This window comes from Echeneis naucrates, chromosome 19 (assembly GCF_900963305.1).
Source record: "Echeneis naucrates chromosome 19, fEcheNa1.1, whole genome shotgun sequence".
NCBI lineage: Eukaryota > Metazoa > Chordata > Actinopteri > Carangiformes > Echeneidae > Echeneis > Echeneis naucrates.
In genome coordinates this window covers 11,380,960-11,496,390 of record NC_042529.1, presented here as the reverse complement: position 1 = coordinate 11,496,390, position 115,431 = coordinate 11,380,960, and the positions used below count along the sequence as shown (strand labels likewise).

The 115,431-nt window shown below is 40.9% G+C and overlaps 8 protein-coding genes across 10 annotated transcripts; 3 read left to right on the top strand and 5 right to left on the bottom strand.

Annotated features, from left to right (window-relative positions):
- Positions 1 to 18,957: 18,957 nt before the first annotated feature.
- On the bottom strand, positions 18,958 to 38,024 carry LOC115059775 (heparan sulfate glucosamine 3-O-sulfotransferase 6). The gene is made up of 2 exons (XM_029527461.1): positions 37,215 to 38,024; positions 18,958 to 20,513 (listed from the first exon to the last, which is right to left on the bottom strand). Exons 1-2 carry the CDS (start codon positions 37,739 to 37,741, stop codon positions 19,895 to 19,897), a joined length of 1,146 nt encoding a protein of 381 aa, XP_029383321.1. The 5' UTR covers positions 37,742 to 38,024; the 3' UTR covers positions 18,958 to 19,894.
- A 14,907-nt stretch (positions 38,025 to 52,931) lies between these two features.
- On the bottom strand, positions 52,932 to 55,518 carry msrb1b (methionine sulfoxide reductase B1b). The gene is made up of 4 exons (XM_029528101.1): positions 55,396 to 55,518; positions 54,648 to 54,790; positions 54,336 to 54,453; positions 52,932 to 53,601 (listed from the first exon to the last, which is right to left on the bottom strand). Exons 1-4 carry the CDS (start codon positions 55,448 to 55,450, stop codon positions 53,585 to 53,587), a joined length of 333 nt encoding a protein of 110 aa, XP_029383961.1. The 5' UTR covers positions 55,451 to 55,518; the 3' UTR covers positions 52,932 to 53,584.
- Positions 55,519 to 56,665: 1,147 nt separating this feature from the next.
- neurl2 (neuralized E3 ubiquitin protein ligase 2) lies at positions 56,666 to 57,994 on the bottom strand. The gene is made up of 2 exons (XM_029528156.1): positions 57,229 to 57,994; positions 56,666 to 56,781 (listed from the first exon to the last, which is right to left on the bottom strand). The coding sequence occupies exons 1-2, from the start codon at positions 57,992 to 57,994 to the stop codon at positions 56,666 to 56,668; spliced, it is 882 nt and encodes a 293-aa protein (XP_029384016.1).
- Positions 57,995 to 63,861: 5,867 nt separating this feature from the next.
- tex2l (testis expressed 2, like) lies at positions 63,862 to 71,236 on the top strand (the record flags this gene model as incomplete). Its single annotated transcript, XM_029528396.1, has 11 exons — positions 63,862 to 65,148; positions 66,912 to 67,112; positions 67,364 to 67,694; positions 68,159 to 68,406; positions 68,489 to 68,638; positions 68,715 to 68,814; positions 69,412 to 69,544; positions 69,825 to 69,962; positions 70,352 to 70,561; positions 70,793 to 70,913; positions 71,016 to 71,236. Coding segments are annotated over 11 exons (3,084 nt in total), but the record flags the coding sequence as incomplete, so codon positions are not given.
- Positions 71,237 to 80,134: 8,898 nt separating this feature from the next.
- Positions 80,135 to 83,287, bottom strand: noxo1b (NADPH oxidase organizer 1b). Its single transcript, XM_029527903.1, has 8 exons — positions 83,151 to 83,287; positions 82,933 to 83,013; positions 82,735 to 82,807; positions 82,422 to 82,605; positions 82,126 to 82,334; positions 81,909 to 82,013; positions 81,605 to 81,722; positions 80,135 to 81,453 (listed from the first exon to the last, which is right to left on the bottom strand). The coding sequence occupies exons 1-8, from the start codon at positions 83,223 to 83,225 to the stop codon at positions 80,778 to 80,780; spliced, it is 1,521 nt and encodes a 506-aa protein (XP_029383763.1). The 5' UTR covers positions 83,226 to 83,287; the 3' UTR covers positions 80,135 to 80,777.
- Positions 83,288 to 94,660: 11,373 nt separating this feature from the next.
- LOC115060343 (glucose-induced degradation protein 4 homolog) lies at positions 94,661 to 99,342 on the bottom strand. The gene is made up of 6 exons (XM_029528241.1): positions 98,965 to 99,342; positions 98,517 to 98,576; positions 97,750 to 97,857; positions 97,547 to 97,648; positions 97,322 to 97,452; positions 94,661 to 96,092 (listed from the first exon to the last, which is right to left on the bottom strand). The coding sequence occupies exons 1-6, from the start codon at positions 99,154 to 99,156 to the stop codon at positions 96,029 to 96,031; spliced, it is 657 nt and encodes a 218-aa protein (XP_029384101.1). The 5' UTR covers positions 99,157 to 99,342; the 3' UTR covers positions 94,661 to 96,028.
- On the top strand, positions 98,899 to 102,908 carry atpaf2 (ATP synthase mitochondrial F1 complex assembly factor 2). The gene is made up of 8 exons (XM_029528240.1): positions 98,899 to 99,910; positions 100,003 to 100,047; positions 100,231 to 100,379; positions 100,756 to 100,853; positions 101,159 to 101,239; positions 101,346 to 101,458; positions 101,689 to 101,804; positions 101,954 to 102,908. Exons 1-8 carry the CDS (start codon positions 99,793 to 99,795, stop codon positions 102,089 to 102,091), a joined length of 858 nt encoding a protein of 285 aa, XP_029384100.1. The 5' UTR covers positions 98,899 to 99,792; the 3' UTR covers positions 102,092 to 102,908.
- A 136-nt stretch (positions 102,909 to 103,044) lies between these two features.
- On the top strand, positions 103,045 to 114,604 carry tom1l2b (target of myb1 like 2 membrane trafficking protein b). 3 transcript variants are annotated; one of them, XM_029527736.1, is made up of 15 exons: positions 103,045 to 103,143; positions 103,594 to 103,678; positions 104,318 to 104,396; positions 104,627 to 104,776; positions 105,884 to 106,018; positions 106,156 to 106,302; positions 106,450 to 106,566; positions 106,723 to 106,856; positions 107,029 to 107,080; positions 108,630 to 108,798; positions 109,530 to 109,656; positions 110,038 to 110,110; positions 110,813 to 110,872; positions 111,722 to 111,758; positions 111,874 to 114,604. In XM_029527736.1, the coding sequence occupies exons 1-15, from the start codon at positions 103,092 to 103,094 to the stop codon at positions 112,020 to 112,022; spliced, it is 1,566 nt and encodes a 521-aa protein (XP_029383596.1). In that variant the 5' UTR covers positions 103,045 to 103,091; the 3' UTR covers positions 112,023 to 114,604. The 3 variants fall into 3 exon arrangements, with proteins under 3 accessions (XP_029383596.1, XP_029383595.1, XP_029383597.1); XM_029527735.1 differs by having other exon boundaries at positions 110,038 to 110,113; XM_029527737.1 differs by lacking the exon at positions 110,813 to 110,872 and having other exon boundaries at positions 110,038 to 110,113.
- Positions 114,605 to 115,431: the final 827 nt, after the last annotated feature.

Sequence of the window (115,431 nt, the reverse complement as noted above, 5' to 3'; positions counted from 1 at the left end):
TCAGATAAATCAAGTGACGCTTGCTTTTGGTTCCATGATTTATTCATAATGAATTCATAGTCTCTGTTAATCTGTCATCAGTCATACTTTGAGCCAACATTTGGTGGGTTATTTCAAAGTGATTTTAACAATTTTGTATGTCTTTATGATAAGCAGTCATGTACGGAGGTTGCCTCTGATGACATGACTTTACTCAGTGCAGGGCATCTTCGGGGCTGGGAAAACAGTTGAGGCAGGAATGTGCTGTGATTGGGTGGCCTCTCTACCTCAGGTCGCATCCCTAGAGGGTTGGCAGCCGTCTGACCACTCCTCCACTATTAATCTATCATCTCAATTTGTGCGTGCGTGTGCGTATGTGTGTGCTGTTTTTGTCTGCATGCTGATTTCATACAGTAGGGCTATCTGCCATACCTACCATATTCACAACTGCAAAAGCACAATGAACACATAATTCAAAAGTTTGAAGCGCAAAAAACATTCATCTCTGTCGGGAAAATAGCTGATGTAATCCGTCGTGACACTGAAATAGTAACTCCTTGAGCAACTTTTTTTTAACACACTTCGAAGCTTGTGCGCAGCTGCAGTGAAGGTCCAAAACATTTAGCCACTAGATTTTTAGTTGAATTATGCAAAACATATCTCAGTATGGCGCTGTAAAAGCTTTTTTAGATCAAGACTTGAAATAAACATTTATATAAATGGACATTCTGCAAACTATTGTGTCCAGTTACCCTTCTATATCGTTTTTCATTCTTCTGGTACATACTGTACATTTCATCACATTTCAGGAGAGGTTAGCCTTGAGTTTCTACCTCGAGTAGAGATAAAGAGCGGGCGCCAGAGGTCTGGTGCGCTCAGGACTTTCTTACATCCAATGGAACCAATTAGCACTTCTTCTTTTGTTGCATTTTAAAAACTTGTATGACTGAGTGTTGGCCATCGTCATCAGTGATATTGGGTATTAGGATATTTCATGAGAATTTGCTCAGACAAAAACTTTCGCCAAACTTTTTTTTATGCTTAAATGCTTTAGTTGCTATTGTTAGTAATTTGCTTTATGAGCTCAATAGACAAATAACCAGCTGATTACAAAACACACAAAAAAGCATGATTTCCACCCATTCATATTCACTCATGTGAATTCACACCATGTAAGGACACTGCGGAAGCAAATATTGTGCCAAATATGCAATTAAGTTTAGTTAAGTTACACATACATTTGTATACAGTATTAAGCAGGTATACAACTCTCTAACTAGATATATTAGCTCCACTCTAACCAGCTGCTATCTTAAAATGTAGCATGAGTAAAATGTGTACTAATAAAAAGTATGATATTAAACTATAACCACTCTATCAGCCACCATACTTACAAGCTTTTTCACATTGTGGTACTTGCACCAAAGTAAATCTTCAGAACGCTTTATGTTCTAATTTTGCACCAAACCACAGGACCTCCACGATCGCACAAGACAGGGGATTTGTGGTTCAACTGCTCACTCTGTGTAAAACACAAGAACAGAGGTAAAAGTCAAGACAGCATGGAAACACAAAGACCACGCAAAGGCCCAAGTCTTTATCGGCATGCACAAATTGTAAGTATGTGAAAGTTGCATATTCTCCCAAAGTTTTCTTTGTGATCTTTGTCTAACAACACAGCTGTGCAGAACTGAATGAAAAGAAAGTCAGAAAACTGGTGTTTAGCTTATATCCGTGTGATAAAAATGTAAATTGCTGCACAGGAAGAGGGTGGACAAGTTGCAGCAGTTAGGTTGGTAAACCAAAATGGTTTAGGTTCACATGCAAGCTTGCACACATATGAATGAGGGCATACATGCTAAGACAAAAGGGCCATTGTGAAGAATGAAATAAGTTGTTTCTCCTGCACCAACTCCTGAAAGATATATTCTGTTGGGATCTAACGGAACCAATCATCATTATTTTATTGAATCTGATCATTAGAACATATTGTGCTGTATGCGTGGTGCACGGACCTGAGCAATATCTTGGCATGACCAAAGTATTTATATCCAAGGATAGCTTTTGCAGTCACTGGCAGGAGCCTGAGCAGTCTTTATTGGCTTCCAGAAATGGAAGACGTCCAAACTACAAGTGTGTGCACACTGTAATTTCCCTGCCACCTGTGTGACTGACTGAAATCACTGTAGCTCCTACAGCACTGCTCACAGTCACTGAGTCCAGCTGGACTCTGGAAGAACAATGCACTCTGTCTCTTCATCCTCGAGTCCGGTGAGACGACGGGTATATGGCTGTGCAGGAAACCTTAAATGATGTTAATAATGTGCTGTTGAAAAGCAGCATGGAGGAAGAAATCAGTGGCATGCATGATGTCAGCTCCCATTATTATGCCACCATGTTGAGGTAATGTGGGGAATACTGCGGCAATGGACATGTTTTTGCTATGACTGCCTGTTTGATGTGCTATTACCTGATTAAAAGGCTTTTTTTTTTTGTCCGTCAAACATATGAAACTTCTGAGACCGGAAACATTACATTACACAACATTAAATTTAAAAGAAAATAAGGGAAAAAACTGAAACCTGAGGTCTTTCATTTGCAATGCATGTTTTCCAAAGAACATTTCCATGCTGTTACTGAACGTTAACACGCATCTTGTTTTGATTCCACTGTGGTTTGGATGCCTTTATGTCACCGTCTACAGCAAACAGGTACAACCAGCTACACACCCTCTAAGTTTTTATTCTTTCCGCTGTCTGGTTTTTGCACAGTTTTGGCCTTAATTGAAATGTCTAGTACATCCCACTTGAAAGGCCAAGGGAGAAATTCACTTTATTCATACATACACAAATCCTTCTTAAAATTGGTGGCACTATTATGGAGTTGGAGTTGTGTGTTGGCTAGGCATAGATCATGGAAAAAAGTTACAATTAAATGCAAAACTTTGTTTCCATTTAAATATTTGGAGTCTGTAGCCAATCTGGTGTCTCTGTGAGGGTATATGTAAAACAAACAAAAAAAAAGCGGTGGCTTTGAGCTAAATAATAATGCCAGCATGCTAACGTGTAAAGCAACTAGACAAATAAATTCATCAAAATTTCCTGGACTGAAAAGTTGATGCATGCCTATAAGCAAATTTGAGAAAGGGTTCATGGAGGCCCAGACTGAGGATACCAGTAAAAAGGAAAAAGACGTGTCAGGTGACTGTAACCTCAAATGTATAGAGACAAAAAACAGAAAGGCCATATTTTCACCAGGTTTCCTCACTATGGCCTAGCACTGCTTTAGCCGCATCACTTTGTTGGGTTATTTTCTTTTATATTAGTTTAAAGGCCCCTGAATAGAAAATTACCACCTCAAAATGTTAATGGAAAATCTATCAACCAATTCTGTTAATTTGAATCATTCATTTTGTTCTTGTGAATCTATAAATTTGTGCCCCGAAATGAAGCTGAAACTAGGCAGAGGACGATGCTAACATGCTGATGTTGAGCTGGTAAAATTTATCACCACCTCACTTTAGCACATTGGGATGTCAAGATTCCTTAACAGGCACTAAGCAGGTAGAGTTGAGAATGGCATGAATGATTAGTGATGATTAGTTTTGGATGTATTTTTTTTTTTATATATAAACGTAAGCATTGAACAAACTGAAATTTTTGTGAAGTCACGGCAACAGGAACAAGATTACAATTCCTTCCGTGGAGACGATGAATGTGTGTGCCACACATGATGATAATCCATCCAATGCTTTTTGAAATATTTCACTCTGAACGTGGTGGACTTGACTAACCACTAACCAAAAGATACGCCAGCATTACTGTTAGTGTTATAAAAGTTCCAAGATTTTCAAGAGTTTTAAGGGTTTTTTTTTTTTCTTACTTTTTACATGCACACAAAAACCCATCTGTTCTCCATATATCATTAACATCTGATCTGACTGAAGTTATATGTCTGGTATGAAACATTTTAGAATGTACTTTTGTTAAATGTATCCAGAATTTGACATTCTGTGTGTAAGTTGTGTGATTTGTGCATCATCCAGGTTGTGTATTTAAATGTCTACGTGCGTATGTAGATGTGGTTTTTACTGTTGAGCATCACTCAGCTCAAACTTCTTATCCACGAGGACCAAAATCCCTCCTGATATACAGCAACTGTCAATTTAATGCTACCCAGAGATATTTTCGTCCATTCATCATTTTAACTGTGGAAAGATCCAGCGCTGTATTTCAGCTACATCAAAGTGTGTCCAACTGTCCCAGTCTCTCACAAACGTCCTCACAACATCCACCGGTTAGGTAGTTTCCCTCTGACCAGATCTGACAAAAATATCTCACACCAGACTTAGAGTGCTTTGTTTTGTTTTGTTTTTTTATGATGAAAAAAAGATCCTTGAAGATTTTTTTTTTCCTCCCCTCAAATAAGGAGAGAAGCACATTTCTTCAATTATTCCTGAGTGATATAGGAAACAGAAGCTTTCATTTCTTTGCTGCATGTGTTCCACTGAACAATATTCTGGAGCATCGCCTCTAAAAATGGTACAAAGAAGGACCCATTTTCATGCTATATGACAATAATGGCATTTAGGAGCTGATTGTTAAATCATTGCTTCGTTAAGGTGCTGGTTTGATGGCACTCTGGGCTGAATAAAAGTGTCTCCACATATGCAGACAAACTATTTTTCTGTTGAGGAGAGTTTCCATATTGAGTTAAATATGCTTTGTTTGACTAACAGTGACATCAAGTCTAGTAAGAGTTTCTACTTGCAAAGAGTACCAGATCTGGCCATGAATCATTTAAAATTTTTAGCTTCTTTCCATGAATGAATAGGTTGGAATTTTTGTCCTGGTGCTATGAAAGCTCATTAATCTCCAAGTGACAATATAAAATTAATATCAGATCTGTATTTTTTATGCATAGCTCTATTATTTATGTCCCTTGTGTGCCCCTTCTTTTCTCTTTGTTGCTTTTTCCTTTAACTTATTGTAGTTATGATCTGTTTACTGAATGATTTAATATGCAGAATAACCGAAACAACCGGAGCCATTGTTACTGGGATCTCTTATGGTCTCAACATTACTCAGTACATTAACAGCAGATCTCTGCTCGATGTGCTGTGCACTTTTTTCCTGAGGGTCTTGAGGAAAGCCATGAAGGTGTTGAAGTTGTTGCTTTCTCAAGTCACTGTCCATATCCGATTTTGTTTTCAACACATTATTCTCTAGAATCACAAGCAAACCCCAGAGAACTCACCGGTGGCCAACGGACAAAAAGAATGTTTTTCCAAAAATACATTTTAAACTTCCCTAACAAATTTGGAGGTTTGTTACCACTCACTAGTTTCCTACACGAGCCCCCTTAAAACCGCCACTTTGTACAAATGTAATGTGCTTTGTGAACTTTCGATATGGTGGTAGGAGGTTTTTCTTCCACAGCCTGGCCCCTGTTTCCCTGTTTTTTGCTCAGACAGACAAACCCTTTGCGGTTTCATATTCAATGGTCAGTGATGAGAGTGATATTGATCTCCTCTGCTAAATCTCAGTAAGAAAGTGAGTTTATGCTAGGTTAACCAGCTGCTGGCTGTAGTTTCACATTTAGCCAACAGACATGAGAGTGGTATCGATCTTCCAATCAAACTATTTGATTTTTAGTGCAAGTCTGATCAATGGCCTGCCTGTAAAGTTTCTCCACAGACTGTATAAAGATTTTCCTCATTGAAAAACATAACGGGGGGGACAACTTTAGTAAATTCTTCAGAGGTAGTTATCCGATGGATGCTGAGAGGCGGCTTTGTTTTGCTAATATTGAAGAACAAAATGCATTCAATCAAATAATAAGACATATTCAGGAGAAATGCATCAAGGGGCAGACATCTACAATATCATAGCAGCTATGAGCATAATGAATGCTGCACTACAGGGCTTTACTGATGCATTAGATGCCTGGAAGAGCAAGCCATGCCCCTCAAAACCCTATTGGATGTCACTGCCATCTTCAAACCAAACTGCTATTAGAGGGAAAAGCCTCCATCTCATTTGTCTCTCCCAGTCTCTCTCCAGGATAGTAGTAACATCACATATGGAAGACATCATGCTTTTACAGAGCAGCTCTCCTCACCAAGAACTAATAACAGTGTGGCTATGGGTTTAATAAAAAGGAATGGAACGAATTATGGCCCCATCCCAGCCAGGGCCATCATGTTCTGAAGCGCATTAGTGGGGCCTCAGCAACCAGCCCAGACTGGGAAGGTTGACAGAGAGAAACAGGGGATGTGACTTACTTGGGCCAAAGTTCCCAGTGAGTAAGCAGCAGGGCTCCTGAGTTTTGAAACTGTAGTACAGAAGGGGGCCGCCCACAAAGAGATGTATAGAGAGGAGGCTTGTGGACAAGCACAAAAGGAGGCTCTGGGGCTTATGGGTCGTCACCAGGAGTTTGATATAGGATGCGGAGCCGAGTGTTGATTGGAATAGAAGTGAGAATATGTAGAGCTCAGCTATGGAAGTCAATAAATGTGGGGATTTAACAACAAAGAGCCCACTTAGAATGTTTAAAGAATGTTTAAGTGGAGACAAGAGAAATTATAGTGACGGCGAATGACTGATGTACTGAATGATTGATGAAGTTAGTGGCTTCAAAAAGGAAGGGAACAATGGTATCTGCTCATTGCTTTTACATAAAGTCTTTTGAAGACTTTTAGGACAGTGGTCTGCAATTTAGGGGTTGGGATGGCCAAGAAAAATGAAAGGGATCACAAGATGAGGATGGGAACAAATCAAAAACATTCTCAAAAAAGAAATTTCTTTTTCGCCCGATAAGTTTATATAATAATCACAAAATTTTATGAGATGCTGCATGGTTTTGTCCTTCACTACCTCTAAAAGTATTTTACAATGAACTCTCTAATGAGGGAAAACTGCATGATAAAAAGCATCCTGTTTGGATTTTTCTAGTAAATATAAGGTCTGTCAAATCACTTTCACCACAGAAAATGTTTTGAACACAAATTTACGTCCATTTTTTGCTTGTAAGTGATCTTCCTTCTTCACTTTGTTTGCCAGATTACTATCACCAAATAGCTGCTGCTGAGACAAGACTGTGAAACCAACGACCAAAAATTTTACAGGGCACCTTCAATCCGTTTTAATATAAGTACATGTGTATCACGACTAGATATTGCAACTAAAAGTTTTGAAACCGCTACTTATGGCTGCTATGAGGGTTCACTTGGAAATTCTTCTCAGTTTTCTTTTGGTTTGATCACCAGCAAAACCTCATTTCTCCGAAAATAGGCCAGGGACATACATATTCACATTTGTAAAGGAACGATTTGAAGTCACAAGTAGGACAACCACAAACAAGTTTTCTAGTCCACTTCCACACATATGTTTCTTGCTCTGCCTCCTTTAGTCAGCTCCTCCTGCATATATTTTTTTAATAAACACAAAAATGCATGAAGAAGATTTGTGAGAGTTTTCTGTGCATATGCGACGCGAGTATAAATTCTTTATATGCAGTTTGGCTGTGCACAAGTGAGGCTTATGGAATAACAGAAACGTCCCCATAAAATAAAACAATACCCGTGCAGTAAATCTAGTGTTGGGTATTGTGGAAGAAAATTCTTTTAATTATATTTCATTTGATGTAGGCGAAAGTCTTTGTCTCACTGTAACTCAGTGCCTAAGTCTGTCTCATTGCTCTTCCAGTTTTCCACGTTGTTAGCCACATTTTATTCAGCTATAGATACAATCTCTTTAAGACTGGCTCAGTCAGAAGATTTAGACAGAAGTCTCACCAATGACTATTTTGTATCTTTGTCGTTCTTTGTCTTTCATTAAAAAGGTGATCATCTATCAAAGTTGGCATAAAAAAATATATAATACTGCACATGTAACTGAATTTTTTCACTGGCATATATAGTAATGTCAGGTAACTCCTTTTAGAGGCGAAGTTGTGAATTCCTTTCTATCTTATTTGACATTGTTGTCTTTGACACTTAAGGCGAGCCTAACCCCGATATTTCACCATCCACAAGGGGCTCCATCCCAACTGAAACCACCTCGGAGTTAAGCCTCAGTGATCACCATCATGATGACCGTGTTACCGTTATGTAAATGTAAAAAGTCAATCAGGCTCGATCAAAAGACTGACGGAGCAGAGGAAGACACGAGCGGAGCAGTTGGCAGTGAGGGTGGGTGCTGGTCCTTCATGGGTGGGCAAACCTGGCCCTAACCTTCAGCGTTGTATGCACTGACATGTCTGTCCTTAGATCAGCTGCCAGTGCAGAAGATGACAGGTTAGTTCAGACCTACAGCATGGAAGGAATCCTAATGGCTCCATCAAGACAAGTGGACCAGTTATGCAGTCTTGTATGTTAGATTTTATTCTCAGAGTCTGACCTGTGTGACACTGTATCAGCCGCCTGTCATAATTAAGTCTGTGGAGGCTGCAGACTTGTACTTGGCCAGTGCCTGTCTGGGGTTTATGTTATTTTGAAGCTTAAATTAAACTTTTTTTTTTTTTTGCTACTGACTCCTTCACCCTTTTACTGTGTATGGTCATTTGATACAAACCTCATTGCCAGCTCACCGTCTCTGTCTGTCTTTAAAGCAGGTCTGTTTTATTGAACCTGCACAGGCTTCTGTTATATTTGGATTAGAGGACGCCAGCTGACCTAATTTGCTCCCTTACTTACTTTTTGGGACATATATTTCGACCTGTAAGTCATTTTCCCATTCACTGTCAAGTGAAGTTATGCTCTGGACCACCAGAGTTGGACTGGCTGCAGATTTACATCTAAGAATAATTACATGTAGGACTTTGACTAAGAGAGTTCATTGCTGCTCATTTCTGTCAGCAGAAGTGGTTAACTCAAATGCCATTGGCAAATGTTGAATAAAACGATACAGATGATTCACAGTAATAGTCATAGGCGGTCACATAAAAAAGGCATCACCTCCCAATAATGGTTTGAAAGCTAATTTGTCTTTAAAGCATCATCTGGGAAATTTCCTTCCTTGTTTATTTTTCAATAGCATTTTATACATGTGTAAATGGGGAGTCATTCATAAAATAGCGCCAGTGCGGTGCTAATATTAACTGAAGAGTCTCTGCGTAATTGATTTTCTTCTGGCCTGGCGAATGGATGTTTGAAAATGCAAAGGCATGTCAAGTTGCCCAAAGATACATTTGTGTTATAAAACGATATATTAACTCAGGCACATCATGCATGCACGGGAAGTTGCAGAGACAAAGCGGACACACACATGCACAAGGACATAATGGCGCATACATCTGCTCACCGTCCTTGTAATTGTGGCTCCATCAATATCATATTACCTGTTCCTTTAGCTGCCTATTGATCATGCCTGCAGCGGCTGATCATGCGCTGGTTACAATGTGCTCCATTACCTGTGCGTTAGTGTGAGCCTCTCACATCATGGGAGGGTTTGGGGAGAGGGTAGATTATGGTTGTCCAGGCTGCTTATTGATCTCTGGGCATGTGAAGCATGTTCTGGTGGCCTGGATTGGATGTATGGATTAGATTTTGAACAGTATGGATTTCTAAAGGCAAGTAAAATACCAAAAGTGATAGTTATGTGTTTAATATTCTCGCATCAACCTTGTTTTAAATGATCCATTACACAGGTTATAGCTGCTAACAGTACCAAACACTGCTGTCTGAATACGTCTGAGGATGGTGAGAAGAAGAAAAAAAAAAAAAAAAACCCTGTCCAGATTTGAGAACCTGTTTGACCTGATGATGGTTCTGCATAGAATGTTGGTGTATTGCTCATATTACGATGCCTCATCCTGCAGTGATGTGAATATGCACTCCAAATTGCACAGTAATCCATCCAGCAGTTGTTGACACCTCTCACTAGAAACCACATAAATCAACCTCATAAAAAAATTTGATTCATCTTGGGACTATGACTTGGCCTTTGTTTCATTGAAGTCCATCCAGCCAGTGAGACAGCGCCTGTCTCAGGGCTGTGCTAGCATGATTGAAAAAACATATTATCACCACCAGGCGGTGTAAATTTTGCGTTTAGCCTCAAATAAGAATGGCAGAGAGTATACCTCTCATATATTACCGTGTAGATTGCGAGGTGGTCACACAATGTGGAATTATTGAAAATAATGGTGACAACTTTCCACTGAACCCAGACATTGTAATTTGTATTCTTTTTTTTTTCTTTTTTTTAAATAACCTCTGGCAGAGTTTCTTGGATCCAAGAAGCTGAGTGAGAAAAAAAAATCTATCATAACAGTGAGGAAAATGCCAATAACAGAGTTTGTAATTAAAAATCCAGTAGGTCTGTTGCCAAGAAATAAAAATTCACTTTTGGAAGAAGCCGAACTTCCATATCCATCACTCACATACTCGAGAAAGTATCAACACGAAGCTTCATCGTGGAACATTTTCAGCTGCGTTAGTGATTATATTACCCCCTTTTAAAAGAAATCCTGACAGTGCTATGGGCCTGTTGATGAATTAGATGCTGGAGCTAACCATCGGGGACATCAGCGGAGTCATTTCATATAATTAAGAAATAATGATCAGGAGTAATATTTGTCTTTCCAACATTCTCTCATCTACTAAGTACTACCTAAAGTCATTTGTATCAGTGGCGAAAATAATGGCTATGCCATTTTTCTTTTTCAAGTAATTCCTGGTTTGTCTTATCCTCCAAACCAAAGATGTCAGCCTGATGTCTGAGCACCTACATCAGAGAGACAGAAATAGCAGAACCTTACTGAATGATCATTATGGTCAGAGAACAATGCAATATAATTATAATTACAATATAATTATGACTTATATTGTCAAAGCATTCATACCATGTAATTTTTATTGATGATTTAAATTGTGAATGATAACTACATCTGTTAGTAGTTAAAGCCGGTGATCTCTTTGTGTGTTTCCTATCAAGAAGGGAAAAGAAAAAGAAAGATGACGAATGTGTGTGGCCAAAAATGCCTATTTTTCTTGGGACCGCTTGTCTAATATCTCTGTCTGCCATTGAAGGACCCGACCTGGACACTGGATTCTTTCCCCCCTTCTATCTTTGTCTAATCACCCTCATCCCATCTTGTTGCTCTGCCTCGCTGTCTCCATCAGCCTTTCCCCATCTGTCCGGTCTGAATCTACATCAGTTTGTCTCTTTATCTCTGTATCTCTTTCCTCTCACTGCCTCAAAGCCATTGTCTGTAAATCCTTGCCCAGTGTGTGTTTTCTCGTGCATGTGTGACACACCTCTTGTTGAACACTGACCATAAATCTCTGACCTTGTTGTAGCCTCTGAGAAAAGCAGTCTGATATTAAATAATGAAGCTTGGGGAGGGTGATCTGGGCCCCCCCCCCCTCGATGTTTAAGATGTGACATTGTTCCCATTTCGGGCTCTGAAAGTGGGAATTAACTGTAGCCTGGCTCCCAGCAGTACACAGGAAGGAGACAGTGTCTCCAGTGTGCTCTGATAATCACTAAAGATAATAAAGCTTAATGATTTTCCTTCATACTAAGAGACAATACATACTTAGACGAAGCAACTACAATTCAGTGAGGAAAACTGAGTCATCAAAGGTACATTTTTAAGAAGAACAATAGAGCATCAATATCAGTGATGATTCAGGCAGCCTAGAAGCTTAGTGGTTAGCTGTTCCCCACAATAAGACGGTCATGGGTTTGATTCCTTTCTGAGCTGAACATACTGAGCTCTAGCCTTTTTGGCTTGAACCTTAAAACTACAAGAAGCCACAGAAATGCACCACTTCAGTGTTAATCTCCTATATATTGTTGTTATACTTGTGCTGTGGCATAATTTTGCATTTCGCTTAATTTGTTGTCTTCTACCGCGTATACATTCACGGGTCGTGGGGGCTACTGGAGCCAATCCCAGCTCACACTGGGAGAGGGCGGGGTACACCCTGGACAGGTCAGCAGTCCATCACAGGGCCAACACACAGAGACAGACAGAGACCAACAACCACTCACAGTCACACTCACATTTAGAGTCACCAATTAACCCAAACCTGATGTCTTTGGATGGTGGGAGGAAACCCACAGAAGCATGAGGAGAACACGCAAACTCTGCACAGAAAGGCCCCAGGCCAGGGAACCGAACCTGCAACCCTCTTGCTGCAGGGAAACAGTGCTAACCACTATTCCACCGTGCCCCCTCCGACTTTAATATCTTGCTGATATAAAATATTTTTTGAAATGACCGGTATCAACAAGCTAAAATATCTGTCTGACCATGGACGGTCTGCAGGGCTGTGAATTGCAAGGACAAACATGTTCCTCACACTCAGCTTTAATACATGACGAAAAAGTTCAAAATCACGAATCGCTTGTCCAATAAAACAAAGACAACCGAGTAACAGCTGCTGCAGCAGCAGTAATAATATTGATGAGTAGGTAAAATAAAACACTATTTGTTGTTTCCATATGACCATAACTTTCTGCTTTTCCTCCCTGCAATGTCCCCCTAGCTGCTGAAAGATGATCACGTCCCCGAAGGCGTCCTCGTTCACCTCAGCGGGGGCTAGAAGAAACTTCATCTGACCTAAGGGGGGCTGTAGTACACAATACTCCCCAGACATCTGTTATGTGGAATGGCATCTAATTCACCTTTTGGTACAGAGGGGAAACAAAGGAGGGGGGGTGGGTGGGATGTGTAGCATCGGGTGGGGAATGGGAAATAGAGGTTTTTGTCCATGTTCCCCTGCGCCTGCTTTGCACAATCTGATCTTTTTGAGATACATTTTATAATAATTATTTCCCCATTCAAAGTGATTTAAATGAAGAGGGGTCTATAAATTCTGTGACAGAGCTAATACTATAACTCTGCAGAGGACCAACAGAGAGGTCCTCACAGAGTAGCCCACACAGAACCTAAAGTGCAGAGAGAGCATTTGGCACCAAAGACGCTGTCAAATGAATAGCATGCAACAAAAGACTGTATCACAGACGGCAATGTGAATGTATTTTGCTGCGTGCGACCTCAGACACACACACACACAAAAAAAAAAAACTCTCATATTGTGTGATGCAGTGCACAGGATCCAGAAGGAGCAGTGTAATGGCAAGTCCCTCACACAGGCACACTGTAAAACACACTGACTCAGAGGATAAAGCACACCAAGCAAACTGAGCGAGAGCGCGTGAGGTGTGAAGTCCGTCAGGGCAGGATGTTGACATTTGAATAACATATTCAAGACTCAGTTAAGTTAAATTGGACAAAAAAAGTCGAAAAAATTTTATCTTTCTAAATAGATTATGAAATAAATTATAGAAATTATGGTATCACTTTAGTATAGAGTGAATTTTTTATCTTCTGTGTTTTTAGTTTTTCTTTTATGTAGACTAAAGGAATACATTTTTTTTTTTTTTCAATTATTCCTCCATATTTGGTAACCATCAATAACCATCAGTAAATTATTCATGATCTAATAGGTGTAGTTCACTAACAAAAATTATTTCCAAACCCCAGAAGGGCCACTAGCTCATTTCTAAGAATTTGCTTGTTTCAGGAGTTTGACATGCACTTTAAGGGTCAAAGGGCATCCATAGATACCCACTGCGGGGTCAGCTTCATTAGGTGTTAATGACCCTCCCTGAGGGCAAGTTGTCTGCTCTACTGTGGGCCATTTTTTCTGCACTTAACATCTTTTTTAATATTGAAAAACAACCTGTTCTCTAACATCATCGACAAAGCTTTTAAAAGTCTCTCTCTCTGCCTTCCTGAATGTAAAATGACTGAACCACCAAGCGTCTTGGATCCAAATCAACACCGAACCGTATTGAGCCGGCTCTGCTGAACATATGGTGGTATCAGTGAGAGGGACCATTCATTAAAGCAAACTGTCATCAGGAGGCCGTTGAAATGGAAAATAGCTCACAGGAGCATGTTACACAGCACTCACACAGAACTTGGATTTATTCCCTGTGAGTTGTGATTAATGAACAAAGGTCCCTCCCTTGATCAGCTAATTAGAGAGGAAATACGGGTGCAAATTCTCTCTTCTTTGCCGGGCGAATGCGGCTCTTGCTGCCAAAACCAAGTGTTTCTGCTAATTTGAAGTTTGTCTGTCAAAGGAGAGAAGATTTCATAATAAACCAGTCACAGGCTGTGCGATCTGGCATCCATTCAGACAGTTATGATAAACAGACAACATCAAGACTTGGAATTTAGGGCTACTTTTTGATGTTCAAGATCTTGATTCCAGTTCCAGGCCTTTAAAGATGACCAAGATTTTGTGAGAGACTCAACAGTCTTCTCACCCTGAAGAACTTGTCTCTGTGCTGATGGGGTTAGGGTTGGGTCTTCTTTAGAAACTTTTCATATAAACTCTGTAGCCCCTCTGCAGCTGTTTTGCTCCATTTTGTGGCGGTTAAACTGGCGACACGCATTAACAGTCATCTCACAAAGAGGCTCTGCTCCGGGAGCCTTTGGCCCAGTAGGTTTCAGTCATTAATCCACCGGCTGTGTTTTACAGCTGACTGTTAGCATCAATACCTGATCCTCCATTGTGCGCTGCCTTTGTTGCAGAGAAATTGATGAAGTTTCTACCAAAGTCATGCATGTTTTGATGTGAGCTTGTTAGCAAAGAATCCCTCAGCTTGTGACAGAGTCTTAACATAATAATTATGTGATAATCATTCCAGCCTGTGGCCGGTCCTGAACACTCAGCATCCTGTGGTGAATCCTGTAAAAAACCCTTTGGGTTCTGGCAACAGTGCATAAAGAAAGGAGTGTAGCAGCTGAAGATGTGCCAAAACCCAGAAAAAGATCAGATCATATGTGACACTTGTTAATGGAGAATCCTGGAGTTGAGAGTAATAGAGTTAAGGTGTCAGACTTGGACATGTCTGACTGACTCCCTTTTCTGGACACTTTCATACTATGAGGTCAAAGGACAGCAGATGACTCTTCTATCAAATGACCACCAGGACAGACCCCTCCCACAGAGGAATCCCTCTGGCAGACAGTTGTTTCATTAAATCTGTGCTTCATTTCTGGATAGCTTACACTGAGTGACATACATCTCTGATTGATCTATGATTTTGCAGCTGATCGAAATCCCACCACATTCATATTCAGCTGTGACCCGGCGAAGCATAAGGGATCATACATAATAGCGTCATTCCAAAGGTTTTTCCCTGAGCAATTTTCCCAATAATGACAAATCTAGCTCACTCACAGTAAATGAGTCCATTGCGCACGGAGGATAAGAAATAAATCACCAACCTCTCATCATCACTCTGGGAATAACCCCAGTGTATGATAGCCAAATGAACCTTAAGTGACTCTGGTAGAGGAATGCACTTTGAACTCTGACCTCTGGGCAGGCCAGAAGGCTGATCCTGACCTCCACTGGGAGGAACAAGTCGAGGAGCAGAGCGCTGACCAGTGACCGGAGACCAGTTGCTCGAGTCACTTCAGGAGTGAGAGGAAATGTTGTTTGGGTCATTACAGGGGAATGTGGACAGCATATAGGATGTGTGCGGCTGCTTGGCGGTGGGAACAGAAAAGGATTGTTTTCAATTGGTTTAATGAGAACAAGGCAGAGGATTTTAGTGCTTACTCAGTGGAGTGCATCAGTGACAGGGGCTGGTCATCATCTGAGGAGGATGAAGCTAAAAATCTGAACATAATTATGCTCACAATAGGCTATGTGTTTATTACCACCATCATACACTTTAATCATATTTTTTGTCATGCTAGTGGAGGGGCTGCAGGGACGTGGCAGCAGCAGTTGTTGTTGTTGGCTCCAAACCAAATTTCCTCAACTTCTATTAAAATGATTGCCGTGAAATCAAAAAAGTGTTTCACTTTGTTTTATGACCTGCAGGACTAAAGGTGTTCCGATCAGGCCCAGCTTAACTTGACTGATGGCACACATTGACATTCTCCTCACTGATTTTAGGCGAATGTCTCTGACGTGTATGAATCTGATGAAGGGTTTCTCATATTTGGAAATCGACAAAGCCTGTTCTTCAAAAAAGCACTGTGAAGGCGCAAAACAATCTTCCAAAAATAATAGTATCCCCTTGGCAGCGAAAGACGTTAAATGGAGGTTTTTATTGGACGAGGAAGTTTCCGCCAATAAGCAAAGAGTGTGTTTCTATCCGTTTGAACATGTAGTAAGCGTTGTGGTAGGCTGTGGTAATATTTCTGAAAACTTCGCCGTGTCCTCCTGCTGCTCTGTGCTTGACTGAACCCATCTACTGCCCTCCAAGCAGACTGGGAGTCAGTTGGTTCCCTCCTGCCTGAGTGGGGATACTTGACCTCTTCAGTAAGGGTCACCAATCACTTTCATTAGGAGTGTGAAGATCTGAAGGGGGTGACATTCGCCCATCCATCCAGATATCCGGGTTCGGTCTAATCCGTGTGTGTCTGAGCCAGACGCTCACATGCACCATTGACAGCAGGGTCATTGTGTTAGCGACACAGAAATGTATCAGGGATGGAGCCAGGGCTTTTTGGATAAAGGCCTGTTCTGTAGATCTGCAGCGGAACCATCTTGTTTGCATATCAATACCTTTAGGCCTGAATAACTTCAGTCAGATGATGAATGAGAGATTTGCTCCTGTTTCAGGTCTCAGGACTCTCTGGTGCAGAGGGAGACATAAAGGAAACTTTTCACCAGCGGGAAACTCGAAGACATAGCTGGCTGGTTCTCTTTAATCACTCCTCACACATGTATGGTGTTGTGTGACTTGGAGCTATTCTATAACTGAGGAGTATGCAGAAAGGGGGAAATGGACACCATCCACCTGTCAAATGCTTATAAATTTTATTAAAACTTTCCTGAGGTAACTGATCGTCATCTAAAGGCTTCTGAAAACTTGTCTGGCTGTGATGGGTTCTTTTAAAGCGAGATGCCAATTGCTCTTTGATGAGAGGTCAACACACAGCAAACACTGTTTGTTACTGATGCTATCGAAATGCAGTTTTCATGCAAAGATTGCGAGTGAGAATGAAAACAGTAAATGCGCAAGCAGGAAATACACTTTTTTAAAGTTGTAATAAAGGTCTGTAGTGCTGAGAGATACTGAGAGTGAGGTGACCATAATTCTTGGTGGAATCTATGCTGATCCCTCAAACTTTACAGGCATTTGATCAATTTCTGTGATAAAAACATCGACCAGTGCAGCTTTAAGTTAAACTAGTAAGTCACATTATCATAAAAAAAGGGCCAGAATTGCTCTCTTCAGGTTTCTTAAGTTTGCTGGATCTGCTCAGTTTATGACCTTTTGGATGTTGCTGGTGAGGAACGGTAACAAGGGAATTGAATCAAACTTATACGAACACTGACTTGTAAAGAAATGAAATATGAACTCTAACAACCGCATAAATGAAAAAGTGGATGGATGTTACAGGTTCCCAATAACGGTGTAGCTCTGGCAGGATTAGACCCATGCCCCGGCCCGGCATCCATGTATGCCTCCCTGTGTATATGTGTTTAGGTCCTGCATCGATTACAGATGTATAGAAGATAGATCAGGTCTTAAATTATATTTTACAAATGTATGATAGTGACCCATGCTCGACCCCTGAGTTAAATCAAAGTGACAGTGGACATGGTACATATAAGCACATATCCCTACTGCCTATAAACTAAACAGGCAGTTATTGATTCGGACCATCTCCCTTCAGTGGAGGTCCTAGAGGTTGAAAGTGCAGTATTAATGGTTAAGGGAGGAGCTGCTGTATGTGTGTGTCCCTGTGTATGTGCTTGTTTGAGTGTGTGTATGAGAGCAGAGCATGCATCCACGCTCATAGCTCACACTAGGTGACTCCATTAACTAGCGTGGCGGTGGAAGTGGTCAGCGGTTAATGACGACCTGCCTCACAGGTCAAGGGAGAGCGGGGAGGTCAAAGATTGCCATTGCCAAAAGGTCACCAATCACGGCCGTGAATTGATTGCTTACACATCAGAAAAGTTAGTCTTCTGTTTAAACTTCAAATTTGGCCCCCGTAGGCCGCGTGACCTTGCAATCCCAGTTCAGTGTGCTCTCCTCCCAGCTTTAGCTTCACTAAGCACTCACTTATGCTTGAAGGAAAGCTCCAGCATTTAGAGAAAAACATTTATTTGGTTTCATGAGTAGAGCCGGTCAATAGCACTGATACCACTGATAACGCTGTGGTCTGTTCAATATGGCTGTAGCCAGCACAGTTATCTTAGCTCAGCATGCTGCTAAATCAGCTGTCTGGAGGTAATAAAATCCAGATTTAAGAAAGCGCAAGATTTTCGTCTTTTTACTTGTGACCTGTAATTTAAAATCGATTTCAAACCACAGGTGGCTTATCTTTTCTTGTCAAACTCAAAAGCAAATTAAACGCATTTCCCAAAATGGTCATCCCCTTCTTTGACCACTTCTGAACATAAACAGCTATGTAAACTTTGTTCTTGTAAGTGCATTTTCCTGAAAAAAGTGGTTACAACTCAGTGTTAACTCTGTTTTAATGTTAGAAACTGAAATATTATTTTTAAAATGAATAATACAGACATATTGGTGGCAGATTTAATAAACTATAAAGTCCAGGAAAAGTGTCTGCTCTGTCTGCAGGGCGAAGCTCAGCCAGCCAACTACTGGCAATCCTCTGATAAAGTATTCACATATGACTGATATCAGTCATCAAAGAGTATAATTTATGCTGTTTGTGAGTTTAACACACAATTTCAAAACACGGTAAGGGTCAGAGAGCCACAGAATGTCAACTGTGAGCATTTTAAATAAACCCACAAAATGAGTCAATAGTAAGTAATTAGATTTTGTTTTCTAATCATAGTATCTGGGATGTCTCTTCCAGGGAAAAAAAAAAAAATCATCTGCCCTGCAGATGTATTTTGGACTCCATGCATCAGCAATATCAGTTTGTTTGGATTAAAAAGAAGAAGAACTGAGAGCTTCTTGGAAATTTACAGTAGAGCGAAAAAAGAAACGAGTGCAAAGCACATGTTTTAGAATAAAGGTTTTACTTAGAATTTCCGGCAGAATTTCAAATACAAAAGTGTCAGAGTAAACATTTTAACAATAGGTTGTTATCTTATAAATTAGGCTTTTAGAAATATACAGATGCATGTATGTACTGTACCGTATGGGGAGATGAATTTGAGTTGAGGGAAGTAGGCAACAATCACAGATAATGGCATGGTCTATTGGCAACATAAATAACAGCAAGTTTACAGCACACTGTGGACTGTTTCACACACCAGTATCAGGCATCGTCTTCTGTTCTCCGATATATTTATTTCATAGTCCTGAAGAAGGGGTTGCTTTGAAAGAAGCGGGGGGGGGGGAAAGGGTACGCTTTATGAAGGTGAAGTCAACAATGGGGATGAGCTTTCAGTGATTCTGAATGATTGCGTTATGGCTCAACAACACACATTTCCATTTGTTTTGATTGTACCGTTGTGCATAGGTTACACTTCTTTGCTCCTGTCTGTGTTGTTTGGTTTACTGTAGCTTTGCCCTGCTGTCAGGGCTTGTTAACCCCCCCCCAACCCCCAGCCGTTTTAGTCAGCCACTCCCTTTTCTGAGTATTTTAGACAGCGATGAGAGCTTAGCAGGCTTCAGCAGTCGCAGTGCCAAGTGTTAAGAAGTTGCAGTTTTTAAGCAAATAAGCAGAAATGCTTCAATGCGGTTTGTGTCCGTCATACCACCCGGCATGAGCCACAACCAGTGCTTCTCATCAGCTTTTCTTCTGAACTGAGGCTCTCACAGTCTTTCTTATTCTGGCTGCTGTAAACCTAAAGAAAGGCAGATTTTGTATTCATATCTCAGGAAATCTATATTGAGCATAATAAAAGCTTTGGTAACACACAAATTCTTCACAATATCTCCGTCTGGCCTTGGATGCTGGCGACCAAAAGCTTTTTGGAGCATCGGTAAGTAGCCGTTCAGTCCCAGCCAAAATTGTGGCCAGTCATTTGGTAGAACTTGAGATTGAAGGGCCTATAGAAGTCTCTGAGCCTCAGCAAGACGTCAGAGGGGATCTGGGGATGGGGCCTGCCCTTTGACTTCCCCAGGCAGCGCGGCCTGCTGCTCCCCTCTGGCTTCTTCAAGCAGGGGAAACCTTTGGTCTGGTTAAAGTAGAAGTGCTTGTCTGTCACCACACGTTTGAGCCCTAGAAAGTCCTGGACTCGGCCCATTTCACCAGCTGGGTCCGTGACAAGGCGTTCGCCGCTCACAAAAAGGAAGCGCGAAAGCGGGAAGAAGCGCAGCCAGTTCTCGAGGTGCTTGGCGTAGATACCAATGCGCACGGCGCTCCAAGACGTGTCGATGAGTCCTGTGGTGGCATTGCGAAATGCCAGGTTCTGGAAGGATGGGAGACCAGGAGATTTGGACAGAGTCTGGGTGTAATCAGACACAGCCCGGGTCACAGGGTCACGCACCACTACGATGAGCTTTGTGAGGCGGCTCATGGAGAAAACTCGGCGAGGGGCTTCTTTGGTGATGAAGTAACTTGGGGTCTTCTCCATGGTGATCTGACCCTCCAGGGTACGAGGCATCATGTTCCTAGATAAGAAGAGAGAAAGACAGAGAAAGGAGGCCATGAATAAAACTCAACTCTAAACATTCCAGGATATTATACTTGAAAGAGCACCAGCACGATAGCCATAAAACAACATGTACCCCTCAGAAAAAATAATTACATTTTCTTGATACTCCCATAATTCTCAGTACATTCTTTGATGATACCTCTTTGCCTCAGAGGTTTTTTGATTTTGCTTTATAATTAGTGGGCTAAATCTGTGATTAGGGGAGATAAACATGACATTAGCGGCTGGCATTGATGGAGTGACCATGTCAGCTCAGACTGGGAGAGTCTGTGAGTGGCTACTGTAGGAAAACCACCAGGCTATATTAACCTCACAAAAGTAATTTCCTCTCATCCGCTGCCTCCTCCTAAACTGGCTCATAACTGGCTGAACTCTCCCCCTCTCTCCTTTTGTTCGGCTCCGCGTTCCTCGATGCTGAGAGATCATCCCGCAGGACTGAAGTAATAGCCACATTACTGTCACACTTCTGGTATTTGCAGTCTTACAGCGGGGGGGTTGGAAAAGTTGCTGCTGCTATCTGTTCGCTGTAATTTCTACAAACTACTACAAAGTAATCCTCGTCTCACAATAGAAACCATGCCAGGCAATTTACATGAAAATGTAACGTATGTCTTACTTAAATAAGTGACTTTTTTGCAGTCTGTTTACCTTCTGCCCTGTATCAGCTGGTTTTGGGCCTTCATCACGTACAGTACTGTGTGTGAGCACAAAGACAGACAGTATGTATACTCATCCTAGCTTTTACTGTGAAAATATTCATATTCATATTCATATGAAATGGCAAATGAAACAGGGTACACTGAGAATATGTCAATCAGATTCAAGTCACTCCCAAACTGCAGCTCCTAAAAAGGTTAGGAGCTCCGTCATATCGCATGCTGTGAGATCAGAGATGTGCACCGTTGTCTCAGGGAAAGCCTGACTTTGTGCTTTACTATGCAGAGTAAGGTTTGAGCAAAACGTTGCTAGAAAAAAAAAAATAAATAAATAAATAAAAGGAATTTCTAGTTGCTAAAAACTTGGCACTGCCTGTTTGTGCTAAACCACTTTAGAAGAGCAAGAGTCAGTGGTGGAAAGTCCAACCGATGGTGTAACCTTTTCATATTTCACACAGCATTTGGATGATTGATTCTCTACCTTGATTGCTCAGTCAGTCAGCCAGAAATATTCCCATTTATACGGCATAAAAGTGGCAGTGGGTTACTGAAAAGTCCTCAGCACTTAAAAGTAAATAATGAACTTACTGTTAACCGCAATAAGAGCACGAGGCTTCCACCCTCACAGTGAAGTTGTGTTGGCGCACACACACAAAATCAGGTAAATACCTGTAAATGTAGGCTTGCCCATGTTAATGGGATAATGGCAGGCTAGGAGCAGCTCCCTCACTGGCCCCGCCACAAATGAACAGACCAGCTGGAATAGCCATTGTGTATTGTAACTAATTGTCAAATAGAAATTCCACTACACTTTTTTTTTTTTAAATCACATTTTTAGTACGTGCTACTAAATGCAGTTCATCAACTATATCTGTGTCTTGGATTTGATTTAGTCTTATAAAAAGAGGCTGAAAATAACCAGTAAATAGTAATAGCTACTTGTTGAACAATAGAAAATAGCTGTTAAGACCGTTAAAGAATAATTCTGGTTTATTAGAATGTTTTTTTTTTAAGTTTGGCCATAATTTTTACTGGTAATAAAACCATTGCACCCTCAAAGTTTATAGGTCCTTACAAAGTTTCAGGTCTTTTAGGTTTTTACAGCAGACATTTTGACTTCATTTTGCAGGAAAGGCACAGGTGTTAATAATAACATTAACAATGTCTCTGTGAACGGGAGTGAGTTGTGCCAGCCAGCCAACATATACAGTGGAACTGATGCAGTTCATACAACTTGGCAATCACAAAATGTCTTAAATACACCTGACTTTTTTATACTGTCACGTCTGAATGTCTTTTGCATGTGAAAAAGGAGCATTGCTGACATCTGAAAAAGCAAGAGTAAAAAGGAAGTCAGTCAGAAAATGGGACAGCCAGACACCTTTTAAACAAATCCACCATTTATCTGAGTTTGAACTCTGAATAAAGTCATTTAGATAATTTCGGAAGATTTACAGCTTGCCATTTTTTTTTTTTTTTTTTTTTTTGTCTGAATCTGACTTGTTGACCTGCAATGACAGTCAATTACTGCGATAACAAGCGGATGGGCAGTTATCATAACTGAGCGAGATATTGCCCAAAATTGGCCATTATTGTAATAAACTAGAATTATACTTTCAGTTATTGAATATCTGGCTGCAATAGTCTTATTGGTAATGCCTAGAGAAACAACCGGCAGGAACTCCATAACATGGCATGCCATGTGTTCTCGTTCAATCCCGGTTATTGCCTTTGGCCCTCTGATTGTTATTGTCATCAGTGGTTGCGATATTCTAGGCACACTTTGGCTTTCAGACAACTGGGCTCCCCTTTTCCTCTTGATCTTCACCTCTACTTATATTACTCAGAGGTTGAGAAAACGTTGTAGTGCCTCAGAAAATTCAACAAACCCTAACTGAAGCCAGTGTTTGACTGAGAATCTGGACAACGTGCCAGAGCAGATTGTATATAAAACAAGGGAAATGGGAGAGAAAGAAAAACCTATTTGTCTCGTGTCGTTTATTTCATTCAAATGCTACTGTAACGCTGAAATGGAATCTAATAATGTCTGCTGTGAAAAATATCCTGCCAGCTTTCCTCTCTTCAAAAAAAATAAAAAATAAAAAATAAATAAATGAAAGAGAAGCAGGAATGCCAGTGTTGCAACTGTGAAAGATCCCTCTGCTAATTTCCATGCTTCCCCCTCGCTCTTGAGCAGGCATGTGGTGGTGATTGGGTCAGAGTCTTCGTGGTTGGTCTGTAAGTGAAGGGCTTATGGGGCTCTGAGCTCTGGTGTGCGGTGATGGAGCCGAACTCCATTCCTCTCTCTTTCTGATCCAACGCACACACTTCGCTCCAAGTCCAGCATGTCTCCTGGCACGGAGCTATGAGGGTAACACCAAGTACACAACTTATGGTATTCATAAAAAACCTCTAAGTTGTATTACACGGTTGGGGCATAACAAAACTGAGAAAAATACAGCAAATACCAAAAGAGAGAAAAGTTTAGAAAAACAATTTCGTTTCTATGGCTCATCGCTGCATTGGAATGGATTTCAATGAGGATCTTAGGCCAAAGTGTAAGCTACAACCTAACCCTTTGAAGCCAAGTTTCTGAGCCTGTCACCACATGATGTAAGTGGCAATATATTTTTTTATGAATCTGGATCCCAGAAAGAAAGAAGCTAAATTTCTCATTTGGATCCAAGGAACATTTAACAACTCTTAGAGGAAATTCCACCCTTGGATACTGTTACTCCCATGTGCCATCAATCTGTGATTCTGTAGTAATTACATGTTTTGCATATACTTTTCTTTAGTGTGCTTCTTCTACCTTTGTTTCCCACATTTTCCACAATGACTCTCAACGACCCTTGAAAGAAGACATCTGAGCAATGAAGTGAATCTTAGTGTAGAAAAAAGCTGCGTCCTTTATATGAGCATATTTCTGACTGCAACGTGCTTGGGCCCATAATATTAATGTCAGGGGAGTCTCTGTCTCTTGATGTATGTCTCCTGGTCTGACTCTTTAAGGTTAGTGGCTTTAGAAATCATGTCTCCGCTGTAAAGGGACCAGAACTGGAATCTGAAGGTTACTGTTGAGTATCAAAAATGGCTGCGGTCTCTCTGAATAAATCGGTGTAATCTTCTTCAATTTTTTTTTTTTTTTTTAAACCTAAAAGCATGTGAGAGTAATATGAACCAAAATAATCAGGGTACACGAAAACAGAAGATACTTTCAGCATTGTGGTTGTAACGTCCAATGGTGAAGACCGGCTCTGAAAGCAAAAACTGAGGGGGCGGTGTGTTTGCGTTGTTGGGTGTTCTTTGAGTGTGTCTATAGAACTAAATGGGTGTTTAATTTCATCCAATTAGTCCAGTGGAGGCCATAGTGTCCCATGTGAGGGTGCTGCCATTGACATTGTGTTTACATTTTGGACCGCAGGCCTGTAATCACAGAGCAGCCTGGCTACAGAAAGAAAGCTCAGGAGGAGGCCACACAGTGGCAACGTCACAACCTGAGAAAAAAAACAATCCTCCATTTAACCCAGATCTGCTTTTCAGAGACATCTAATCTCTTTTACGCTCGTAAAGATGAAAACGCGGCGTTTGTTCTTTTTATCTGAAAAGAGGCTGACGTTTGTGACGCCGCCAGCCCTCCAGCCTCTGTATGGTTTCCAAAAGAAAGCGTAGGCAAACCTAGTGACCTGATGTTTGTTTTCATCACACCTTTACTGTTTTCATCTCTGCCAGGAATGCAGTTTGGTTTCAAAGTGCGCAGATGTGCTTTTATCTGTGCGTCCAAATTGTGTCCAGCAACTCCAGACACACACCAATCTGTGTCGGTGCGGGTGGGCTGAGCTGTATTAGGGCCTGTATGAAGCAGGCTAATAGACTTCTGTCGACTAGAATATAAGGACTCAAAATTGACCTGCATATAATTACCTCGGTGAGGCTCTCAGGAAAAAAACACAATAGGAGCGAAGGAGCCATGTTTGTCTTCTGCAGCCACATGACATAACTGTGGATATAGTAGACAAACATTTGAATAGCATTTTACATGTCTGACCTACAATCCAAGCTGAGGTAAATATATGTTTGGTCAGACCTGAGTTAATACCAGACTCTTGTTGACATTTGAACTAAAAAAAATAAATACGGCATAACAAACATAATTTCCAATTTCCATAAAAAACACAATGCAGAAATTGCTACAATAAAACTAAACCTGCTAAAAAGCCAAGCCAAGCCTCACTCTTGGTTACTTCTTGCCACAGAGAGACGCGTATATATTGAGTTTAAATTAGCTCATGGTGAGATAGCCACAGTTAGCTTCAGCAAAAGGTATATTTAGCATCATTTTGCACAACTAACAACTAAAAACATAAAATTTGACAGATTGGGCGTTCAAATATACTACCACACAGTAACTCCAAACATAATAGAGGAAAGAATAATTTAATTTTAGGTCTAGTGCAGCAGACCAGCTCTAATTGTTCTTCTCATGCCAAATGAATTTGATATGGTTAAAGTTTTTTTTTTTTTTTTTTACTTACTGATTTTACACACAGTTTTAAATAATGACTCTTGTAATGTGATGATCTTGGAACAGAGTGGTGTAAGTGGCATGGATTGATTACATGCTGATGAAACTGCACAAAAACAGTTTCAATCAGTGACGGCGTCCAAGTGTTTGTCCCACGGCAAATAAAAGTTGGGATATCTTGACCTCAGCTTGAACTTAGATTTGGCTGCGCTGCAACAGTGAGGCCAAACATGAAAAAAAAAAAAAAAAAAAAAAAAAAAGTGCATCAACTGATTGAGTGACTCAAGTACAGCTCAGTTACAAACGGCTCCTCTCCCTCTTGCTCAACATGTCTCAGGTTTAGCTATTCCTTTCGCTATCAGGGTACATTGAATGAAAAGTATTTATTTCTATTCTAGAAAAATCTCTCTTTCAAGTCTCTCAGCTATGCGGAAGGGCAAACTGAACTGCTTGAGCACCTTTTCCGCAACTTTTCAATCTCATGTAAATTGTAGATTTAATGATTACACCAATTTCAGTAGAAATATTAGTGACGGATCATTTTGAACAATGAACCAGAAAGTATAAACGAACAAAGCTTATCACCTGAAGCAAACTAGTTCACAATAAGAAAAATGCCAATACATTAGGATTGCACATCATACATGACAAGTGAGAGGAATCTCACTTTCCTCGATGACTCTCCAGAGGCAGAGTATGTCTGAAGAATAGCCCGATTATTTCTGGTTAAATGATCTTAAAGGCATAAAACATTTACTCTTCTCTAACTTTGTGCGGCTGATTGTTGCCTGAATAAAGGAGATCACTTAAGTGCTTCTCAAATGCGATTGTGTGTATATTTCAAAATAAAATGCACACCTGCAGGTAGTGTAAACAAAGTGGCTATTATCGCCTTTCCAGTGGGAAGCACACATATCAGCCATTTTCATTTCGGTTTGTACACCACCCGTGTTTCTCTGTCTCTGCCTTCAGCTACAACAAACACACACACGAATGCACAGTGTACGCATGCTCACACAACAACGGTCTGAACATGCCTTCCACAGGATGAATCCACATCTGGGAGCAGTTTGTGTGTGTGTGTGTGGTGGAGATGAGGGAGGTGTTTCTGAGTTAGGAAGTTTCCTTCTTGTGTCAGGGTTCAGAGCTTTTCAAAGCTGTGATCCGCACCGGCTCTGCTGGGCCAGACTCCCGGACCCTCTAAATCCGCACCAGCCCGTCTTTCACGGAAATGTGCTCTTCCACCCTGAAGGTCACAGGCAGATGGTTGTGATTCAGAGGGTGAGACCACCTGGGATCACGGGGGATCGTGTAATGCAACATGTCATCATGTGCTGCTTTCTTTCTCTCACATGCTGCGTTTCCCCCTCTTTTCCTTCCTCTATTCCTCAGTTTCCCTCACGCTGCTCCATATCTCTTACATCTTCAAAGCCACCGCTCGGCCTCTACTGTATCCTTTAAAGTGAGACTGCTATGAACGTATTTGACACGTGTGAAGGAATTTGAAAACACACCGACCACTACAGAGGGGCACATGAAGACACATACAGACTGTCTGTGTGTTCACAGATCTGTAAAAGCTGCTGTGTGGAGGCAGAGGCTTGTTATTACTGATGCCAAATACAGGGCAGAGCAGCTTCTGTGGGCTGATTACAAGTCAGCAGGGACTGTAAGCAACTCAATAAAAGGGGAGGTAAAGTAGTGCTTCTCTTTGTGTCTGTTGGAGGTGAGCCATTGCATCACTTGGACGATGTTTCTGGCCTGGTACCTTTTTTGTTATATATATACGAATATATATATATATAAATAACAGACAACCCCTTGGTTATTTATTTATTCGTTTATTTTAGTTATTGAAATTTCAGGGTATCCTGTCGCAAAAATTTGAAAGTAAAGTAATTCATGACTAGTCACTGGTTTCACAGATTTCTCCTGTAAAGAACAAGAAGAACTTGGTGGAAACCATCAGTGCATGTAAGTTTCAAGAGGGGAAAAAAAAAAAAAAAGAAGCAAATATACACTGTTATACACACGTTGGGGCTATTTATTACTCAGCAGGCCTTTACACAATATCTACATTACATAAATCCATGCTGCTCCCACTTCATGTCGCTGAATCTTACTTCAGCATGTGTGTGGCGAGCGATTACATACTCCGAAGGTTACCGTCTGGCAGACGCACCCGAGTGGTGAGGAGTATTTTTACCGAGGAGGTTTGCATCACTGGGGTAGGTCGGTAGGAAAGAGCTGAAAAATGTGTCTAGCTGAGGGGAAAAACAGAGGCGTAACGGTTAATAGAGACATCACAGGGCCCTGAGAGCGATGAGTGAGTGAGAAGTAGTCAGTCAGAGTTTCCTCTGTGAAACCAGGGCAGTCCTAATGACAGAGGAAACTACTGTGCGTTTGAAGTGTCTGCCTTAGCGAACCGTTGATGACAATAATTTATCTTAAAGCAGTGGCTTTAGACATTTTGGTAAATATCCTTATTCACTTTCTCAGTGTGAAAAAAACAAAAAAAAAACAAAAAAAAAACAAAACAGTAATGATAATAAGCACCACGGCTGAAGATGTCAACAAAACCTAAATGAACGGAGCGGAGTGTAGCCTCTCAGAGATGACAAGACAAATGAAGAGGAAGTGAACAACAGGAAGAGCGGATGCAGTGATTACGCCTTTCTGATAGTGTAACCGCCTCTAATGACAGAACATGGGAATAAAGCAAATCCTGGTGTGTGTTTCTGAATGTATCAGTATGTGTCCATATGGGCAAATGTAAGTAAATGTGAGTGTGTGTGTGTGTGTCTGTGTGCTGCCACAGATTGCTTCCACCCTTCCTGACTTATCAAATGGGAAAATCTCCAGTGAGTTCCTGCTGGGACCGCAGTGGCCTACTTGTGTGGCTTTATCTCCAGGCTGCCAGGGGCCATGGGGGTTCACGAGGGGCCCCACCCTGCCTTCAGTCGACCCCCGGAACATAAGCTGGACACACAGATGGATCAGTGATGTCATGATGTCTTCGTCAGTTGCATAACTGATAAAGCTGTCAGTAAAATGACAGCTGGGAATGCATTTTAGTTGACTGGTTAATTTAAATGGTCTCCTCTTTATTGTGGTACCAGCACATTACAAGTGAAATGACTTGTTGATTATTTATTAGCACACTGACAGAAGATCAATTGTTCAAATATTTTAATTAATAATTCAATAAAATTAACTGGGATCAATTTTTTTTTAATTCTTGTTATTCTCTGTTTTTCTCACTTCTCTCTCTTTTACACTGAAGATCTTTGATTTTTGAAGTGAGACAAAACAATAGATTTTAAAATGTCACCTAATGTGTGTAGTGAGTCAGCCTATAATGGACATCACAATATTTAAAAATATCTGATCATTTTTCATATATTAGAGATACATTAGAATATGTGGAAGCTCTTTATGAATCTTAGTAGGACACACTATAATAATAATTGCATTTTAAATTCAGGCCATGTACATTTATTTTCCAAAGAAAGTATGGAAATTGATTTAAAAATGATAAAAATTTAAATTCTAGCATAGATTGTGTGGTGTATAAGTGGGAAAACACACTTTCCATGATCCCAAGACAAAACTAAACAGCTGTTTCTTATCTTTGAACCTGCAGTTAAAACAGATCTAATCTGGCCTTTCGTCGAGTTAAAAATTAAACATGAGACAACCTGTACATACTGTAATGTTTACCCTCTTCTCTGACTCTGCACAGAGGGCAGAGGAAACAACCACGTTTTCCCTAATTAAACAGCTTCTCTAAATGAGACACACACACACACACACACCTTAGAAACACTGTAATTGACTCAATATGGACTTTTGCTCATCTGGCGACTCCCCAGATCCTGACCAATAAGAACTCCCGATATTGTCCGATCCTGAAAAACCCACTTCCGAGCAGCTTGGCTGCCACTCCTTGTGGTTTGTGTAGCTCATTGTTAGCAGCGGCTTAGGCTGAAATATGAAAATCACAGCTGGCAGAGGCGCAGCTTTTACAACTGGAAACAGTCCGCTCAGTGGTTTGCTATTAGTGCCATCTATCAGGCACGGCAGAGAGGACTCACTGTTTGGCTACATTCTCACACACACACACATCAATATATAAAGGGCACAGCAGAGTTTGGATGGACATGAAGCGGGAGCTGGTGTCGATTTCCAGATGTCTTCCCATTGCCCCGTCTTATTTGATGTTTTACTCGTCCTTAAATTCAGCTCCAGCTCTCCGTGCCAAAGTTTCAGGCGTAATTAATCTCATTTCCGCTTGAAACCAGAACATACATCAGGCACAATTAACCAATTCATCTAAGTTACTTAAGTCAAACTGATGAGAGTTTTCTAGGGGAATTTCATGAGCTGACAAAGAAAGGCATGTGGGTTCTCAGGGTGGCAGCAGGTTCTCACGATACCCCTCCACCACCTCCACCTGCCTTCACCCAGGCGGGCAGTCAGGCATTAACCAGAGATGGACACACAGACTGACGGTCAATAATTAGCTGCCTCTTTAGACAGAGTTCAACCAGTGATGACATCCTGTTCTGTCACACAGCTGCTGCTACAAATGTTAGTGAAATAAACAGCGAAGTGATTTCACGTTTTATCGTTTAGTACATTTATTGATGTAAAACAAGTAGAACAAAGCCTGATTCAAACCCCGAGCTTCAAGAGAGGAAAATGTTGAATCCATTATGAAATAAAGATGAAACAAGAAACTGATTACTAAGTAAATCAGTCCTCTGAAGATTTTATTAATGTTTTTGTACTTCTTTGTCTTCAGACAAAGCACAGAAAATAAGCATGTGAAATAAAGAACATTTTGGGGCGGCTAAGTTTAGATTTTTTTTTTAGATTTTTTTTTTTTTAGTAGACATTTTATAGACCAAACTTAGACCAGTCTTATAAAATTCAGAATTTACATTGAGCAAAAATGTTTAAAATAATCCTCAGTTGCACGCCTTAAACATGGGAGTCTAACAGGATTGATGCTTTTTTGTGGTGGTCTCAAGTGGCTAATGAGGAACTGCAGTTTTTGGCACCTCAATGTTAAATATTTATCTTAATATTTCAGCCAGGGAACATGCAACTTAATACACTGCATTGATGTGTATGCCGAAGTTTGCATTGCAGCTTGTCGAAGTGGCGCCACTATTTCAAAAGACAGGTTGCTATTTTTCAAGTGCCATGAAGAGAGCCCTGCCTAATGACAATTTAAGAGGGAACAAACCCCTTTTCCCAATGAGTAAGACATTTTTCTTCCCTTATACACAGCTTGTAGCTGTTTTCTTATCAGATGTGTTGTATTTAGACTCATCTAAAAGAACTAGCTGTGACACAAAGTAAAAAAGAGAGAAAAAGAAAGCAGTTGTGCAGAATTAGAAGCATGCGATACAGAGAAAAGAAGGTGGAAGGACTAGAAAGAGGTCGATTATGCTGTGGTGCATTAAACATGGAGGCTCGTCAACTCATGGATCACTCACTGCCTATCTGCTCTGTCTGTTTGACAGGGAAGCCAAGTTTTCATGGGCTTGCGGTTGGAGAAAAGAAACAGCATGTCTTGAGTCTTTTACTTGACAGTTTGAAATTAAAAGCTAGAGAAGTGAAATTAAAAAGAAGTCACAGTGATGACACAAAGTCTCTTTCTGCACTCTGGTAGCTGTGATTGAAGTTCACCGGAGTTTCTCCGGTGATCCTCTCATCGCGACTCTGATTCCATTATTTCTGACTGGATGAGACATGGCATGCTGGGAAGGGAAAGGTCATCCAATGACAAGCTGTCAAAATATAAATAACAGGCCTGTTTTTTTCCACTGGGTAAAAATCTATATCCACCAGCAATTTATTAAGTCATGTTTGATTACAGCATAAAGGTTTTCCAAGATTAATTTACGTGTTGTGTGGATTCTAACACGTATGCTGTCACACGTAAATAGAAGTTCAGGTCTTGTTATGGTTATTGGTTCTGACAGACATGCCGGATAGTGTTGCTGATGTTCCTGGACATAACCGAGTATTTTTTCCTTCCTGCACTTCTGTGGGCTCAAATATTTGCAAAGCATTGGACCCTGTCTCATGCACAAAGCGTCCTTTCTTCCAGCAGGATCTATATGTTTCCTATTTTTCCAAATTCTTCCCTGAAAACCTGTCTTTGCCCCAAAACCCCTGTGTTCCGCTCAAGAATTTGAGCGGAGAGGAATTCATCCCCTGTGATTGGTAGAAAAGTCCAACAGGAAATAAAACCTGGACATTCCTGTTGAGGTAGAGCATCCATCGCTCGGCCAAATTGTACAACAAGCTTCTTCAAAAGGAGGAAGCTATGAGAAAAAGAAATGAGTCAATAAAGGAAAAGATTTACAGACAGAGAGAAGAAATATTGACTCTAAGGAGAGAAAAGGAGAAAGAGGCTCTTACAAGGGCGAGGACTCATCCAGTGGCTTCACATTACACAGTTTGAGTGACCTGAACAAGCCAATAAATCTACTCCAGCAACACTCTGACTGTGGGGTATAAATGTCAGCAGAGGAAGGAGTAACAGCACCTTGTCAACAAGATTGAATATTCAGAAGTTAATTCATTTCTGCTACAACAGCGTGATAAAAGCAGAGCGGGAGGGAGATCAATAGAAAGAACCTATTTTGGCTGATCGATATTGGGAAATGACATTTATATCTGCAGGATATTTATGTCACGAAAAGGCTGAGAGATGCTGTGAACAGTGGGACTGGGTGGAGCTCAGGTAGAGCAGGAGTCGTGCGAATGAACCTCATTTCACACACACACAAACACACACATGCTCGCACTCACTTGCACACCATGGCTGTCTAAACCTTCATTCTCCACCACGAAACCACACAATCGTTTCCAGTTGATGGCGAAGCCAAGGCTTTTCCACATATAAGCATTTTTTCTCAAACAATTTGCCAAATGCTTCCTTTAAGGATGTCCTTGTGTTTTACTTGGTTACCAGCTGAAGGCAGAGGCCAAGACGCTCTTTGTGAGCTCAAAGACACAGACAGCACTTTGAAACGAAGAGTTCTGTCAGAGAAGAGATGTTTAAGTGATACTTTCCAGGCCAGTTTCAGATGATTTTGTTGGCTTTGCATGCTACAGTTCTGTTTCAAATTGATATATGTGAATCACAGGGTACTTAACATGTAATTACACTCAATGAGTAATATTTTTATATAGCAGCATCTGATAGGTGGAAGTATGGAATGGGGAGGAAAGAAAGAGGGACAAGGAGGAAGGAACAAGGAAGTCTGGTGTTTATATTATTTTTCAGCCGCTGAGGACTCATTGAATCAGTTAATCAAGACTTAAAAAACGCTGTGCCAAACTAATATCTCCATATATTTAGGAAAATGTAACAGGTGACGGGATTTGCCGGTGCTAAAAGAAAGCAAATTGCTCAGAAGATCTGAACGACCCCCACAGCCCTGTCAAATGACCTCGAGTAACCCCCTCATCAATGCAATCCAGCATGTCCAAACAGGTTTGTTTCAATTTCCCTTTTAAACTGGATGGTATTTTCATTCAATTAATTATAAAAATCATGATAGTTTTAGCCCCAAATATTGTTTATGTATCTGCCAAGTTTAGCTGACAATTTCATTATTAATATTTATTTAGGCTAATATTACTTAGGGTTAGCTATCCAGTTTGGCCAATTTACGTTAAGCAAACTGACTATTATTACTGGCTATTATTCCTTTATATTACTTTCACATACCTGTATGCTGTAATGTTGAATGTGTAGTGTGTTTAAAGTGTTAATATATTCTTAGGGTTTGATTCATTCATCTGCTAGGAACAATTAACAATGTGCCACATGCAACACACAGTCTTCAGGTGTTACATCTAATACATATTTTCCAATAAAAAATTTGACCTTTTTTCCAAATCTCTTGAGCTCATCTACAATCGACTCATGTAGCCTACCCCTGGCAACTGGAGAAGTACCCCCTGGAGTGCTATAGGGCTGGAGGTTACTCATATGTCACCCATTTACATGTTTCTCGTGTAAAAATGTTTAAAAAGTTCCAAAATCTCTTATTTCTTGTCTGTAAGCCAGTGAACTACACGGCCCCAGGGTGCAATAAGCCTACCCTGTAGCACACAAGGTTGTGGTGTGGGAGGAACTGTAATCATCATCATGGACCGGTGCTACGGAGTGAGGGGGTGGCTGGGTGGAGGTGTTGAGTAATGCTTCATAAGGCCTTGTTTAACTGTGACTGGGAGACTAATCCCTCTCGCCCTGTCTGCATGTCCCTGAGCTGTCCATGTTAATGCTTGTCCTATCATTACACCGGTCCAATTCACACAGTGTTGACATGAGCTGTCAGCGGATTAGGACAGCGCAAAAACACACATTTCATTATGGCTTCAAAAGAGAAAAGAGGAGAAAGAGGGAAAAAAGAAAGGTGAGTGTGTCTGTGTTGAAAGAATACAAGGTAAGGTCAGGTTCCTGTCCCCAGAAAGCAGTGAAAGGAAGATATAAAGGTCACCGGTCTTCTCACCTTTAACCCTGACTGCAGTGTTATGCTTTGTGATCATAGCAGCTAAACATACTACAGCTTGTTGCTTCAATTTCTCAAGGTTTTTTTTTTTTTTTAAATTTCCTCAAGGATGCACATTTAAAAACAGAGGGGATAACTATAAATTATGAAACTGAACTTCCTTTAAAAAAAAAAAAAAAAAAAAAAAAAACATAACCCGACAAGAATAAGATTCTCTTATGTGCAAAGATAATTTGTCATCCTATTTAAAGTATTTATTGGTTGCCAGTCAGCTTTTGTTGCATCAAAATTGCTTAACATTATGCAATAAAGGCCATTAGTTCATATGCTGAAAATGTCTAAAAGTGTCACAAATCCAATGGCTTCTGGCATCAGGAGGATTCAAAATCATTTGAATTATCTCTGTAGCTCAACTGTTCAGCCCTTCCAGAACTAGAGGAAAAAATATAAAGGCTGACGGAAACTACTAGCGAGGATGGGTGTATCATTTTAGGAGGCTAAGGCAGAGACAGTTAACAACCGGTTGTAGTTCAGAGTATCCTACGGTCAGATGCATTGGAGGATGTTCTGCTGATATTTAGATCTCATGATCTTTTCTCACCTTATGAAAACTCATAAACCATAAACCAGAGAGACATTTAGGAGACAACAGTGACCTCAGTTAACCTCTTGAGCTCATAAATTTCTGTAAATATCCCCTAATGAACACCACAAACTGAAAGACCTTTTAAGCTGAAATGATTAATAAATTAAAAACAGCAAATTTTAACAAATGAAAAAAATAGTACTTTGGATTATTTAGTGATTACTTAAAAGCAGAAATGCTGAAAGTCGTGTAGTTTAAGCTGTTGATCGGCTAAAACCACAGATTTGAACATCTTGCATTTCAAGAAAAATAAAGAAATATTCTGCACTTCAATCGAAATTAATTGAAAATAATATGATTGCTACTTGATCCCTTATGGGAATTCTATAGTTCATTCTTCAGTTTTACATCTGTGATCACAAACAGCCGTTTCAAAGCCTCTCCAAACATTTCAGTTGAACTGTCTGCGGTCCACACAAACCACAACTCATCACGTATGCATCAAACATTCTGAAGTATGCAGCAGCAAAGCCTCGACCTCTTTCCTTTCTTAGAAAACGTTCGAGGTAATATAGAAGAGAAACGACACGCACACACACGCTTTGATCTGATGCCACTCAGTGCTGTTCCACCTGAGCCTCACAATGAACCGTTCATTACCCGCTGGTATTGATCTCTCTGTCTCCTTCTCTCACCACGCTCTTCTGCCACACATCCACACTCTCCAGTCCCTTCTGCATGCCTCCTTATCAAATTGTCATTTGTTTCCCCAGCCCCTTTTTTCCTCCTCATTCCTCCTCACTCTCTATTTATTCAACTCTGAGTCTTATCACATGTGAAGGTGTCATATCCACCTAACTATGAAGCTTCCTCTAACCAGCTGCCTAAATTACTCTTTGATTGCATCCATTTCATATATTAGTTACATTGCTGTGCGTATCATATATGATAAATACATTTATGAGACCATCCCCTTGGCAAGATAAAAGAACAAGTTATTGGAAAAGGCAGCTGTTTGGGAAAAAATAAAGATGTAGATGTTACAGTTGACCGAGGAAAAAAGTTTATTTTGTTGTCTGAATTGGGTGTAATGCCCAGCCTAACAAATGTGATATAAACAAAAAGGCAAATATGCCTTTTTTTTTTTACATTTAATTAAAGGGCCAAATAAAGACTTCAGATAAAAAAAAATATATTTTCTGTCCATTATTTATTTCCCTGGTCAGGCATCATAGGTCTACGTACACTTGGATGTGTCTCTGTGCACCTGCAACTACCCTAAAGAACACTCTCGTATGTCTGAGCTTTACTGGAAGAACTTATACACAAGCAATTTGTCTTAGCTAATCCTCTTCCAATCACACGTCCACCGGACTAAAGGGTCATCTGCATCAGCACCGTCCACAAAAAACCCATCCTCCCTCTGTGTGGCAGTGATGAAGGCTCCCACGGGACCAACGCAGACACTTAGAGAAGCAGCGTATCAGCTCAATAAACAGCAATTTATTGGCAGGAGAGTGAATATGCTGCCATCGTTGGAAAGCTATCAGCAGAGCGTCATATTGGTGCTGAGAGATATTGAGAGAGGGGAAAGGAGAGGGACCACACCAACACTACACAATGTGTGAGGCTGCACAGAAACATACCTCTGCTGGCTTATTAGTGGAGAGTGTATTTGAATTGGATGTTCATCAGCTGCTAATATTTCATGATCTATTTCCCATAATAAGGAAACTAGAAAAAACATCATAATAGAATATACTCTTGCAAGGTAAACAATTTATTTGATATAACACTGGTCAAAATTAAGCAAGAAAAAAAAGTCCTGAATAAGAGATAGTATAGCACCAAAAATAGAATGAAAGGTTGCACCATAAAATGGAAATCTGGAACACAACAAAGATATTATTAGGGCTTTGTTTTACAAGGGCCCTTTGCCGTTTTGCCCTTATTTTACAGCTATGGCAAACATTAACTCTGAATTGATGCATTTTTTATGTATATATATATATATATATATATGAGAATATAACAGGTGTTTACTATCACTCATCTTTAAAATGAATTAACGCACTTAAAATCAATTGCTCAACTTGCATTTGTCAACCAAAAAAAAAAAAAAAAAAAAAGTTTCACATTTTGATAGCGCTTTAAAGAGCCAGACAGAAAGTTGGGCTATTTAACGTGAATTATTTTAAGTGACAGCTACAACTTCTGACTCCTGACCTCAACCTTGACCCTTCCACCTCATTACTTAATTTCCCCATTTTTGAGGAGCGGTGAATCCCCTCCATTTGGTTCATAAATGATTTTTCATTCATTTTTTGTTGGACTTAAAGAAGCTGCTTACCTGTACCACTCCAGCCCCTTGTCGTAGAAGCGGTCAAAGAAGTGCGGCTCGGCGCCCACGGCCCTCACGTCCGGATGGATGCGCAGGAATTCCAGCAGCGCTCGGGTGCCACCTTTCTTCACCCCGATGATGATGACTTGAGGAAACTTTTTGCTGCCGAAGTTGTTGGCTATAGAAATGTTGTTAGATGAAGTATCGCTGCTCGACAGGTCCGACAGCTGTTCCCGGACAAACGAGACCGGGGACGCGTTATACGCGCCGAGCTGATCCGGGGATTCTTCCTGTCCATCTTTTAGGATAATTTTATTTTGAAGGCTGGTGTGCTGGTCGTACACGGGCCTGGGTAAGGAGTCACAGTATCCGTTGAGGCAGTAGAAGAGGTAAGTGAAGAGAACGATCATGGTAAAGAAGACGGAGAGCTTGGACTGCACCCTCAGGTGTCCAAAGTTGAACGCAGCTCTCCATTTACTACATCCCATGAGTCGCAATCCTGAGCAGGAGGACACAAGGCAGGAAACATGGCACATCAATGGGACTCATACTACAGTCTTTTTTAAAAAGTGACACCGTGAACACAGTGAAACTGAGAGCGCTTTTAAAAACCACCGAGTCTGTGTTTGTGCCACAACGGCGAGTGGCGCAAAGCGTGCCCACTGCGCTTTAAAACGCTCCACATGTCCCTCATCTCACTCCTCCTGCTCCTCCTCTCCCGGAGAAGACCTGCAGATCTCTCCGACAACTCCAGCAGAGTCCCTGCGAGGCGGTGGCCCGACGTCCCGCTGCGCTCCGACGCTCCTGTGAGCTCCTGTGGATCCTGGGCGGCTCTGCGGGAAGCAAATACACCCAGCTTACCCCGTCCAGGCTGCCAAAAGCCACGCCCAGTTCGTCCGGGACACGCCCCCCTGCCATCCTCGACCTGCGCGACGCAGAAACAACAGAAAATGATTAACTGGCGCATAACGGCCTCTCCAAGCTGACAGAGAAGGACAAACTCATCTCTCATTATTTTGAAAGCAATTTTGCAGAAATGTAGTCGTTAGTTTAATTGTGTTTAATGCATCTGAGGAGAAGGAGAACGTTTGGGAGTTGTTTAAAAGGGGATATTAGTTTCTGATTGCAGACTGAGGATGCAATTCCCTTAATTTCCCCCGTCAAATCACCACATCCCCTGTATGACTCACTTCAAATTTGGAAACCTTATTATTGGCCTGAGCTCTAGGTTGCCTCTCTGTGGTCAGACTGGAGGTCACTGGGGGCCGGCTATGGTGGCCACCTGCTGTCTGCTGGTCCTCCTGACCCTGTGCCCCCTTGGAGCCAGCCATGACATATTTAACCTTTAGTTCCAGCCCAGTGGAGACAGACAGGTGTCATCGGCTCCCTGTGTGTGTGCGAGACAGTTGTAAACATGCAGTCATCCAGACCACCACTGGTTTCTCTAGTGATGCTTTTAAACATCAATAAACAACAATAAGTCGCTGGGAACATGTTTTCAGTAATAACAGGTGGATTGAACACTGTCCGTCTCTGAAAACGGTGGACTGTAGCGATACACTGCTGTGCCCAAACACTGCTCTGATCTATATCCACCAGTTAAAGAGGCTCAATGATTATCCTCACAGTGTACACCCAAGAGCTTGGTGTACTCAGTGGAAATAAGCCACAGTCCTTTTTGCTTCCTGTGCTTTCTACGCACAGTGCTTTGTGAAAACTGTGAGTACATCTAGTTTTCTTATTTTTCCAATTCTCAATTCACCTAACTAGATATGGACTGAAATATGTAGTGCTTCTGCACTTAGCCTTCTCTGTAGGCGCTGAGCCAACATTTGTCGTTGGAGGGCTGTTGACCCCCAACTCTAGATGGCAGTACAGCGGGAGGTCAACCGGTCAACCAACTGGTAGGACAATAAGTTGATTATCGAGTAGTATGACAAAATGATTTAGCAATTATTCAGAGATTGTTTTCAGAGGGATTATTTTAACTATTTGACACTGATGAATACAATTAGAGAACAATTAGACCAGGACAGATTCATCATAAAGGAAAGTGGCAGATGTAGCTACAGGTGAATTAGTTAGAAACCGTAATGGATATTGTTCTTGATGCACTACAAATGTCTAGAGGGTTAATCCTTGTAAAAAAAAAAATAAAAATCTTTCTTTCAAGTTTACCAGAAACACCAAACCTTATGCGACGTCAGACTCATGCTGTTACGAAATGGATTCTGCTGAATATTTGACATTATGTGTGTTAGAGTATAAATCACAGAATATTGGCACATGCATCTTATATGTTGAAAAATAAGTCAGGTGCTACATGGCAACACATCCATATGGATGATAAATCTGAAGGGGATGACAATATCTATCGACCTAAGCATCTTCCAACCTGGCAGTCTGTCAATTTCTCAGTCTCTAAACAGAGAAGGCATCATTTACCCTTCTGTACTCTCAAAGCACTCCTCCATATTGATCTGCTGTGATGTTGGAAAACAATCGGAGATGTGCCACTCTGTAGTCAAAGTGATCAATAATATGAGCTTGCGTTGTTTTGTTTAATGTGCCATCAGAGCTGCCTTCTCTTCAGGGTTTGGGTTTTTGAACACAGGTCAGATTCTAGTTTTGCATCGTCACTCACGTTTGACAGAAAATGTTCCAGTTAATCTTTTTAAAAATACAGCAGGGAATAGAAAAATCACATCTACACAATCTCTAAAATGTGTCACAGTAACATATCAGCCCAGCATACTGTACAGTATCTGTCTAATCCTAAATGACGGGAACTAAGCTCTGTTTACAGGGGAAATCTGAATTTAGATATTCTCACCCACACACACCCGTGTGTCTGAGTGACGTGCTTCACTGCGAATTCCAGCCCACCTGTGTAAAGGTGTGCAGCTGTGGGAAGGCGGACAGCTGTACGGCGCTCAGTGGTGACTGTTGTCCTTTGTAATCCAAAGAAAAGTCTGTGACAACTTGTGGCGGCGGCTGCTTCAAAGACGGGATCTGTTTTACGTGTTCCCTCCACTCCTCAGCCTCTCAGGATCACTCCCTATCACAGCCAGAACAGCTGTGTGTGGATACAAAACACTGAGTTTCACAAGAAAGAGTTGGCAATGTTCAATTATAGACCAATTACAGTAAAAGATAGATGCAATGGAAAATTCCCTCATAGCTACACAAAAAAGTGCATAATTATTATGTCAGCGATAACAACATAAATCAACTCTGTGAAAGTTTGCCAAATGCTTAAAGGGTTGTTGTAAAGCAAATATGTAGACAAATGGCCCTATTCAGATTTCACTAAAATTAATTATCATTACCTACTGATGATACCAGGTTAAGTAAAACAATAAGAATCTGCTAAACCTGTTTTTTTTTCTTACAAGTTTAACTTGATGTGAAATAATTCAAACTTTTTATTTATTTATTTTTTTTGGCTTGAACTGGTTACCAGTAACTGATGAGACAACAGATTTCCCCAAGAGGCATTTTAAACCAGTGTGCGATTTCCTGACTTTGTGTTATGCACCTCTTTCAGGTTTTCTCTTTTTGTGTTTCTCACAATAGCTAATCCCAACACTGTTTCAGGTCAAAGCGAATACACCAGACATCTCAAGTTGTCCAAAAGGGCGTTGCAGTCGCTGTCCCATGGGGGAAATACAGACCTTTGTCTCTGTGTTCTACTTGATCATTGATGATACAATATGTGACCATCTAACTGAAGAGCTGCTAACTCACCTGGATGGAATGACACACACACCCACACAAACATGCACGCAGGGCTTTCTTTGTTAAGTCATCTTTTATCCTCTTTGTTTTACGGTTGGTATTTCCTGGGGGAAATCCTCTTGTGCTTAGAAAGAAATTGTATTTTTACATGCCAAGCACAGCCATAGGTCATTTCAGGAGGAGTAGATGGCTAGGAAATGGATAGTTACCAGCACTAATGGTCATCATTTCTGAATACAGAGAAATGAGAGCTCTAACTCATGTGGCTTAGGTTCTGATTAAATTATCTTGACCACCACTCAGCCAACCGCTTTTAGGTAGCTCTTCAGAACATGTGGTTTTTAATTGAGAATGATGTTTCAAGTTATGAAATCAAAGACAACTACGTCTTGTCCACAATGTATATTTACTTTCCACTGGTTTTCTTGTTTTTGCAGGGGCTTAGATGGCTACATTAGCTTTTTTTTGTTTCCTTTTTCTTATTCAACTTACATTGCCTTGCTCAGTGGCTCCTCCAGTGAAATATGTCTCCATTGTTCCCAAACCAGCGAGTCAACAATAGGATTAAACTTTCATATTTCATTCATGATATATGGACAGATGGACAAGAACAGGCAACATTATTCTGACTTTGGTTATATTATTTATTTATTTTAATATAACTTAAAACAATGAAAATTTTCATTACTCATGAACAACTGTGGACAGCAGCACAAATATTAACTGGTATCATCAAGTCTCTAGCTCTACTGAATGCCAACTGGCCAACCCCAACCTGTTTAGTACAGATATAGTGACTCACTCTATCCTCCTGAAAGTAATCCTCTTTTTGCCTGTTATAATTATGATTTGTAAAATGAATAACTCCTGGATCTATAATTAGAACTGAATTTAAGTAAGAGATGCTCCCTTGAAAAGTCTACATTCACCTCCCTGGTTGTTTACTGTTAGATCCACTGAATGTTCTTCACAACTTTTTTTTTTTTTTTTGCCCAGACAGAGCTTTACAAACATTCAAATCTACCTAAAGATAATATAAAGTGAGAAAAATTATCCCCCTTGTTTATCAACTGGGGTCTATGTGCTAAATTATTTTTATTGATCTTTCATCTCAGTGACATGGTTGGCCAAAAGGATGAAATTCTGCTGCAGCGATCTTAAGCCTCACCTGAGACATACACTGATGTGGACACAACCCTCACTCCCAAAACAAAATGCGAGGGAAAAAATGTGGCAGGAAGCACTGCAGAAACAGTGCAGGAATTCTTTCTCAGTACCAAAGATGTCACACACACAAAAAAGAAAAAAAAAAAAACTCTGCACATTATCTTAAAGTGCTACACACAAACAAAACACAGATGTCAACCAATGGGAGAGCCCATACAGTCCCAGCATCTGTGCGCTGAGAGCCTGAGCTGTGTGAAAGCCAGCGGCAGGGCCATATTCTCAGCTGTAACTGCAGGGCAGAGCTCTGCGGTGAGCTGGGTAAATATAGGGCCAGGCAGCACTGTACATTATCACATGGGTGTGGCTACGAGCTTGGTGCTCGAAAAATGTTTTTAGTTGAGGAGTAAAGAAGGCATAGAAAGCGGCAGGCATGCCTGCACAGGATCACTGCCTCATTGTGTGACACAGGCAAATGTGAGGGTAATTATAAAAACAGTTTACCAGTTTAATGCCTGTCAGTACACAGGAAAAAAGGTGAGGAAAGCTGCTTCCATGTAAACCTAACCTTATGCATGCCCATCCTGTCATATTAAACCTTTTACTGTTGTGCATAGTTAAACGGTCACCATTGTCTCCAGCAAAACCTGTTTCTCTGTGCCAGTTGGTTATTTAAACGGAAGAACTATCCTTTGCCAGTTTTCCTCTGAATGCGTGTGTTAGCGCTGAGGAAAAAGGCCTCTTGGTTGGAAGAAGAACATGAGAGGGGTGGGGGGGCAAATGAACTTCAGATGGTCGCTGCTCAGTGGAAACATTCTGGTTTTCACACTAACAAATATGTTGACTCTCATTCAGTTATTATAAATGTATCCTCTGTGGAATAGGATTGGGGAAAATCCATAGTGATCTGTTGATCTGTGTTGACAGGATGCTGAGATGCTTCCAGCATTTTGGGCCCATTCACAAACGGTGTGGAGTTACAATACAGGAGGAGATAAGGCCTCAGCTGTGTCATGCAGTATTGAGATCCAGACAAAACAACACGCAAGGAAATCAGCTTATCTCATGACATCTGACATTTCAGTTATTACAAGATGAAGAGAGTAAAGTGCCTGAAGCAAAATGTTACATTCAGCTTTTTCAAAAGAATTTTTCATGCACTTTAAAACACATCAGAAAAATAAAAATATTGTCTGGACTAGCCTTCATACTGTTGACTACAGTTCTCTAATATAAAAGAAAAGTTTAAAGGTTTGTTTTCTGTGTTCAAATGCAGAGTAAAGATGTGTCCTGAAGTTAAAAGGTATGAAGTTCAAACTAAAACTCCAGCCAAGATATGGAAGTTGGTTAGTTAGCTGTGTTTTAGCACTTCATTCCTGCTTTGATTTGGCTAATAAACCTCACAACACCAATGCCATCTCAGGCTATGACTCTCAAACTCACCACAACCAGATTACCTGCCGCCCAATTCCACTGTAGCTGTCCATCTAAATATATCATGGGTAATAAAATTAGACAGAAATACGAGAATTTCTAGATTATAACTTTTTTCACACGCTTTGAACCCTGCGGCTGAAACAAAAATGCAGCTAATTTTTGGATTTTTACAATAACAAGCTTCATGCCGCCAACACATTTAGTGTCACATCAGACCAATGAAATAACCGAACAGGTCACAGTGGACCAATGAAATTGTTCGATTAAACGCACACACACTAAATTCTTCAGATCAGTCATTTATTTTGCGCTACATGCACACGAAGAAAAACACACAAAACAATGCACAAAGCAATGCATATGATGCAGCTTTCAAGTTAAAGTCTTGATCTTGTGAAAAGGCAAAATCTTTCTTCATAACATAATTATGGTAAATATAAGAAATAAGACTTCTTAATCCTAAGGCCCACCCAAATCACTGACCATTCAACACTCTTAATACAATCAAATCTGTCTTACTCTGGTTACCATATTTTCTGTATCTAAATGACAAATGTATCTGCTTATGGTGCAAAAATTCCAATTAAGCATCTGAAAAGTGTGCAATATATGAGCTGTCACTTAAAGTTTTCACATGAAGCTGGAAAAAAACAAGTTGGGTCACAAAATGGCCAAGAAGAAAGCACACAAGTGAAGTTACAGCACAAGTGAGGTCAGGTTCTTTCTCACAGCAGTAAGCAATCAGCCTCTTTGATACGTTATCTGACAGGTGTAACTCAAGGTAATAAGACCACCCTGTAAATGGTGCTGATTGGAGCTGCATGGCAGCCATGCCAGACTACTCACAGTTTATATAAAGCCATTTGATGTGTGTGACTGTGTGTTTTTACATGCAGCCAATCTTTCAGTGTCCTTCCATTTTCCTCTGCATCAAAATCTGAACATTTAGCCAAGACTCATGGCCTGCATGCTACGGCTACTGTGCGATTTACTGCTCTGTGTATAGAGGATTTCCAAAACCATATGATTCTATGATCTACAGTCATGATGTCATTCATGCAATAAAGACGGGCCTATAATCATTCTGGTCACTTCTCTCTGCTATGAAATTCCACAGAGGAGGATGATATATCAGAAACTGGACGCGGCAGTAAATATAGCGATGCACCACGTAGACCATCTGATAGGTACTTGCAGAACCCAAGGACAAAATAAAAATGACTAATAGTCTCTGACCTGGTGATTGTGTGCATGCAGGAGTTTGGAAAAAAGGACCTTTCAAACTTCGTACTTGATCATCATAGCTTGCAATCTTCTGTTTGGCTCTGACGATTAAAGTTGCAGAAATCGATGGATTGCAGCATGAGGGGTCTCAGGAAAACTTTGAAAACTTGTAAGATCTTGAGCAGTAGCAGTCTCACCACAGAATTATACCCCTATGAGCCTGGGCCTGACCTACTGAAACAGACAGGCAGCCTAAACAAACATGACTCCCCTAACCACTACCACCACACACACACGTATACTAACAACACTCACGCACACACTAATGTCAGCTCTGAGAGGATATCACCATTGCAGGTCTACAGCTACGGCCAGAGAAAAAGCTCCTGATTAAATAGTTTTGGAGCATGCCTCGCTCCGGCTCAGGGAGCTCAGCAGCTTTGAAGCCAATTGTTGACTTTCCCCTGTTATCTGCGCTCCCGACTGAAGATAACGCAGCGAGACAGCGTTCAGAGATGATGTTTACAAACAGTCAGTGGCACTGTCAGGAGGAATTCACGGTGATGCAGAAATGCTGCTCAGCAGACGGCAAATCAGATGGCGAGGACTGAGCAGAGGCAGCTTAGATATGCTTTTACCTGCTGCTGTCAGACATGCAATGAAGCACTTTGTCTAAACTTTGCATTAACTCATATCCATTCCTGTTGCCAACTGCTTGTCAACTAAAGGGACATTCCAAACATTTCCTGACGGTATGTAGATACTGCACTGCTTTGATTTGCTTTGCCCAGATTTTCACATATTTGTCCCTCGTCTGATAAGGAACCAGATGATAACAATTTTCTCCTTCACAGTTGATACACATTAGACTTATTTCACTATATAAAACCTGACACAACTGAGGTGAAAGGGGATTAATTTGTTTTGAGATTTAAAAATCCCAGCAGGATCGGATTTATCAAAAAAAACAAAAAAAAAAAAAACAAACCCACACTGCTTCACCATTTAGTTGTTTCAATACTGAACCCGCCACATTGATCAATTCCACTCACCTGCACCAAATTAGTTTAGAAGAAGAAATCTTAGAGATGTACAGCATAAAACATAGGGAAGTAAAACCAAAACAACCTGCATTGCCTGATTTTATAGGTCCTGGCCATTAAAGCCAATGGTAGAATTATTGTTGTAGCACTTTTAACATTAGTTTGTTTTTTTGTTTTTTTAGGGAAAACAGGACCCCAAAGACAAACAACTTGAAAACAACATAATTGGTGTTGAGAAAGCTGATTAAATTAGAAAAGAAGGGGAGAACAACTGGTGGAGAGCAAGAGACCACAGGAAGCAAAGCAGACAACTTTACTAAGGGGAAGACAGACACTTAAATACACAAAGGCAGAAGGGGCAATTAAACACAGGTGGGACACTTAAGGGTGGGGCAGAAAATCACATTGCTGTGCAACAGAACTGAGGCAGTAAATAAACTTGAGCAATGACTTCGAAGTAAATTTTTCAGGTGTGCTAATGGAGATACGCTTTTTATTCTATTCTATCTAAGCAGTCGGATTACAATTACACATTACTCTCTAGAAAATGTAATGTAATGTAACTATTTCAATTACTTTATCAAAGTAATATAACTGATTACATTTGATTACTTCTCTAAACTTACGTCACAATTCTTCCTTTGAATCAATGTTATCAACTGTTAACATTTTTTAATAAATTTTTAGACCTGACCTTCAGATGCAGCAAGTGCTGACTCTTCCAGCAGTAACAAGGACTATATAATAACAGACCCCACAAGCTTTAACTCTAGAACCTCTTTTTACTGTTAGATCATTCTGAAGTCATGCGGATACAAAATCTGTGAACAACTTCAAAGAAAGTCAAGAAGTCAAAGAAAAATCATAAAACACCTCCATCTACAATGCGAGTAATCATCTTGCCTGTCATCAGATGGACTTGATGTGTCTTGCGCCAACAGAATCCTTGGATGTCTCCTCTAAAAAAATAAAAAATACAAAAAATAGATTGCAACCATAGATCACTGTTTTGAAAATGACTATTTTCTTCTGTACATAAATATTATATTCAACTTGCATCGCCCGAGGCTTAGCCAGCAAAATTTCAATACTGTATGACGTTGCAGATTGGGAATGCTAATATCTGATTTGTAGCCTTGTAAGTAAATTGCACAAATTGTGTGGCTTTGCTTTGTAGCTAGACGAAAGCAAAAAGTCTCTCACTACTCGCCAGCTAGCTAGCGTAGCTAAGCTAAGCTAACTAAGCCTAAACAGCTCCTGCATATCCACGAATGACAATACGAGCTAAATTACGTCTTTGATACACTTTAGAAGTATGATGTGGTACGCAGAAGGTAAGCACATTAATATTCCTGTCTTTATCTTAACGTGGCTGCTAACGCACCTTCAGGTGTGTCTTGAGGTTGGACATGGAGTGCTTGGAGGTCAACAGCAGCTCGACAGCCGGCAAACATTCGTTAAGTTCTGCATCTGCATACTTCCGGGTCTGGAGTGCGTCGCCACTGCTCCTGGGGCAAATAAAACGGAAACCCAGTGCGCAGGTGCAGGAGAGCCAACGAGGAGCCCCAGAATCAGAATATTATCAAATGTTTTTTTTTTTTTTTTTTTGTTTTTTTTTTATGGACGGAATCCGAAAAAAACCCTGCGAAAAATCCAACATTGCTTTAGGTTTTTGCAAATGTCATATGTAACTAAAATTGTAATCATGAATAATTCCATAAGTAACTGTAATTTAACTACACGTCTTTCTGCAGTAATGTAACTGATTACAGTTATGTCACTACGTAACGCCGTTACTCCCCAACGCTGTATCTAACTATCTCCCTCACTTTTTCTATGCACAAATAAGTGCAACACAGTGAAACCCTGAAGAAAAGACACCTTGAACCTCATTTGAACAGTTGTCTCTCACCTCCGTGAGTGCAGGTCCTTCACCCTTTGCCTCACTGAAAACAGAACAGCACTTGTACAAAGTAGTTTGTGTCCACCTTAATTGTCTAATGTCTTCAGCTTTAGCTCTCTAGTAAATATTTCTCCATAAAATACCAGGACATTGCATATTCTATACGAGTTCATGTACGACATTTATTAAACTATGTGTACAGTATTAATAAGCATTGTGTGGGACCTGTAAGAGGAGAAGTGATATGTCAGTAAAGTCCCTTGTTGCCTTCTAACTGAAATCTCATCTGGAGCTAAAAGGTGTCGATACCTCGCTGCCTGTCTGCTGACTTATTGAACAGCAGCTCAATGATCTGGCTTTCCAAGTATGATGTATGGCGATACATGTGTGGGGTCCTGAGGGACCTCAGCAATGCCGCTGACACGGGGGACAGCCAGAGCGCGGAGCACAGTGAGCTGGGTGCTGCAGTCGTGTCAGGGCATCAAGATGGATGGTGGAGGTTTTCCCTGAGTCCAGAGGATAAGAGCATTATTTAGAGCAGATATTGAGTGACTCTCGTCACACCGACTGACTGGTTATCTGCCTGTTTGCAGCCAGTTTATGATTTAACTTCTGACAGTGCAATCACCAGGAATGGTTTACAGAGCACACTTTTTTCACTCTGAGACAGTATGAAATTTTCAGATAGTTTTACACTTTGTGATAACAGCCCTACTTTTCTGAACTCAAGGCTGCTCCTGCCAGTTCACTGCAAACAAACAGCGACTGCTGAGTAATTGTTCGGCTGAGAGCTGTGGTTCCTCATCTCTGGTTCAGAAGTTTGGGATGCTCAGTCAGGGCAGGGTCAACAAAAGATGAAACACAGGATTCAAGTTTTCTCTGACTTTTGTTTTTAGGTGAATCATAAAAAAAAAGGTGTGACATGAGGCAAAAGTCTCTGGTTGTAGCTTAACCAGTGACACATACTACTGCAATATGGCTTCCTTCTCTGCGCTTTTACCAACACTATAGCAACCAGATATCACAATAGCTTGGTCTCTGATAGGTTCATTTTGACTTGTATTTTTACAAAAAAATTTCCCCAATTTCATGGACATGCACGGAAGGATGCATTCAATCAGTGGGATAACCCATTTTGGAACAAAGGGAGCAAACAGCGTCTGGCAGTACTGACACACTGTCACGAGTTGGGTCATTTCACACAATGGCAGTACATGGCATATATTACCCATGATGCCCAGAAATAAATGATTAAAAATAAATGACGAAACACCGAGTGCGCAGAGAAAAAAAATCACACAGGCCAGCTATGATAACATGCTCTTCAAATGGAGGTGAGCTTGTTTTCCTGTTGGACAGGATACCACAAATATACCATGATGCTGGAAGGGTGAAATTTGTGGTATTGTAGCAGCTGCCCCTATGACAGGAAACATTTCTGCTTGACTGTTTTAACAGTTGAATCAAAATCTTTATCTACTTCAAGACAAAGGACCTTTACTGTCCCATAGCAAAATTATTATCAATGTGTGCATGCTTGTCTGGTGTTTGTGTGTATTTTGGCAAGGCAAGCTGCTTTAATATTCCTTAATAACCATGATGTCATCCACCTGTTTTTTTGGCTCATGGGCAGCGGTGACTGATGGGAAAATTTTGCATAATCATCTTATCTGATCTGGAGCTTATGGGCTGAAACACGGAGGAATTATAAACCATACATGTGAAAAGTCGCTTTATTCCAAAATGCTCGTGGGATTCATCTTCTTTGGGAAAAATTGTACAAGAGAGGGTTTTCCATTCAGTTGCTCGAACATAATGTTTATTGAGTCTGAAAAAGTGTTTGTATTGTCGACCAAAACATTTGCTTTCATAAAATACACTAATTCCGTTTTTATTTACCCTTTCAATCATTCTGTGCTGGGGCATTTCTTCCTGAGCTGTTCAAGTATAATGGAAAATTCACCTGTACAACCCAAAAAGGAAAAGGAAACTTCTTTGAATGAGAAACTGCAATGAAAAATACCCTGAGATTACCTTCTCCAAAGTGCTGCTGTCCACTAAATACACTTTCCTTTCATAATATTGTGTAAGAAACATGTAATTGATCTCCTTCCTCATTATATAGAGATTTTCCTTTGCCTGAATCGAGCATTAACCTCGTCTTTAAAATGTCTCAGGTTAGCTGGGTTAATGCACTAGCCGCGTAATGAGTTGCTTTTGAAGAGCTTCACCATTAACCTGAGCTCAGCTCACACTGCACTCTGGCAGCACTTCTTTTCACCTTTAATTTCACTGATGGAAAACCAAATGTGAAACCCAAAATGTTGCTTGATGAATGTGAGTCATCAGGTGGGTAACGTCAGGGATGCAGGGATTAATTATCACTGATGTATATGTCTGGAGCGTGAGATAAATACTAGAGGGAAACATTTTATAAACGGCTTTCTTTCTCAAAACAGTTTGGTAGTTAACGTATTTGTGGTCCAGACACATGCCACTGTCATTGCCAAAACACTTCTGTGTAATCAGATTTCCTGGAAAATTGAACTGAATTGGGAAGTACTAGAATTTCCATACATTGCCTTTAAGAAAAAACAATAATTTGTACAAAATGTCTCACAGTGCCCTCTCTTACTCCTTTTTAGGATTATTTCTTATTCATTCTTAAATATGTTGTCAAGGGTATAGATGGTCAAATGTAAGGAAAGAAAACTGGGTGGGATAGGGGAATGAGAAAGGGAGGTTCATTCTATGAGAATCCAAGGACAACAATATTCTGTTGAACAGTATAAATCAAAACTAAAGCAGACGTAAATGCCAGGGTGAAATCAAATAGAACAGGTTTTAACCATGGAATAACTGGTGGAAAATGACAGACACAATAGAAACAAGCATGCACAGAGTATAGACTGACTGTTTATGGAGTGTTGCTAAGCTTCTGATGCTGTTTCTGGTTCTGGTTTTTCTTTCAGACCAGCGTCTTCAGTCACATTTTCAGAGGAGGTGCTTCCAGTCTTTGCCATACCATCTAGCTGGGTATGGTCATCCTGTTCTTCTTCTGTGGTGTTCAACTCAGCAGGTGCCTGAGTGTCCGACCTGAGTGTCGCTGATGGAGTAAAACAGCTGTGTGTGTGCGTCCAGAGTGAAGAGTGAAGTCTGAACAGACTCTAATTGCGACTGAGCCTTTTAGAACTGCTGATGACACCGACACTCATTTGCATATTTGCATCCTTTGATGTTCTGTTTATTTTAAAAATGTCTTCAATTTAGACACAATAATGATTCCTGTTGATGTCATTAACATATGTATTTACTTTCTTTTTTTAAGAAAAAGGATTTATAATTTCACTCTCACCAAGGAATTTGGTAAATATGGCTTCTTCACGAAACACATGAAACTAGCATGATTACATTAGTCAAGAGTCTATCTTCTCAACCACAGCATATACCTTGACAACAATACCTGTTGATGTGGAGCATTTAGTTTGGCTGGAGGCCTTTTGTATGTTTTCTTTGTCAATACCTCTCTATAGCTGAGGAGACATGAGAGAAAGAAAGAAAAGGAAGAACACGTCTGAGGGAAATGCTGGGAAACAGAATGAAGTATATCTGTGGATGTAATAGGCTGAGGGAGAAAAATATATCAAAAAAGTAAATCGTGGCTCAGTGTTCTGGCTGTCACAGACCAGTGCATCATGATCCACAGGTTGCTTTAGTATTTCATAAAAGACTTAACATTGCTTTCTGCTTATCTGCCATAGTTGCCCTTGTACAGCGTGATGGGCCCTAGCATAACTAAAAAAACGCAGCCAAGGTTATGGGTTTGATTATAAGCGGGACCATCTATGCTAAAAATGCACGCACTCACAGTACACCGCATCCTGGGTAAATACGTCCACCAAATAGACTACGCTGTGTTAAAAGGATAAACGTCTGAGCATGCTCCCACCAAGAAAACACAAGAGAAAATTTACTCAGCCGTAACAACCTCAATGCAAGGTCAGGCTCCTCTGCCACACTGAGGGCTGAAATTCATCTGCGTGCCTTTGGCAGCGTGTAGAAGGGAAGTTGAATGTATGTGCAGTGTCTCTCCAGAATATTCAAACTTTCAATGCTGCTGAGTTGAGCGACATGTACACATGTTATGATGACCTCTCATAATTGCACGCTACAAGATGTTTTGAGAGAAAATACGCTTCAAACTTTACTTGTTGTGGCGAGACCATTAAAGTTGAGTACAGTGTGTTCTTCTGTGAATTGTATATGTGAAGAAAGTGAGACAACAGCACGTGTGATAGCACAGGATCGACGGAGGCCGCTTCGGAGTAGTGTTTGTGTGTTTGTCTGTGTGTGTGTGTGTGTGTGCGTGTGCAGGAAGTCTAAGAGGAGTATGGCAGAGTGGTGACTGATGCACATGTTTTTCTCTGTTTGTGTGTGTGTGTGTGTACTTCCTTTGTAATGATAGCCCTCAGCGTCTCACCAGGCGGCCAGGCTACTCCTCTAAACCTCAGGGTCTCTGCCAACCCTCGGAGCCCAGAGAATATGGTCTGCAGCTGGGCCACAGAGAGAGCATGAGCGCCTATTAGCTACTGAAGCAGCCGCCATCTATAATTAATGACAGCAACCACATGCAGTGTGTGTTTGTGTTCAATTCCAGCAACTTTCTACTTACATCTGGTGCCTCGCATGCAGGTAGAGCACCAGTCAAGATAGTTTCACATTGTCTTTGCAATTGACTCAACTGACTCTGGAAAAATTCACCTCTTTTGAGGAAATGGATGTGATCTGTAGGAGTGACAGCTCCATCTAGAGGTCAGTCCACAATCACTGCTGAAAGAAGCCCCGAGATCCTTGATGCCTGGAAGTGTCTGTAGAATATTTTCATTAACTCCTGCTGTGTAAAAATGAGTAAAATAGCATTGCACTCGGTGGAATTTTTACTATTTAACATTGTGTTCATTTGTTGTCGTAGCTCTTATATGACTATTTAATATTTTCATATTAATATATATATATATATTTTTTTAAAGTAGCTTTTAGATTACGTTTTTTTTTTTTTTAAGTCATATCTGCCTTGGAGTTTTCCCATGTACAAATATGGCCTACCATAAATCAAAAAGTAAATTATACTTTATATACAACTATACAAGCAAATGAAAGGAAGCCAGAAAAAAAATCAACCAAACTATAATTTACTATTTCTTTTTTTAAACAGGTGTCAATGTACAGGGCTGTAGTAAGTAACAGATAAATGATAAATATAAATGTTTGGTTTGTTTCTCCACTCTTAAGTCAGAGGTGAGTTTTGCAAAGTAAAATGCTAATACAAAAAGGCTCTTAGAAATGTATTATATTGCATTTTTGCTGAGGGGAAAAGCTGAAATGTCTCTCATTCATACAACGAGTTGATATATGAAAGGCAGAAAGATGAACGTAGAGACAGTGGAAATGTGGGTGACTTCAGTGTGTCGATCATATGGTTATATTTACCTTGGGAGGGAATAAATGATCAAGGCAGCTCATGTGAAACGGAATCGAAACAACAGCAGCGATAAATGCTGAGTGCCTGGTTAATGATAACGTTTCAGTTTTTGCTGCCATGGCATGCATGTCTACAGATAAATGACATTCATAATAACAGGGTTTGCATGTATTTAAACATGAGGTACTTAAGGATGTGCCCGAGTTTAGCCGAGGAAGATTTTTAAGAGGTGTATTGTGGTCTATGTGTCTGAGGCTGGTCAAAGATTCTTCAGCGGACAGGACATCCCTCTCAGGCGTTTCTCCCGTCCACATCACACGCTGACCCGACCCGTTCTCACATCCTGGACCGAGCAGCAGATACAGCAGCTGGAGAGAAAACTTGCTCTCTACTGTTTGTCCTTGACTGGGATAGAAACAAAAGAGAAGTCATAAAGGCAACCGGACAGAAAATAAAAGACACGTGTTTTACACAGAGAAAAAACACATACAATCCGCTAACAACAAAGTACATCGAAAAAAATGTTATGTTACTTATTACACACACATTTTACTGATTATTTCCCATTAAAAAACATGATCTGTTTGAATTATATGATGCAGATGAAAAGTTCTCCCTCATATGAACCTCATCTGCCAGCGTGGGGGAACATGTCAACCTGTTTTTAATGCAAATCATCTTCTCTTGATTATTCTTTTCATCATTCTCATGCAGCTTTCCACATTGTTCTCTTTTGTTTCATGACACACATCCTAAATTCATTCACCTATAACTTGGCTCTCTTATATTTAGTCCTGTAGATGAAATGTGTTTCATCTGATTTCAAGAGCTTTCTAACTGAGTCGCTGTGATTTCGTGGGTACTGGAAGTGAATGGACTTTCATTTGTGCCTTGTACAGAAAGGAGTGTAAACAAACACACCCTCAAAACCAGCATCTTTTTCAGGAGCAGTGTCCTACTTATTCCTTGTCTTGGCTGAAAATAGCTCCAGCTAACATGTTCTTGGATGTTCCTGAGTAACACAGAGTACTGTTTCTGGAAAGATAGGACTTATGAATTGAATCTCTTGCAGGCTGTGATTTTAAAATCAAACTATGCAGCAGTTAGTCCAGAACACCTGGTATCTCTGCCCCTCTCACCTTTGCTGGGGACAAACTTGAGCGAGTGGCTGAAAATTCAAAAACGTGACAGTCCCTCCTCCGGACCATCATTCACAAACTCATGGCCCAGCCCGCTGCCACACTTCCCGCACAGGACCTGGGTACAAACAAAACAGCTACACCATAGACCTCTCGTCGCAGCTTATATAGGTCATAGCCTTATAAGATGTACACCAGTTATGAAAGAAACGATTTCTGATCAAAGATGATGGTTCAGCAGTAAAACAAAGCTACAGATAGAGTCTTTCAAAATGAACAATAATAAATATATGAGATTATGGCTTCTGTGACCTTGAAGGCAGTAAGAGTCTCCATCATCTTGGTGACACTGTCCTCTCTGATGGTGTCGGTGAAAGCAGGCCAGGGAGACGAGTGGGCAAACTTGGACCGACTGGAGAACAGGGGGTGGTTACACTTAGAGCAGACATACATACCTGCAGGGAATAATAACTTTTAAAGAAAGTTGCTTTGTTATATATCCTACCCGAGAATATGATTATTGAATCCAATTGAAATGACCTGGAGGCGTAGACTCCCTAATGGGCCCAACAGTAAAACTGAGATAACATGATGATTTAAGGGATAAGAATGTAATAAAGCCAGGTATTGATTAAAAAAAAAAAAAAGTTTACCATTTTCAGATCAGCTAATAACGTAATGTCAACATCAAGACTGATGAAATACCCAAGTTGCTTCATTTAAAAGCCCAAATAACTGGTTTATTTAGTTTATAAATAAAGGTTTACTTCGATATAAATTCAGTCAGACAATCAATTTTATTTATTAAATTGGAATCTTTTTCATCTTTATAATTTCATCATACTTGTCTGTCCCACTTCCTTCCTCTGAGATTTTATACAGTATGACGTGTCTTTAAAATACTAATTAAATATCTATTGTTACGATGAAGAAAATGCATAAGAAATTGGGTGAAAGCACTAAAATAAGAACAAAAGGGTGATTTGCTCCTCCATAATCCAGAGTGAATGGAGGTTACATCACAGCACTGCTGACTGGAGGAGAGTGACTGCCTGCTCACCTGCTTTGAAATGATCCTTGTAGATTTCACCGCCGGAAAACTGACAGAAAGACATGTTGCAGTGTCTCTACAGAGCGGATTGAGGAGGAATTATTCTTAATCTGGCTCGGTCCTTCTTCCAGCAGCAGAGGCAGTGTGAGGAGGAGCATTAGCTGGCTGCCTGCAGCTCTAACAGGAGCTCCTCCCACTGCCCTCACAGCCACCAACACTAGATGTCAGTGTCTGACAACAAGCCCACATCAGTGCACTGTGTGCCAGAGCATCACTGTTTATGGAGATGGGAATATACAGAAGTGCAGATGTGTACAGATGGGACATAATGTCTCAGCACCCAACTTCAGTCTCAATTTAAATTCAGAAGTTCATAAGTGTCATTCCTTGAAATAAGAGTAACACCACAACATAAAGTGACACAACCACCAGGGCTTTGAAGATGCTGGTGTTTTTGAGTGAATAACAAGCAAGTGTAAAGCATTTTTTCTAATCAATGGGATGAGAATCAAAAAAAAAAAAAACAAGTTGAGTTGCTGTTTTGGACTTGAAATATGTTGGTGTTATTGTTGGCGACGGTGTAGGTATGTGCTGGCATTATAGTGATTGTTGTTGCAAACTTTAATTTACAACTTACAATCTGTCATGTCTTCTTATCTCATGCAATCGTTATTTATGGACACCACCCACTGCCATGAAAGCTGGTTAGGAGGCATCGCTCTGGATATCAGCTCATAATGCTTCAAAAACAGAAAGTGGCTGTCCTAAAAAGATCATTTAGAAAATGTAAATATTTCATGAAAGAAAGCCTGGTCCATTCCATTCTGTCTCGAACATCAAGTCATAAATTCAAAGTTAAAGTTGAGTCTTTTATCTTGCAAGCTTCAAGTTCCAATCTACGGTCGAGTCAGGACACAGCGCACTGTTTTATACAGCAAGGTTGATACATTTCAAATCATAATTTTTTTGTCTCATCATGTGACACATAAATAAACTGAGCAGCTGGCATTCTTTTAAAGATATCTGGATGAGCGATGACAGGTTTAAATAATACCACCTCGACATAGACTGTATGAGGATATATCTTCACACAAATTACAGAGACTAAACAAATACTCTGAATGTCTGGATGCAGTTCTCATCTCACATCATTTCCCATATTTATCAAGAGCATCAAAATCAAAACATTTTCTTTGTAAATGAAAGACATTTTGAGGGGGGGGGGGTTAAAAGTTGGCAGATAGTTCAGAAATGACTTTTCTGTCCTTTGTTGTAAACTTCACTCATACTTGCAGTAGTGCTTGAGTGCCTCTGGCAGCTCCAGCCAGTCGATGGCCATCCTGTGGACGATGTGCTTCTGGATGGCTTTCCTGCACAACGTCTGCAAGGACGAGACTGGAGCAGCAAAAAAAAAAAAAAAAAAAAAAAAAAAGAGGACAAAAATGGCTGTGGATTAGCATAAGACAGTCAATGATTAAATAAATAAGCACCGAGGAATACTGAACGTAGACCACTGAGCCAGAGCATCATAACTATTAACAAGAATTCATATTTTTTACTGTCAGTCATAGCATAAAATGATTACAAAGATCAAAAAGAAGAAACTTGGTGAGAAAAACGAAAGAACTACACATACAAACATACAAAATGGAAGCAAACACCCAGTTTTTGTGTTTCTAAGAGCTGAGAGCTCTGATTTGTGTTTAAACTGTCACTGTGATCTGCACAGCACAGTCTATCACTGGCTGTTATTTTGTGTCTCTTTCAGTAACAGTCGCTGACACATCTGCACTCAGCAGTCCATTGTTTCATCAACGCTGAAAGAACCACTGTGACACTCACATCCATACTCCACCTGAACAATTCGGACACATTTGGTAGCAGCAAAGACATCAACCACTGCGAAGAGAGGCTGGATGGTGGGGATCCCCTTTGCTGAGGCTCCCATGTCCTCACCGTTGATGACAATATGCATATCAGCCAGGTCCCTCCCTTTGGGCACATACAGGACTCCTATCCTGCTGCGTCTGGCTGTTGGAGGCAGTGCGTTGGTTTTGTACAAGTCATCTAAAATGTGGCTGAAGCGTCCGGGCCGGCTCCTACCAACCAGCTTATCCCTGGGGATCCGAACACTCTCGATGTACAAGTGTGAGTCGGTAAAGAAAGTCTTTGGGTTCATGCTGTTTCTGCCTTCCCCTCCTGCCCCATCTTCAACCTCACCCCTTCCAAGCCTCTGACCCCCAGCCAGTCCTCCTTCTGCTTCCTCTTCGACCACAGGATCCTCTATGATCTTGTTGTGGTTGCGAGTGATGGCAAAGACCCAGCTGTCTCCCAGGTCTGTTAGGTCTGGGATGGAGTATTCAGGTACCACCTCTAAGCTCATGGGATTCCTGGCAGTCAGGCCGACCCGGAGGTGGCCGCACCAGCCCAGTTCCTTGTCCTCAATCTCTATGAGGAAAATCTCTCCAGGGTTGAGAGGGTGCTTGCTGAAACACACTCCATTGGCAAAGCTCTCGACACGAGTGGCCTGGGTTCCTGAGTGGTCCAGTCTCACGTTGGCACCATGAATGGGATGGAATTCCATGAACTGATCAGAAAAGGTCTCCATGTTAAGGTAAGTCTGCACTGTCTTGACTGGAGCAAACAGAAATCACAGTGTAGTCCCAGTTGGCTTGAATTAAAAAAAAAAAAAAAAAAGCATAACAAATGGAGTTAGACAAAAATCTTCCAATCAAGCAGTCTCACTGTGTTTTCTGACTGAGCGACCAACACATGGTCACTGTAGAGACACAACTTGGACAGACAGACTTGCTCGGCCTATCTGTTAGCCACTCAGAGAAGCTTCTGGTTGAGGACTATTTTTGAACAACTGTGCATGTCAACAGATGGCAAGGTATCTGTGTGTGTGTGTGTCTTGTGTATATGGCTTTCGAGGGGGGTAGTCATGCGCATGCCTACAGTCACTCACACACAGCAGATATGGGTTGGGGTTAGTGGGAACAACCAACCCCCCCTGGGTTTAGTCTACCAAACCCATGCACTGAAGAGATAACTGCATTATTATCATAATACCATATGCCAGGGAGAAGGGCTAAACAGTCTGCTTTTCATAGCTGCACTCTAAATATAGTCTGGATTTCATTCCCATGTAAAGCACGAAGAAGTGATATACCAAGCTATATATGTCTCAAGAGATTTGCTATGATAATAGTATTATGGTGAAATAATGTGAAAAGGAATCATATATAAGACAGGAAACTCTTACAGCACTGCTACTTTTTTACCTAACAGCAGTCTAAGAGTAAAAGGTATGTGGGAATTTCACATAATTCACACATAACCAAGTTGGTTACCTTACTGTTGTAATTTCAAGTCATTGATGATGTGGACGTGAGGAATAATTTGCAGGATTACAGGTCATGAAAGGTCATGAAAAAGGAGGAAACACATTCTCTGGTATGGCCAGTAGCTTATTCACGTTTACATTTACTTTCTCACTTGTAAGACGCTTTCATCAAAAGCGACTTACAAGTGAGGGACAGTAGTAAAGTGTCGGTATAGTAGGAAAACTTGAACATGTGCTAAGTACTAAATCAGTTTGATAAGTGCAAGGAGAAGTGTGTCATGAGTGCACGTTGGTGGTTTGGTGTGAGAGCATCCAGGGGGTTGACTGCCTTCATCCACGTGGACATGTGAAAGAGACACAGTGCTAAGCTACATAAAGGCTTTACGATGTGATTCGCAAAGTATACCTTGTGACTTATTGGATAATCTACTTTATTGTGGGACTGTATACTAATAAAAAAAAAGTTCCTAAACTGTACTATGCTACGTAGACCTTAAAACTATTGTGCGCTTGATTCCATGAATGTTTAAAATTTCACAGTGAATTAGGAGGTTGATACGAAGAAGAAACAGCAAACACCTTCTGGTTTTTGGCAGTGTTCGTTTTTCTACTGCTTCCACAGCACTGTAAGGTCCTGCTGTCCTGCCGAGGCAGGCTGCCAGCTGATGTCTACCTCAGTCAACCTCCAGCTGCAGCATCGTCTTTAGCAGATGCTCTAACGCACGCTGGACTCGCTGGTGTTCATAGTTCATCTGCATCACCTGCTCAAGGTCATCGAAACAATTGAGTCTGATGTGTCTCCCAGAGTCCTCTGGTGCAGCCCCCAGCCCTTTGGAACACATATAGCCCTGTACAGAAAACAGGAACCATTGCAGACGCAAACCAACTTTGAATGGTTGCTGCTTGTGGCCCAAAACGGTAATACTTTCACATTTAAAGACAAATGTGATTCCCGTGGATCTCAGCCAAGACAAGACTGCAGCCAGCTGTTATCATACAAAGGATGGTCAGTCCCTCTTCTGCAAGTGAAATGAACTTGTTGACCTCGATGGGCACCACCTTGTCTGTTTCAGTGCTGGATACAAAAAGCTCTCTGAAGAAGTCCTCCAGATATTGGCACCTACCAAGTTTGCTCCATTAAAAAGTCAAAAAGAGTTAAAAAGAGTTCAAACCGGTATTCACTCTGGTTATGTAATGTGATGATTTAAATGCTTCAGTATGCTGACCAGCTCATTGTTACTGTTGTCTGTGGTGCTACGTAGTTCACAGTGAAGAGGGTTACAGTTATGGTTTTAGATCTGAAATCAGCCCCAGCAGAAAGATAAATCCTCCATATCAAAATAAGAACGAGTTAGAGAGTTTGTTTGAGTGGTATATCTACTGCGGTCAGCCATGCAGCCAGCCAAGCCTGCTCTGAAGGAACATCTCCTCCAGCCAGTGACTGATGGGGGTAGTTATCTCTCATCTCTCCCAGAGCCTGCACTCTACTCTGCCCCGTTCCTCATTCTGTCATTTCTAGGGCTTCCAGTTTATTTTATGTAGGCCAAGATGGAGGGAGGGAAAGAGAGGGGAAAACTCATTCTTTTACTCTCTTTCTTATGTTTTCATCTCCTGACCAGTGCTGGTACTGTATGGTGCAGGCATGTGATTATAAAGTGACTTTTTTGCATGGATGTTCATCAGAGTGGAAGATAACGCTAGTTAACCCCGAGGGTGAGACTGTGTCGCCGCTCTGTTTTGTACAATTAGACAGCGTTTACACTTTGCATGCATGTTTGTGTGGGTGAGCTTGTGGGTGCATCTGTTGGGGCTGCAGAACTCTTAATCTGGATTATCATCCAGCGCGGCAATGTTTTTTATAATCAGTTTGGAGAGCTGTGATTCTCGGCAGCACACCACACATCTGGATGCAGGCAGTCGGTTAAAGGGAGGTGTGTGTGACTGCGAGAGAGAGAGAGAGAGAGAGAGAGGGTGGGAGAGAGAGAGTGTTGAGACCTCTCAGTCCGTGGCACACAAATGGAGAGCGAAGCAGAAGAGGACAGCATCACATCAACCAGTTGCTTTGGTCACGTTTCCTTGCACAAAATCAATTTTGAGGTAAGTAAGCATCCTTCATCTCCATCCCTGTTGATGCGTATGCCTGGTTTTTATTTGCAAAGCGTTAGCAGTGATGCAGACATGCTCACTATAACTTCCACGTTCACTCTATCTGCATGCCAAACTTCCTTTGTGAATGTGAGTTCCACTATTTTGGAACTGGGTGGCATATATTGATTTATGTAGCAGACTTAACATCAGGTCACAGATTTGGTTGTCACCATATGGATGTAATTAAATACATTTTCATCATCAATGACGGGTATTTTTTTCCTGATTATTCAGTCAGTCAAGTTGTCTTTAAATGCTCTAAAATTGTTTGCTATATAAATGATTTTCCAGAGCCTAAAGTAATTAACTTGTTGTATTGGACAACAAACCCAAAACAAAATAAATGAACATTTTAAGACATGCAATTAACAAAAGTTTAATATTTTGACAGAAATTTCCTTTACATTGTTCTATGTATATAATTTCTCTATATACCACCATTGCCACTAGATAATACTGATCCTAAATATATAATATATATATATATGCTTTATTTTACTTTACAGAATATCCCTTAATATTATCCATAAATATGTGCATATATAAGATCAAACCCGAGAATGAGGGCACTGATCGTGAGGCGCCTCCGAGGGATTGTGCTGTTACTAATAACTGCAATCAACACAGGGTCAGGGAGATGAGCCATCTTGGACAGACCCCCCACAAAATGCCGGTTTAGCCCATAATCCCGCTGTGTGATTTGTCAGATTTCACAGTTAAACCCTGCATTAATGTTAATCTGTGATTCTTACTGTTTGCAACAATCACCAACTTTCACACACACACACACACACACACCACGTTTAGGTTGATACTGACACTGACTGAGAAAGGAAAGGATGGACCAAACCGTTTGCAGCAACATCAGAATAGATGTGTGCTGTGTTTCATGCCACAGTTGTCACATGATCCGTATTTCACGTGCAGTTTTATGGGATAGTTTATTAGCTGTCATATATTTCTTTACAGGAAGTCGTCTCTGAGCATCACATGCTGCTGGTTTAGGAACCTGAATTGACCAGTTTACATTACAAATAAAAGCTCGGCAAACAGCCCTTGGACTCCTATAACAATTATTGATTGGAGAAATAGTTGCCTGTATAATTACTGCATTCACCCTGTGCTCCTTTGTGTTCTTGCTTTTCTTTGCTTGTCCTTGTTTGAACTGCATAGTTGTACTCAGCTCTCTGCGGCCTCTGGGGCTTAGACAGCTGAGCATTTCCAGCAGCATAGTAAAACCCAAAACCCAAAGGACATAATCAGGGGAATCAGCAGAGATCACAAAAACAAGGTGTACAATATAAAAAAGCCCAATTCCCTTAATGTGAATACAAATACTAACTCTGGTCAACAAAAGTTGTCGAGTGTAATATCTCAGCATCAACTGGATGGACTGTCATGAAATGGGAAGATAACTTAAATGAAATCGTGGCTTTTTCCGTGGCGCCACCAGAAAGTTAAAGTCTTCAGTCCTGATTGTGTCTGTTTAAGGGGTTGACTTGTACCTGCAGAAACTAGCTGTAGGAACATTTAGATGAGTGAAAAAATACAGAAACATCTGCACTCAGCATTTCCCAAAATAACGGCAACACTGGCCTTTCTTGTTGGTGTCCAATTAGCTTGGACCAAACATTATCAACGTGACACTAGTTTAACCTTTTACAAAGTGCACGTGACCGCCTGTGTGGGCATTTTCTGGCACCTAAGCAGCTACCTGACTCTTGTCCCACACCGAGAAAATCTAGATGGAGGGTCTAATTCAGCCTGGCTTCATGTGCGTCTGTGGGGTTTATCCCCCCGCCACCGCCCATTTTGGGTGAGAGCAGATTAGTCAGAATCCACCAGCTGCTGTGGAATTGGTTGAGATCGTGCCACACAGCGCTGTAATACAGTTATATAAATCCGACCAGTCAGAGGTAGGGTTTATCGTGAATGAAAAGCAATGCACTTGACCCAAGAGACGGCAGGAAGGAAGAAAGGTCTCCACCGGACCTTTGTCTCGCTTCTCTGCGTCTGTCCAGCGATGCTCCTTCCGCCCACCAAATGCCACCTGGTGTTCATTTTTGTTGGCCTTATTTTTCGACAAGTCCGTAGGTGGTGGCTGTGTAACATGTTATGCGGAGGCTGTCGACACACAGATGCCACATGGGTGGAAGGACAGAGAGCATCTTCAAACTGCCTTCACTATTCATTTCAGAGTTATATAAGTAACTCTTTAAGCAGCTCTAAGACACATCAGAGGGAGGGTTGGAACTGTGGGTTTTTACATCTGACATCTGACTCCTCGGAGGATGAGACTGGAAGACAGTGTAGTTCTTTCCTGAGGAAGATGACTTGCTGAGCATTATTATTCCAGCCCCCTCACTCCTGTTTTTCAGTGAAAACATTGGATATCTGTGCGGAGATTAAAATTTCAACAAAGCCAAAAATATATCCTTCTTGTTTTTATGCTGCCAGGCTGTATTCTCTAAATAATGTTTTTTTTTTTTTTGCTCCAATTGAATAAATTCCACATAGGCATCCAATCAGACCCCAAAAGACATCAGAGCCAAGCCAGAGCTGCCCTAGTTTGTAAAACATGTGGGGGAGAAGGTCTATCTTGTCTATTTTTGCATGCCTCTAAAAGTCATTGAGTATATGGAGCGCAGGCCATGGGAGAGGCGTTCCCATAGCTAAACTACATGACATTCGCACAGTAATGTGTAGTTGGCACAAGTAAGCACTTTCTGTGGAAATTAGCACAGAAGCACAGAGACCCTCTCTCCCTGTGCAGCTCATTCCCCGACTCCTTTTATTTGTTCTGCCTCTGTGGCTTAACAATGCCGCTGACAGTGCTCATTATTTATTCTCATTCTGTTGTGACACGTAGGTGCCTTGGCTGTGTGATGTGAATTGAAGAAATGGCGGAGGGAGAAAAAGATGGCGAAAGAAGTGAGGATAAAGAAAGAGGAGGTGGCAGACTTCTCCAAGAGCCCACCAACGTCTCCCCGGTTGGTGCGTCCTCCTTCGGGACCAAAAGGCATCTCCCCCGAGGGATTGTGATCCAGCTGACCGGGACAGAGGGAGAGTGGGACAGCCTAGATGACGGTGAACTCATCTTCTCCCTCGATCACGATGAGGACTGCCCGTCCATATCTCTGTCTAAGGAGAGGCAGCGTTCTGCTGAGGATGACAGAGGGTTGCAGTCCCAGGGGTTCCATGTCCCACTTTCCCCTTCTTCGCCTGGCTCTCTGGGGAACTGCTCCACGTCTGGGCCCAGTTTCCTCTCACCAGGCCCGTCCTCGCCCACCCACCGACCCCTTGCGAACCTGGTCAAGTCTCTCTCCACAGAGCTGGAGCTGAAAGAAGGCTCCACCCTTAGACCCAGGCCTCTTCTTAGCCTTGTGAAGTCAATCTCCACTGAGGTCTCCCACTCTGAGCCCGAGGTGTCGCAGTCGAAATCAGACTCCCGCCTCAACGTCCACCTGTGGAAGCAGCTGACCCAGCCCAAAACCCGCAGCAATGGGGACTCTCGCACGGCACCCCCTTCACCCAGCTCACTCTCCCCAAGTGGAGAAGGCCTGAAAGGGGGCTTCTTCAAAATGGAGCTGGAGGACACCAAGAGGAAGCTATCGGAGGCTGTCCACGAGCCGCTGAGCAGCATGTTCAGTAAGATCATGAGAGAGGAGAGCGCTGGCAGCCCCAAACACCAGAGCAAGACCCAGGGGACTCACCAGGCCAGCTCCAGAGGTTTGGGACATGAAGGCAGCACAGACACGGTTCTTTCTGATTCTCCAGCGAGGAACGCCAAAAAAAGTGATGCTGAGGTTTTGCCTGTGTTTGAGTGGCCTTCTGTTAGACATCGAGGGAGAATTCATCACAGCTCCTGTCCTGTGCATCACAACGCACAGTATAATGAGGAGCTGGAAATATGTACAGATGGTGATGTGATGCATGTTTTAGCCAAGGAGACACAGAGGCAGGCGGGGAAAATGCCTGCTGGGTCTCAGGTCCCTGTTGCACCCTCGGTTCAGACTGCCCCTCTGCCGCGCATGAGTTTATTCTGCGTAGCAGTGCTGTCATATGGCTACTTCATCCTACCTCTTAGTCCATACTTCTCTGGCCTCGCTCTGGGACTGGCACTTGGTTTCATGCTCGGACTGTTGCTCATCAGGATGAGTTCCTCCAAGTCTCGCTTCCCACCTCCAACCCACAGAGCAGCACAGACCCTGCTGGGGGAGGAGATTCTGACAGGGGGCTCACTCAACACCGAGCCCGACATTCTCAAGGTAAATGATTGGTCAGAGAGGTGGGAATGGTCACATTGTTTCCACCTTCGTTTCATTTGTTTCCATCTCAACAGGGCTTCCATAAATCGATCTATATAAGGAATAAAGAATAATTTTGGGAAAAAAGGCCAGTTAACCTCAAAAGACTCATTACTATTTAAAAATGGGATATTGGCATATAAAATAGCATATACAAATTTATTTTTTTACACGATGATTTTATACTGATTGGGCAGAGAAGACATGATCTGTTAGTCAGAAAACATGCTTGTGGACACATCCAGGCTTGGTCAGCTATACTAACTATACACCTGATACATCTATCTCATGCATATATTTGGGATTTTCAGAAAAGGAACTTCAATGTGCAAAGACCTTATCAACCAGTTTTGTTTCAAATCAGTGAAGAGGCCCAAGACAAGTCTTTCAGATATTGCCATTTGAGTAAAAAGGGTTCAAACTAGCTTAAATGTAATATCTCACTGACTCCAGAAAGGAACAGATTCCTGAATGCATTCAAAAAAAAAGAAAGAAAGAAAGAAAAAAAGCATGTTTAAAAGCTACACCAATTAAAGTAACAAGAGAGCATGTGAATAGTTCTCAACTGTGCTAATTTGTTCTGAACTCTGCTGACTTGTTCCTTTGCAGATTAAAGCTGCTGACAGCGCCACGCAACTGCGTTAGGTGCCCAGAATGCAATTAAAACTTTCAATATTAAAAAGTGGAGGAGCTGCTGGGGTAATTACTGTTCTCTTCCTGGATGAGCTTGACACAGGGCAACTAGAGAGGACAACTACTGCCCATTCACTGTCTGTTTCAGAGGCAATTAGTGGGGCAATCAGGCAGGAGGAAGCTGCAATTTGTCAGGGTTGTACACAGCTGGGGAGCAGTGGGACATGACAGATAGGACGGTGAGGTGCTCTCACAGGTTGACTGCTAATCAGATGACAGAATGGGAGCAGTCAGGGTGTTGACATTTCTGAGATGAGGACGCATCAAGGAATTATGCAACCATTTAGATCCCCTTAATGAACACTTCTGTGTATTTCAAACTGAATAAAGCTTGACTGTAAAGTCAAATGAAAACATTTGCTGAATATTATAATAGAAATGTCTTGGCAATTACTGACGTTGAGAGTGTATTAATCTCAGAACTCATTTTGCCATACCAGGATTGACTGGCCCTCATGCCAGTCCTCTGACTAATACCATGTCATATTTGGGTAACCATGACTACCAGGCCTCAACTTGTAAACACTGTTAATCGCCAAATGCTAGTTGGAGCTGTGCCTGGTGGACTGGGATTTTTTTGAAAGCTCCAATAATTTCAACTTGGCACTTATTAACACAGAAGTACCTAGATGAATTATCACATCTTAATATGCATATTCACCAGTCTCTCCATCTGTAACTTACAGCTGATTGGTTGTTGCCTGTGTGGTCAAATCCAGGACAGTGAAAGACTCAAAGTGCTCGCAATATAATTGACGATTACTTGGTTCAGCTCACAAACTCAGCTGCTGCGCTGCATTTGTTTCACAGCTAAACTGTCCATGATAAAATTCAATTATGTTGAAATATTTGATGATTTGGATCCACCTCCTTGGATCTGTGACAGAAAAAACATCTTTTCACAATCACATTTACTTTATCCTGTTTTCTTCATTCATGGGCTGATTACAGACATCGTACTTTGATTGTTAACGCCCCACTTATAACAATGTGTAGGCTTTCTTTCATTGAGAATTCCTTTGTCTTTTCAGGGCTGGATGAATGAGATGCATGATTACGACCCAGAAAACTACCATCCGGCTCTGACTCACTCTGTGTTTGCCACCCTGGAGGGCTCCTGTCTCCGTCTGGACTCACCGTGTTCCAGCATCAGCCGCAGGGCCACATATGACGAAAGAGCCCATAAGGCCACTTTTGTGGAGTCACGCTGCTTTCAGCTGGCAAAGAGCAAGGTAATAGTGGCCTGTGTAATTGTGAGGAATTGATGCACTGTGGCTAGGGATATTGTATTTTTTAAATGGGATATAGAATGGAAAGAAAAACTTTTATATCTGTTGTCATAATTGGTTGTAATATCAAATAAACAAAAAGGGAGTAAAGCTTGTTTGATAAAAATGTGAATTGGAACGAACAGTATAATTAACTTCTCCTTTTCATTAATTTCTTACCCATTAACACAAAGCTCTGTTGCTGTTCTCCAAAGGTTTTCCTGCTGCCATCTGTGTTAGCACAGAAGAGGGTGTGGAACCCAAAGTATCCCATCTGTATCCAACTACCTGGGGGCGTAAACCCCCAGGAGGATGAGGGAGGAAGAGCAGAGGAGTGCCGTGGGGAGGCACCAGGAGCTGAACCAACAAGTCCAAAACAAAATTCCTTGAATCCTGCAAATGACCCTCCCACTACTCTTTACCTCTTCGGCCGCACAGGGCGAGAGAAAGAAGAGTGGTTTCGTCATTTCCTGTTTGCATCCACGGATAAAGAGAGAGAAACAGAGACAGACAGATTGAACCCTGGTAGATCTGTGCCCAAATCAGGTATGAGGGGATGTTAATAATGCATTAGAAAGGAGAGAGACTCCAGATAAAGCATCTATACAAGTGCTATATATGTGTGGATTATGGATTACATGCTCTAGTTCTTTGCATTTCAAAGCTGATCCTTTCCAGGGAACACACATATCACAGTTGTACGGTGTTCTGACACAGCAATGGCATCTGGGAAACATAAAGATGGCATTTTAAATAAAACATAAAGAACATTTGATCTGTTATACTTGGCTGTAGTCCTGTTTAACACACTAACGCACGAACAATAGCTGCGCTGTTGTGTTGAAGGAAATGAATTGTCCCTTATGAAGGACAAGAGCCTGTAATCTTGTAGAAAATGTTTAGCATTCAGTAACAACAGTACTTTTTGAACTTGCCTTAGAAAAGTAAATTAAGAAAATGAAGCTCATTATTTCCATATTACAGCTGTTGATTGAATTTTAATTCTGCAGGTGATCCAGTGCCAGCACAGAGTGTTTGTGCCTCAGCTAATACCCCAAACAGCAGGATGGGCAGCAGTGATGATGAGGCCCCCTGCAACCCTGCAGCCCCGCTCAGTCAGACCTGCAGCGGATCCAAAGGCCTTTCACTGCTCGACTACTCCAACTACATGGCTCGTCTCCTGGCCACAGAGGAGATGTTTCACCTCACCAGTCCTGAGGCCAACAGCACTGAGACAAGTCCAACCACGAAAGAAAAAGTAAGTCTTGTTTGTAGATGAAATGAATATAATAATATAACATGTTTCTCCGTAAAATGTTGCTTCCTGCCTTCTTCTGCAGTGTACCTGTGGCCTAGCTGAGTACCCTGGGAGGAGCCAGACTGCGTGGGTAAATGCTCTCATTGGTCGAATCTTCTTTGACTTCCTGCGAGAGAAGCACTGGGCCGACGCAGTCTCCCACAAGATCCAGAAGAAGCTCAGCAAAATCCGGGTGGGAGTTGTTGTTTTTGGTTATTCCTGTTTTTGATGTGAATGTAGCTGCATATAATATGGCCTATTCCTTACAGTTGCCTTACTTCATGAATGAGCTGACTCTGACTGAGTTGGATATGGGCTGTTCTATGCCACACATCACTGCTACCTCCAGACCAGAGGTTAACCACAGAGGTGAGTCCAGGACACCCACACAACGGTTTGTGGTCTAAAAGATTAAAATAGTATTTAAATAAATATTTTTTATATGTAAAAATCATATCAACCCCCCTCCCCCCCCCCCCCCCCCCCCCCCCCACTACACACAGTAAGAGCAGGAGATAAAAGATGACCTGTTGCTCATGTGAGGACTGCAGAGCACCAGCTCAGACGTTGTTATCCTGTTGTAATCTCTATCAGCAGAGGAGACATTACGCTACAGTCTTTAGCATTTAAAGCATTTTGGCTTGTGAGCGTGTTTTACAATCTGCCCATCTGGCAGGCAATGCTCCAGTGACTCTTTCACTTCCTCTCTGTCACACCCACCTCATTGTTACACAAACGGCAATCAACAAGTGATCCGGTTTTCCATTTCTCTGTCTTTGCAGCTCAGTCCACATGTCAGTCTCCAAAGAGGATTTATGATCTTCTGTAGTTTATTATCAATTTAATTATAAGGCTTGTTAATGGCAGTGAAAGCTGTTAAATCGGCCTGTCAAACTGATGTGTGTCCAGATTTAGCAGTGTGCATGAGTTTTGTCTTAATTTTTGACATCTGAGTGCCCCCTACAGGCCTGTGGGTGGAACTGCAGTTGGTCTACACTGGTGCCCTGCAGATGACCCTGCAGACCAAGTTCAATCTGTCCAAGCTGGGCAAAGACGGCGGCCAGGACGCAGACTGTACGACTGAAGCTGGAAGCCCATGGTTAGACACACACACACACACACACATCTGTCTTTCTGTCCCCTGATTCCTCACATCACGTTTATGAGTGAAGAGCTGCCTGTCACGATCCACCGTGGAGGAATTAAAGTCCAGGAAAGCCTGTGGTGCTTTGATAGAAAACATCTGTTTGTGATTGATGATCACAAAAAAAAAAATACAACAATTACAATAATTTCAAGATTTGTCCACATACTTGCAGCTTCCTATTGGTGAAACAGTAGCATCCTCACACTTGTGCCCCCCCCCCCAACCCACCCAGGTGTAGGCCCACCCTCAGTGTGTTAGCAGACAGTGATGAAGAGTCCTCCAGTGCTGGATCATCCGATGAGGACGAGCTGCTTCTCTCTGAGCCTCAGGGGCTGGTGGCGGAGAAAGGATGCACACCTATTGTTGAAGGGTAAGGTAGAGGAATGTGAAACACAAATACTGCCTGAGTGGACGTGTGTCCTCAGTACAAAAGGTTATACTGTAAATTCCCTTATTAGCATACATGACTTGATAGAGAACGAAATGCCGTATAGCAAGAGACGTTCTAAGTAGGCTATCTTTATTTTAAAAAAAATGCTAAATGTATTTCAGGTTGCTGCTGCTAACTGTTCATATTCACATAAACAACAAAAATGAATCACTAGTCGAAAAACAAACTGGACTGCCATCACACTCCAGATGGTTCTCACTGCATACACATTTTAGCTTCTCATTTAGCTTCTCTCCTGAAATGCTGAGTTTCCTCTGAAAACTACAGAGGAATGACTTCCACTGCTCTCCTCTAATCTTCTCTCACAGGACGGGGGGTGGTAAGACTGGAAGGAAGATTTTGAGATTTGTGGACAAAATCGCCAAATCCAAGTATTTCCAGAAGGCGACAGAGAACGAGTTCATTAAGAAGAAGTTTGAAGAGATGTCGAACATGCCCCTGCTGCTCACTGTGGAGGTTCAGGAGCTTTCAGGGACTCTGGTGGTCAACATCCCACCACCACCTACTGACAGGATATGGTATGAACAAGATAAGATTTAGCAGCTCTGGGGATGAACATTGAGATTTTAAGCTTCTTCTTTATTCTGAAGCACCAGCACTGATGTTAGAAATGCACTGAAACAAAGCAGCATGTTGTGATTGTGACTTTCTGCGGCGCCACTCACTGCTCACACCTCATCTCCTGTTACAGAAACATTTATTAATTGAGATACATATTTTGACCATAACAATCAGGATCGCTTCTGCAGGTACAGCTTCTCTGAGCCGCCTAAGCTGGATCTACACTGTTGCCCAAAGCTGGGGGAGAGGGAGGTGACCTTTTGTCAAATCACTGAGTGGATTGAGAGGAAACTGCAGGATGAGTTCCAGGTGAAAAAAAAAAAAAAAGAAATAAATAAAAACAATCACGCTCAATGTTTACTCTCAATTGTGTCTCGAAAGTCTTACTTACAATCTGCTTTTCCTCTTCAGAAAGTGTTTGTGCTGCCAAACATGGATGACATCTACCTACCCCTGATGCACTCTGGGATGGACCCACCTCAAGCCTCCCAGCATCTGTCCCCTCACTCCCAAAGCTCCTCCACAGACTCTATAGAGCGGATTGCACCAGAGATCTCTGGGCCGGAGTCTGACTAGTCAATGATTAAGGAGCTGTGGATTCAAAAAAGATTTTATTACATTATGTACTGAAGTAAGTATTTAAAAATGATAATAAGCAAACAGAACATGAAGTGGAATTTCCCCTGGAGGCTGCAGCTGCTCCCACACAGACTTACAAGCCATTATGCTGCGCTGTAGGTGCGGCTGTACCTGTATGGATGAAGTTACAGAGCTGTATATTACATAATAACATGCAGCTACAAGTGATACCTTTTACGAATGTTTACATGTGAGTGTAAGATTTTAAATATATATGTTTGTGTATGTATTTATTTATATATATATATATATGCTGCTTTGATGTTTATAACTCAATATCACTTTTGAATATAAGATATTGTATAATATTGAATAAAGTTTTCTTTTTTAAAATACTTTTTCATTCTTCTTATATGAAAGACATTTACATTTCATTAAAAACTCCAAAGAACATAATTTCACTTATTTACTTGTCCTTACAATCAAGATGAGAACCATCCTAAATAGGAACAATACAACAGACTCATGAAGTCACTTATCGCAACAAATCTTCTTTGTTCACTGTCATCACTATGAAACATGCTCTTTGCTTGATTTTCCACAAGGGCTCAAAATGAAAAATGAAAAACCCTGTGTACCAATGTTTGGTTTGGCACTAGTTCCTTCACTGATCCATATCTGTTCATGTGGCACATTTCCAAAACTTGAAGTATTCTCGAATTAAACAGCACAAAACTCCTGCTTTGCCTTTAGTTTGTGTCAAACAAATCTACCGATCCTTGTACGCCACCATTAACAAGGTTGAGGGTTAATCTGACATGTCATCTATTGGACTCCTGGAAAAATAGCAGAGAGCCATTTATTTGATTTTATACTGGACAAGTTCACTAATAATGGTTCTACTGTAAAAATGCAAAGTAAGGGCAGCAGAAATTTCATCTCACTGTTTCATTTTTCATCTATGATGACTAGATAATCTGAGTTTGTAATACCAGCACCCCTATCCCTAGTTTAGTTGTGGATGGAAAGATTGCTCCCTGAAGGATGATCTAAGTAACCCACAAAGCAGAGCTTACACAAATGATTTTACTGACCAGCAGCCAGAAATTTTATTTCTTTCGTTCATGATTCATAGACTAAGCCCAAATATCATGTGACTATCATTTAAAGTTGTAATGAACTTTTTGGGATTGAGATCAAATGACTTAACTCTGCTCTCAGGTTATTGTATCTGGATGACTCACTTACATCAGGAGTCATCCAGATACAATTCTCTGGATTGTAAATGTGAGAATTGTGGATACATTTACTGTGAAACTGAAAAGCTCCCAGAAGAGAAAATTAAATAAGGCTGATTAGTTTCAGCATGCAACAAAAGACTAGTGCAATGTAAGGTATGCTGAACTGCTACATGTACTGCTAATGTATTATTTGTAATGTTGCTAATGTAGCAGTTCACCTATTTAAACATTTATTTTCATATGTACAGAAGTATATATGTGATCATAATATGTAACCCTTACAGGTGACATCTGTGGGTTAGTTGCACAATCACTCTTAAGAATAATATAACAACTATGAATAATATTTAGATTTCTGTTTAGGTAACAGACACTTAATGATAAATCTATCAACAAGTTAAATCACTGACACAAAACTCAGGATGGAGAGAATGATTGTGAACAAAAGGTTCAACCAGATGACAACACAGCACCTGGTGCAGAAACAGCGTACGCAAATGTCACTTCATTACTTCAGTCACACGGAAAAGAAATGTGACACTGTGTGGGAGGGTGTGGGCTTTTGAGTTTGTGTGAGTTAGAGCGTATAGATAGATAGATAGATAGATAGATACTTTATTTATCCCAGACTGGGAAATTGCAGTGTAACAGCAGCATTACACATAGGGAATAAAATATATAACATGAATGCATCTGGGTGTTCAGTCAGTAGTTTGGCAGCGGTGGAGCTGATGACTTCACAGGCTACCGCTGCATCAGCTGACGGGGGGATGTAAACAGTGATAACAATGGTGTACGTGAACTCCCTTGGTAAATAATACGGGCGCATTCCTGCAGCCAGCAGCTCGATGTCTGGGTTATAGAGACGTTCCTTCATGACATTTGGAAAAGTCTCTGTCTCCCCGTACCAAACTGTAACCTGGGACCTCAACGCTGCTGTCCGGGATGTGTGAGTGCAGCCATGTTTCACTGAAGTGTCAGTGTCATCGTAGGAGTGTGTTTCTGATGATGCTGTATGCTTCATTACACAAGCCCATATTTTAAAGTGCTGGGAAATCCTTTCAATGGAAGTGATCTGAATTCCAAGGTCACCAATGATAACAACTGTAATGAACATTGCACAATTTTCATGTTTCAGTACACTAGTACAGGCCAGCATGTCGCTAAAATTTGATCTATGAAGACATTTATTGATTATAAGTACAAGAAATTCTTTGATCTTCCCATTTACATTGCCTACTTGTAATAAATTGTAATTTGCCACTGAGATTCATCTTCATGAGGAAGACTCTTCTTTTTTTTTTTGTTCCATATTCAAGTCTCAGCACGACACGATGAATGCATTTTAACAGCGCTTTGTACAAATGTGTGCCAAGTTTCACTATGTTGAAGTTAAACTATTTCATCTTACAGCTGGGTGACTGTGAGCACCCAGCTACCTTCTGCTCCATCCATATGTAAAAACTGCACCTGAATCCAGGCCGTTGGGTAATTATATGGGGCAAAGTGGATACGTCCTATCCTTTTCCCATGAATCAGAAACAGTATCTGATTGAATACCATTTAGTCAGTCAGACCAGACAGGGAAAAGAAAGGAGAAATCGATAATGCTTTCACACATTAGACTCAAAGATACATTTTTTATAACTGATACAGACGGTTGTCTGGAATACACAAAGCACAGGGGTGCACCACCTAGATAAAAACCCAAGGTTATACGTGAGGTATGTCACACTTTCAGACACTGATCTATCAAGGCACATGAATGTAAAAAGGGAGGGCCCTGGTGTGAAGTTGGACCAAAAGGATCGCTGGGTGCTCAGCCACAGATATAATTATCCAACAGTCACAGCATTTATGTGGGCATTCTGAAAATACTCTGCATATCAAAGTCATGGGCGTTCCAGAACATCTACAAAATATAGCAACTACAATAGGAATGACTTTATTCTTGTACTAGTAGCAAAGCATATAAAAAGAATCAAAAAATGAGAATAAAAAAATCAAAATCTATATATATATATTCGTTGCGTGCATTTTGCTTAACAAAATACATAAAAATAGCATGTTGTACTTACTCAAAAGAAATAGTCCATATTATAAAGTGTATGATAATACCAGCTGAATAAAGTAAGACTCATCGGTGGCTGCATGCATCCTCTTGTACATGAGAAGTCCCTGCAGTGGAGACAAACACAAGCCATCCTCTCTCTAATTAATTAATTATCATTAATAAGCATGATTTTGGACTGAAGCAACCGGCAAACAGGAAAGTTGTTTGGCAGCACGGAGGTAACCTCTGTAAAAATCTACTAACACAACCGTAACACTTTGTCCATGTTTCAAAATGAATTGTTGACCCGAAAACAGTTAGCATTAAGATGTGCATTACTAATGAGAGACATCCTTTATTTATTTGTGTATTGGGTGCTTGGATTTGTTGTGTCGAAGAGAAAAAGCTGTTCACACACCTTTCCCCTGTATGAGGCAGGGAATTCATTTACACTGCTGGGAAGGAGTGTAAGGTGGAGGGAAAAGCAATAGTACTCTGGGTTAGGCTCCCTGACTGGAAGAGTTAGGGTTAGGACTTTTGCTGTCATGTGCAAAATAAGAGAGGACGTGAGCGTCTTTGACAGTTTGACCCCATTGTGATCATGACATAATTAGGGGGTTGGACAGAGTGTAAAAATTCAGGAGTTGCGGTGTTGCGTGCTCCAGTTATCATCAGGTTATGTCGATACGCACATTGTGACCTGTCATATCTGACCTCTACGTGCTTGGACAGTTTTATGGCTTTACTGTTTCCAACCAACATCCAGCTGAAATGTGCTACGTTGTTGTACTTTAACCCAATTTTCATGGTGCAGCAGTAAATTTAGCTGCAGTGATTTCAACATTTTTACAATTACGTAAGTTTACATTTTACATTTCTACAAAAGCACATGCACAATGGATCCCTTGTTGAGGAAAACTTTTTGTGAATTTGAAAGGCTGAATGCATTTTGGATCAAAGCAACGGAAAGCCGTTAACAGTTCGGTGCACTTTGACGGGTTATTGTTTGAAAGGTTTTTTTGGGGGGCTACTCTGTTTTAAAATAGTCGACATGCAGCCAATGATGTCTCACAGCAGGAACCCAGGACTTGTTGCTCAGTAGGCAGCTTAATCAGCTGACCACAAGATAATGAAGCCATTGTCTTGTAGGTTTTCGAACCCATTCCTCACAAAGTGAAAGAGGAAGCACAGAACTGTGCCACACTAAAGTTCAAACTTGTTTAGCCTGTGCAATTATGAAAGATTGAGTCACCCTGGACAATGAAAGCTCATGAGCACATGAACAATACAGGTCAGCAATAATCAATAAGCATAATCCTTTTCATCCCTGCAGCGATATCCCTTCAGATAATGAACATCGGAAAGAAAATATTTCAGTATGACGTTCATGGAGATACGACACAATGTTTTGGAATCGTCAGTTATTACACCTCAGGGATGCTTGGCTGTTGAAAGTGGCAACACCCAAAACAGAAGCGATTTATTACCTCTTGTTACTATAACAAACTTTGATGCCTGACAATGGATCGAGTAATATAACTGCCTAAGATAGGTGTCAGACTGGCACATAATATTACTATGATCAGTAAAGTAAGATGTCATAAGCACACGATAGATGATGCCCATGTCTTATTTCAGTAAGAAGAGAAGGTTACGCCCCTCTTTATTTAAGTTTACAGTCATCACCGAGAAGAAAGGGTTTATTGCATTTCCCCACAAAGACAAGGAAACCATGTGAAGAATGAATCAATGTTGGTTTAACACTCATTCTGTTACCTGTTTTATGGATATATTCCCTCCAAATATGTTATTCTGTATGTGCGTACGTGTGTTTGTGTGCGTGCTGTTAGTTGGATGTAGGTTAAAGGTAGATGGTGGATAAAATTTTTCAGGTTTTTCAGATTATTCACAGAGATCTGTGTTTCTACAAAACAGAAATAACTCACCTGGTCTCACCACCCATCATTGCAAAAAAAAAAAAAGATATAAATAAATAAATAAAATTAAATAAATAAAAAATGTTAAAAAAATCGGTTTATATTGGCAGTTTTTTTAACCTTCAGTTAGAACCAAAACACAGCAGATTTTCCTGTTTCATTAATTATGCCTCTCTAAGTACCTTTCAATTCACTTTTCACCGTGAAAATAACGTATTACGCTATGCTGAAAAGAAAAGATCTCATTTAAAATAAAACCCCTATCTTGATTTGGCCAGCACCATAAAAACCAGGCTCCCCCTCCCAACAGGGGGAGGGGGACTGATTTTTGCTCTCACCCTACTTGATGGGTGAGAATAATGCAAAGAACAAAAACGCAATGGTCAAACTTGCAACACAAGGCAAGTATTTACATCTGTGTGCTTGTTTTAATTCATGACCACACTGACAATGCAAATGAAGTTGAAAGGCAATAACGGAGTTAGTGTAGGTGAAGTGTTGAGTGAAAGAGGGATCTCACCCACTTGGTCACAGTAATACTTCCAGTAACCAGGAAATGTGAGGAATTACTGGCACAAGAGCTGACACTGCACACTGACCTTGTTACCTTTGATTCCCAGGAGGAGAATTACTAGTGTTCATGTTTGTATTTGATAATGTTTCTCTGTTCTGAAACTGATAAAAATGCGAAGCAGCATCACGGGCAGGAAAGCAGATGAGGGATGAAAGTAAATAAAAGCAGCATATTTTGAATGAACATCTTGCCAAGGATATTATATCTATTCCAGAAAACTGACGAATTGGATCACGCTACATCCGGCAGGGGAAAAAAACGACGATAAGGTTCCAAACTCTTCAATTGCCAAAGAACAAAGGTGGACTGGCTCTTCCCTGCCTAAAAGATTACTTCATATCAGCCCAGCTAAGGATCCTATTCTGCTGGAAGGAAATTGAAGAAATGATACCAATTGAAGCAAAATTAGGAGATAAAAGACTAATTAAATACTTGATGGAAACAGGAAATTAATTGGTCAACTTATCTCTGAGAACATGGTTAAATGTTGACAAGAAACAATATGTTAGAAGAGGAAAAGATCCTGAAATGGTGCGGCTACGATCTTGACTTTGCCCCAAGTAAGATGGATGCCAACTATGGGGGAAGTCTCTCCTCAAGCTTTACCATTTTCAACCAGGCAACACTGAAGAGTTGAAAAGACTACATGGTCTCAGATTTCTTCAGGTACACCACCACCTAAAGAGCTCTATGTTAAAAAGTCACAAGGCGTTTGAAAACAGTTAACCTAAGGTGTTCATTAGTGCTTAAAGTCATCTCTAGACTTTATAGAGGACCACTGTAAACTAAAACAGTGAATACCACATACATAAAACAAAAATGAGACATGGAAACCAACAGCTGCCTTTCAGAAGACACCTGGATAAAATACTGTTTTTGAAATTTCGACAGAAGATATCAAGCTCAAACTCATGGAGGTCACTTGCCTGGAAGTGTCTCATTAAGTATTGCACCTACTCAGCATGGCTACCATACAGGTTCTTCTAGCTGCTGGAGCATGTGTTTTTTACAAGAAACCAATCACTACCATTTATTTTGGGCCTGTCCAAGTTTATTTATTTCTATATCAAGATGCACTTACTTTATTATTTATTTGATTTTATTCTTATAACAGAAAACATCTCATGCCATGTGCTATTATATTACATTGTATTGTAAAAGGAAAAATAAAAAAGCGAAATATTTCGGTTATTTTGGATAGCTGAAATTCTTTTACCATGTTAAAAAAAAAAGGCATGGAACACCCTGGAGGAGACTGGTGCTGAAAGCCAACCTGGCACCTACTTGCTGACAATTTGAAAACAAGATGATTTGTATAATGTATAAAAGTGTCTCTAAAATAGCTCAATGAAAAGGCGAGAGCAGCTACAGCTGTCAGAATCAGCATACGTTAGGAGCCAGGTGTGCTGGGTCAAACGTGCCAAGCCGAGTCCGTTGAGCTGTCAACCTCACCTTGGATGACCTTTCTAGGCCTTGTCAGTGGAAATAAAATAGTAGCACCCTCTGTAATCAGAATGGGGAAACCAGGACAAGTAACTGATCCTTTTTTCTATCAGTAAAAATAACTATAAAGTGAAAACATGAAATTGTATAACTTTTTGACTAGTAAGAAGAAAGCAACACTTATTTTCTGACTGACACGGTTTAATTCAGATGCATGGGGTTAGGGCTAGATGCAGATGTAGGTGGGTGCAGAGCAGTTTTTAAACTTCTGCTAGTCCAAATATTTTACTGAGGTTACATAACCACTGCACACAAAGTGCAGTGACATGAAAGTGTTAGATGGATGAAGGCTTAATGGTTTTTCTGGAGGCAAAATGGAAATGCCTTTCTTTTTGCAGAGCGTGTGGTCTGTCTACACCAGCGACATCTACATCATTCCATCTGTTCAACCTTCTGCCCCCAGGTGTGTATACACACCCAGGGTTCACCCTGGACAGGGGGCAAGGTTGATGAGATTTCTCAAGGAATATTATAAAAGTGTGGTATCCATGTTCCATGGATAGATATGCTCTATATTAAGCTAATCTAATCTCTTCTCCTCCTCCCAGTGTTTCCCTTTCTTCCCACAATGTTATCTGGTAGTTTCCCTTCCTTTTTTTTTCTGTCACGCTCAATTGAGCATGAGGATTAACATGAGATTAACAGCAGCCGTAGTTCTCCCCTCTCAAAGCAGTAGGCAGATTTTCTCTGTGATGAAAAACAAATTGAAGTTGTCGTGTCGGTGTTGAGATAAACATCTGGGCTTCATCTGAGACAGCTGCTCCAACTGGAAGCTCCTGTTCTTCTGGAATAAGGGCTTTAAATTATGATGACTTAATGGCCTCCTAAGAAATATACCAGTCTGTTTGGTTAAAGTGTGTAATTTCAAAAAGGCTGCAGCTACCGAATCGTGTAAACAACAAAACTTATTCACTAAAAAAGTTTTCCAAACCCCAAATTATCTATTTTTTAAAAAGAAAATTATGCAGTCTTATAGTCTGATTTAAAAGCTTTGAACAAATAAACCAGTGAAATGAAAAAAGAAGTCATGGAATCAATTTATAAACCAAAATGAATTCGAAACCTTTGAATTCATCGAAGTAGTGATCTCTGGCCAATATGACAGCTGAACACACACACGAGGAACTGAAGATTTAAAAATTTAATTAATCAGTCCATAACACCTTTTTTCATTCTTCTGTAGTCAGTTATAGGTGTTGGCTCCTGGAAGCCTCTTGTTTCTTATCCTGACGGCTTAGCAATGGCATTCCTGCTGCAACAACATTTGAAACCTGCAACCCAAAGTCTTCTCTTCACAGCTGAATGTGAGCCTCCCTTACTATGACCGCTACTAAGCTGTGCTTGAAGCTGTTGTCCTGTGAGCCACCCATCATGCAAGCTGTTGAGTCTCAGAAAATTGATGGGTGTTTTGATGATGATGATGATGATTGCTCTGGGTACGCTTAATTGGGAATGGAAAGAGCATTATCTGAAAAGGCCACAAGTTCAGCTTCAATTTCATTTAAGGTGTTGATTATTTATCATTTATTATTTGGTTATTTGTTAACTGCTGTGTTGTTGCTGCATGTGTGTGAGGTTTTTTAATGTTGTGTAATGATGTGACCTCCATTGCATCATGAATGAAAAAAACAAACACTTTGTGATTGTGATTTTATTTACCAGTTATGTTTTTTCCCACTGCTGACACATTATGAGAACATGTTGGAACTCTTACAGAGCATGATGCAGTACAAGCTGTACATAATGAGAAAACATAATTGCAGAATACAAACTTGTTTCCCACACCCATCAGATCAGGTACATCTGTTAACTGGTGTATTTTTCTCTGTGGTTTACAAAGTGAGTGCAAACCAAGTAACACCATTAACATTATGAGAGACGATAAAGCATAATATATAAAACTTAGTGAAGGGGTGAGGTATTTCTGTAAAGGTTTAGGTAAAGATCAGGTGCATTTATCACAAGGTTTACCATTGCACTGATATCTATGTCATAAGCTGACGTAAAGGGGAAAAGTACAGCTGTATGACAACGTCACATACACTTCTCCTTCCGATGCTTCACGGAAGCTACATTAGCCTGATACATTCATTACATATTTTCCCAGCCAAGGTGCCATCTCCATTTGATCCTTCTACATATTTCAGCATGCGTATGAGCAATGCTGCAAAAACACATTTAATGGATAGGTCTATAAGCTAGAAGGGGCTAAATTATTTTATCAAAACTGAGTTTTGTAAAAAGGAGATTATGGTCAAAAATATAGATCAGTTCAGTGTTCAGGTCTTAGCGGCTTTGAATGGACTCTGGCTGAATGTGAAGCCGGGTCTTGGTGGCCAAGGCTGCCTTGCGGGTCATGGTGGTGCAGCGAGTCAGGATCTCTTCAGTCTTGGGCCTGGGTGGCATCTTGGGAATGCCCTCATTGCTCTCAGATCTGATGGATGCAGAGCTCTCTGAGGTTGCACTGGAGCGCCGGCGGTCTGCATTGCTGAGCTCATGGCTGCTGGGCCCACCATCGCTGTCATTCAGCTGCCGTGAGGCTCCAGGGAGGCGTGCAAGGCTCTGGTGCTGCGCCTCATCTTTTAAGCTGAAATTGAACTCGCTGCCTGAGGAGAATTCAGACAGGCTGGACTCCATGCTGCCGTTACTGGCATTGCTGATGCTGCGCAGGCGGCTGTCTGATGCATCTGCTTCCGGCTGTGTCTGCAACCAGGGCTCAGAGAGAACATCCAGAGAACGGGCCTTGTGGAGCCGCCCAGGCACACTGGGTCCACCTCTGGATGGACCGGCAGCATCCCTCCCTGTGCTGGTTTCTGGTGAATAAGAAGCCTGAGGCTCTGAGCTGCTTGTCAGGTTCAGACTAGAGCTGTGCTGCTTTCTCTGCAGGCTGAAAAGGCCTGCTCGTGGGTTGTTGTAGGGCTGCAGGTACATGGAGGGGATATAACCTGCCTTGCCATTGAATCTGGAGAAAGAATTGCAACAGAAAGAGAATTTATTAGATGAGAGGTACATTTCAATTAGTGTTTCTAACTCTTGAGAGAAACACTAAAGTGTTGAACTTTTTTCCCCCACACACTTGTGTGAAGTGCAGACAGATAAGATCACTGGCATACCTGACAAACCACCAGCCATTGTCAGACTTTCTCAAGACCTCCACCACGGAGCCAATGTTGACCGACACCTCGTCATCCTTCTTTGATGAGTAGCTCCTCACTGCACAATATAAGGTACCTTAAAGTGACAAAAAGAAATTCATCGTGAATTCTTGAGAAAAGTAGTAAGAATGAAAACAAGCAGTCAAATTGCCTGAAGGAGATGCTCAGAGTACAGTTTTGAATGTACGTTTCAGAGGTTAAAGAGCGCTCCTCTGTGTTGGCCCTTGGTAAATACAGCCTGTCACCAGAAGAAATCTCTCACCTGCCAGCTGAGATTCCCCGTCATCATCCTCTCCATCCAACAGCTCCAAATAGGGAGCAGGAAACCAAGCCAGGCGCTTATCCTCATTCTCCACCAACCACCAACCTGAGGGGAGAGAGACAGAAATGAGTCCTGAGACTGATGATTGGGACTGGGAAGATAAAATCCTTAAAAAAATGTCATTTCTTTTGGAACCTGAGTAAGTTAGAGGACTGACCTGCAGGGTCTTTGATCAGGACGTCCAGCTTTTCATTCACAGCAACCTCAAATGGACGATTTTTGGTGTCCTTTGTCTCGTAAGCGGCCACACAGCGATAAGTCTGGGTGACAAACGGGTGGGTGATGCTTCCTGCATGCAGGCGGGCAGAACCCGCTCCTCCGCCCCCTGATCCATCGGACATATCCTCAGACAGCAGGATCATGACGCTGTGTGAGAAGAAATGTTCAGATATATGAGGCCAATCAAAGAACCCTGATTTGTTACAGAGTTTCCTGCAGCGCCAGAAATTTTACCTGTTCTTGGTGAAGTCAGGCTGCATGTCCTGGTCTTTGGGCAAGAAGAACCGGGTGACCTCTGAACTCTGAGTTACAGGTTGCTCACACTTGAGCAGTTTATCGCAGTAGCTCTCCAAAAACTTCATGCGCCTGAATAATTTCTTTGATCCTTTCTGCGGGAGGCTGCTCTTCCTTGCCTCTCCTGGGAAAAGGGAAGGAAACAAAAAAAAATTAAAACTACACTAAATTTGTACTGTAAATTGTGTCCAGTTTCATCTGCATGGAATCAATTACATTTAGCATTTCAACCCAAACAGGTGGAGAATCTTACCTTTAAATTTGGGGATCACTCTGTTGCTTCTCTTTAAAGGATTCATGAGGGGGAACTTCTTTTTCAGCTGCCTCTGTTTGAAAAATATAAAATATATAATAATCAAGTTTTCAAACTATTTTATGGTATTTCTGAACTGTGTGTTGTTTTTTTATTTATTAATTTTTTTTTGTGTGTATGCTACTGATTTTGGCTTACATGAAATTTCTTGAATTCCTCCAAGGATCTGTAGATAATCACTTCACTCGCATCAGACCACAAGACTGAGATCATGAACATCTGTGGTGAGTGAGAGAGCGACAAAAAACAAACGAAAAGTGAATGGATGAGAAAAAATGCACACCAATGTCACCATCAATTTCACAAGAGTAAAAATGATGGTAATAATAGTAATAATAAATCGTGTCTGCTCTCACCTTCAGTTTGGGTGCGTCCCTCCGGACGGCTCCAATAATGCGGGCAGCAATAACAAAGCGCTCCTCTCCGGTCATTCTGGGTGCTTTTGTGCCAAAGCTGCTGGATAAACGGCTGTCGGGGATTCAGTCCTCTTCTGTTGTCCTCTGCTGAGCTGTCTGGACCAGGTATCACATCTGATACTTATACCTCTCAGGGCAGAGGGCGGAGACAGAGAGGAGACAGGGGCAACACCTGGAGGCTGCAGTGACGCGGGCATCCTATGGGCGTGGCCTGCAGCCTCCCATTAGTCAAAATGGAACTGTTGTTTTTGTCAGATGCCAAACATGATTTCTGGCATGGCAGTGTAATCTTCTGCCATAAAACAATGACACATAACTACTTTAGACATAACTAACTGTAAATGAAGGTGTGGGGGAGGATGTGATTGGTTCATTTCTGTTTTATTACAACGGCAGCTGTGTGTTTACTGGATATGAATAAAATGCCGCTGTGCTCATCTCTCTGTCAGTGTGGGATAGATAGATGTGAGTCCTTGTCTGTTGGGTTTCGACCTGCTCGGTGTGTAAAGTGCATTGATGTAATTCTTTCAAATTATTTTGATTTAATTTGGGTACGTAACTCTTAAAAGTAATTAGTTATAATTGCTTCTATAAGTAATTGAGTTACAACATTATGAAAACTACATTTATGTAGTAGTATTACATTTTTTTTAATTGAATAAACTGTTGATTCAGTTATTTCTGATAACAACTGAATATCATGTATTCACAAACCATTGAAATGGACACGTCATAAAATAAATTAACTGGAAATGCTGTAGTATCTACTTGTTTATCTCGACTCGCGATTACTGTACGTGTCCCAGTTGTGTGGGTGTGTGTTGCGCTTGCGCGTGAGATAACGTGCCAAATTTTACTGGACCTTAGCCAATCATCATCACCTATCATGTGGCTGATACTCATGTTGCCATCACTGCTAAAAATAAAGTCTGAGTTTATTATTAGCTTTATTATCTATATTTAGATTTACACAAGTTCAGCATTTGAACTTGGCGGCCATCTGCCTCGACTGTTTGGGTTGAGAGTGGGAAAGAGAGAGAGAGCGAGAGAGAGAGAGAGAGTGTGAGCTGGGGGGGGGGGGGGGGGGGGGGGGGGGGCAGAACATGGTTAGTAAATGCAGTATAAATGCATAGAACTGGGTGAAACTGTGTTTTTTAAGAAGGATGGTTCTTATCAGTGCATGCAAGGGGGGAGGAAGGGAGCGCGAGTGAGAGGGAGAGGGGGAGAGAGGTTGACAGGGAGAGACAGACAGAGAGAGAGAGAGAGAGAGAGAGAGAGAGAAGCTCAGTCCTTCCCCCAGCAGCCAGGCCTACAGCAGCATAGCTAAAGAGTAGAGGACTTTAACTTTTTAACTATAAGCTCTGTCATACAGGAAAGTCTTAAGCCTGGTCTTGAAAATTGCCGCCCCTCCGGACCGATACTGGAAGTTGGTTCCATAGAAGAGGAGCCTGATAACTGAATGATCTACCTCCAGATTTACTCTTGGAGACTCTAGGAACCACAAGTAAACCTCCATCTAGAGAGCGGAGTGGCCTGCTAGGACAGTGAGGAACTATGAGCTCTCTGAGAAATGATGGAGCTTGGCCATTAAGAGCTTTATATGTTAAAAGAAGGATTTTGAATTCTACTCTATATTTTACTGGCAGCCAATGAAGAGCAGCTAACACGGGAGAGATGTGATCTCTTTTCCTAGTTCCTGTTAATATTCATGCAGCAGTGTTCTGAATTAACTGAAGGCCTTTTAGAGATTTGTTTGGACATCCAGATAGTAATGAGTTACAGTAGTCCAGCCGAAAAGTTACAAATGCATGGACTAGTTTTTCTGCATCATCCTGAGAAAGGGTGTTTCTGATTTTGCTAATGTTTCTCAGGTGGAAGAACTAACTAACCCGACTAACTTGTTTGATGTGAGGGACAAAGGACATGTCCTGGTCAAAAATTACTGCAAGGTTTCTTACAGTGGAGCTGGAAGCCAAAATAATGCCGTCCAGACTGATGAGATGATTAGATAGTATTTTTCTGAGGTGCTTAGGGCCGAGTACAATAACTTCTGTTTTGTCAGAGTTGAGAAGTAAAACATTTCCAGTCATCCAGACTTTTATGTCTTCAAGACATGCCTGCAGTCTGACTATCTGAGTGACTTCATTTGGCTTCATTGATAGGTACAGCTGAGTGTCCTGCATAGCAGTGGAGGTTGATGCTGTCTTTCCTGATAATGTTGCCTAGAGGAAGCAGATAAAGCGTAAAGAGGATTGGACTAGTACATGAGGAGGAGCTGTTGTTTACATGGACAAACTGATGTCTATCTGATAAGTAGGATTTGAACCACCTTAGTGCAGTTCCTTTAATTCCAATTTCAGAAGCTAGGCGTGGTTGTTTTTCGTCCAAAAAGAAGTTTATTTCAAATGAAGCAAATCAGAGCAGACACATGTATGGGTTTTCCGGCAGCCATGACACACGCACCATGCGACCAGTCCGCCCTTGATGGCATGGCCTTGATGGGTGTAACTGCTGCAAACCCTGAAGCTTACAGATTGATCTGTTTCACTTTGCATGCAATAAAAGGAGCCTTATGTGGCATTTTGCTCAGTTTAGACTGATAAATTGTTTGGCATGTTACTACATGTGAAACCATAATCTGTCATTCCACCTTTTTGTTTTTGAATGGCATGTAAAAGCAAGATAGAGCCTAGTGAGATTTACAAGATTGAATTGGTGGATTAGATGGCTTTAGACAAAACCAGCAAACAGATTTCTCTGGGTCTAATATTTATTTAAGATAATAGCAGTTGTGCATTTACTTATCATGCAGCCAGGTATCAATCCTCTCTCGTCGTGTTGCATATTTTTTATCAATGCACTAGTTAAGAGGAAGTTTGTTATTTCCAGGTAGCATGTAGTGTACAACCTTCACCGCTCCTGTTTTTAAACAGCACTTCCTGGTATTTCTTGTATTTCTCTTTCCCCATAAGTTTGCACGTGCAATCACTTGAAATTTGTCATCCAGCAGCAATATGCCTTATCAGCAATGCAAGAAGGTTATCTCTGTGTGTGTGTGTGTGTGTGTTGAGATTGACTGAATAGTTAAGGGCATGCATGTGTGTGTCTGGGGGAACAGGTGTTTCTTCAAAGTGAGGACTGCAAGCCATAGTCAGACAGAATAATACCAGCCCCTTATCAGATAAATGTGAGTTCTTGTCTGAAGCAATGCCAGAATTTAATACACAAACACACTCAGTGTTATGGTGTAAAAGGTTAGGGCTGTCCAGTTTTGTGTAGGCCCTGAGAGGATGTCAACACCTGAGTGTAAAAGCTACATGTGGATTTCCCCCACTGAGACCATGACTCTGACGCTGTGTCATCAGCTGATGACACGAGAAATATGGACGTCGAGAGCACAGCACGTAGGAAGTACTGTGCATGGAGCATTTCTGCCTCTGACATACTTTCTCACAGTGTGCACTGTGAGAGCACATGAGGGACGGTGCATGACACAAAAGGATAAAATGTCATTGATCATTGGAAAGGTATGAGTTGCATGCTGTTGACATCATGATGTCCAACAACAGACAGAAGAACGTCCAACCACTGGATCTAATTATGTAGTTTATATGTGCCAAAGATAAACTACAACATTTTTTATTACTCTGGAGATTGAAATAATAACAATATAGGCTGATTGATTGATTGATTGACTTTACTAAAGTGTACTAAAGTTCTTTACTTACAAGAACAAACCCTCCCTTTCACACACACGCGCACACACACAAATAATTCACACTGATATAAATGAGTATTATCATTATCAAGAAAGCGGCCAGTGTGTAACAACCCCATAAATTTACAACGAGGAAGCAACAGAAAGAGAAAATAACAATATAAAGAAACAAACAAGCCCTTACTTATCCCTCAGCTGTATTTATTAGCTTTTATACCAAGACATTTATGCTAGTTCAAAACAATTGCAACAAATTGATGTTAATTATGGCACCATGGTAGCATCAGCAGCAGCAAGAATCTTCTGGTTTCCATTCCAGGCCTGGGGACTTTGTTTGCATTTTTGTGTGTTAGCACGTTTTTCTGTGTGCCTGCGTTGGTTCTCACGAGTTCTCCAGTTTCCTCACACAGCCCAAACACATGCAGGTTTAGGTTAGCTGGTGACCCTAAAATGCCCGTAGGCCTACATGTCTGTGTGTGAATGTTTGTCTCTATATGTTGCCCTGTGATAGACTGGAGACCCTCGAAGTCCCCCTGACGTATAGTGTGTGCAGTTAATGGATGGATGGATGGATGGAGCACTTTCTGCATCATTTGTTAATTATCTGCCTCTTCTGTCATATCTTTGATTTATATGTTGTTGGTACGCATTCTTGAAGGCATCAACAATGCACAATCATGGGAATGTATTTTTTTCTCTCAAACATAATGCAGGTATCATTTGTTGGCTCATAGATAATAAGCTTTTTGTTATTCCTTCTCAGGATCTGTTCAATTTCACTATGAGAAGGATCTATTTGTGATTAATGGCTCCATCTGTCAAAAACACAGTGTCTTTCTGTCAAAGGAAAAAAAATAATTAAATAAATATGTGGGCTTTTCCTCAGCATGTCATTTTTGTTTGATTTGGACTGGGCTCACAATCACCTCTTTGTTTAGGCTACTTTGAAACTGGCATCGGAAATGTTAGAGACATTGTCCAGGTGCATGGCTCATACTGCAGCTGTCATTCTCCCTCTTTTGAGCATTTACTGGAATAACAGTTTCATCCTGGTGCAGAATTCATTGTTGAATTGTTGTTGTCATTTAGCAAACAAGGAGAAAATATTTTCCCTGCCATCTTCTCTCGAATTATATATAACAGTAGTGTGTCTCGGGTGTTATGATGTACAGACAAGCGGCATATGATTTTATTTGTCATACGTCTTTTATGCCGGCAAATAGATAAGGACAACAAACACAAAGAGCAAACTGCAGCGATGACGACATGACATAAAGCATAGTTTATTGCATACATCACGTCCCCAAACAAACATCGCAGTGAGCATAATTATCTTAATGGTTCTTCAGAGAGTTGCTCAAAGTTGGATTCTTAAAAAATGTGTATGATGCAGAATGTCTTATCATTGTTTTATATAAATTTGAAATTAACAAGACATTTATTACCAGAAAATAATCATCTTGTCACACAAAAGCAAGACAGTAATGATAAGAGCAGATATATGCGCCCAAGATCTAAGTAAAACTAACTAACTAACCCAAACTGCAGATGTGCTTTGTACATTCTACCATAGTGCAAAAAAATAAATTCAGCAGTGACACTTCTTCTTCTGACACATCCTCCTTGAAGACGTGGTCAAAGGTTTGACAAGTTCCATTCATGAACAGAGGAAGGTGGAGCCAGTGGATAAAGGTTTCTGGGAAGCTTCGACACATTTGTAATCACAGCTAGAAGGAAGTCGGGCAGTAGTTAGTGGAGATTGTAATTCTTTGGCCAGTGCTGGGAAATCAGTGTCAGTTAAATATGCACACACCCACATGTGCATAATAGCACCTTTAGTCAAACTGAGTTATATGCTTTATATTTGATACACCCTCTGATGAAAATACCTTCTATTTAAAAAATACAAAGAGATGATGACATTACTTGGGTGATTCACATTCTCAACAGCTTCGATATAAACATATTTCCTATGTATTCTTTAATCAAGGCCTTGTTGCACAAATCATTCCTTGTGATCTATTCTCAACCATGCACACCCAAAGACTCATGAGCCAAACCATGTCAAACATAATACAGGCATGATTTGGCTTGCCTGAGAATAAATTAAATGAACGGCACGGTGGTACAGTGATTGGCGCTATGTCTGTGTATAGTCTCATTCATCCAGGTCATAGTCATATCCAGCCAACAAACTGAATCAAACATAACTGGACTGAGGACTTTGCCCGTCTCCTCTTATCCCAGAGGCTTCATCAGGTCTCCACGCATCGGTCTGACTAGTCCTCACTACTCTGACAAAACAGTGGAGTTGGACCCAGGTCCCACTCTCTGGGAGTGTCCACACAGCTCCTTGTGACAATAGCCCATTAGTGGAGTGAGGCCTCCAGTGAACGGCCTTCGTTAAGACTCATATGAGCCCACTGGTGAACGACAGTCGTTACGGGTGTTGGAGTCACATGAGGTCAGTTTTGGGCAGCCGTCGTTGATTCTCGTGGGTGTGGTTGTCAGGGCAGCATTGTAGATGGGAGATAGGTGGTGCCGCAGACCCCCTCCCCTGTTTAGACAAGGGTTTTCCACTTTTACACAGACTCCTCTTTCAAACCGCCTGTCCTCCCTGTCCAGGATTTTAGCATTGCTGTCCTCAAAGGAGTGTGCCTTTTCCTTTAAACTTGAGTAGACAGCTGAAACTGGACCTGAGGAGGTGACCCCTCTGTGTTGAGCCTCTCTATATGTTCCTATATTTCAGTCCTGTGGTTGAGTGACCTGTCTGGGGTGAACCAATGTCAGCAGGGATCGGCTCCAGTATCCCTGCAACCTTAACAGATGAGCAGGGGAGAAAAAGGAAAATGGAAGAATTGAGCAGTCCATGGTGACTAATATGTCATATGAGACACAGTACATGGTTGTAGCACATCCCATTGTATGTGAATTACCTTTTTTTCCTGCACATAAATCCTCCTGCTTCTGTCATCTTTGATTTGTAAGTTGTCGGTGCACATTCCTGAAGACATCAACAATGCACAATCATTGGAATCACTTGTAGGTTTTTTGTTAGTCCATGTGAGGATCAATTCATAATTTTTTTCAGATTAATGGTTCCTTCTGTCGATAAGACAGTGACTGTCTGTGTAGGAAAAATAAACCAAAAATACTTGCAAGATGTTTTAAATAACCACATTCAGTTTCAGTGTATGAATTTGAGATTTATTGCCAAAAGCAAAGTGAGATTGTCCATAAATTTAAATTTGAAATTATATTTGCATTCAAATGTTCAAAGGCCAACTTAACTGTAATGTGATAATGTTTTCGAACACACAGGTCTGGTAATTTTTCAACTGAAGAAGGGAGTATTGTTACCATGGCAGGCCCAGCAGAGACATTTAAGTGCCTCTGCCAGTTTGTCCTTTCACTAATTATTACAATTACTATTTAATTACTGTTTGGATTCTTAGGCAAGCCTTCACCTTGACGTTGCATCATCAAAGTCAAATGATTTCTTCCTGTAGTCATCTCTTGGTGAACCTTTTGACTTGTTCTGATGAAAAAGTTCTTTCTAACTGTTCCAATATCACATTTACATGGCAAAACATCAAACAAACAAACAAGCTCTATATAATTCATTCTAGAGTTCAAGGGAACGCTTCCAAATTTGAAAACATTTCCTCATGGTGTTAGGAGAATTAAACTAGTCAGACAACCTGACCACATAATGCCCTAGCCTAGTTGTCTCCAGTATGTGGTGATGTTAATCAACAGTGGACTTGAAAAATTTTTCTCAGTCGTTCAGACACTGGCAGATCATTGACAGCATAGCTGCCACGGAGCAGGAAAACTGCCACTGAATTGTAGATATAACAAAAACTGAGTCTTCTTTTATGAAGATTAATCAGATATCCTTTCTAGATAAGAACTAGAGAAACAAACTGCAGGGGTGAAGAAGTCACATTAAGCATGAAACATGGTTTATGGCATATGTCACGGCTCCGGGCAAACATTGCCACATTCTGCAGGAATAAGAACTTTGCACGGATACACGGATGTAAAAATTTAAGTTCAGGAAGTTCATAATTTGTTTCAATTACAGTGCCTAATATTAAAACATATAATTACATTAAGCCTGAAGTAGTCCTGTACATGCTAAACAGGAGAGAGTTGCTCAAAGTTGGATTCTTAAAAAATGTGTATGATGCAGAATGTCTTATCATTGTTTTACATAAATTTGAAATTAACAAAACATTTATTACCAGAAAATAATCATCTTGTCACTCAAAAGCAAGACAGTAATGATAAGAGCAGATATGTGCGCCCAAGATCTAAGCAAAAAACTTCACCTCTTAACAAGGAGTTGCTGGAGCCGATCCCAGCTCACATTAGGTGAGAGCGAGGCAATCCATTGCAGTTGATGAATATTAAATCATCTAATTATATGAAAACTGAAGCTGTGCTTGTATGCAAGAATGTGCACGTACACACACATGGATAATAGCATCCTCAGTTCAACTGATTCTCATACTTGACACACCCTCTGGGGAATGCACCCTTTATTTCTAAAATAAATAGAGAACATGAAATTACTCAGGGGATTTACCTTCTGTACAGCAGTCATATAAGTATCTTCTTCGTCTGTTGTGTAATTAAATCATTATGATTATTCTCAGCCACATATGCACAAAGTCTCATGTCATTTCTCTGTTCAACATCTTGATTTGAGTTTGACAGAAGGCAAATGAAAGGAGTGGCACAGTGAGGCTGAGCCATTCTGTGCGGACTTTTCTCCCTGTGTCTACGTGTCGTGTGTGGGACCGCAGACCAAAAGAGCTACAGGAAGGGGACCCCAAAGTCTTTGGGGTTCATATTTTGAGGACAATAAATGCATCATACAAAGAAAACTTTATGGCAATCCATTCAAAAGCCATTCGAATGGATTATGGAGAGAAATTTGGAGATCTGTCACTAGAACGTCAAAGTGGCAGTGCAGGAGTCAGGAAATAATCACATTTCTCTGCACATGCTGATTGCAATCTGTCTAATCGTTAATGAAATGGACGAAACCAACTTTATCATGATAATGTCAATAAGTCATCACAAAAAATTTGAAAGTTTCATAATCTGAACAAAATGCATTTGAAATCAATGTCAATTACAAACCCCACCTAGACCCAAATAGCTTTTTTTGTCTTCATGCTGATGCCAGCCAGAACCAGAGGCACGTTTTAAAGTTGTCAAATCAAGTCAAATTGTATTTATGTAGCATCAAATCCTGACAAAGTTACTTCAAGGCCCATTTGATACTATGCAGGTTTAGACCAAATTCTTTATGGAATCATTTAAATAACCTACACTCACATCCGGTGTCACTGGAAACTCCCCATTCACAAAGCAGTAGAGCACATACAGGTTGGTAGTTACTCATCGCTAACGCCATAAAGGGACCTCTCTGAATGTGGCACAAATGGGACTCAGGGATAAATGGATTGGATTTTGGTTGTCAAAGCTCAGCAGTCACTGTGACCTCCTTGGATTTAATATCGCAAGACCTGCGGTGATGTGGTGTAGATATGGTGAAAGCTTTCACCTGGATTAAAGGATGAGCTGATGATCAGGTCAACTTCTTTTATGCAAAAACAAAAAGTCTGGCCAACTCAAGAAGGGAGTATTGTGATCACAGCAGGCCGAGCAGAGACATACACCCACCTCTGCCGGTTTGTACCTTCACAAGTTATTACCATTACTACCATTTCCTCTCCCGTTCTGTTACCATTTCTGAGTCAAGTCTCTGTGAAACATAGAAAAAAGAAATTCTAACTGCATAGTTAATATCACATTTACAAGGCTAAACACTGAATCACTGAATTGCACTGTACAATGACAGTAAGGAATTCAAGGTCAGTGACATTGACCTTTGACCTGTGACCAAGTCTAAGAATGAAATGGGACAGAGAACCTGACCACGTATTGCCTTAATGTCCTCACCCTAACCCTAACCCTCCGTCATGTTGGCATAATAATAAACAGTCCGCCGTGGATGTGGGAATTTTCAGACATCTTATCATCAACACCCAGTCAAACCATGTCCTGTCGCTCCGCTTTCATTTCTGCCTGTATGTAAAAGCAGCACCTTGAAATTGAGGTGTTGTGGCAGGATTGTGGTTGATCCAGCTACAGGAACATTTTTCTGTGACTTTGCCAGAGGACGCTAAAATGCATCTATTGTTACTGCAGCTACACACACCTACATGGTTGTGTGTGCGTACACACACACGCACACATACAGTAGGCACTTGCACAAAGGTGCCCACTATCACAGACTATCAAACTATCCGTTTCCAGTAATAAGAAATAGTTCCTTTTGATATGAAACTGAGCAGTTTTTGGCTCATACACCTGATGATTCATCACATAAAACCCTTTTAGCTTAAAGGGGCACGTAACTGACTCAAAATAAACAAAGATTATTTTGATAGTATTAATAAATGTTATTTAAGTTATTTTGAGGGTATTCATGGATAAAAACTGTTTGCATTGCTGCTGTATTCTGCCTGCCAAGTCCGCTTTCATCCTTTTCAGCTAAGCCTGCTTTTCACCACGGTCCTGATGAACCCTTAGAAATTGAAGCCAACCCAGATATAATAAAACATGTCCTTGCTTCTTGACTCTACAGAAGACAACCCCTTTTTTTCAGACTGAAAAAAGCAAAAACATGAGGTATTTCTTTGCTCCACAATTTGCAGGATTAGTGGTCCATTAGCGGGCACGTCACAAGAATGGTATAAACTCCTTTGTAATTTCCAGATAACATAAAAGGCTTTGACTGGCACTCACTTCCCATGTCATTGGACACTCCGCATTCACAAAGCAGGAAAATAATACCAGGAAGTTCTTCACCTGTAACTGAACCACATTGCTGCCAAGGTTATTTCTGGCGTATTTCTGTAAATTCACATTGTGCACAGAAAGCAGATACTTTTCAAAACCAGTCATTTGTCATGTAATATAATTTTCTTTGTCTCTGTACTGCTTTTCCAACTAATTTGTTTACTTTTTTCCTTTATTAGGTGCCATCCCTGCAGTGGTCTCTTAGTTTCTCCTTATTCCAGTTCCCCCCCTCATCTTTCTGCACAGCACTTTGGTCACACACATGCAAAACGCCAACTCTCCCCAACTGTTGCATATGTAGGCTGGAGAACGAATCCTGACTTTGGTAATCTTTTGACTCTGGTGTCACCTTGAGGCTAACGCTTTACAGTGTCAGTACGATCTCTCTGTGACACCTGAGTCTGAGTGGAGTCAAACAACTATCAGGCTGCCATGGAATCTGCTACACACACAGAACATTACATCACAGTACATACACATTTATGACAAATTTAAAATAGAAAATAGTCAGTTTTACAGTATTAACGTCAGAAAATCTGGTAAATATTTGTCCATAAAGTCAGATACATCTTTTAAGCTCCAATCATGCTTCTTGTGAACACAAGCTTTTATATTGTTGATGCTCTCATATTGTGTGGACAAAGGTACACCAGAGGGCAGTGCATAGTAAAAAATTAATAGTTTTGTCCTATTGGAGCCAGGTTTTATTATGTAGCAAAATAATCTTTCCTGAAACACCTAAGAAATTGCCCCCAAATATGTGCAACTTGCTTTAGAATTAATATGATCAAATTATGTAATAATAAATTGAAGGTGTTATATGAAATCTGAAAATATTACAGAAAAACATCAGCCAGACATTAAACACACAGCAGTTTTTGATATGATTTTTTTTTTTAAATCCACAATCAATTCTTTACATTCACCACCAAACAAATCCAGTTTTAATCTCAAACAATCACACTCTTTGATCTGTTATAACACATCTCTGATAAGATTCTTTTTAAAAATGGCACTGTCACATGGAACATGATTAGGAAGGAGAGTGTTTTCATAGGCATTTTAACAAAAATAGTTTTTCAATGAAGACAGATAATTTTGGTTTTTCTTCCATATACTATAAGGATAGAATAAAATTTTGTCTCTGAAAACTGAAGGTTTTATGTTTGGAGAGTGCTATGTTGAAAGTGTTGCATAGTCGAGGAGACATGTAGGGATATTAATTTAAACCAAGATATAAGGAGTAAAAAGCTATTTTTTTATGTAGAGTGCAAGGATAAAAAAAAAACACTAATAAAATAAAATAAAAAAAAATTTTGGGATTTTTGTGTGATTGTTTTGGCCTCAAACCCTTAAAAAGTGTTTAAAAGGCTTGACATGCCACTTTAAACATTAAATGCTTGTGTATCGGGGCATGTGAGTGTAAAATCCTGATTGCAAGCATTAGTAATATATATTCCATCTTTGTGCAAAGGTAATTCAATAGAACAAGCTCCACAGCAATAACATGTGATAATAATCTCCAAAGTGATCTTCTGAACACAGGGGGGTCTTGCTCTGTGTCAGTCCTCTTGACAGGCAAATACAGAACCGGCTTAGAAAAAAATACTGTTGTTCTAGCTTATGTGCTGATTAAAGCTCCAATCCTAAAATTTGAAGAGCTCTAATTATGAAGCACAACTTCTCTCTTTGTGATTTAGTTCATTACAGGTTGTGTTTACAAGACCAGATTCCCCACAGGAATCTTTGGGCAATTTTAGACAAATATGTTTATGTAGCTCATTCGCAATGACTGGATGAAAGCTGGAAATGTTTCTAGTTGCAAAACAAGTGGGGGGAATACCCAACTCAGCTTATAAAGTGTCTCAAGGTACTGTGCCAAGCATTTTTTTAACCAGATGTCAAAACAAATGGAGAAAAGGGTACACAAATATGAACCACACCCAGTCTGTGCTGCTTTACAAGCTCCAGCCAGGGAGCAGAACTGCTCTTTCTTCTTGTCTCATACATTCATTTGTCCCATCCTGTTCTCTGATCAATCAGGAGTCCATGCACTGAATGAGAATGTAAGAGTTTACTCTTCACCACAGGCCAAGATTCCCATTCCTCGTTGTTCTCCTTTTCCTGTTCAGTAGCATCCACAGACCTCTGCTTTGCCTCAAGTCTATGTCCATCAAAAAAAGCAAAAAACAAAAACAAAGATCCACGATGCTGACCGGGGTCACCGGAACTCATAGATGGCTGCGCTGTGCTCGGGGACATGAGTGAGGTTTAGAGACTGGTACCTGTGGAGCAACAACATGATGTGTGTTAGAAAAAAACAGGGCAACCTTTTCACGAATTCATCATGTGTGGCTACAAGATCCCCATCTTTTGAAATTTTAAAAAGTTCAAAAGCATGTACATGATGCATTGGCATGTTTGCTTATGCCAGACTTTCAGGCTTCATGACATTACTGTTCTGTGAAAACCATGGGTTCTAACCTTAACCCTAACCTTAGCCATCTTAAAATTCATGAGCTGCATTCTGTGTGGAACAGGAGGGGGGGGGGGGGGAAACCTCAGATAACTGTCAACAGTTTTAGATGTTTGTTTATCTTAAAGCTGTAATCCTTGATTGTATCTTTGGTCTTCCTTTTTCAGCAATAGTCATTCATTGTGTTTACATTCAGTTATTGCCTCATCAAGATGGAAACTATTGACTCACTATTTACTGTTCACTCTCAACACTATGTTGCTGTTTTTGAGATTGTCCTGTTTTTATTCTATTTTTTTTTTCTTTTTAAAAATGTCTTTATTTTATTCATCTATTTTCTATGTATTTATACATTCATTGTGGACAGCAAAAAAGAATTTAATTGCAGAGGAAAACATGTTTCTTTACCGTACATATGAAAAATAAACACTGAATTTGAATAGGTGATCAGCACTGACTCAACCTTATAAGCAAGCTATTCAAACAACATTCACACTGTCATTTATACTATTTTTAGTTGCCACAATAATGCCAAATGTCAATATCATGGTGTGTATGAAGAACTGGTTGTTAGTAGTTTTACGTTTAAATTAAATTAAAAAAAAGGTATTCTTGGGTCAGTGAAGGTTTTTATAACAATAAGCACTGATGTGCAGAGGGAGTTGAAAACAATTCAAAAGAATGTTGAAAACACTAAAGTTAGAATGCAATCAAGCCTCTGTTTACTTCAGAGGGCCGGACAACAACATAAATCAAATAAAAGAAACTGTGGACATTATTGTTCTGCTTTGTTTGTATAACACACAGTTGCTCAGAAAAAAAACTAAACAACAAAAATAAGAAAAAACCCACATTCATCTTTAGTTGATTGGCACAACTCCTGAAGCATGCTGGCAAAAGCTGCAGAAAGGTGTATACACTGTCTGGTTTTGACTTGTCACATCCAGATTTTGCCATCTGCTCTGGGATTTGATCCAGCAACCTTTCCTTTTCTGTCCTGCACGTCACCTCACAGTAACTTTTGTCATGCTACATTACCATTCAGAGCTCCTGTGGTAGTAGTAGCCCTCGATCGTTGCTGTGGATTTCTGGAAGCAGATGTAGTAGAATCCAGCAAAGGAAGCTCCGCTGATGTCTTTGATCGTGTGGTCTGGGACTAGAAACTGCTCCTGAGGGGATGGACCGGGTGAGAAAAAGAAGCCAATGCAGCTCAGGGGAACTCACTACAAAAAATACTCAAACTCATTTTAAGCAGCAATTTACCTTCCACCTCATGAAAATATAGTCAGAGTTCTTCAGATCTTCATAGTCAAAATCATCAGAATTGAATGTCTTCGCATACTGGTAGAAAGCCTGGAACTTGCCCTGAACAAAAACAAAATGTGATGATGTCAAAACAAACAAGGTAGCTGTAGGGTATGGAGCTCATGTGGCGATTATGAATCAACGTTTTTTTTCCCCCTTACCCAATGCTTACGATCCACATCTTCATCTGCATCCCATTTCCTGGTGAGAAACGGCCGCTTCCTGCTGATGATCTCTCCCGCGAAGAACGTGGTTAAAGTTGGGTATTCCTATGAGTGTGTATACAACATAGAAACAAACAAGGATGTTTTGTTAGCCCTGGTGCAACCAACCGGTGAAATGCTGTTTTGTCTGCTCTTCTCTTTGTAAGTGAGAATATCATAACAGGAGACCATTGTCATCCAAAAACAAATGCAGCGTAGGTTTTGACAGAAGGAAAGCACACACTAATATTCATGGTGTGTTATCCACTGATAATGTCCTATTTCAAATACTGTAAATAATTACATTATATACTGAAATGTTTTGCCTGGTGATAAAGATTTGATGTTAGTGAGCTGCAGTCCAGTAGCAAGTAACTTTAACATACCAGTCTCATTAGTAGATCTTCTGAAAGTCATTTACATCAAATGAGCTCACATAAATACCAGACTTTAATGCACGCACTAGATAACTTTAGTGATGATCTCCACTTTAAACCTCCTCAGTAACAGCATCCACTCCCACCCCAGCTCTCAGATACATGCTAAATTCGCCAGCAGATGCCCACTGTGTGTTTGCCAGCTTGTTAGGCAGCCTCAACGTGGCATCCTCCACAACATAAACAACAGAATACTGAGTGGATCTGGAAAGTACACAGGGAGCACTGCCCACACACAGCTTCAACTGTCAGCAACTGCAATTTAATACGGAGAATAACTCCTCTTACCTCTGTCAGTCCTTTTATCTTCAGATAACCACACAAGTAGGAGTCCTCCATGGTGACATGCTGAAGACACAGCAAAGAGCAGAAAATGTTACCATACCAGTGTCAGGTACAGTGGTCAAATGACAGTACGAATGCTGTGGTGTGCTTGGAAAGGACTAATTGTACATTTCTGTCAATGTCCTCTCACACCAAACACAAATGGACACGCATGTTGTTAAGTGTTGTAGCCAAAGACACATTCAACTTTCATGACACTAGACGAGATGTATTTGTAGTTGAGATGTTTTGCTTGTCATAAGTGGAAAGCAGAGCTGGTTAGCTGAGTTAGTCATGTGCAGGCCAGGGCCCATTGATTTCCCAGCTGTCAATCAGCACACCGTCCGTTTGACAGATCACCAAATACCCGACAGCCGGCGTGAATGACGAGATACCCGCTTCAGAGCCCCACCTGCAAGACAACCTCCACGTCGTACGAGTTCCCTTTGCTCTTCTGGTGGCCCCTGAACTTGGAGCCGCTGTACAGCAGCGAGGTGACCACGCCGGGCTGCTGGGTGTTTATCGGCGGCGGCGGGATAAGCGAGGACGAGGATGCGAAGGCCGCAGCGGGGGAGTCGCTGAGGTATCCAGCGGGGACAGGCATGGCTCCCGCTTCGCTGGCTGGGCACCAACCGCGGTCACTGGCCGTCTCAACAGTGGACCTAGTCCGCAGCTACGAAGCTGTTGAAAGGGGCTGGTGAGACCCACCAACGTCCAAATTCCTACTTATTCCTCTGCAGTTTAGTTTAGCGGGCACCAAGATATCAGAAAAGTAAGCAGACTTCGACGCGGCAACGTAGAGTCAGTATACACTTTCCTCATTGGCCAATTGAATCCACCTGCAAATATACTCAGCGCTCATTGGTTTAATTTGCGGAACCCTCGGTGGGAGTTTCTAAGTGTAGTTTTTTCCCGTTGTGTTAGCGTGCGATTCAAGCAAGTAAAAACTGCATTTCCCAGCTACTAACAGGATTCACGACGCTATCTGTCAAGCACAGAAGGTCAGAAGCGTGCGTTTGAAAGTAGGAGCTATTTGATTGAAGCTGTGGACGGGATGTTTGGCAGAAATTAAAGACCTATTGATTGTATGCGGCAAACAATGCGACAAACAGCATCTTATATAAAAATGTTGCATGTTAATAACTAACAAACTCCGGTCAGATAGAGCTAGCCTACAGCGTTGGCTCTGTTCGGGTAGCTTCTTCTTCAACATACTGCCATTCTTCACCTACCTGCCATCATGTTTAGGAGCGTTGCTCGACTCCAGAGTCAGTTTGGAAATGCTTTCACCATCAGTAAAGTGTGCCAAAGGAGTCAGCACCCCCGATCTGCTTTGAAATACTCCACAGCCGCAGCAGGTAAGCTAACTAAACTACAGTCAGTCCGTAGCAGTAGTGCATTTTTACAACTCTAATCTTCTGACTGGTGCGACTTTTTCTATTGTTATCAGAGAGGAAGAGATTTTATCAAGATGTCAGCATCTCCCAAGGAGAAGGTAGGAGTCAGATATTATTTAGAGGTTGAGTTTAGACATTTTTAGTGTGACGTGTCACATTTTCCATAGTCACAACACAGCAAAAAACGTGCTCTTCTCACATAAAAATGCACCCGCAAGGTTTAAAAAAAAAAAATAGACTCAGGTGTAATCTGAGGGTCTTCCTCCATGCCTGTGTTGTAGGTGGTGTATATGAGATCAACTTAGACAGAAGGAAACTGAAAACCCCCGGAGGGAAGCTGTTTACGGTACCAAATGAAGCCCTGGCCATCGCTGTGGCAACCGAGTGGGATGCTCAAAGAGACACGCTTAAATTCTACACTATGCATCTGGTATGACCCTTGACCTCGGGATTGAATTGGCTTCAAAGAAGGGTTTGTTCAGAGTCTTCCAATGCGTCATAAATGAAGTTTGCTTCTACCAATTTCACAGGCAATGTCTACTTTTTTCAAGGAAAATAAATAATAATGATGCTACATCATACACTATACATTTAATGAGAATAGCAGTTTTCTTTAAACAGCCATCCACACTGATAACATGAAATGTTTCAGTTACCTTTCGTTAAGTGCGACTATTTGAAATGCTGCAAGTAATATCTGTAGAGTTTTGTTTCGAGTGCTTGTTTCTGTCTTTTCTGGTTTTTTATTTATTTATTTATTTTTTTTTATGTCCCTAGTGTCAGTAAATTCTAACCTCTTCCTACAGACTACACTGTGTAACACAGCTCTGGACAATCCCACTCAGCGTAACAGTGACCAAATGATCAATGCAGCTCTAAAGTTCTTGGAGACTGACACAGTTTGGTATACAATTTATTTATTTGATTGTTTACTTCTCATTTGCTTGTTTTTACTACTTCTTACTTACTACAACTAGGAATAATAATAATAATAATAATACCAATTATAAATAACACAAACTTTGATTTATTTTTAAATCTTTATATAATCTATTTTACATCATATGATTTAGACGAGATCAATAAATGAAATGACAAGTAGAGATGCCTATTCTATCCACTAGTCATGTCAAATAAAAACCCAAAAGTTAAGACTGAGTTGCTCACAGTTGTGACCTTAAATGTGATTGATGTTTCCTTTCCGTGTAGTTACAGAGTGGATGAGCCTCATGGTTTGGTTGAGCTACAGAAGAATGAGTGGGACCCAGTGCTGCACTGGATTGAAAACAGGTAAGAGCAGGATTAGTTTACAATGCAACATCCCAGGACAGCTCAATTCAGCTGCTGTGCTAAAATCTTTCTTAATTGTCTTAATTTCCAACAATCTCAATTGTAGGTATAATGTCACCATTGGATCCTCATCTAGTATTTTGGGTCCTGAGATCCCCGAGGCAACCAAGGACACATTTCGGCAACACCTGAATTCTTATACCTTTTGGTCTCTGACAGGTGAATTTCTAAGCTGTTAAGCCACTTTTAACAATTGCATTCTCTTTTAACTCCAATAGTCTTTAATTTAGACTGAATTTTGAGATGATATGCATGTATCTGTTGAGCTGACCTAGTGACATGACTTTGTGCATGAGTGTTTTTATTTTACTTTTTATTGCAACTGTAAAAAAATAGCAGAAGAGTGTAATATTTGAGATTCTTGAAGTAATATGGTTTTTCCTTAACAGGGCTTGAATATGTCATCACCCAGTTGAAGTCAGTTGTGCTATCAATGGGATTGATTGACAGACAGCTGTGTGTGGAACGTGCTGTGCTGCTCTCCAGACTGGAAGAGGAATACCAGGTAGAAGTTGTTGTGCAAACTCAATTATACTGATACATGTACAATCATCAGTGTTGTATATGATAAATAATAAGACAGCCTTGGTGCTCTTTCTACTGACTGTGATTTGTTGTTTATTATCCCTCTAAGTGTTTTATTTTCCTACACAGATTCGGCGTTGGGGAAATGTAGAGTGGGCTCATGACTATGACATGTATGAGCTGAGGGCACGGACTGCTGCTGGAGCTTTATTTGTTCACCTCTCATCTGAGAGCTCAACTGTCAAACGTAAACTTCTGCAGGACTGAGAGAGCATGGACGGACATCACACTATCCATTCAGAAAAACGCAACACATCCTGTTTGTTCCATTTGGCACTGACAGCTGCTCTGCCTGCTTCATCTGTTACAGAAACATGTCACTCAAGCAGAACATACTGGTGGACTTCTTTTGTCTTGCAGCGTTTATACGTGGAAGCTGCCAAGAGTGACACACCTCAAAGAATTTCCATTCAATTCTCAGTCATCCGTGAAATTTTGGATGCTAGGGACTACTACTGTTGTCTGTTTGGTAGTGGAATAATAATTCCCTGGCTTCTTTTTGTGTGCTACATTTGAACACTGGAAAGTGCATGTTATTCGAAGAGCAAACTGTCCATTAACTGTGCCATGCGTAGACAAAGACACAATTCGCGTTTAAAAAAATTCACCTGTGTTGGGCTACATTCAATTTGCTATCTGTAATTAAGATTGGTATTTGGTTTTTATGCATATTGACATTTTATGTATGATAATGAGGTGCAGGATTAAATGCTGTACAGACAAAGACTAAATGCTGCTGGAGATGTGGCCATCGCTCTCATCTGTGTACAAAACGGATGCTTTTGTTCTTGTCACAGTTGAAATTAATCAAAGAAATGAAAGAATGGCATTATGTGACTCATGTCCGTACTCACTCCACCAACTTATCAGCAAAATATGTCAACTAACTTTATTGTGAGTTAAAACCAAGATCAAATGTTTTTACAGATGTGTTTGAATGATAATATGTAGACTATAATCTGTCTGTGACATTAAAGGTTAGGCTGGGTGCCGCAGTAATAAACCAGCAATTTCAGTTTTGTTGATGCAACCTTTGTACCTTTTTATTTACAATCGGCCAGCTCTCATGATGGGAGCTCAAACTGTCCAATCACTTTGAAGGTTAGAATTTTTTGGCCAATGAGGTTACTCTGTGGGCGGGACTTCGCGTACGTTTCCTCATGTATCATCGTCGGTCCATGGACTGACCTGTTTGTGGTCGAGCAAGATGGAGTTCCTTTTGGGAAATCCTTACAGTACCCCGGTGGGGCACTGCATTGGTATGTAACTAGATATTGAGGAAATGTCAGTGCGTGAAGCTTGATGTGTTTGTCCCAGTGATGTATCTGTTTCATGCGATAGTCCTTCACGTTCTTGCTACCTTTAGCATGCTAACGTCCCTTAATAAGTTCTCTACAGCTGGAGAGAAACTGCTAGCCGCCTAGCTAACTAGTAGTTATGGTAACATCTGCTGTCACTGTGCTAACGTTACCGAAATAACACTAAAGGTCTTTTTTTATACCATTGTCATTTTTGGTGGTCAACTGTAAAAATAGTAAGAAATTCAATCGCTTATACCTAAAAGGTTGGCTGACGACCAAGTCAGCTAACAGTTAGCTAGACGCTAGTCATCGTCATATACTGAAACAGCTGTGTTTTACTGAAACAGTTTCAGTAAAACATTTTGTGTAATTTTCTCCACCACTTTGATCTCCAAATGTGTGTTGTAGAGAGAGCCACCGATGGCTCCCTGCAGAGTGAAGACTGGACCCTCAACATGGAAATATGTGACATCATCAATGAAACAGAGGATGGGTGAGGCAATCGATAAATTTCATTGGAGTTATTGATTAACTCTCACAATTTCCAATTTGCCTTCCATTTTCCTGTGCTGTTTACATAATGCAATACTGCCACAACATCAGTCACCTCCACTGCATTCGTTTCTTTTCCTGTGCCGTTCTGAGAGAAGACCCCTAGCTTTGACTTTGTAAGGTGCATGCAAGGCCTCTTTGCTTATCTCACTGCTCAATTAGCCTTGTACTGTAAAAGCTAGTGTGTGCAATCCAGATATTGTTTGATTATGAGGTTGTAAACTGGGTTTAGTAGGTCTAGCCCAGTTCACCTACTGTACTGTAGCAATCTAAAGAAAAAGGTCTTCTCTATTGTTTCTGTGAATACAACTATGTGATCTGTTAAAAGTAGTCAAACATACAAAAGTTAATTATTGCTATCTCACAGCAGAACAGTCAATTCTGAAAAAAGTCAAGGAATCATTGACACATGCCATGGCCTGGTAGTCAGTGTGTTAGTGCATTCAGAGTGGCCCTTAAAACTCTTGACCATTAATTCCTTACCTAATTCTACTCACTATGTGTTATCATCCATTAAAAATCAATGGGCATTCACATGCAGATATCGTGTGTTGATGTGAGATTCTACTTGTGCATGCAGGCCAAAAGATGCCATTAGGGCAGTGAAGAAGAGGCTGAATGGCAACAGGAACTATAGAGAAGTGATGCTGGCTTTAACGGTAAGTGAAGTGGGCAGCTAAACTGTTTAAAACCTACAGGACAAAAAATATCTCTTACAAAATGTAATGATGCACTTTGCTGCAAATTTGCAAAATCAGGCCCAATCTGGGTCTGCATTGCAAAACTCTTAGTGTGCCAATTGTAGTATATGATTCACAGTTTGTCAGGTATTAGCATGTTCTGTAAGCTTTTTTTTTTTTTTTTTTTTTTTTTGGTCTGAAACAATCAGGTTCTGGAGACCTGTGTGAAAAACTGCGGCCATCGATTTCATGCTTTAGTCACTAGCAGGGACTTTGTTGACGGTGTCCTTGTTAAGATCATCTCTCCGAAAAACAACCCACCTACAATCGTTCAGGATAAAGTACTCGCCCTAATTCAGGTAAGATATCAGAGAAATTGTATGTGCATAGTCCATTTTAGTAGGCCATTCTGTCAGTGCGCATGTCATAAATTGAAGAATTCCCATGGAAGATATGAGATATATGTGAAAATACAGAAGAATTTCAGGAATTTAGTCTGTTAGTGAGTAGTGACATGAGTTTTTTTTTTTTTTAGCGTAGATGTTTATTACAGTAGGTGTGGCCCTGGTGTCCACACCTAGCTTGTCTTCCCCAGGCAGAACCTCAGGTAGTAAGTGCACTGTATCCAGGGCTCCAGGCAGGATGAGCTCCAGTTACTTGCCACAGCTCAGGTAACCCTGTGAGGCTCATGTGGGCTGCTCTTATTTCCACCAAAGGAACAACACTACAGCTGCACATACATCCAAGATGGCAGCATACAATACCTATGAGAGAAAAGAGAGAAGTGTTTCTTGTTTGCCTTGTCATTAGATAAACAAGTTCTTGACAAGAGTGTCAGTCAGAGAGTCAGAAACTTTTTGAGCAGCATTTCCTGCATATACACTCACAGTTGGAGCGTTGTTGAAATTTAATTTAACAAGATGAGTAATACCCAGTTGGGAGACAGACTGATACGGTGTTGTACAGCTCCTTGCTGTACAAGTTGATAAAATGTGAGCATACATGCACAGTTAATATTCTAGACTAAATTGATTATATTCTCATCAAACTCTATAGCCTTGTGTTTTGACTGTCTATATGGTTTTGGATAACTTCTATTTTGTTTGCGTACTCAATTCATCCAAAAGAAGGGAACTGTTGTCAAAATTAAAATTTGGATCGAACCGGCTTGCAGTTTGAAGTAGAACAAAAACTCCCAAGTCCTTGTGCACTTGTTTTTTTTTTTTTTTTATGCTTTATGTGTTCAAGCTGCCCTTCAGCTTTAACTTGGCAGCTGCTGAGAGAAAGAAACCTGTTTCCTGACCAAGTGTATTCAAGGTAGTCAAGGAGAAATGATCACAGAGCCAGTGTACTTCATTAAAATAACGTCCTTTGCTTTGTCGGCCCTACCTTTAACCCATTGTGTTTTTTGTTTTCCTTTTCTCCTTCCTTCATTTATTTAACTCTTTTCTTACTGTTTTCTCCAGGCATGGGCCGATGCATTCAGGAGCAGTCCAGACCTCACAGGGGTGGTCCAAATCTATGAGGAGCTCAAAAGGAAAGGCATTGAGTTCCCCATGTCAGACCTGGAAACCCTATCACCTATACACACACCTCAGCGGGTAGGAGGCATCACCTTAAGCATCCCAGCTTTAAATGCAGAAGATGTCTATGTCAAAACTAATCTGACTAAAATTGTCTTTCTAATGATTCTGTCACAATGCATTATGATTATTATATCGCTGTCTGTTGCTTCTAGTCTGCAACTGCACCAGAGGGGGACTCCACTCTGCACAAATACAGCACCACTCCTCAGCCCACACCACATGCTGTCCCACCAGCCTACACTGATGCTCAGGTCCCCAACATTCATGCCTCTGGGTCCATCAATCCTACACCTGAGCAGGTAGGGTGAACACACTGCCAATGAACAACTGCTTCATATGCGCATCCAACTTCTAGCAAACTGCAGTCCACTTGCGAGGAGACCGACAACTACATATTTGTGTTAACACAAAGTAGCTTTTAAAGTTTAATTGAGCTTTTCATCCAGATTTGCCGGCTGCGCAGCGAATTAGACATTGTTCGTGGAAACACGAAGGTGATGTCAGAGATGTTGACAGAGATGGTCCCAGGACAAGAGGACGCTTCAGATTATGAGTTACTACAGGCAAGTAACTGCCTCTTTGTATCTGTGATTGATTCTTCCCTCTGAAGTGTGTAAATGAAGAAGATTAGTATTTTTTTGTTTGAACTAATGTGAGCAAGCCATTAACATAACTAACCCAAGAGCATTATGTGTACACTTGTTTTCATACATTCTCAGGAGCTGAACAGGACTTGCAGAGCCATGCAACAGAGAGTAGTGGAGCTCATTTCCTGTGTTTCAAATGAAGCAGTGACTGAGGAGTTACTGCATGTCAACGATGACCTCAACAACATTTTTTTACGCTATGAAAGGTAAGAAAACACTGAGAAGTGGACACTGACAGCTGGAAACTAGTTAAGAAGGAAGAAAAAATTACACTTAGTCATCCTTACTTGGACAGCTGCAAATGTTAGCAGTGAATCGGTTAGGTAAACGAAAGGTCTTCTGTTAATATCTTTCATGTCGTTTTGGGTTTGCTCTCAGGTATGAGAGGTTCAGGTCTGGAAGGTCTTCAGCTCAGAGTGCCAACAACGGGGTGAGTCAGCAGTTAACTCAGATGGTTTAACTCCCAATGTTTGCATCTCTAGTTGCAAGCATTCATTAACGCTGATTGTAAAATGCAAAGTAAATATTTTTTTACAAAATGCAGTGAGAGCAGGTTTATTGCATTCCTGTCCTGTCCAGTCCAGGAAATCGTTGCTGTGACTACACAATTCAAAGCAAAGTTGTTTACTTGTATGTGTAAGCCAAAATGAAATACAATCAACAGTCCTGTCACAGCTCTGGTGAGGGCCTGGTGGAGCTTTAAACCTGATAGCACTGTCAGCAGCAACAGGTGCTGTCTCATCATTTCCTGAACTGTTTCCATTTGTCAGTTTTATTGACATCCCTTCCACAGTCTTGCAAGTCAACAAACAATACAGTGTCTAAATGTCATGTCAACAAACTGCTAACATTAGAACTTTTGTTTGCTTCGTAGCTTTTGTCAGCTCCCTGTAGTGTTTACGTCACTGTTGTGTCAATTCTGTATCATACTGAGTCACATGTCCTCAGTGAGATGCTAGAAAGACCACCGGAAATTATATGAAACACTTGAAGCAAGAAGGTGTTGCTGGAATATGTTTACTGCTTCATTGGGTTTCCAGTTAATTAGGCATGATATGTCTCCCATAGGTTCATGCCATTACACTGTGTCCCCATACAGGCATGCTAATGGTATTCACTGTCTCTTCCTTTGTGTTTTTTCTGTTCTTCTGTTTCTGTGGCTAGCTGAGGCAGGCAAGTATGAAAATATTGTCACTATATGGCCAGTGTCACCCCACAGCAACCGTTAAAACATGGTTAAATAATATGGGCCCGCTTCTGTCTCTCACCCCATATGGCATGTTTTGACAATGTAGCCCCCAACAACTATTAATACGATGAACCTGAAGGTAGAATAACAGTGAAATCGTCCCAGCCTTGTTGTGCTTGCAATATCCCGCACAGAGTTTGAGTTTTGCTAAATGATCTTAGTAGAGCAGCACCTCCAGATCTCAAAGATTCAGTCTTCCCTCCTCCGTTCCTGCTATATTTCTACCTTCTTAAGGGGATTGTTTTGTTTCTGTGGCTAACCAACAGTTAGGAAGAATCTGTCATAACTGACAACCATTCAGAAATGGCTAGCAATTTTGTGCTTTTCCTCTATATTAATACCATGCTAAAACTAAATGTTTCGTTAATGTTAAGCAGTATTTTTGGACCCCTTAAGAAACAGGTTTTCAGAAGGATGTTTAATTTCCTGCTACCCGCAGTCACAGACATTTTCATGCTCTCCAGAAGCAATCCAACAAGTTATTTACTTTTTTTATTATGCACCATGCCTTCATAATTTTATTACTTTATTAATTTTTATTTAACTCTCCAATTTTTTTGTTTGTCCTCATGTCTTTTCATGCAAAGTCAGGAGACTACATACTGTGTAACCCTGCTTTTCCTCAGCCTTCCACAAAAGGATTTGTTTTGCATCACAGACCCTAAATCTGTCTCTCTGGACTTAGATGACACAAGAGCCTTTGTGGGTCTCATCACTCTTTCCTCACCAGGTCCTGAGTGAGGCTACAGAGGACAACCTGATTGACCTTGGTCCAGGCTCCTCAGCAGTGCTCAGTAACATGCCTAATGCAGCCCCAACCAGCCTGCCCCCCACCATCACTGGCCCTGCAGGAAGGCCCTCCTCTCCAGCTACCTTGGCTTCTCGCCTGGCTGGCCTTGGTATGCATCTCCTACCTCAGACATTGGACAAGTGTTTTTCTAAGACTGGTCAAAGCTGGTTATGGACAGTTGTAAGATTATGCTGAAGCTCACCACACACTACCTGCTGGCCATTTATCTGTGTGTTTATAAAGCCTATCTGTCCTGAGTCCCATGGCACTAATACTGAATGTTTTGTCATCGAGACAAAACCTGAAAGAGAAAATCAGAGTGGGTTTGCTGCCAAAGTGGTTTTAGAGACTGTTAGTCATTATATTTATTAGTTATTATATTATGGTTAGATGAAATGGCTGAATCCAATCTCTGTGATTTAACTGCAGAGTTATGGTAACTTAACATAGGATTAGTATGGAGAAAATCTGACCCGAGCTCTGTTTGAAGCTTAAACTGCATGTGGTTCCTTTTCTTAAATAAAACCACAACTCGTAATTACGTCTGGGTTTGTCTACTGATTAACCAAACATGGTGCAATTTGGTAATTCCTAAGCTTTAGGGGTTTGGGTTGGTGTGTTTGTCATCTTTGGCTCGCTGCTTCCTTTTGCTGCCAGTTTTCCTGGACAGATTAGATCTGCCTCTCAGCATGAAGGCAAATGCACTTGATTCCAAAAAATGTGAACTATGATACAACCTCTGCACCTGAACCACTGTAGATTGTTCTAAACATTTCTCAGCCTCCAGGTGCCAGCTGATCTGTTTTTTTTTTTTTTTCCCCTCCCTCTTTGTCTCTGCAGATATGGGTGCGGACAGTGTTACTAGCACCCTGAGCTCTCTGTCCAGCTGTAAGCCTCCTCCTACTCAGGATGACTTTGATGTGTTTGCCCAAACCAGGACTGGAGTAATGTCTGAGCCCCACAAGATGTAAGGATGAATTTGAGCCTTATTGTTGATCAGTGTGAGTGGTTGTTTTTCTCTGTCTGTCTCTGTGTGTTGGCCTTGTGATGGACTGGCAACCTGTCCATGGTGTACCTCACCCTCGGACAGTGTGAGCTGGGATTGGCTCCAGCATCCCCTGCAACCTGGAGACTGATAAAGTGGTAGAAGATGAATGAATGAATGAATGAATGATGTTGATGAGTCACCCCGAGGATTAATAATTCAGCCAAACTTTGAGATAAACTTTCTGATGTGATTGATGAAGAAACTCATAATTTCAATCTTAATTGTTTTCAGTTAGGGAGGAAAAGAGAAAAACCAATACCCGATACATTTATAAATGCCCATGTGTGTGCGTTGTCTCAGCATAACAGCAGAAGAGAGCCATGCTCCTGGCGGCCTCCCTCCCACTCTGGATGTCTTACAGCCAACTGCAGGAGTGGTGAGTGACGCAGGCTTTTACATGTCTGGTGTGGGCTGTAACTTTCACTCATTGTTTCCATGGCCAAACGGATAACATCCCAAGTATGTCTGTGTGTGTGCTGTGCGACAGGCAGTATCACATGTTTGAACTGATGAAGCTGGATGCTACTAATCTAGTTCAAAAGCACAGGTTTGCAGCATTTTTAGCTTTGCAAAAGCATCTTAAGAAGTAGTACCCACTCTTACCTGTTGGTAATGCTGCACTAACCAAACTAACAAGTTATTTTCAGGCTAACGTTTTCTCATACCTTAAACTGGCAGGGAAAAATACATGCTTTGTACCAGCTCTGTCACTCACTCTGACTTAATATTTCTAGCTTTCTGTGTTATAAAGTGGTACATTTTTACTTCAGCTCGTGATCATTGGATGAAGAGAATTTCTTGGCACCATGTTCCTTCCTGTATTCCTCTTGGGCAGCATAACCAGCTTAATGTGCATTTTTGTGTGACTGGATGTTCCCTCACAGACGGCTTTCATGATGTGCTACACCATCCACAAACCCTGATTTCCATTTCTTTATTTTTTCCCACTGTCAAATATAATTTTATGTTAGTTAACACTGAAGTTCATTGAAGTCATTTATTCTTTTATGTTTGGGGTGGGATATTTTTTTCCTGTTTCCCGGCCACCTGTGGTGGTCTTTATGCTGCCCTTTAGGGTGCCGGTGGTCAGTCCTCTGTCATGGATGACATAGAGGAGTGGCTGTGTACTGATGTGGTGAGCCCAACATGATTTTTTATTTCTGCCTGCACTTCTCCCTCTTTCCTTTTTCACTCTGTTGTAACCCTTTAAGCTATTTTTAAGGGGCCAAAAAGCAACATATTTCTCTTGTATCACTTTTCCTCATTGTTTGATCACATTTTAACATCTTAGTTTATTTGAAAATTACTAACAGTTTGTTGTGGGTGTGAACTGACCTTTAATTATGATAAATGTTGTGATATGAGCATTAAGTGTGTAGAATAGAAATGCATACAGATGTCGACAAATTTAGCTTTGGTCAGCTGTGAATGACTCCACCTGCTTTCATTCAGCTCTGACAACCAAGGCAGAAATACCTAATGTCAGACTTTTCTAAGTAATGGCTTTAGCTTCATTCATTGTTTGTGTAAAGTATTGAAACTCAAACCTAATCATTTTTGTTAAACAGTCTCCTAACTAAAGGTTCTGATTCATCTAAGAGTATCCACTGACCAGTTTTCTGATGTGATGCAGAGGAAGATAAAGCTTGTGTTTGTCCAGAAAAGTGGTCCAGGGTTACAAAACTTCATGCTCATTACACAAATCCATGAGAGTTGCATTATATTTGGGCATATTAAGTTTTTTTTGACTTGGAGACATCTGGTGGCTCAGTTGAAACTGATAGGTGGCTCACTGTATTAAAAAAAAAGACTGGTGAGTATTAAGACAAATTGCATTGTTCTCTGTTGTGCTTATGTGTGGTTTTGCTGAACTTGGTAATTTAAGGTACTTGCACAGGATCAGAATTTGATTTGGCTTGTGGTAGTTTGTAATGTAAGTTGAATGTCAACTCCCAGTTTTGACACAGTCTTTTCCTACCAACAGAAAGGAGATGAAGGTGAGGAAGGTGTGACCAGTGAAGGTAGGACAACATAAACCTCTGTTTCCCTCTTATATACAGCTGCATTTTTACTACCTTTTGCCAAATTTACTTTCCTGAATGGTCACAAATTTTTGTTTGCTTCCAATCCTTTCAGAGTTTGACAAGTTCCTTGAAGAGAGAGCCAAAGCAGCAGAGATGGCCCCCAGCTTACCATCACCCCCCACCGGTGACCCTGGTGCAGCGCAGGGAACCCCCAGCCGCAAGAAGGCAGACAGGCCAGAGGACACTTTGTTTGCCATGTAGCCCTTTGAGCTGAAACCATTGGTTCCTCACCCCAAGAACAAACCAGCCGAGACGTATCACCCGAAGATGGACTGACTTAACGCTAAAACAAATCCACCTCTGTTTCCACCCCCATCACAGATCAGTTATGCTACAGAAATTTGTAAATGCCATCCTTGTAAAAAGAAAAAGAAAAAAGGGTTTTATTCTAGCTCTCTGTTAATTACTCAAAGAAAACCAAATAAATAGCCTATTTTGATAAGCCACCACACTATAGATCTCACCCAGGTAATGACCAGTGTCAGAGGCAATGAGGCAGCCTGGTTATTCCTCCTTTTTTGTTTATCAAGAATCTCCTTCCGTCTGCTGTGGACTGCAGCGCTTCATGTTGCAGCTAATCCTTAAAAGGTGTGTGTGTGTGTGTGTGTGTATGTGTATATGTACATATATACACAACACACACACATATATATAAGGAGATTCGCTGTCATAAGTAGGGAATCCCTTTCCTCTCCAGACCCTAAAAGCATGAATTCAAACCATCAGTCCTGATCATTTAAATTTTTACGATTAAAGACCCCTATCAGAAACATAATGGGTTTTATTGCCGAATTGTTCTTCACAGGCCGAATAGCTGCGCATACCTACATGGATATCGTTTTGGTGTTTGTATCAGTCCCTTTTCAAGTCAAGCCTCAGTTTAATTGTAAATCTGTAAATGGAAAATGTCAAGTTAATGCGTTGTGTGTGTATATTTAAGCTACAGTCTGTATGAAAGAGATGCTGATTTAATGTCGATTTTTGAAAATGGTTTATGTTTGCAGCTGCTCTGACAATGGGGATGTACCTCACCGGGGTCAATTTTTCCACAAGAAAAGGGAATAGTAAGCATCTGATCATTTACAAGCTCTTCGAACGTTAAAAGAAGGGAGTTTTTGATTTTTCAAATGGCATAATTGCGCACTGTACTGACAAATTTGTCCTCTTGTAGATTTTCTGTCTGAAATTTAACTGCAGTTGTTGTCACAACGGATTTACTGAGATTATTTTGCTGAGGTGTTATTACCTATAGGCTGCTGTATTCTTAGTTCCAAATGCTGAACAACACGGTCTAATTATTCTTGTTTATGTAATGATCGGTGCGTTGAAGGTGTGTCATTGAATGCTTTCACAGGGAGTGGGAATGCTATTTTAACCAGAGTCCCACTCTCAGTTCATGGTAGCTAAAGAGACACATGCTGTTATTAGTGAATTTTACTCTTTCATTATAGGTTTGAACTCCTTTTTGAATAGATGCTGCTGTATCTGTTCTGTTCAGAGGACCAAAATCTGTGCTTTCTCCTGGATATGCAGAGAAAATTCTGAATAAGTGGGTTCAGTCCAGTCCCATCTTTAACCTAGAACTCTGCATTATATCCAGGGACCTAATGAGAATTCAGTATCACACTATAAAAGGTTTTTTCACATTATTTTTTCATCCGTCATTTCTTTTTTTTTTTTTTTTTTTTTTTTTTTTTACCGACATCTTAAAAATGGTCTGACCTTTCAACATGACATTTGTTTTCGGAAATGAGTTCACTGCAGACACACAACTACAAATGAGATATTTCATTCTTTGACAATAATACATGCAACATGTTACACAATCACAACAAGCTTAAAACAAGCGTGCACTTTGACAGACACGTTACCTTTCAACGCGCACTGCAAATCAGCTAACACTTAGCTAGGTGTGAGTAATGCGAAAGAGAGGTGTAGAAATAATTTATTCAACATTAATATTGGTTTTCTTTTTTTCCTGATCAATGTTTTAAATTATTTTATTGTAGAAAAGGGAAATGAACTGAAATGTTTAAAGCAAATGAAAACTCGTCAAAATGATGTGCAATTTTGTGTTTTTGGCTTTTGTTTATGGAGTTTTCCTTTTATACACTGCTGCTGGCTAATGTATCTTTGTCATGCTTAATGGTTTCATGGTTTTCCTGTTTGTTGAATGTGTCCATACAGTGAATGTATGGACGTGGTTCATAAGGGCAGATCGTTGCTGTTCTATAGCTGTAAGAGAATCACACCGATTGTCCCGTTTATGTTATTGAGATGCATATTTTACAGATTCACTCGTAGTTTTATGGACTAACCAGTACGTGATTAATCAGACACACCTACTTCGTACACTTTGTACAAAGCATCAACATTGCACTTTTTGAAAGAGAAACATCCTTTCTTCTGCTTTCTGTTTCTTTTTTGGTAAATGTGTGTTTGTGTGTTCTGCAACGCAGAAAGGTTCAATCTCTGTTGGAAAAAAAAGATGCCTCCAAATGTATGACATGTTGTCACTGTCCTGACTGATGCTGCCCTGGTCTATTTCAGTGTGAGCTCTGTCCGTTTGTAAATGAATCCCAGTGAACCCATTACAGAGGATCATCTCGAACCTGCTCTGCAGAGAACAAGTATGTTTCTATGTCGCTGGGTGATATATGAAGAGATTCTCATTGAGAGAGACTGATCTGTGTGAATGCTACTTTCCTGAGTTGCCTCATCTCTCATTTCTCTTTGTGTTGTTTGACTTATGCATGAACTCGAATAAAACATTAGCAGTGTATGATCCACCTCCTTGGTTTTTGTGTTTTTGAAGCTGTGATTCATTTCACCACAGTGTCCTGTCACCACTCCAGTCTTCTCAACATACCATGCCTTGCCTGGACCCTTCTTTGGATGGTAATAGCCAAGGCTGACCTGTAATAACCCTTCTCATTTACTTTATCCCAAGTCCCCCCTCTGGCACCCCGCCTCCCTCTGAAGGGCTTTGGGCCCCACACCAGGGGCTTCCCCATTGGCCATCTGGAATCGCCTCATCCTGCAACATGGCCCCTCATATTCTGCCTTCGTCGCGGGAGCAGTTTCCCGGTCAAAAAGAAAGAGGGGTGTGTCTGCCAGACAGTAGACTGGAATATATCAGTACACAGGATCCAGTTTTACTCAACATGTGCCGTTTGAAATGAGTAAATTATGTTTCTAAAATCCTATTGCACAAAAAGAGCTGGGGGATTTCTCTGAGAGGTAAATAAATGTTTTTATGTTCTCAGCTTGATCACAGAAGGCAAATGTATTCAGAATTATATTCAAACTAAGATTGTATACAGATACATTAATATATTACATGTATAGAAATGTGTTCTCCGTATTAGCTTGTATGTTGAATGTCTCGAAGACAAATATGGTGCTAAATCACAAACCAGTAACAGGAGCGCCATGTGCTACTTGTTGGCATGAGTAAGAGCGAGCAACATTCACTGTTCATACGGTGACATCCCAATACAACCACCGCCATATGTGTTGATATGTATGTCCTTGATGACGCAGTTACACAAGAATGAAATGAATTGTACGGCAATGACTGTTGTCCCCTTCAAATATTAATTCTGCCAAC

Coding starts and splice junctions, on each gene's coding strand:
- LOC115059775 (XM_029527461.1), bottom strand. CDS start 37,741: ATGTGCCATGTTTCCTGCCTTGTGTCCTCCTGCTCAGGATTGCGACTC. Junction 20,514..37,214: donor AAGGGGCTGGAGTGGTACAG/GTAAGCAGCTTC, acceptor CTTCTTATCTAG/GAACATGATGCCTCGTACCC.
- neurl2 (XM_029528156.1), bottom strand. CDS start 57,994: ATGGAGACCTTTTCTGATCAGTTCATGGAATTCCATCCCATTCATGGT. Junction 56,782..57,228: donor TGTTCAGGTGGAGTATGGAT/GTGAGTGTCACA, acceptor TTGCTGCTCCAG/TCTCGTCCTTGCAGACGTTG.
- noxo1b (XM_029527903.1), bottom strand. CDS start 83,225: ATGACCGGAGAGGAGCGCTTTGTTATTGCTGCCCGCATTATTGGAGCC. Junction 82,808..82,932: donor AGGAATTCAAGAAATTTCAT/GTAAGCCAAAAT, acceptor TTTTTCAAACAG/AGGCAGCTGAAAAAGAAGTT. Junction 82,335..82,421: donor CCTGACTTCACCAAGAACAG/GTAAAATTTCTG, acceptor CTTCTCACACAG/CGTCATGATCCTGCTGTCTG.
- LOC115060343 (XM_029528241.1), bottom strand. CDS start 99,156: ATGCCTGTCCCCGCTGGATACCTCAGCGACTCCCCCGCTGCGGCCTTC. Junction 97,858..98,516: donor AGATAAAAGGACTGACAGAG/GTAAGAGGAGTT, acceptor ACACACTCATAG/GAATACCCAACTTTAACCAC. Junction 96,093..97,321: donor TACCACAGGAGCTCTGAATG/GTAATGTAGCAT, acceptor GTTGCTCCACAG/GTACCAGTCTCTAAACCTCA.
- atpaf2 (XM_029528240.1), top strand. CDS start 99,793: ATGTTTAGGAGCGTTGCTCGACTCCAGAGTCAGTTTGGAAATGCTTTC. Junction 100,048..100,230: donor CAGCATCTCCCAAGGAGAAG/GTAGGAGTCAGA, acceptor CCTGTGTTGTAG/GTGGTGTATATGAGATCAAC. Junction 100,380..100,755: donor AATTCTACACTATGCATCTG/GTATGACCCTTG, acceptor CTCTTCCTACAG/ACTACACTGTGTAACACAGC.
- tom1l2b (XM_029527735.1), top strand. CDS start 103,092: ATGGAGTTCCTTTTGGGAAATCCTTACAGTACCCCGGTGGGGCACTGC. Junction 104,397..104,626: donor AAGTGATGCTGGCTTTAACG/GTAAGTGAAGTG, acceptor TGAAACAATCAG/GTTCTGGAGACCTGTGTGAA. Junction 106,567..106,722: donor CAGATTATGAGTTACTACAG/GCAAGTAACTGC, acceptor ATACATTCTCAG/GAGCTGAACAGGACTTGCAG.